At 47.5% G+C, this 144,179-nt stretch overlaps 1 long non-coding RNA gene across 1 annotated transcript; it reads left to right on the top strand.

Moving 5' to 3' along the window:
- The first annotated feature begins 33,838 nt into the window (after positions 1–33,838).
- Positions 33,839–97,440, top strand: LOC119955820. Its single transcript, XR_005458532.1, has 3 exons — positions 33,839–34,147; positions 72,650–72,790; positions 96,937–97,440. It is a non-coding gene; the product is annotated as an uncharacterized LOC119955820 (long non-coding RNA).
- The last annotated feature ends 46,739 nt before the right edge of the window (positions 97,441–144,179 follow it).

A 144,179-nucleotide genomic window follows, 5' to 3' on the forward strand; every position in this document is an offset into this window, starting at 1 on the left:
GGTTGAGAAGTATCAGCGGGACAGGGAGGCTGATCAGATCAAAAGAAAGCACAGGCCAAGGAATGCGTAAGGCATCTGAAAAGGTTAAAATAAATAAATTTTAATTCTAGTGATGGTTATAAACCTCTACCCAAAGCAATGAGGAAATGGTTCTTTCGCGGAGCAAAGCACAGGGGCTGGTTTATCACAGCGGGCTAAATAGCTGGCTTATAATGCAGAATAAAGCCAGCAGCGAGGGTTCAATTCCCGTACCGGCCTCCCCGAACAGGCACCGGAATGTGGCAACTAGGGGCTCTTCACAGTAACTTCATTGAAGCCGACTTGTGACAGTCAGCGCTTATTATTAAAAGAGAGGAAAAGTAAAGGGAAATTGAGGAAAATCGCAACACGAACTGGCCAACTAACTTGCCAATATATACATTAATATACATCGTAAATAATTATGGGCCCAGCCTTGATCCCTCCACTAATTACAGGTTGCCATCCTGAAATTATTGTCAATTGAACCCAACTAAGGCAGCCTCTGAGTCATCTCCAGCTCTCCAACTTTTTCATAGAGTTGCTTTTATATCCAATTCCCTTTCAGCCATGGCTGCTGAGGAGGCGCGAGAAGATAAGGAAAACCTTTAAAACTCTCAAAAATTGTACGGGCTTCATGGGATGTGGCTGCCTGGCATGGGGGGAATGACTTAGTGCCAAGCCCATGGACTTGGGGTGTCCCCATCGGGATCAGGGTGGCCTGGCTCAGGCCACCATTGTGCAGTCTGTGTTTTATATACACCCCTTTGGTACTGCTTACAGGCCCCTGGCTGTTCACTCTGCTGACTGCTCACTCTGCCCTGTAAATGTTCAGAGAGCCTCTGGTCATCTACGAGCCCACCCAGACTGCTCCTCTGAAACCCCTCAGACTCCAGCTGATCCATCAACGGGATGCGATTGGCCAAACGCAACTAGTGGCACATCAGGTGCTGCCACTCCTCCGTGCATTTACCAGAATGCAGCCCCACTGCAGGGGAAGCAGGGGATTAGCAGAGGTCACCCCAAACAAGGGCACATGCACTGTGGCTTTTGGCAAACTCGCTGGCACGCTGTCCCTCTCAGGGCACAGGCCTCAACAGTCACACTATTGGCTAGCCCATCGTTCAAGACCACAAACTGTCTCCAAACCCTGCCTGCCCTCTCTACGCACATGCTCCCATCCATCCTGCCTCTGGTCAGTGTGCCACACCTAGGACCCATATCACATTGCAGCTAAGCTCCCAGCAAATGCACTCTACCCTCTCTCACCCCCTGCAGAAGAACTGTATAAGGTTTTAGTTCAGACAGCCATCATGATCTGAGCAAGCCTGGAAGGCCGAATGGCCTGTTTCTGTGCTGTTCTTTGTTCTTTGACTCACTCCGCCTGGCATGACATAGATCTCACCCTTGCTGGGCGAGATCCAGATTATTATAGTTAAATGATCCATTAGGCTCATTTAAATAGCCGGATGCCGCATTTCCCTGTCGCCCAGGAGTCAACGGCCACACCTGTGAGACCTCGCCAGGGTGCTGTTTCGTGGTCCACACAAATGAGGACTAGGTATGAAAGCAGCTCGGGGGTCTCACAGGCCATTAGAGATGCCCAGGTGTTTGGGGGCAGGGCAGGACACTCCCGCTGGTACCTGGGCACCCTGGCAGTGTGGCAATGCGGCTTGTGTCGCGAAGGTTGACCAGTATGGATCGCGAAGGTCGGCCGGTGTGGATCGCGAAGGTCGGCTGGTGTGGATCGCGAAGGTCAGCCAGTGTGGATCACGAAGAACTGGTGACGTAGGTCACGAACGTCAGGCAGCGTAGGTTCATTGTGAAATGCATGCCAAAAATATTTTTTTCAAAGTGCCTAAAAACATGGCGCGATATCTCACCGACGCCACAGGTGGGTTACTCTCCACATTCCTTCCCAAGGTGACAAATGGCCAAAATAATGGAAATTCCACCCTGTGCTCCCTATTGAATTTATCCCTCGCTCTGTAACCGCACTTCACCTGCAGTCTAGGGTCTCGAATCCAGATGCACAGCAATATGGAAAATCGACCACCAAACACAATTCCAGAGTAAATAAGAATTTCTGGACAGAGGAAAACCTGAAAAATATCTGTCTGTGACATGGTGGTTTGATACGGTATCACATTTCTGTAATGATATATTTGGCGGTACGAAGCAATCCTTAACCTCAGCCGGGTATCAGAGAGAAGTGGCGAGCATGATGGCGGGGGGGGGGGATAATTTGAAGGTGTGTTTACTTTTGTGGCATGTTTAAAGGTGACAAAGTTATGTCACAACCGTAACTTAGTGATATCACCTTCTTGGTCAGAAATGGTGTGGTCTAAAGAGGTCGAAACAGAGACAACGGGCGGAATGCTGTGATCAGGGCCCACCGATCGGCGGGCCAGTGCCGTGGGGGCACTCTTTTTCTTCCGCCGCCACCACGGCCTCCACCATGGCGGAGGCGGAAGAGACCCCCCCACCACGCATATGCCGTTGGTGACGTCAGCAGCCGCACATGCGTGAACCGGCGAAGGCCTTTCGGCCAGCCCCGACGCCGGCCGGCGGGCATCAAAGGCCGCTGGCGCCGGTTTTGGCGGCAGTTGGCGTGGCGCCAACCACTCCGGCGTGGGCCTAGCCCCTAAAGGTGCAGAGAATTCCGCACCTTTGGAGAGGTCTGACGCCGGAGTGGTTGGCGCCACTCCGCTACGCTGGGACCCCCCGCCCCGCCGAGTAGGGGAGAATCACGCCAAATATTCGGATGTTGTCCAATATGTGCAGCTTTCAGAAAAATTATTTTCAAACAAGATTAAAATCATTCAGCACCCTATACGGCTTTTACAAAAAAACTGGGGTGGGATTTTCCGGCCCTTCCCGTCAATGGAATCTTCCGGTCTAGCCGAAGGTGAGCCCCCCTGCAGCGGAATGGATGGAGGCATACAAAGTGCTGGGATTGAAAGATCAGACTGATGGCCGCGACAGGGAAATATGTCGCCGGGGGGTGGGGGTTAGGGGGAGGCAAATTCATCCTCATGGATTATTGGTTAATGGTTTGAATCCAAACATTCTTAATTGTGATCTAGCATATTTAAAACAGCTATCGTATAAGCCTCCAATAGCTTTTACTGTTTTATTAGCTAAAACAACCTTCAACTCTATTTAGATTCAGAGAACTGTTTTTGTTTTGTAAATATGTACAAAATAATGGAGGTTAATTACGCCACACAATATGAAGTGGAGGGACTTTTCAGAGCATCAGTGATTTTTGTTGCGTGCAGCAGACTAAACCTTTGATTCAACTAATGAGAGAATTCGAGGAAGCCTGAGTTCTTGACGGAAACAAGATTGCGTGATTTAATTGCATAGTTGTCTAGTAAGCCATGAGCTCATCCCAAATTCTGATGACGGTGTCCTAGCTTCCACCCCATTCCCGTCATCCTGTGCTCAAATGTCCCGGTGGAGAGCCAAAATTTTAAAATTCTCACCGTTGCGTTTGAAATCCCTTCATTGCCGGAACGCTCCCTAATTCTTCTGCATCCAACCCACGGAGGCCTCTGCTACCTTCCAATTTTGGCCTCCTGTGCAGTCATAGAACATAGAACAGTACAGCACAGAACAGGCCCTTCGGCCCTCGATGTTGTGCCGAGCAATGATCACCCCACTTAAACCCACATACCCCTAACCCAACAATCCCCCCATTAACCTTTACACTACGGGCAATTTAGCATGGCCAATCCACCTAACCCGCACATCTTTGGACTGTGGGAGGAAACCGGAGCACCCGGAGGAAACCCACGCACACACGGGGAGGACGTGCAGACTCCACACAGACAGTGACCCAGCCGGGAATCGAACCTGGGACCCTGGAGCTGTGAAGCATTGATGCTAACCACCATGCTACCGTGAGTCCTGATAGTCTCAGTTAGCAGCTATGCTTAAGCCGCCTTGGGCCCAAGTTCTGGAATTGTCAGTGAATCACACTGGCACTATCTCCTCCTTTATGCCAAAAACCTATCTCTTGGTCTAGGTTCTTTGGTCAGCTGTCTCAGATCTCTTTATGTGGTTCAGTGTCAAATTGGATGCCTTGGGTGCTTTGTCAAATTAAGGAAGTGATAAATGTCGTAGAATGTTGCAGAATGTTACTGTGACCAAAATCCAGTTGATGCTACAACCAGTGAAGACTTCTATTCTCTTTTCTTGTTAACCTGGTCGTAGCAATAAAAATTAGGACCCACTGGGGAGCGATGATATGCATAAAGCAGTTCTGTACATAATATTAAACACAACCTCTGACCAACAGGTGGCAGTGTAAAACCTACCACGTGACCCTATGTCTGAGGAGTTGGGAGTAAGTTATGTTGGTGGATAGACATAATTTGCAGTAGCTCTACAATAGTTAGTTAGTGTTAGTAGTTTGTTATTTTATTTATTCTAGTTATCTTTACCACATAGTTGCTTCAAAATAAATTATTTAAACTAGATGTTCTGTAGTGCATCATTCATATCGGCCAGTCTACAGAACATGACATGGGGGACCCATTTTTTTCCATTCTCTCGTCGCCAATCGGTGGGTATGTGGCAGATTAAATTTAATGTCGAGAAGAATAAAGCACAATGGGCGAGATTCTCCGCACTCCCGACGGTGCGGAGAATAGCGTGGCTCGTAAAATTTTACGGCCACGCTGTTCCGACGCCCTCCCGCTATTCTCCCCCCCCCCACGCCCGACTCCCGATACGAATCGCTGCCGCCGTTTTTTTACGGCCGGCAGCGATTCTCAGCTGATGGATGGGCCGAGTTCCCAGCCCTTTACGGCTGTTTTTACGAACGACAAACACACATGGTCTGGCCGTTCGTAAAAACGGCCGTAAACTGTCGATTTTTAAAACCATGGCACCGATTGGCACGGCAGTACCACGGCCGTGCCAAGGGTGCCATGGGCCCGCGATCGGTGGGCACCGATCGCGGGCAGCGGGCCCGATGCCCACGCACTCTTTGTCCTTCCGCCGCCCCGCAGTATCCATTCGCGGGGCGGCTGAGGGGCATCCCGGCCCGCGCATGCGCGGGTTTCGTGCAAATGCGCGATGACATCATCCGCGCATGCGCGGGTTGGAGTCTTCCAATCCGCGCATGCGCGGCTGACGTCATATGACGCGTCAGCCGGCGCTAACTCTGGCAAGCGGGCTTAACGAAATTCGTTAAGCCCGCGATGCCGGAGTTTACGGCGTCGGCATGCTAGCCCCGACCGGGGACCAGAATCGGTTCCCGGTCGGGAAGGGGGGGGCTGGCGTCAAACCCGCCCGGATTTGACGCCAGCCTTACGATTTCTCCCCATATGGGAGAATCGCGCCCAATACTTTTGTAGAAAGAATGAGGCATTACAAAATAAAGGGTATCTAAAATGGTTGCAGGACCAGAGAAACCTGGATGTACAAACCATCGAAAGTGGCAGGACAGCCTTTCAATAACTGGGACTTAACGTGTATCTACTAAAGCAGTGAGTGTGCTGTGATTCCATTAAAAAGAGATGATTTAGATTTATTGTCACGTGTACCGAGGTGCAGTGAAAAGTATTGTTCCGCGTACAGTCCAGGCATGAAAACGTGTAAGAGATGGTATGAAAGGATCTGTGGGGGTGAAAGCTTGCATAGAGTTGCCACGCCCAGGCGCCACCTTGTTATTCTCGCAGGTAGAATGGTGTAATTAAGGTTCTGTTGCACTAATAGCAACAAGGCTGTCAGCCTTATTACGTTATCACAGGGGGAAAACTGGCTGCGGTTTCTGGCAGACGAACCTGCACAGTCAGCCACAGAACCCCAGAGGTCTGCACTGTTGCAGTCGTCTCCAGTGAAGTCTGCAAGAACACTGCTGTAATGGTGTCAGCACAGGGTAGTGACCCAGCAAGTCTCACACGTATGAAACAGTTAGTACCAGTGCAATCAGGAGTAAATTGTTAATTGGCACAATGAATGATAATGATTATCTTCCCACCAATCTTTGTGTCATCAGCAAATTTGGCAACCACCTCTTCAATCCTGTCATCCAAACCATTCACGTAAATTGCCAGCAGTCGAGATACCAGCACTGATCCCAGTGGGGTTACAACATTAGCTACACTTCACGAGTGCACTTTGGGACATCCTGGGGTTGTGAAATGCTAATTCTTCCCCACCTGGTACATTTCACAGAAATGTCACCTGTCTCATTATCACACGCGTCACTTCATTCAGGAGAAGGGAACCAAAAATAATCTGATGAGCTAAAAGGAAATTTTTACTCAAACAAATTTGAATTCACGTAAGCAGAAACTGGCTGACTCTGGGATGCTGTTCAGCTATCCGAAAAATAATTCTCACAAAGAGAAAGAAAACAACAGAAATACAAAGTCATTGACAATATTAATCATGTGGCAATAATGCGGTTAAATTTAGTTCCTGATAATTTTTTATTTTGTTGCTGATTGCATTACAGAGCTAATTAATTCTGATACAATTTGTTCAAAGCTCTACAAGTCAGTCCAAAATAAGTAGGCAGGGTTTCTGGTCCCTCCCCATTGGCAGGATGGGAAATTCTCAGCAGTAATCTCTGAAGTAATACTGTATGCTCCAGGAAGGCAAAAGAAATGAAAAAAACAGCCAATTAGAGGGAATTACATTGAGTCTGTAATATGGAAGGTGGTTGACAGCTTTGTTCCTGTGCCATGATGAAAAGGGACTGAGATCATAATTAAATGGGAAAGAAAAGATATTTCATAATTCAAGTATCAGCCTTGCCTCAATGAAAATAGTGGGAGAAATTAATTTACGTATTATTGCTTTGAGTGGTGCAATGCAGCGTTATACTTTGGGGAGGCGGTAGCGTAGTGATATTTTGTACTGCTCTGGGGACCCAGGTTCAAATCCCGTCACTGCAGATCGGTAAATTTGAATTCAATAAAAATCTAGAATTAAAAGAATGTCTAATGATAACCATGAAACCATTGCTGATTGTCGTAAAAAAAAAAAAACACTTGGTTCACTTTTAGGGGAAGGAAATCTGCCATCTTTACCTGGTCTGGCCTACATGTGACTCCGACCCACAGCAATGTGGTTGACTCTTAACTGCCCCCTAAAGGGTAATTAAGGATGGGCAATAAATGCTGGCCCAGCCAGGGATGCCTATAGCTCATGAACAAATGAAAAAAAGTTATAACCAGAAAATGGAAGGGCGGCACGGTAGTACAATCGTTAGTAGATTCACAGCGCCAAGGTCCCAGGTTCAATTCCCGGCTTAGATCACTGTATGTGCGGCGTCTGAACATTCTCCCCGTGTCTGTGTGGGTTTCCTCCTGGTGGTCTGGTTTCCTCCTACAAGTCCCGAAAGATGAGCTGTGAGGTGAATTCAACTTTCTGAATTCTCCCTCTGTGAACCCAAACAGGTGCCGGAATGTGGCGACTAGGGGCTTTTCACAGTATCTTCATTGTAGTGTTAATATAAGCCTACTTGTGACACTAATATAGATTATTATTATTAGGAAGGAGGAACTTTGGAAAATTAAAGTCACCAGAGAATTGTTGCCGCTGAGGGCTTACAAGTGCTCGAGCCCTGATGGATTTCATCCTTGGGTCTTAAAAAAAGTGGATAGTGAGATAGGTGATGCATTCATTTTAACTTTCCAAAACTCCCTAGATATGATTGGAACATAGCAGGGCAGCACGGTGGCGCAGTGGTTAGCATTGCTGCCTCACGGCACCGAGGCCCCAGGTTCGATCCTGGCTCTGGGTTGCTGTCCGTGTGGAGTTTGCACATTCTCCCTGTGTTTGCATGGGTTTTGCCCCCACAACCCAAAAATGTGCAGGGCAGGTTGATTGGCCACGCTAAATTGCCCCTTAATTGGACAACATAAATTGGATACTCTAAATTTATTTTAAAAATATATATTTTTTTAAATGATTGGAACATAGCAAATGTAACTCCATTATTCGAAAAGGGAGGGAGACAGAAAATGGGAATTATAAGCCGGTTAGCTTAACATCTGTCGTAGGGAAAATGTTAGAACAAGGGTGGGCAAACTTTTCCGTGCAAGGGCCACATTCAGAAATTCACAATTTTAAAGGGCCGCATAGTATATTAATTAATAGTCCCGGTTGTAACCAATTAGCGTGCGGCATATACCTCAGCGCTTCCCCCGGCGGCATCCTGCCTTTAGCCCTCTTTTTCTCTACTTTTCAAAAATGGCGCTTCACCCGGTTATGTTTCTGGGCGCCTCATATAGAACATAGAACATAGAACAGTACAGCACAGAACAGGCCCTTCGGCCCTTGATGTTGTGCCGAGCAATGATCACCCTACTTAAGTCAACGTATCCACCCTATACCAGTAACCCAACAGCCCCCCCCCCCCATTAACCTTATAAAAAAAAAATTAAAATAAAAATTAAAAAATTAAAAAAAATTTTTTTTAATGACTTGATCTTGGTGGGCCGCATAAAGAACTTTGGCGGGCCGCATGCCGCATAATATTTAAAAATATTAAAGACGATATAGCAGAGCACTTGGATAAGTTCATGGTAATCAGGCAGCGGCCCTTCCCACTGCTTGTCAATGGGCTTTCCTATTGAAACCACCGCACGCCGCCGAGATACACCCGGGCTGCCCTCCCAGCGGGAAAAGAGAATCCCAACGGCCAGAGAATTCCGGCCAAGGTGACCACACTGAAATTTGTGGAATAAATTGTTTAATATATTAACTAATGTAATTTTGAATTTTTAAATTGACACTGTATAATTGGACTGAACTAATCAATTTGGCTTCGAGCATAGGGTTTTGATTGCTGTTTCCTTCCAAGTAGATGGAATGTACAATCCAGAAAACAAACAACTATGACAGCTTTAAGAATCGAATAACTTTCACACAGTATGAAGGCTTTCTTTTTTAAAATGTTTCATTCCAGCCTTAAAAGTTACAAAGCCAACGTGCAGAGTGGACAGGGCAAACCCATAATCCATCTCATTGCTTGCTCCAGAGACCAATTCACATTCAAATTGAAGCCAATTCATGGTCTCCACAGGGAAGACATAGAGAATCCAAGTTGACAGGTAAAGACATTGCACCTCATCCTGGGCTTGATCTGACGCTTGATCTTAGCCAAAAGGCCGAGAAGAGATGACTGAAGGCTTTCAAACTCTTCAGGAGGAGTTGGTTTTAACGCATTCAGATTTGCTACTATTTATTCGGCTGGATGCTCCTTTGGCGGATCCTCCGTTTTGCCAGCAGTGCACTCACGCCCACGGATTTCCCAATGGTGTCGGGGTGCCCACAATGGGAAACCCCATTGGCTGGCTGCCGGGACGGAGGGCCCTGATACCGCCGGGGGCGCGCCGCACCAGAAAATGGGTGCAGCGGGACAGAGAATCCCCCGCGTTATCATTCAAGACTTACAAAGTAGTTGGAGTTGATTGATCCCAACGACTGCAGACATTTCTGTCTCCGGAAGTCACTGATAAATTGATTTCTAAACTGCCAAGCCTGAGCGTAGTTGATTTTGAAATTTAAATAGATAATTACACGGTGTCCCAATGCCGGCGAAGATGGTTGTTTGGTTGCATTAACCCGATACCTGCCTGGTGCGGGGGTGACCCGACCATTAAGTCTTGGGGGTGGAGGCTGGCCCTCTGTGATGAGGATTGGGGGTGTTCCCCTTGTCTGCTGAGGTCCGGATGGCCAGGGACGGGGCAGGGCATGAGGGTTTTTGCCTTAACTTTGAGGTCGGGGCGCCCTTTAAAAAAGGCACCCCGATCTCTGGTGAGTTTAGGCCACACACACACACACACACACACCACCGCCCACCCCCATACACCCCCACACACGCTGCTTGTACGATCCTCGCCAGCACTTTGGAATTGTAGAGCGCCATTTGATCCGGCAGGAAAGGCAGCTGAAAGCAGCATGTTTCACATTGCTTTTCTCACTTGACTCAGCGCTCTGCAATTTTGGGAAAATTCTGCTCCAAAGTTTTTGATTTTAAAGGGGTAAATTAAATTTTAAAGGAAATGTTATTGGAAAACAGATTGGGTGGCTCAAGGAAGAATCTTCTTATTTTGAAAAGAGACATATTGAACATTGTGCCAGGTGGCAACGTGTATGGAAACTATGTTGTAACAATATTACAATGGTTTTGTGAGAACAAGAAAACATGTCTAAGTCTGTTGTTTCAATTGTACGGACTAGTGCGCTAATTGCTTAGGAATCAACAGCACTCCTGTAGGTTAATAAGGGATGTTGTTGAGTGAGGTGATTTGCAGTGAAGTTGTAATGGATAATGTTGGGTTTTCCTTTTATTATTTGCAATCAGGAAATGGAGATCAAGATTTAAAATGCAAATGTAAAGTTTGTGTAGTTCATGCCCCTCGGGAATTTAGGAACTTAAAAAAAGCGTTATCACAATAATGATGAGATCATGGAGGAATAAGAGGCGAGATTCTCTGATCCTGAGGCTAAGTGTTGACACCGTCGGAAACGCTGTCGCATTTCTCATCAGCATCAATATGGCCCCAGGATCAGCAATTCTGGCCCCTACAGGGGGCCAGCAGGGCGCTGGAGCGGTTTGCGCTGCTCCAGCTGCTGATCTGGCCATGGAATGTGCAGCGGGGATGCGTGCATGCGCAGTCCCATTGGTGCGATTTCCACGCATGCACGGCGTCTCCCTTGTTCGCCACGGCCCCGACGCAACATGGCGCAGGAGTACAGGGGCTGGTGCGGAAGAAAGGAGGCTGGTAGACAGAGAGGCCAGCCCGCCGATCGGTGGGCCCCAATCGCGGGCCAGGTCACATCGGAGGCCCCTCCCGGGATCGCCCCCACACCTCCTCCCACACAAGCCACCACCGACCCTTCAATGCTGAGTTCCCGCCATCTGAGAGCAGGTGTGGACAGCGGTACTCTGCGTTTTCACGACGGCCGCTCGGCCCATCCTGCCCCAAGAATCGGCGGGCTGGCTCCGTAGGGCGGCCTGCAACTGGCGCCGCCCCAATCACGCCAGCACCAATGGCGCCAATTCTCCGCTCTGCACCGGCGCCAGGGCAGCGTGGCGCGATTCGCGCCAGTCGCGGGATTCGCCGGCCCGGCCCCGGGCTGAGAGAACCCCGCCCAAGGTTTTGTTCTGTTGGAAATTAGAGGTTTAAAAATGCTCTAAGTAATCCTGACGAGAGTTAAATGTTCCTTGATAGTATAAATGTTTAAAGGTAGGGTAAAAGTTATTTGGGAGTTATATAAGAGTTACCAGAGTTGGTTTAGCACAGTGGGCTAAACAGCTGGCTTGTAGTGCAGAACCAGGCCAGCAGCGCGGGTTCAATTCCCGCCCCAGCCTCCCCGAACAGGCGCCGGAATGTGGCGACTAGGGGCTTTTCACAGTAACTTCATTGAAGCCCACTCGTGACAATAAGCGATTATTAGGGGCTGGTTTAGCTCACTGGGCTGAATCGCTGGCTTTTAAAGCAGACCAAGCAGGCCAGCAGCACGGTTCGATTCCCGTACCAGCCTCCCCGGACAGGCGCCGGAATGTGGCGACTAGGGGCTTTTCACAGTAACTTCATTGAAGCCTACTTGTGACAATAAGCGATTTTCATTTTCATTTCATTTTTCATTTGAACCACAGGCAATCGAGCTTGTGTCTTCAATCAGCTTGGAGCTAAACAGCTATGACAAAGACAAAAGGAATGGTTATGAATCGGAAATATTAAGGCCGGGAATTAGATGCATTGTTTGATTCAGGGAGAGGAAAAAGACAACAATTGTGGAAGTTGTTGTATGGAATAGAATCATAGATTTCCTACAGTGAAGAAGGAGGCTATTTGGCCCATCGAGTCTGCACCGACCCTCTGAACGAGGCCCACGCCCCCACCCTGGAACTGCATCTAACTGTTGGACACTAAGGGGCAATTTAGCCTGGCCAATCCACCATGTAGTGGATAGTAAAGTTGCTTCAATGTTCATGAACGAGAAAGCACAACAACTATTGGGAGGTATAGATTGTATGAGGCAGAAAATGAGTGAGGATAGGAGGTAGAGTTAGTTAAACCTCGCAATAACAGGTTGAGATTAAAAGTATGGCATGATTCGGTGTCCATGTAGGTTTTATGAGAGTCAGTAAAGTGTAGATTAGATCAATAATTGGACAATTTTCTCTTGGTATTGTTTGTATCCTTGTCTAAGATTATTCTTTCAGAGAACTGAGCTGTAATTGATGAACTGATCATCATTTAAGGTGTTTGAACCATATTTACTCTCCTGCTTTCTGGATGATTCGCCCCCCATTGTGATTAACACTGAATTTCTATCCAATTCCTAACTGGATTTAAATTTTCCTCTTCTTCTTCCTGTTTTGTCGATGCTCTTGACAGGTGATGGACACACGGATGTTTCTGTGAATTCACCTGTTTTTTTTATTTGCTCAAAATATATAACTACCAACTGATCATTTACTCTGTGCATTTTAAACTCTATAATGCACCTATAGAATCATAGAATCCCGACAGTGAATAAGGAGGCCATTCGGTCCATCGTACTGACCCTCTGAAAGAGCAGCCCTACCTCGACCCAATCCACTGCCCTATCCCCGTAACCCCACCTTCGACTTAGTGTGACCAATCCACCTAACCAGCACATCTTTGGATTGTTGGAGGAAAACCGGAGCACCCAGAGGAAACCCACCTGGACACGGGACGAATGTGCAAACTCCATGCAGTCACCCGAGTCAGGAATCAAACCCAGGTCTCTGCCGCTGTGAGGAAGCAGTACTAACCACTGTGCCACCTCGCCACCCAGAAAGTGACTTGTCCAATAGAAGAATAAACTAGGAGAGAAAAATGCACTATTTATTGGGATCAAGATGCATATTTGGTTTCAACTTTCTGAGCATACAAATTTGATTTTTAAATGTGAGACATTTGGGTGCCAAAAGCCAGAGGTTGGGTGACCAAGTGCAGTTTCCAATTCTATTCCCACACCTAGTGGTGCACTAAGGCAGGCTTTCATCTGCTTCCATAGCTAGTAATTCGTGGAGCAGGTCGCTAGTCTTTGACCAGGAACTTACAGCTTGAGGGGCACCACTTCCCATCAAGCATGGCTGACTGGGAGTCTCTCCCGCTGTTACCAGCAGCCAGCGGCGTGTTTTGCATGGGTTTGCAGGTTGACATACTCAACTGTTACTTTCAGGGTGGCATGGTGGCAGCAGATATAGCAAGCAATTAAGAAGTCAAATGATATTTTGGCCTTTACCACAAGAGGATTATTGGAGTAAAGGTGCCTCACTGCAATTATATAGAGCCTCGTGAGTTGGCACCTGTAGTATTGTGTGCTTTTGGTCTCCTTACCAAAGGAAACATACCTCAAAGGGCGGGCGATGGAAGTTCACCAGCCAAATTCTTGGGTTGGAGGGATTGTCCCCAGAGGAAAGATTACATAGACTGGGGGCAGGATTCTACAAACCCCCCGCTGGGTCGGAGAATCGCCTGGGGCCGGTGTCAATCCCGCCCCTGCCTTGTCCAGAATTCTCTGCCCCCCCCCAAGATTTGGAGGGGTTGGGAATCGCGCCGCGCCGGTTGGCGGGCCCCCCGCAGCTATTCTCCGGCCCGCGATGGGCTGAAATCCCACCGCTGACTAGCCTCTCCCGCCGGCGTGGATTAAACCACCTCTCTTACCGATGGGATTGGCGCTGGGGTCCTGGGGGGGGGTTATCTGACCCCAGGGGTTGCCCCCACGGAGGCCTGGCCCGCGATCGGGGCCCACCGATCGGCAGGCAGGCCTGTGCCATGGGGGCACTCTTTTTCTCCCGCCTTCGCCATGGTCTTCACCGGTATGACGTCAGCAGCCGATGACGCTCGGGCGCATGCGCAGACTTACTCCGGCCGGCGAAGTCCTTTTGGCCCCAGCTGGTGTGGCGCCAAAAGCCGTTCACACCAGCCGGCGGAGTGGGAACCACTTTAGCGCGGGCCCAGCCCCTCAATGGAGGGCTTGGCCCCTAAAGGTGCTGCCCGACGCTGGAGTGGTTCACGCCACTCCAACACGCCGGGACCCCCCGCCCCGCCGGGTAGGGGAGATTCCCGGCCTGGGTCTTTATTCTCTGGAGTTTAAAAGAACAGGAGGTGGGGCAGGATTCTCTTGTTCCCCAGTCATGTGTTTCTTGACTGCGCGCAGTTGGCTGGCGGCGGGTTTCTATCTTCCCGCCACTTGTCAATGGGATTTCCCATTGTAAACACCTTGATGAACCATCAATTGAACGTGAGACGAGTTGCTGTACAAAAGTTAGGCTTTAATAAGCTAGATGTTAGCCCTGCGGTCGACTACAGTAAATGGACGACCGCATTTACTGGGTGTACTGGGTATTTATACCTCGCCCTGGAGGCGGGGTTAACTCAGCCTCTCGACCAATCGGGGAGCCGTCACATGACTGGTCTCAACCAATCGGTCGAGAGGCACATGACCGACCAGGGCCAATGGTAAGCCGGTGTTCTGCAGCAATGGCAGGCAGCTATGTTAATCATACCACCACACACCTCGACAGGGGAGATGTAAGAAGAATGCGTCCCCTGGCTGGGTGTTCTGGAACCAGTGAACACAAAATAAGGGGTAGTCCATTCAGGACAGAGATGAGGAGGAATTTCTTCCCTCAGAGGGAGGTGGATCTTTGGAGTTCTTCATCTCAGAAGTTTGTGGAGGCTCACTCATTGAGTACGTTCAAGACTGAGTTTTTTTTAATAAATTTAGAGTACCCAATTATTTTTTCCAATTAAGGGGCAATTTAGCGTGGTCAATTCACCTAACCTGCACATCTTTGGGTTGTGGGGGCGAAACCCACGCAGACACGGGGAGAATGTGCAAACTCCACACGAACAGTGACCCAGGGCCGGGATTCGAACCCGGGTCCTCAGCGCCGTAGGCAGCAATGTGTTCAAGACTGAGTTGATAGGTTTCTGCAAGTTAAAAACATCAAAGGAAACAGGGATATTGCAGGGAAATGGTGCTGAAGATCAGCCATTGAATGGTGGAGTGGGCTTGAATTGTTGAATGGCCTATTGCTGCTCCTATTTCTTATGTTATTACCAAGAAGATCCTTTACTGTGAGGTCATTCATTAATTCTGTCTCATTACACATTATGAAGTCGAAAATGGTCTGTTCCTTGATTTGTTCCGGAAAGTATTGTATTAAGAAACTGTACCAAACACACTATGAACTCATCCTCTGGGCCTCTTTTGATAATTTGTTTCCTCCAATTGAGATTAAGATAAAAATCTCACAAGATTGTAGTAGTACCTTTCACACAAGCCCCCATTATTGTTTGATTTATTTACTGCCCTACATTGTAAGGAGGCCTGTAAGCTATACCCACTAATGTCTTCTTCCCTTTGCTATTTCTTCTCCCTGGTCAAACTATTCTATTTCTTGATACCGCGAACCAAGATCTCACTATTGTACTTATCTCATATTTTATTAACAGAGCTACCCCACAACATTTTCCTTTCTTCCAGAATGTCAAATACACTTGAATATTCAGATCCCAGTCATTGTCACTTTCCAGCCATGTCTCTATAATGGCTAATATATCATTCTCATCTATTTCTATTTGTGAGATCAATTAATCGATTTTGTTACAAATGCTGCATGTATTCAGATAAAGAATGTTTGCTCCTGCCTTTTTACTATCTTTCCCCACTCAACCTTATTTGCTGATGAACACTTTGCCGCAGAAGGCTGTGGAGGCCAAATCACTGAGTGTCTTTAAGACAGAGATCGATAGGTTTTTAATCAATAAGCAGATCAGGGGTTATGGGGAGAGCGTAGGAGAATGGGGATGAGAAAAATATCAGCCATGATTGAATGGCGGAGCAGACTCGATGGGCTGAGTGGCCTATTTGCTGATGAACTCTTGTGTTTACAAGCTCCGCCCTTTCCTGTCCATAAGACCATCAGACATAGGAGCAGAATTAGGCCACTCGGCCCATCGAGTCTGCTCCGCCATTCAATCATGGCTGATGTTTTTCTCATCCCCATTCACTTGCGCTCTCCCCATAACCCCTGATCTGCTTATTGATCAAGAACCTATCTATCTCTGTATTAAAGACACACAGTGATTTGGCCTCCACAGCCTTCTGCGGCAAAGAGTTCCACAGATTCACCAGCCTCTGGCTGAAGAAATTCCTCTTCATCTCTGTTTTAAAGGATCATCCCTTTTGTCTGAGATTGTGTCTTCTGCTTCTAGTTTTTCCTACAAGTGGAAATAATCTCTCCACGTCCACTCTATCCAGGCCTCGCAGTATCCTGTAAGTTTCAATAAGATCCCCCCTCATCCTTCTAAACTTTAACAAGTGCAGAGCCAGAGTCCTCAACTGTTCCTCATACGACAAGCTCTTCATTCCAGGGATCATTCTTGTGAACCTCATCTGGACCCTTTCCAAGGCCAGCACATCCTTCCTTCCAAAACTGCTCACAATACTCTAAATGGGGTCTGACCACAGCCTTATATAGCCTCAGAAGTACATACCTGGTCATGTATTCTAGCCCTCTCGACATGAATGTTAACATTGCATTTGCCTTCCTAACTGCCGACTGAACCTGCACATTAACCCTGGTTAAAATTACCTGTATTTCTTCCCTGCACTATTGCCTTTTTCGTTCTCTACAACTTTCCAACTCTGCACCGACAAGAACTCGCCCACTCATTATTTGGTTCATAGCACCCTCTGCAAGCCTAGGGCAAGTTTCACTGGCCTCCCCACGGCATGTTTCTCAGTGGCAGGAGGCGGCCCGTCATTGGCCGGCAGCGGGATCATCTGGTCCCGCTGTTGTCAATGGGATTTCCCAGTGAATCCCCCCACATCACCAGAAATATCTACGGCGGGCGTGCGCCATCAGCAGCACTGGAAGATCTGCTTACAGTAGTGGGAAGTTGTGCTTGGAGTCTGAGGAGATAGGAGAGGCGCTAAATAAATATTTTTCATCAGTATTCACACAGGAAAATGACAATGTTGTCGAGGAGAATACTCAGATACAGGCTACTAGACTAGACGGGATTGAGGTTCATAAGGAGGAGACGTTAGCAATTCTGGAAAGTGTGAAAATAGATAAGTCCCCTGAGCTGGATGGGATTTATCCTAGGATTCTCTGGGAAGCTAGGGAGGAGATTGCTGAGCCTTTGGTTTTGATCTTTATGTCGTCATTGTCTACAGGAATAGTGCCAGAAGACTGGAGGATAGCAAATGTTGTCCCCTTGTTCAAGAAGGGGAGTAGAGACAACCCAGGTAACTATAGACCAGTGAGCCTTACTTCTGTTGTGGGCAAAGTCTTGGAAAGGATTATAAGAGATAGGATTGCTAATCATCTAGAAAGGAATAGTTTGATTAGGGATAGTCAACACGGTTTTGTGAAGGGTAGGTCGTGCCTCACAAACCTTATTGAGTTCTTTGAGAAGGTGACCAAACAGGTGGACGAGGGTAAAGCAGTTGATATGGATTTCAGTAAAACGTTTGATAAGGTTCACCACGGTAGGCTATTGCAGAAAATACGGAGGCATGGATTGAGGGTGATTTAGAGGTTTGGATCAGAAATTGGCTAGCTGTAAGAAGACAGAGGGTGGTGATTGATGGGAAATGTTCAGCCTGGAGTTCAGTTACCAGTGCTGTACCACAAGGATCTGTTTGGGGCAGTGGCTGCTGTTTGTTATTTTTATAAATGACCTGGAGGAGGGTGTAGGAGGATGGGTGAGTAAATTTGCAGATGACACTAAAGTCGGTGGAGTTGTGGACAGTGCAGAAGGATGTTGCAGGTTATAGGGGGACATAGATAAGCTGCAGAGCTGGGCTGAGAAGTGGCAAATGGAGTTTAATGCAGAAAAGTGTGAGGTGATTCATTTTGGAAGGAGTAACAGGAATACAGAGTACTGGGCTAATGGTAAGATTATTGGTAGTGTGGATGAGCAGAGAGATCTCGGTGTCCATGTACATAGATCCCTGAAAGTTGCCACCCAGATTGATAGGGCTGTTAAGAAGGTGTACGGTGTGTTAGCTTTTATTGATAGAGAGATTGAATTTCGGAGCCATGAAGTCATGTTGCAGCTTTACAAACTCTGGTGCGGCCGCATTTGGAGTATTGCATGCAGTTCTGGTCGCTGCATTATAGGAAAGATGTGGAAGCATTGGAAAGGGTACAGAGGAGATTTACCAGGATGTTGCCTGGTATGGAGGGAAGATCTTATGAGGTAAGATCTTATGAGGAAAGGCTGAGGGACTTGAGGCTGTTTTCGTTAGAGAGAAGAAGGTTAATAGGTGACTTAATAGAGGCATACAAGATGATCAGAGGATTAGATAGGGTGGACAGTGAGAGCCTTTTTCCTCGGATGGTGATGGCTAGCACGAGGGGACATAGCTTTAAATTGAGGGGAGATAGATATTGGTCAGATGTCAGAGGTAGGTCCTTTACTCTGAGAGTAGTAGGGGCGTGGAATGCCCTGCCTGCAACAGTGGTGGATTCGCCAACATTAAGGGCATTTAAATGGTCATTGGATAAACATATGGATGATAAGGGAATAGTGTAAATGGGTTTTAGATTGGTTTCATAGGTCGGCGCAACATCGAGGGCCGAAGGGCCTGTACTGCACTGTAATGTTCTATTGTTCTATTGTTCTATCCCACAGCATGAACCGGAGGATCTCGTCCTACCAAACAATTCATCAGGACATTGACCCCAGTGTGGTTCAGGTGAAGGCCCAGCCAAACAGCTTCCTCTTTCCCTAGTACTGGTGCCAGTGTCTCATGAATCGTAACCCATTTCTCCAACACCAAATCTTTGAACCATGGTTTTCAACTCTCCGATCTTATTTACCTGATGCAAATTTGCTTGTGGCTCAGGCATTAATTCAGGGATTAATACCTTGTGGTTCTGCTTTTTAATTGAGCTCCAAGTTCATATTCCCTGAGCAGAACCTCTTTTTAAGTCTTGCCATTTCATTGGTACCCACTTAACCACATCAACTTGATCATTCCCCTTCTACTCCCTCTCCAGCACAAAAGGAGATGTCCTTAATTCTGGCACTGGGTTGGTAAGACAGCCATCGGGACTAATGCTCTTGGTTGCAGAGAACAGTATCGGCCCTAACTACAATTACATTCCTATTTACTGCCCCACTAGATTGGCCCTTCTGCACCTGGATAATTTAATTATGTTCCCGGCGGTCCTTATTCCCGTCCTCACAAGTAGAAAGAATCAAACCTTTTGGGTGACTTCCGATGGCGGCACGTAGAAGAGCAGTCACACACAGGTTACAGAGGGACATAGATAAGCTGCAGAGCTGGGCTGAGAAGTGGCAAATGGAGTTTAATGCAGATAAAGTGTGAGGTGATTCATTTTGGAAGGAGTAACAGGAATACAGAGTACTGGGCTAATGGTAAAATTATTGGTAGTGTGGATGAGCATAGAGATCTCGGTGTCCATGTACATAGATCCCTGAAAGTTGCCACCCAGGTTGATAGGGTTGTTAAGAAGGCGTAAGGTGTGTTAGCTTTTGTTGATAGAGAGATTGAGTTTCGGAGCCATGAGGTCATGTTGCAGCTGCACAAAACTCTGGTGGGGCCGCATTTGGAGTATTGCATGCAGTTCTGGTCGCCGCATTATAGGAAAGATGTGGAAGCATTGGAAAGGGTGGAGAGGAGATTTACCAGGATGTTGCCTGGTATGGAGGGAAGATCTTATACTCCGTCCCCCGAGTGCGGTGCACCCCTTCTGGCAGCGGGATCTTCCGACCCGGTAGCTGACTAATGAGGTGTCCCACTGTGGGCACCCCCACACCGTCGGGAAATCCACGGGCGCAAATGCACTGCCGGCGAAATGGAGAATCCCGCCAATAGAGAATCCAGCCCGAGATGGTTCCCGTTAGAGTGCCTTGATTTTGACCCTTTTTGCCCAGTTTCAGGGGTGATTGAGGAGGAATTCTGTTAGTTTGGTGGGATAAGAATCCCACGTAAACGGATTGTCCAATAAATACAGAACAAGGCAGCAGAAATGGTTAGCATAAATGCTTCACAGCTCCAGGGTCCCAGGTTCGATTCCCGGCTGGGTCACTGTCTGTGCGGAGTCTGCACGTCCTCCCCGTGTGTGCGTGGGTTTCCTCCGGGTGCTCCGGTTTCCTCCCACAGTCCAAAGATGTGCGGGTTAGGTGGATTGGCCATGCTAAATTGCCCGTAGTGTCCTAAAAAGTAAGGTTAAGGGGCGGGGGGGGGGGGGGGGGGGGGGGGGGGGGGTTGTTGGGTTACGGGTATAGGGTGGATACGTGGGTTTGAGTAGGGTGATCATTGCTCGGCACAACATCGAGGGCCGAAGGACCTGTTCTGTGCTGTACTGTTCTATGTTCTATGTTCTAAATATAAAAACTCTGTCATTGAACTGTGGAACATTGAAAGTTGCGTCTGCTGAGAAAATAGTGGAGGCTCCTTCTATGTCTTTGGCCACTTCACTAACTGCTGAGATGCTTCCAGGCATCTTGGCGTTGGAACATAAGAAATTGTGGCAGACTGTCTCTGAAGACCACGACAGAACAATCAAAGGGGCCCTGTCCCCTATTCATGCAGCCTTGGAAAGAACATATCTGACGGTAAAGGTGCAGGGCACGGTGCTAAACGATGTGGAGGCGGCCTTTTCAAGGCAGAGTGACCATATCACTTCCCTGGAAGTGGAGGTGGTGCGGGTGACCTGTGCCAACATGGCGCTAAGGGCTAAGGCTGACGATCTAGGGCATCGCTCCAGAAGGTAGAATTTGAGAGTTGCTGGGCTGCCAGAGGGTCTGGAAGGTCAAAATTCAACAAAATATATGTCACAGCAGTTTGAGAAGATGGTGGGGAGGGTGGAATGGGTTCCCCTCCCCAGTTGGATTGGGCCCACAAATGGTTCAGGCAGAAGCCCCATCCTGGTGAACCACTGTGTGCCTCATGCTTTTTCACAGTTATCACAGCTAGGCATTCATCAAGGCCAAGGCTGTGTTGGACAGGAGCAACATTTGGTTTGGTGTGATATACCCTGCTCACCTCTGAGTAACTTAGGAATCAATAGATTACTATTTTGATGCACTGGAGGCATTTGTGCAGAAGCAAGGACTGGGCTGAGCTAACAGTGAGCTGTAGCTGTTGTGGGATGTCTGTTTGAGGGGTGGACGTGTGATATTTACGATTTGTTGGAGTATCTATTGGGCATTTTGGAGTTTGTGATTGTATTTCTATTGTTGATTTGTTGGATAGATATTGTTCTTCGCTGTTTTGTTTTACTATTAAAGTTGAATATGGATGGGGGCTGGTTGGTGTTATGGTTCGGTGTTATGGTTATTTGTTTTTATTCTGAGCGGGGGTGCTAGCCATCCAGTTAGTTAATGGGAGTGGGGGCAGCACGGTGGCACAGTAGTTAGCATTGCTGGCTCATGGCGCCGAGGTCCCAGGTTCGATCCCGGCTCTGGGTCACTGTCCGTGTGGAGTTTGCACATTCTCCCCGTGATTCACCCCCCACAACCCAAACAATGTGCAGGGTAGGTGGATTGGCCAGGCTAAATTGCCCCTTAATTGGAAAAAATGAATTGGTAGTCTAAATTTATTTTAAAAAAGTTAATGGGAGCGGAGTGGGTGGGGGGGGGGGGGGGGGGGGGGGTGACTGCTGGTCATAGTGTGTGGGGTTTTAAGGATGAGTTTAGGATTTTTGCTTTCATTTTGTTTCATTTTAAGCTTGCCCCAACGCCAGAGTTGTTGGCGAGCAGGAAGAAATTACAGGTGGAGTTTGGGTGGCTCTCAACGGGCAAGGCGATGCACAAGCTGCGATGCTCAAGGGGGGCATTTTATGAATATGGGGAGATGGCCAGTCGCCTGTTAGCACACCAGTTGAGGTGGAGGCTGTCTGCCAGGTGATAAGTGCAAGCGAAGGACTTGAGTGGCAGGTTGGTCTCTGCCCCAAGGAAGATCAATGAGGCTTTTGAGGCATTTTACCCCAGGCTTTATAAGTCAGAACTCCCGGAGGATAGGTTTCCCATGATGGAATTTTTGGACGGCTTGTCTATCCCAGTTGCAGAAAGAAAGAGAAGAGAGGAGTTGGAGCCCCCATTGAGCCCAGGGGAGATCGTGAAGTTCATGGGTTTAATGCAGTCGGGTAAGGCTCCAGGCCTGGATGGATTTCCGATCGAATTCTACAAGGAATTTGCAGGTCAGCTGATCCCGGTGTCCTGGTAACTTCTCCTCTCCCTGATGCATCACAGGATAAGATTTTGCATCTGCATTGGCTGCAAGATTCAGTTTTGTTGCAGTTCTGGGGTTATCATAGAAATCATAGAATGTACAGTGCAGAAGGAGGCCATTTGGCCCATTGAGTCTGCACCAGCCCTTGGAAAGAGCACCCGACTTAAGGCCACACCTCCACCCTATCCCTGTAATCCCACCCAAACTTTTTGGACACTAAGAGGCAATTTAACATGGCCAATCCACCTAACCTGCACATCTTTGGACTGTGGGAGGAAATAGGAGCATCCGGAGGAAACCCACACAGACACGAAGGAGAACGTGCAGACTCCACACAGATAGTGACCCGAGCCGGGAATTGAACCGGGAAACCTGAAGCAACAGTGCTAACCACTGTGCTACCGTGGCCGGAAGGGGGCAGCTTCTCGGGGGAATGTGGGGGTGTTTTTCACTTAATTCTTCTTAACCCTGGTACATGTGCCAATAATCTATAACAATCTGTTTCATGGCCATTCTCCAATGACGTCATTGAGAATGTCTTCTATTAATTTTGGAACATTTGAGGTCCTTTTGAAACAGACCCACTTTTGAGAGCCTATGAGTTGTCTTGCTTTTTACATGGGAGAGGAATCTGACTGAGCATGGTACAACATTCTGTCATACCTGTCCAGTTTAGAAGGGAGGAATTGTCGCCCCAAATCTGCTTCCCACACTGTCTGACCTGGTGTGCACAGTTGAATTTTTTTAGGCAATTAAAAGTTGCCACATCTTTTGACACTCCATGCAGATTTATTGCTGAATTGTTGTGACCCCCTCAAACTGGGGGAATATTTGAATAAGCAACGTTACAGTAAACTTTCTGGATTATATCAGTTATCAATTTTTGTCACATCATAAGGTAACACATACTCCATTCTGAAATCCAAGAAAGGATCTAAAGGTTTCTTGACAGTAACTGGCAAACCTATACACATTCAAAGCTTGAATTTGGTGCAAATGACTAATCTGAGACTATACAGTAGGTGAAGAGTGACTAAGCACAGTAAGTAATTTCAGAAAGATGGAACATGAGCAAGTCTGCCTTATGTGGGTAGTCAGAAGGTCACTAAAGCCTGTGATGCCAAGGGGGAAAACTCCCAACTCTTCTCCCATTTGACCGCAAAGCGTACGAGTAGGAAATTTCCATTATCACCCTTGTTTGGGTTGTACAAAACTATTCACAGTACAAACCACAATGATGATGGCTGCAGAGAACAACACAGGAAAAAAAGCCATCTAGTGAGGTAAGATATCGGAAATGCTGATGGGGGGGGGGGGGGGGGATTTTGTTTTTTTTGCAGCCGCACTCGTTCTCCGACTGAGCACCTGGAGATGCTCATATCATAACAATGGAACACAGATTCCATGGTGTTTCTTCCCTATTAAAATGTCCAGACAATTTTTTATTTCGAGACTGTTTCCAGAACAATTATAATCACCACCCTGCTTTGTGGTATCGTATCCCACTTCACAGCTTCACCACTATTTGTTTGAATTTAAACACTTGCTTTACACAGAGGCGCTGCTATGAGTCCTATTATGCTCAGAACTATTTGAAATGTTTCTTGCGCAAGAGGAATGGTACATCATATTGTAAGTAGCAGAAAGCTAAGTATTTCCATTTGTTCCAATGTCTATTGCAGCTCAGCTTGCAAAGATGTTTTTATATTCTCGTCATTGTTCTGCTGGGTCAAAACTACGCCTGTTGATATTGATACCCCATGGGTAATGGGGACTGACAAATTCGAACTTCCAGTGAATGGCGGAAAGGATCACATGGCACGATTTCAAGTTTTAAGACTTTTACTGTAACATAAACGAAAAGCAACATTGATCTAACGGTATTTCAGGAGCTAACTTATTCTCCACAGAAAAGATCGCTCATTTAACATTTAAAATGACTGAGAAATCTCTTCCCATGGTTATACTTTAATCCCCTAAGTAGACACGCTATTCTCCCAAAACCTGTCCAAAATGTTTTGGGGTTTTTTTAGCTCTTTTTATTTTTCCAGCTGCTTAACCTCTAATCCATGAACCGGTTTTCATTGTTCCGAGTTACCCCAGAGCTCAATCCATCTAACCAATGGTAGGTGAATCTTCCAGAGTTATTTAAACCCAAATTATTTTGGGCTCTTTTTTTTTTTTTTTAATTTAGATTACCCAATAATTTTTGCCAATTAAGGGGCAATTTAGCGTGGCCAATCCACCTACTCTGCACATTTTTGGGTTGTGGGGGCGAAACCCACGCAGACACGGGGAGAATGTGCAAACTCCACACGGACAGTGACCCAGAGCCGGGATCGAACCTGGGACCTCAGCGCCGTGAGGCGGTTGTGCTAACCACTAGGCCACCGTGCTGCCCTATTTTGGGCTCTTTAATCCCAGTGTGAAATCCCACCCAGGCTTTGTGTCGTGAAAAACAAAGACTTGCCACTCCTATCTCTCTCTCCCTTTTAAGAAATGAGCCACCTGGACTTTTTGTCAGCCGAACTCAGAGCAGGTCACATGACCTCTTCATTTCCTCATCTTACCCTAAATTAAAATAACAGCCCCAAGACATAACAGTCTCATAAAACATGACATTTGTAGCAGAAGAAATAAACAGGAAAAGGGCAAAATTCCTTTTCAGAAGGTAATCTATTCATTTTTCAGAAAGTCATTACACCCTCCAATTTTCAAATATTGTTTTAAAAGCTGATTCTACTGTTAAATCACAAACCAGAGGTGTACGGAACCTGAAATCGTCAGCCTTCAACCTTGGCACCTGGCTTGACCTTGGGGTGACCTTACAACCACATACCCACCCCATCACCAAGATAGCCTACTTCCACTTTTGTGACGTTGTCTGTCCCCAAGTCAGATAGTCTGCAGAAACCCTGATCCATGCCTTTGTTCCGCTAGACTTGACTATTTCAGTATACTCCTGCTCAGCCTCCCATCTTCCACCCTTCAGAAACTTGAAAGCATCAAAACTCTGCTGCCTGTATCCTAACTTGTACCAAATCCTAGTTGCTCATTACCCCAGCTGTGCTTGATGACTGACCTTTGCTCCTGATACGACAGCATCTCAATTTAAAAACTCTGGCGAATCTGTCAAAGCAGCGTGCTTGAAACAGCAGGTAGGAAATGATGAATAAGGTTTATTAACAATACAATCAAATGCTCCACTCCCCAAAGGGTCTTCTCCCTCAACCTGCACCCAGCTCAGGGTTTTTTTAACTAGTGAGGGCTCTGCTTGTTAAGGGGAAGCCCTGCACTCGCTACCAGAGAAGTTCATATTCTGCAGAGGTCACCGGGAAATTGGATTGTCCTTATTCCTTGACCTCAGTGGGGGTTACAACACTGTCATTCTTGTTTTTAAATCCCTCCATGCCCTTGCCCCTCTGTATCTCTGAATCCTCATGTTGACTTTAAGCACTCCACCACTGGAGACTGTGCCATCAGCCGCCTAGGCCAGAGGCTCTGGAATACCATCCGCAAACCTCTCCTCCCTCTCTCTCTCCTTTAAGACCCACACACCGTTGCCCACATTTTGATCACTTTACGCAACTCAGAATTAAATTGTGCTTGAAGATGCACCTCTGAAAATGCACGGTGTCGCGCTATGTTCAAGATGTTGTTGCATCACCATCCTCCCATCATTGTTGTGTCAATTTCCTGAAATGTCACAGCCCCGTGTGAAGTTTGCACATTCTCCCCGTGTCTGCGTGGGACTCACCCCCACAACCCAGAGATGTGCCGGGTAGGTGGCTTGGCCACACTAAATTGCCCCTTAATTGGGATTTTTTGAAAACAAATTCCTGTAATTTCTGACTTAACATTTATTATTGGAGCACTTTGACCACATGAACTTGAGTTGTTCAAGAAAATGGTCCACCACCACCTCAGGATGATTAGGGATGAACAATAGATGAGGTGTATGTGTGGGGGGGGGGGGGGGGGGGGGGGGTGGGGGGGAGGGGGGCGGGGGGGGGGGGGGGTGCAGTGCGCACCTCAGTATTGAGTTTCAAAAATATATTTTGTCCCTGACTGTCGGGGTAGCTAAGGTTAAAACACTTCAAGGGTAGTTTTCAATGGACAGAAAATCACGGGGTACCATTTTAAACCTTCTATGTTCAATTCCTGCATCAAACATTCAGAAAACGACTGTTAAAATAACTTAAACGAGCAAGGCTGTTTTTGTATTGTGTTTGCTAGCTTATCCAGGGCAGGGAGGTTTGTCCTTCAAAGTCTCTGCTGCCAATACTGTAGTTTCAGTACCTGTAAAATAGTAAGCTGCTCAAAAAGGTTCAATGTTCTAAAACAAACCCACCCAACTGTATTGCATAGAATCCAGTAATCAGCGTCACTGATTTTTGCAACACAGAAATGACCACAAGGCTTCTTGCCAGTTACCAATGGCCATTCTGCTATTCACCTATCATTGCTTCTGGTTGAGCATGTGAACCACCTTATTTTACATGTGATTTCAATGTGACATCCTACTGCAGGCTGCTGTCACCCACCACCTCGAACCCACAGCAACTTGCAACACCAATGCAAAAGAAATATCCACATTAACCCACACATCCAGGAAATGGGTCACACATGTTTGTGAAAGAACACTTTTTCAAAATTGAAATGACAGCAGCATGAAAAAGAAAAGCTCCTAATGTATACCAATAATATATGTAATATAATGGGCTGGATTCTCCGTTCTGGAGACTAAGTCCCCACGCCATCGTGAAAACTGTGGTCTTTTACGCCAGAAAAACTGGCATCAAAAAGGCCACAGATTCCCCGTTTTGCTGGGGGCTAACAGGGAACCATCGTACAGTGCTCAGCTCTAGCCGCCAATAAGGCCCCCAGCTTCCGGGTCAGAGGCCGTGCATGGCGGCAGCCTGCAGCGGCCGCACCGTGCTCCATGGCGGACTCAGCTCGCGGACCTGGACTGTCAAAGTAGTGCCCCACATCGGCCACCCACGCCCCCCGGACCGCCCGCCCACATTGTCCTCAGCCCCGAATGAAGCGCCCCCTGCCCGCTGATCAGTCCTCCCCCGACTGTGACGGCCCTGGACGGTGTGAGCCGGTCGGCAATGGAGCATCGCGGGGCGGGCCTCAGGCAATGGTCTGAGGTGGTGGCTACTCGGTGGAGTACGCCAATTTTCGGGGGGGGGGGGGGGGGGGGGGGCCGAGAATTGAAAAACCCGCACCGCTCCCGATTTCGCTGCCAAAACGGATTCTCCGCCCCGCTGCCGAATGTAATTTCGCCGTCGGGGAGCGGAGAAACCAGCCCAATATATCCATGTCAAATGCCATAGGGCACAGTTTGGTTTGTTTATGTGAGAATAGGTTGTTTTGCTTTGTAGTGTCTGACTAATCCAACTGACAGTAACATATTGGCTGACCTTCAAAGTCAACTGGTTTCAAGAATCATCATAAGATAAAACCAAGCATTTTCCAAGGTGAAACGAATATATGTGCCTTGTTCATATGGGGCATGCAAAAATGTTGGAACTGTACTGGTGGTAAGTTTGAAATGTCCAGGACAGTATTTAGTCATAATCATTATAACGTCTAAGATGGTTATTAAATTGCAATGCAGTTGCTGATGTAGCCAAGCCAGCAGAGTGTCAGAACTCAGAATCTCAGAGAGCCGTGTGCCTCATAAAGTTAATGTTATCCTTCAAACAGTTTGTAAACTAACTGAGAACTGAAAGCATAATTCATGCTGCATTTCCTCTCGCTCCATTGTAGCACCTCGGCAACATAGGACCAAATGAACAGTAAGTCAAGCAGCAATCTGAATTGGGGGGAGGGGGGGTTCAGAACACACATGTCCGTGTAAAAATCTGCCAGATACTGGAATATGTTAACAGCCCATTTTTCAATTTGTTTTCACCATTTCTTTTGAATATGCAAAATGCGCAACAATAACCTTTAAAGAGTTCAATCACATTTGATTGTGGCCTAGTTTTGATGCAACAGCTCCAGTTTTGCCATGGTCAGATCTTTCGAAACGGTGAGATTTGTTGAGAAGCGCAGTGATATGGACTGAATGTCCCCTGCAGTTAAAGATTGGGGGGTGTAATAACCCTCCCGAGACCTGTCATAATATGCACTCATGCACATAATGAGGTAAAGACAGGCACTGACAGACACCCAAGTTAGCCAATCAACACACAGGACAGAACACAACCAATCCACAGACATGACACTAGAGGGGGGCTTTCTACTATAAAACACACGAGGCATCAGCACTCCGCCTCTTTCCACTGGTGACAACTGTAGTGACAGTCAGGGTGTTGATGTCATTTAGCACCTTCTACACGTGGCTCAGAGCTAGTCTGGTCTAGTTAGTTAGAGTTAGCACACTTAGAGAAGTAATGTCAACCCACAGCAAGCTGTGTGCATTGTTACAGAAGTTCAATAAATCGTATTGAACCAACGTCTAAGTTTGGTGTCTGCTTTCCAGTACAACTGCATCCAGTTGCAGTCCGTGTTACCCCAGGGTGAATAACACGACAAGACCCACAAGCATGACGCAATTGATCTCTCTGTGGGGCTCATGGAATACGTGCACCCCAGCTGAGGGGTGGAGGCCTAGCAATTGGGGCTCGTGAACCAGGTACTTAAAAGCCGGCCAGGATTGGGACCGATATGTTCGGTAGTCCCGGCTGGGACGTTTGGGCTGTATGCCGCGTTGCGAACTTTACTTTTGTTTGCTTAAATAAACCTTTATTGTTTAACCTTTTCGGGACTCCTGAGGATATTGTAGGGGGAAAACATTCTTGTGCTGAAGTGCAATTATCTTACAGCGACAGTTCAGCAAAGTAATTGTCTTTAGTTTTATACAGGAGGGGAAAAAGCAACCTCATATAGATTCTAAACTAACAGAATCAGACACAGAGATAAACATAAGAACATAGGAGCAGAATCAGGCCATTCAGCCCCTCGAGCCAACTCCACCATTTAACTATATCATGACTGCCTATCATTTTCTGTGCTATCTCCGTAGCTCTTGATGTCATTAGTACCTAGAAATCTGTCGATCTCAATGACTGAGCTTCCACAGTCTTCTGGGGTAGACAATGATTCACAACCGTCTGAATAAAGAAATTCCTCCTCATCTCAGTCCTAAATGGTTTATTCCTTATTCTGAGACTGTGTCCCTTAGTTTTCGATTCCTCAGCCAGGGAGGGAATCAGCCTTCTTGCATCTACCCTGTTGTGCCCCTTAGGAATTGAATGAGGTCACCTCTGTTTTCTAAACTCTGTCTTCTCAATCTCCCCTCATAGGACAGTTCACCATCCCAGGAACTGGTCTGGTTAACCTCCACTACACTCCGTCTATGGCAAGTATATCTTCCCTAGATAAGCTGTACACAACACTCTAGGTGTGGTCTAACCAAGGTTCTGTATAACTGAAGCAAGACATCTGTACTCAAAGTTTCTTGCAATAAAGGCCAATACACCACCTACCATCCTAATTTCTTGCTGCATCTGCATGTTAGCTTCTAGCAACTTATGAACTAGGACACCTATGTTCCTTTACACATCAAAACTTCCCAACCTCTCATCATTTAAAAAATACTCTGCACCTAAATTACTCCTACCAAAGTGGATAACCTCACATTTTTCTAGTTATACTCCGAGCCTGTCCAAATCCCCTTGAAGCCACTTTGCATTCTCCTCACAACTCGCATTCCCATTTACTTTTGGAAATATTTCACCTGGTCCTTCCATTCAAATCATTGCTATAGATCATGAACAACTGGGGCTCCATTCCGGTTCCTCATGGCACCCCATTACTCAGCCTACCAACCAAAGAATGGTCTGTTTATTCCTACTCTCTGCCTTTTTTTATCTGTTAATCAACTCTCAAGCCAATGTAATGCATCAACCACATGTGCTCTAATTTTGTTTATTATCCTCCTGTATGAATTCCTATCAAAACCCTTCTGAATATCCAAATACACCACATTCACATGTTCTCCTTTATCGATTCAGCTAGTAACATCCTCGAAAAGCTACAACAGATTTTACGAACATCAGTTCCTTTTCAAAAATCCATGTTGACCCTGCCCAAATAGATCATCATTTTTCAAGTGTTCAGTTATCACAACCTTCATAATAGATTCTAGTATTTTCCCTAATGCTGATGTCAGGCTAACAGGTCGGTAGTTTCCCATTTTCTCTCTTCCTCCTTTTGCAAACAGTGGGGTGACAATTGCAACACCTTCCAATCTGCAGGGACATTCCAGACTCTATTGAATTTTGTAAGATGATCACCAATGCATCTCTTATCTATAGCCACCACAGATCATTGAATCTAGTGCAGAAGGAGGCCATTCGTCCCATTCAGACTGCAGCGACCTTCGGAAAGAGCACCCTACCTAGGCCCAATCCCCACAACGCCACCCAGCCTACACATCTTTGGACACTAAGTGAGAATTCAGTTCGAGCAATCCACCTAACCTGCACATCTTTGGACTGTGAGAGGAAACCGGAGCACCCGGAGGAAACCCACGCAGACAAGGAGAAAAAGTGCATACTCCACACAGACAGTCACCCAAGATCAGAATCGAACCCGGGCCCCTGGCGCTGTGAGGCAGCAGTGCTAACAACTGTCCCACCATGTCACCCTGAGGGTTCATTTGACAAAAATGAAAGCATGTCGCTGGAAATTAGCAAGGGCTGCAGATCAGAACCTTAGCTTTAGTTGTAATGTTATAATAAATCCACAGAAACTGTTTTAAAACTCTTGGTCGAAACTTGCGGAGAAAAGATGAATCCAATCTTACTTATTCCTAAAATATATTAATATTTTATTATTGCAGGAATGAACATGTAACAAGACTTTTCTGGAGAAGTGGCATTACATCACATACCTCTCAGAGTATACAAAACATTGTACAATTTGAACTGTACTTTTAGATTGAAATGACAACCACAGATGACACTGTTAATATTGAAAACCAGTGCCTGACAGCTGGAATGCGGTTACACTGGGCAAGAAGCTGCGCAAAGTATTTGCATTTCTGGTGCAAACAGTTCGCAGTTATACATTTATGTCTTTAGTGAAGAACTCTCAGATATTTCTTAAACAAATGCATTTATTTCAGGAATGTGTTCATTGTTGTTCGATAGTACACTCTTCATAAATGAAAGTTTAACATCTTAACAGTGAGAAATGAGCATGTGCGCTTCATACCCTTCATGCACTTGGGCAGCATGGTAGCACAGTGGTTAGCACTGTTGCCTCACAGCACCAGGAATGCAGGTTCGATTCCTGGCTTGGGTGACTGTGCGAAGTCTGCAAGTTCTCCCCGTGTCAGCGTGGGTTTCCTCCGGGTGCTCCGGTTTCCTCCCGCAAGTCCTGAAAGAGCTGCTTGATAGGTGAATTGGACATTCTGAATTCTCCCTCTGTGTGCCCGAACAGGCGCCGGAGTGTGGCGACTAGGAGATTTTCACAGTAACTTCATTGCAGTGTTAATGAAAGTCTACTTGTGACACTAATAAAGATTAGAATAATGGACAAGAATGAAATAATTTATCCAATGGGTTTAACCCATCCAACCACTAAGATCGACTTCAGACAAGGGGAAGATGGTAAAATGAAAGCAAAATACTGCAAATCACCAGCCCCCTCATTCCACTACACGAGCCAACTGTCACTTGTTTTGCTTTCACTGAGCGCTGACGTTTGTTCTTACAGTACCACATTCTGCAACTTACCTTTCTGCCATTATCAGCATCTTCTATAGTCCTTCACGCTGCCATTAACACATCCGTTGACGTGTGCCCTACACATCTTTGTGCAAGCTCCCAGAGCTCCCACCTATCACTGACCTACTTTGCTTCACCTGCTCCACCTCCTCTTAAATGGTATCAAATCCATCATATTTCTTCCTCTCTGAAGACGTCCTTTGGTCTCGAGACATCAACTCTCTTCACAGATGATGCCAGACCTGCATGTTTTATTTTTTCAGCATTTCCTGTTTATATTATACAAGGGAACCATCATGTTAGGTTTGAGGTGTTTAATGTAGCAATACCTACCTTTAGCCAGTGGTAGTCTACACAGTCTTGTTTCAAATAAAGATTTTCATATCGTGACTTTTTCACAGTATGAGCTCTCTTGCACTTAGATTTCGTGGTACACAGTGTTTTTGACTGTTTCAACTTACTGTACATATTTTTTCTTTTTTTGTTAAATTTAGAGTACCCAATTATTATTTTTCCAATTAAGGGGCAATTTAGCATGGCCAATTCACCTAATCTACACATCTTTGGGTTGTGGGGGTGAAACCCACGCAGACACGGGGAGAATGTGCAAACTCCACACGGGCAGTGACCCAGGGCCGGGATTCGAACCCGGGTCCTCAGCGCCGTCGGCAGCAATGCTAACCACTGTGCCACGTGCCGCCCAACTTACTGTACATATTAGGCATGGTTGTTTTTTTACTGTTTGTGACAAATCATTATTTAATTAACATATTTTGTTCTGTGTAGTTCTTGGCAGTTGGACTTTGAGCAATCAACATTTAACATGAGACCCACAGAGCGTTGACAATTTGATTTAATCATTTGAACTGTTATATCTTTGCAATGCAGAAAATATTATGAAGGAATCATTTTTTTGGTTGTGTTTTGAAGGTTAAACTGTTTTGAAGAGCATCTCTCTTACATTCGCTTATTTGCATGTGCAGTATCAGATGTTCTGCGGTTCAACATTTTAGTTTGATGACAGAGCGAAAACACAGCTTTTCAGCAAAATAGGTCTATTACAGCAAGTTTCACAGGTATAGGTGAATACGGATAGGTGAATAGGTGAATACGGATCATTTTCAAGGTTAAAAACAGGACCAGCACTCAGCTACCTCCAATGCCAGTTGAAGCTAGGTCAATTACTGCACTCTACAAAGACTTGCCCATTCCATTTTGAAACATCCAATTTGGGTGCCATTGAGCACTTTAAATTGTTTCACACAAATCACACAAAATGAAGAAATTCACCACGTCAATTTTAAAATTGTGTTTAATTCTATACTCTTACCTTTCCCTGCACACTCTTCTCATGCTATCTGATTAAGGAAATTATTTTTTGTAAGAACACTAACAAAAATATTCATAAAGGCTGCAGGTGAATCCTTAGCTATAATTCCTCATTCAGCAATCATCTGTTTTTAGCATCAAGTCTATGCTTAGAAGTGGACAAGACCCAAAGTTGACTTGCCAAACTGTCTTCCAGCATTCTACACAAGATGCTGAGCAATGAAGTAACTCCTTATCATTTATCAGAGAAGTAAGACATCAGAGTGCTATGTTTTAGATTTAAAATGACACAACTGCAGAAAATTGCGACTGAGTGATATCGACCTATAACTTCACTGATTAACCAAAAGCACACTGAACTGTTTAAAGAGGACCTGCTTTTTAAATACAAGAAAAGACACTGACCAATGATAGAGGTCATAAGTCACCTGATGTCTGGAATTGTAAGCGGACCACTTCTGAACAGTTACTATGTGGATTGTACTGCAGACATGCCCGGACATGTTTCTCATGGAATTTAAAACCTGAGGGCGTCAAGGTCAACTTCAAAAAGGGCTATTGAGAAGAATAGTCATGTCATTTGCATCTCGCTTCTCCAGCGGAGACCAAGAGTTCACGACAATGGGAAACTGCTAACGATCCAGTATGCAACCAACAGATACTCAAATACCCCGCGGAGGATGAAAGAAAACCATCTCCAGTTGATTTCTACTCTACTGAAATGTGTCAACTGTTTCTGAGAAGAAACATCAAAATCTTATGACTTGGTCTGCAATAATATGCTGGTGAACACAACAATCTGAATTCTTTACTACCAGGTAAGTTCATCTTCCATCTGGTACCTGTATCTAAACTAAAGAGCACAGATATCACCTTGTTGATCTTGGATAAACTAAGATATTTAACAGATACATTTTAACTTCTGTAACCGCCTGATTCTCTCTCTCTTTCAAAGATGCACTTTTCAATGTTGCAAAAATACCCATCAGCATGTATTGGATGAAGTATGACTAAAATAATTGAAACTAAACTGAAGACTGAGAGCTGAAACTAAGCTTTTGTATCAAAAATATAAAGTTATATATCCTGAGTTTCGCCTCAAATACTCCCCAATTCTATTGGTCTTTTGAATAATCCTTCAGCTCTTTTAATGCCAATCTTGTCTTGTGTCTTTGTTGGTACCTTAATAATCTCTTTATCAGTAAACACCAGCACCTCGACATGGCAAGTAAATTGCTAATTTCCTAAATCCAGGCCTACATCAACAAAGAAGCTGGCCAAATAAATAAGTAAGACTTATTTATGTCCCCTTTTATGGGATGTGGGTGCTGGCTTGACCAGCATTTATTGCCCATCCCTAATTGACCTTGAGAGTGTGGTAGTGAGCTCCTGTAATAATCCACAGGAGGCAGGAGTCCCGTCACCACACCAATATTTATTGCCAATAACTATATACATATAGTCTGTGTGGAGTCTGCACGTCCTCCCCCTGTGTGCGTGGGTTTCCTCCGGGTGCTCCGGTTTCCTCCCACAGTCCAAAGATGTCCGGGTTAGGTGGATTGGCCATGCTAAATTGCCCGTAGTGTCCTAATAAAAGTAAGGTTAAGGGGGGGGGGGGGGTTGTTGGGTTACGGGTATAGGGTGGATATGTGGGTTTGAGTAGGGTGATCATGGCTCGGCACAACATTGAGGGCTGAAGGGCCTGTGCTGTGCTGTGCTGTGCTGTGCTGTGCTGTGCTGTGCTGTGCTGTGCTGTGCTGTGCTGTTCTATGTTCTACAAGAGCAGCTCCAACTTAAGACTGGATCACAAAGCCTACACAGGTGCTTATATGGGCCCCCTCAATGAGCTATCATTGAGGGAGCTCATATTCCAATTGGCCAACCACTAATGCTAATTGGAGGCCATTACAGCTCCCTTCTTGAATTATTGCAGTCTCTGTGGTGGAGGTACAGTGCTGTTAGGGAGAGAGTTCCAGAATTTTGACCCAGCAACAGTGAAGGAACGGCGATATATTTCCAAGTCAGGATGCTGAATGGCTAAGAGGGGAACTTCCAGGTGGTGGTGTTCCCATGTGTTTACTGACTTTGTCCTTCTAGATGGTAGCTGTCATGGGTTCAGAAGGTGCTTCTTAAGGAGACTTGATGGCCAGGATTCTCCGATCCCGCGGCCAAGTTCTGACGCTGGCCTGAAAAGAGGCGCGAGCCACTCCGACGTAATCGGGCCTCCAGGCCCAGGTATTCACCCTTCCTAGGGGGCTCGTACGGCACCGGAGTGGTGTCCGCTGTTCCGGCGCTCGAAAGATGGCGTGCCACGGTCGGCGCGAGTCCGTGCATCCATGTCACGGCATGCGCGTGTGTTCCTGTCTCCGTGCCGGCCCCCGGGCAATATGCCAGGCCCCCCACGGAATTAGCCCGCCCGCCGATCGGTAGGCTCTGATCGCAGGCCAGGCCACCATGGAGGCCCTCCCAACGGAGTCAGAACCCCCTGCCCCCTCCTCCCCCTCTCCTGGACAGTCCTCGCAGCCAGAACTCTTGAGGTCCCGCCAGGTGGGACCATACGTAACCCAAGCTGGCCTGTCAAGGCGTGGAGAATCGCTGGGGGTGGGCCGCTTTCAATGGCCCCCGACCGGTGCGGCGGCGATCCCACGGGCGCCCGAGAATCGGCACCGGAGAATCGGCGGGCCATCATCGGAGCGGCGGGGCGCAAGTTTCGCGTTCCCCCGGCGATTCTCCGACCCGGCGCGGGATCGTAGAATCCCAGCTGATGAGTTCCTGCAGTGCATCTTGTAGATGGTACAAACTGCTGCAACTGTTTGTTGGTGTTGGAGGGAGTGAATGTTTGGGGAAAGGGTGTCAATCAAGCGGGCTGCTTTGTCCTGGATGGTGTTGAGCTTCTTGAATTTTGGTGGAGCTACATTCATCCAGGCAAAGAACAAAGAACAATACAGCACAGGAACAGGCCCTTTGGCCCTCCAAGTCTGTACTAGTCATGATACCAACCTTTGCCAAAACCCTCAAACTTCCTTGTGCAGTATCCCTCTATAGCCATCCTATCCATGTGTTTGTCAAGATGCCTTTTGAACCCTGTTAATGTATCTGCTTCCATAACCTCCCCTGGCAACGTGTTCCAGGCACTCATCACCCTTTGGGGCTGGTTTAGCTCACAGCTAAATCGCTGGCTTTTAAAGCAGACCAAGCAGGGCAGCACACGGTTCGATTCCCGTACCAGCCTCCCCGGACAGGCGCCGGAATGTGGCGACTAGGGGCTTTTCACAGTAACTTCATTGAGGCCTACTCGTGACAATAAGCGATTTTCATTTCATTTCTGTGTAAAAAACCTGCCTCGCACATCTCCTCTAAACTTTGCCCACGGACCTTAAACTAATGCTCCCTGGTGACTGACCCCTCCAGCCTGGGAAAGAGTGCCTGCCCATCCACTCTATCCATCCCCCTCATAATCTTGTAGACCTCTATCAGGTCACCCCTCAACCTCCGTCGTTCTAATGAAAATAGTCTGAGTCTATTCAGCCTCTTCGCATAGCTAACACCCTCCAGAGCAGGCAACATCCTGGTAAACCTTCTCTGCAGTCTCTCGAAAGCCTCCACATCCTTCTGGTAGTGTGGCGACCAGAATTGTGTGCAATATTCCAATTGCGGCCTTACCAAGATTCTATACAACGATTGCCAAATTTTATACTCGATGCCCCGTCCAATGAGGGCAAGCATTCCGTATGCTTTCTTGACTACTTTGTCCTCTTGTGTTGCCACTTTCAAAGATCTGTGGATCTGCATGCCCAGATCTCTCTGACTTTCTATTCCTCAGTGTTTTGCCGTTTACGGTATATTTCCTCTCTATGTTGGACCTACCAAAATGTATTACCTCACATTTGTCTGGACTAAACTCCATTTGCCATTTCTGCCCAAGGCTCCAAACTATCTATGTCCTGCTGTATCCTCTGACAATCCTCAACACAATCTGCCACTCCACCAACCTTGGTGTCATCCGTGAATTTAATAATCAGACCAGCTACATTTTCCTCTAAGTTGTTTATGTATACTACAAACAACAGAGGCCCCAGCACCAACCACTGTGGAACACCACTCGTCACAACCTTCCATTCAGAAAAAAACCCTTCTACTGCTACCCTTTGCCTTCTGTGACCGAGCCGGTTATGTATCCATCTTACCACCTCACCTCTTATCTCGTGTGACTTCACCTTTTGTACCAGTACAAGGGGAGTGTATTTAAAAAAATAAATAAAATTTAGAGTACCCAATTAATTGTTTCCAATTGAGGGGAAATTTTAGCGTGGCCAATCCACCTAGCCTGCACATCTTTGGGTTGTGGGGACGAAACACACACAAACACAGGGAGAATGTGTAAACTCCACATGGACAGTGACCCAGTGCCAGGATTGAACCTGGGACCTCAGCGCTGTGTGAGGCAGCAGTGCTAACCACAGTGTATTCTATCACACTCCTCCCTTGTGCCTTGTATGTGATGGCCAGGCTTTGGGGAGTAAGGTGGTGAGTTACTTGCTGCAGGATTCCTAGCCTCTGACCTGTGCCTGTAGCCACAGTATTTATAGGCTGTTTAGTGCAGGGCTAAATCGCTGGCTTTGAAAGCAGACCAAGGCAGGCCAGCAGCACGATTCGATTCCCGTACCAGCCTCCCCGAACAGGTGCCGGAATGTGGCGACTAGGGGCTTTTCACAGTAACTTCATTGAAGCCTACTCGTGGCAATAAGCGATTTTCATTTCATTTCATTTCATATGGCTAGTCCCGTTCAGTTTGTGATCAATTGTTCATTGTTGGTAGTGGGGGACTCTGTGATGCTAATGCCATTTAATGTCATGGGGCGATAGTTAGATTCTTTCTTGTTGGAGATGGTCATTGCCTGACTTTTGTGTGACTTGACTGGTAATTTTACTTATCAGCCCAAGCCTGGATGTTATCCAGGACATGGACTGCATTTGGACATGGACTGTTTCAGTATCTGTGGAGTCGCGAATGGTAGTGAATGTTGTGCAGTTATCAAAGAGCATCCCCACTTCTGACCTTATGATGGAAGGAAGGTCATTGAAGAAGCAGCCGATGATGCTTCAGTCCAGGACACTACCTTGAAGAAATCCTGCAATGATGTCCTGGAACTGAGGTGATTGACCTCCAACAACCACAACCACCTTCCTTTGTGCAAGGTATGACTCCAACCAGTGAAGACACTCCTCCCCGATTCCCATTGACTCCAGTTTTGCTGGGGTTCCTTGATGCCATATTCAGTCAAATGTTGCATTGGTGTCAAGGGCAGTCACTCTCACCCCAGAAATTGAGCCGCTTTGTCCATGTTTGAACCAAGGCTGTAATGAGGAGAAGGGCTGAGGCATCTCCTGGTTTGTGATCTTGCAGAAGCAAAGAAATGTTTTTTGCATTGGCTTCGGTGCTTCAAGGCCTACCTGGCTGCGTCGACTACCTCCTCTGTTACAGAAGAACAGAAACTCAGTCTTCTCCACGCATGGGTGAGCCATCGTATTTCAACTCAACTTGATGTAACTGACTCTTATACTGAGGCCCTCGCAATACTTGACCGCCTGTACGTGTGGCCCGTGAATGAAGTCTATGCGCGACACATCTTTACAATTCGCCGTCAGCATCCTGGGGAGTCGCTAGAAGACTATCTGCGAGACCTGGAAGCCCTAGCACGAGAATGTAACTTCCAGGCCGTGACAGCCTCCCTGCATATGTAACTCGCCGTCCGAGACGTGTATGTTGCAGGGGTCAGATCCAGTTATGTGCGGCAGCGTCTCCTCGAGAAAGGGGCCCAGGACCTGGAGGACACGGTAAAACTTTCCAAAGCCTAACCGCGTTCCCGGCCGATCATGTGACCCCATCATGGACCCCCGACCAGAGACTGCCCCAGGCGTGTGCCGCTCGGCCACCTGCCCACCACGGAGGTCTATCGTGCCACTTTTGCGGCCAGCCCCAACACCCCCGGGAGCAATGCCCGGCCCGCAATGTGACCTGCAGCAGCTGCGGGCGAAAAGGACACTTTGCTAAGGTCTGCCTGGCCAGTGCTAAAAACTCGAACCCTAACCCGAACACTCGCTCCTCCGACTCCCAGGCCCGCCGACCCCGCAATGTGGCAGCGAGTCTGCCGACTCCCTCCGCACAACATGTGCGACTCACGGGGGCCGCCATCTTGGCAATCCTCCCCCACGTGGCCGGCCATGTACAATTCATGGGGGCCACCATCCTGGGCGCCATCTTCCTCGCCATGTGTGATCCATGGGGGCGGCCATCTTGGATGCCATCTTCCTCGCCGCCCGCCACTGTCAGCCGAGGCTCGCCAGGCCTTCAACTGCATTAAGGCGGACATCGCCAAAGCTGCCATGCGGGCGGTAGATGAGTCCATCCCATTCCAGGTGGAGAGCAACGCCTCAGAGGTCGCTTTCGCTGCCACTCTGAACCAGGCAGGCAGGCCAGTAGCGTTCTTTTCCCGAACCCTCTCCGCTTTGGAACTTCGACACTCCTCGGTCGAAAAGGAAGCCCAAGCCATTGTGGAAGCCGTACGGCACTGGAGGCACTTCCTCGCTGGTAGGCGGTTTACCCTCATCACTGTCCAGAGATCAGTTGCCTTTATGTTTGACAACTCGCAGCGGGGCAAAATCAAGAATGACAAAATCCTGCGATGGAGGATCGAACTCTCCACCTATAATTATGATATCGTATATCGTCCTTGGAAGCTCAATGAGCCCCCAGATGCCCTGTCCCGCGGCACATGCGCCGCGCAAGACGAGCGACTACAAGCTATCCACAATGACCTCTGCCACCCAAGGGTCACCCGGCACGCCCACAACATCAAGGCCCGCAATCTGCCCGTCTCCACCGTGGAGGTTAAAGTCGTCACCAGGAATTTCCCAATCTGCGCGGACTGTAAACTGCACTTCTATAGACCAGACAAGTCCCACCTGGTAAAGGCATCCCGGCCCTTTGAACGCCTGAGTATTGATTTCAAAGGGCCCCTCCCTTCGAACAACCATAACATCTACTTTCTCAATATTATAGATGAGTTCTCCCGTTTCCCTTTTGCCATCCCATGCCCCGATATGACCACCCCCACGGTTATCAGAGCCCTGCACAGCGTCTTCACCCTGTTCAGTTTCCCCAGCTACGTCCACAGTGACAGGGGTTCGTCCTTCATGAGTGACGAACTGCATCAGTACCTGCTCGGCAAGGGCATCGCCTCGAGCAGGACTACCAGCTATAACCCCAGGGGGAACGGGCAGGTGGAGAGGGAGAACGCGATGGTCTGGAAGACCGTCCTACTGACCCTACGGTCCAGGAATCTACCGACCTCCCACTGGCAGGAGGTCCTCCCCGACGCGCTCCATGCAATTAGGTCTCTCCTTTGTACGGCCACAAACCAGACTCCTCATGATCGATTATTTGTCTTCCCTAGGGGCACTACCACGGGGGCCACGCTTCCATCCTGGTTGAGGACACCGGGCCCTGTCCTCCTTCGGAAGCACGTCCAGATACATAAAACAGACCCCCTGGTAGAGAGGGTCCTGCTCCTGCACTCAAACTCCCACTACGCGTTTGTCGAACACCCCGGTGGCCGACCGGACACCGTTTCCCTCCGGGACCTGGCACCCACAGGATCTACTACCACTACCGCCGAGGTACCCCCCACACTACACCCCACCCGACCTCCCATGCCCTGCGCCCATGCACTATTTGCTTCCCGCGCCCCCTTCCACCCGTCTCACTGGTCCGCAGGAACGAAGCTCTGGAAGAACCAGCCCCGGAGTCCACCCTCGGACTCGCACTGAACATCCTTCCACAGCCATCCGAAACGGCTGCAACACCTGTGCTCCGTCAGTCTCAACGCACGATTCGGGCGCCGGACCGACTGAACTTGTAGACCCGTCACCCCCGCCGGACTTGATTTTTTTAATAGGGGGTGAATGTGGTGAATGTGTAACCACTATAAATTCACACTGTACATTACTGTGTCCCTGTGGGCTCCATCTGTGAGCCATTGTGCGGCTGCCCACAGGAGCATGTACAGGGCTCCACCCCCAGCAGGAAGTATAAGTGCTGCGGTCCTTTGAGTCCACCCTCATAGAACATAGAACAGTACAGCACAGAACAGGCCCTTCGGCCCTCAATGTTGTGCCGAGCCATGATCACCCTACTCAAACCCACGTGTCCACCCTATACCCGTAACCCAACAACCCCCCCTTAACCTTACTTTTTGTAGGACACTACGGGCAATTTTTTTTTTTTTTAGCATGGCCAATCCACCTAACCCGCACATCTTTGGACTGTGGGAGGAAACCGGAGCACCCGGAGGAAACCCACGCACACAGGGGGAGGACATGCAGACTCCACACAGACAGTGACCCAGCCGGGAATCGAACCTGGGACCCTGGAGCTGTGAAGCATTTATGCTCAGTTCAGCATAGTCGCAGGCAGGCTCAGTTGTAAGTCGATTAAAGCCACAGTTTACTTCAACTCGTGTCTCTGAATGAATTGATGGTTGCATCATGCCCCACACAAGGAATTTCCTGCTTATAGAGGCATTCATAGTTACATTAGCATGAAGCCTTTCACCTCCTGGCCTTCAAAGTGACTACTGACAACACTTTGAGGACATCCATTATTAAATGTCAACTCTGTTTCTTCTCTATCCACATTTTTCCAGCACTCCCGGTTTTTATTTCGGGTTTCCGACATTCGCAATGTTTTGCTTCAATTTCAGCAAAACTGCTACTTTGGCTAATTTACGTGCATTTACAACATATTGGGGTGTAGTTTAACCACTGCCTTGCACCCGGCACAGATCTGGGCGCACCCGGTTAAATAGCGGTAAAAAAAAAATCGGGATTCATGCCCAGGATTTGTTATCTAACTGGTCCACTCCCGATGGCGAGTTCCGGATCTCTCCCAAGTATGGCTAGCATAGGGCAGCACGGTGGCCTAGTGGTTAGCGCAACCGCCTCACGGCGCTGAGGTCCCAGGTTCGATCCCGGCTCTGGGTGGAGTTTGCACATTCTCCCCGTGTCTGCGTGGGTTTCGCCCCCACAACCCAAAAATGTGCAGAGTAGGTGGATTGGCCACACTAAATTGCCCCTTAATTGGAAAAAATAATTGGCTAATCTAAATTAAAAAAAAAAAAAGTATGGCTAGCATATCATTAACTCTCATTTGCATTCATTTCAATCTCATTAGTGAGAATGAAGTCGGATGGAACGGCCTCCCTGGAATTAACCTGCTCCCCAACAAGAATTCCGAGAAATCACATAGGCGTCGTTTAGTACTCCTTTTGTAAAAACATGAAGCTGGCGCAGTGACGACTGTGGGGAACTGAGGAGGTAAGTAGCCATTTTCGTTTTCTGGCATGCAGCTCATGGAAGGCACTGGAGCTGCAACCCAAGGCTAAGGAGGTTGGGAGTGGAACTGGGATCCCTCTGGTGTGTTGGGCTTGTTGTCAATCGGGGTCGCTCCTAGGCCAGGGGGGGTGAGGGGATTTGTGTCTGTGAGGCCTTCAAACCATCTTTAAATATCGTGGAGACCCATAATTGGGGCAACCACAGCTGCTACCTACTGTCCTACCAAACACATCCAGGACGAAGCCCTGCTTTTGGTTCGAGGCTGAAGGTCACCTTACTACCTTTGAATGTGAGCAGCCTCGAGCTTCGCAAATGAAGGCTATTGCCAATGAAGAATTGGCCTTGAGAGCTGTGAAGGGCATTCACAACCAACAAGGGGCTGTGTAAGGTGTGATTGCTGACTGCCCCTGATTTGGCTGCACAATGCCTGCAGGCCTAGTTTTTGTTTGCTGATGCCTGTTCTGCCTCTGTGGCCTGCAATAAGGCAATGGGAGGCTTTAAGCAGGCCAATACCAGTCTGAAGGAGGGGGAAGAGGTGCTCTCTCACTCTTGTGCTCTATGTAGTGTGGCTTGCAGGTAATTTGAGAGGTAGCAGGCGTAACCGATGCCAGGAGAGAGGTGGTAGCTTACCCTTGCTGCTCGGTGGAGGCCGTTGGTCTTGTTCTGACATTGGATGGCAATCCTCCTTGTCATGCTGCCTGCACTGACAGCCAATGCCACTGACTCGCAGGCAGTATTGGTGATCCTGCTGCTGGTCCTCCAACCCCTTCAGAGGAACATGGTGTCCAATCTTGCATCAATGGCGTTGAGATGCCTGGTCAGGTTGGCATCCCCAAAGGGAGGTACAGGTCTACCCGCAGCGTGCTTGTGCGTTGAATTAGAGTGAGTGGTGAGGGAGTGTTTTATAGTAGCTCCCCCTTATAGGCCGGTTTAGCTCAGAGGGCTAGACAGCTGGTTTGTAATGCAGAACAAGGCCAGCAGTGTGATTTCAATTCCTGTACCGGCGTACCCGAACAGGCACCGGAATGTGGCGACTCGGGGCTTTTCACAGTAACTTCATACTTATGACAATAGAAGATTATTATTATTATAACTTGCTGAGGCATTAGTATGGCGAATCAGACAGCAAGACAACCAGTAATGGTGTGAAGCTCGTGGGGGCTCATTTCTGCAAATGGGCCGCGATCTCACCAACGCAGTGGTCAAGAAATACACCGCCAATCACGCCAACAATGACACTTAATAATGTTTCCATTATATTGCACCCATTATTGGACTGTTTTGCCATCTCCAATTGTTAAACATTACAGAACTGTTGTGTCCCAGTGTTTAATCCAGTAGAAATTCCCTCCTCCATTTCCGTAGGTGTGTGACATTCATATCAGATATTATAGGAAAAGAGGACATGAGTTAAATCATCCACATTAATATTATCTTCTTACCCTGTTGGCAAACACCTTCCCTGCCTTTCACTTGTCTGCCAAGTTTCACTTGAAATATTTTTTGTCTTGCTCTCTTGTTCTCACTTGTTGGTTCAAACAGATACCCTGTTTGCAGTCATTCATGCATGACCCTTGAATAACCTAAAAGAAAGGAAAGGAAACTGTTAATGCCAAAGTGGATATTTACCATTCATCAGCACTAGTGAATACAATTCAACCAAATGCATAAATAATATAGGGGGCGCGATTCTCCGATCGCGGGACAGAGTGTCCGCGCCACCGTGAACGCCGTCGCGTTTCACGACAGCGTGAAACGGGCGCGGGCAGTAGGGATTCTGGCCCCCTACTGGGTTGCTTCCTGGCACGCACTGGGGGCTGCGCCAACCCATGCATGCGCAGTGGCGACGCGCCAATCCACGCATGCGCAGTGGCCTTACTGAACGCTCCGGCCCGACACAACATGGCACGGGGGTTCTGGGGCCGGATGCGCAACAATTGCAGGCCAGACCCCATCCGAGGACCCCCCCCCCCCCCCCCCCCGGGGAAGGAGTCCCCCTCCTCCCCCTCACAGCCCCCCCCCCCCCGACCCTTCGCGCAGAGTTCCCGCCGGCAGCGACCAGGTGTGGACGGCGCCTGCGGGACTCTGCTTTTTCTGCGCGGCCGCTCGGCCCAATCGGGCAGGAGAATCGGTGGCCCTGCCGCGAACAGCGGCCTATGACCAGTGTCGCGCCAAACGCGCCGGCGCAAATGGCACCTTGGAGAATTGCGCGCCGGCATCGGGGTGGCGTGGCGCGGTTGCGGCGATTCTCCGCCCCGGCGCGGGGCTGGGAGAATCGCACCAAGGACCAGAATAGCACCTTTTAGTTTATTTGGAATAACGGCTTGTCCCCTTGTACATTGCAAAGTTGTCCTACCTCTTGTGTGAGGTGAGTTCCATTCCAAACAAAAACAGGCCCAGGTCCCTTTTGAAGGAATACAGCAAATCAACTTTGACCGCACAAGCTGCCAACCTGGTGAACTGTTTTCTGGGAACAGAAGAGCCTCATGCAAAACTCATTGGCATAACCTGCCTTTGCCACTCCAATTCCTCCCAACCTAACCATTTCAAATTAATTGAAACATCAAAGTCTATTCCCATCATCATTTTATAAATCTCATTAAAATCTCCCTTGAATCTGTCTTTCTTAAGTGTACAGATCTGTGCTGTCGAGACGCACTCGCCAACTAAGGTGTTATAAATTTGGAATTAATCTTGTGGCCTGTATCTGCACCCTTTCAAAAGCCTTAAAGTCCTTCAATCAGCTGAGTTGACCAAAATTTGCTACTGTCATCTAACTGAGGCCGAAAAACAAAACATATCATTTTGTTTTGTTTTTCGGCCTCAGTTAGATGACAGTAGCAAATTTTGGTCAACTCAGCTGATTGAAGGACTTTAAGGCTTTTGAAAGGGTGCAGATATGTTTTATTTTATGTTAAGTGTTGCTTGAATATAATCAATAATGCAATTAGTTTTAGCTGTAGCTTCAAGGCATTGGTCACGAACCTTTATGGAGTGATGCACGAAAACACCCAGGTCTCTTTCATTCATTATTGGTTGGTGGTTAAGCACTCTTAAAGTCCCAATTTATATAATTTAGGTATAATCTTCAAATTTCGCCCACCAACATCAACACCTAGTTTCTGAATCAAAATGGTAAATAGTCTGTGGTGCATTGACAGACACGAAGATTCAAAGAGAGTCAAATTAAGGACACTGTTTTAAAATAGGGGGGGGGGGGCTCCTATTTAAGACGCACGTGAGAAGGAATCTTTTCTCTCAGAGGGTCATGAATCTTTGGAACTCTCTTCCCCAGAGAGTGATGGAGGTAGAGTCAATTGTTATGGGAGCGGCATTTTCAGAACCCCAAAATGTATCATGGAGTTCAACCAACCTCTCCCTTTAATGTATTGTTGCTTTTGAAGCACACAGCTTGGTCTCCAGGTGTGGTATTACAATTATGGACACGTGGGGTTTTAAACACAAAACAATGTTTATTCCATGAATTCAACTTAACATTTCTAAATAAGGGCAGCACGGTGGCCTAGTGGTTAGCACAACCGCCTCACGGCGCCGAGGTCCCAGGTTCGATCCCGGCTCTGGGTCACTGTCCGTGTGGAGTTTGCACATTCTCCCTGTGTCTGCGTGGGTTTCGCCCCCACAACCCAAAAATGTGCAGAGTAGGTGGATTGGCCACGCTAAATTGCCCCTTAATTAGAAACAATAATTGGCTAATCTAAATTTAAAAAAGAAAAAAAAACATTTCTAAATAAACATTGGATTCCTTAACACCCCTTACTTCAAAGATAACCCCGAAAATAATACCTCAAAATGTTCCTTCAAACCTCCAAAAGACTTAACACCTTTAAACAGAAACACATCAGGTTAAAGACATTACTATTATGTGTTTAAATCACCCAAATGATTCGGAGATAGTCTTTCATGGCAGAGATCACAACAGATCCAGCTTACTGCAAATACAGACATACCCAAGCTCTTTTTCTCAAAACTTGCTTCCTCCTTTCAAACAGCTCACCAGCCCGACACTTTTCAGCTCCTCTCCCAAATTGAAACTAAACACTGCAAAATGGCTGAGCTAAAAACCCAGCTCCACCCACACTCTGACATCACTTCAGTAATATGAGCTTAAACATCCATTTCTTAAAGGTACTCTCACATGACACAATGAATATTTTTAAGGCAGAGGTAGATAGATTCTTGACCAACAAGCCGAGTCAAAGGTTATTGGGGAGTTGAGACATTTGTGAATGGTTTCCTCTTTTAAGTGTTTGCTAATAAGAGGCAAAGTGTTGCGTTATTTTATGTGGATAGCTTCACATCAGCAACTATATTTTAGGTAATTCATCAGATCTATGTTTTACCAATAGAACCATTGATCTTACTGGATGGCAGAGCAGGCTCAGGAGCCCAACGGCCTATCCTGCTACTAATTTTCATGTTCATAAAATTCATAAAAAGTCTGCACGTCCTCCCCGTGTGTGCGTGGGTTTCCTCCGGGTGCTCCGGTTTCCTCCCACAGTCCAAAGATGTGCGGGTTAGGTGGATTGGCCATGCTAAATTGTCCGTAGTGTCCTTAAAAGTAAGGTTAAGGGGGGGGGTTTGTTGGGTTACGGGTATAGGGTGGATACGTGGGGTTGAGTAGGTTGATCATTGCTCGGCACAACATCGAGGGCCGAAGGGCCTGTTCTGTGCTGTACTGTTCTATGTTCTATAACTACGTGAAATGTGCAAGCACAAATCCTGAGCCAGCCCCATTCTCTCCCCGCGAAAATTGTCGGTGCCGTGTTCAGGGTAGGAGCTTCCATATTGCAGCCTCTTCCACCATTTCCACTGTTGCAAAATTCAGGCCAAAGAGTCTGAAAAAGGATATAGATAGGTTAAGTGAGTCTGCAAAAGTTTGTCAGATGCTGGATTATATGGGCTAAAAGTGTGGTTGTTCACTTTGGCAGGAAGAATAGAAAAGCTGAACTTTATTTAAATGATGAAAGATTGCTGGATGCTGCAAATCAGCGGGAACTGGGTGTCCTTGTGAATGAAAAAAATGAAAATCGCTTATTGTCACGAGTAGGCTTCAATGAAAAGCCCCTAGTCGCCACATTCCAGCGCCTGTCCAGGGAGGCTGGTGCATGAATCCCAAAGCATTAGCATTAGCCTGCAGGTACAGCAAGTGGTTAAGGAAGGAAAATGACTGGTGGGGGGAATCTCTACTTCCAGCACCTCGATAGGATTTCTCCTCCGTCGGGGAATCTGTGGGAGGGGGTGCACTGCTGGCAGGGATAGAGAATCCCAATGGCCAGAGAATTCCGGCCAATATCTCATCAATATTAATAATGTTGCTGCTAATAGCACCACAGTGTTAGCTGAGGACCATTTTCAAGAGTAAAGCCAACAGTCTGGATTCGTCGCTGGCAGGGTTCTCCATTGCGCCGGCAGCACACCCACGCCCAGGGATTTCCCAATGGCGTGCGGCTGCCCACAATGAGTACCCCATTGGCCACCTGGCAGGACGGAGAATCTCGTCCAACATCTCTCTCTCCCTTCAGATACCCTGTGAGAAGACCAGTGACCTCCATGTGAATAGAGGTGTGGATCATCTTCATCACTGGTACATTTGCCCAGTTTGCAAGGCTCTTTGAAAAGACAGTTCTTTGTCTATCTCCATCCCTTTCACCATTGATCTGTCTCATTAACATCAGGCTTTCTACATCATGATTTCTTCTCATGTGCTCAATAGATTCCAGCTGTCAGATCTCCCAGATCTTGGTCAGTAGAGTTGCATAATAGAACATACAGTGCAGAAGAAGGCCATTCGGCCCATTGAGTCTGCACCGACCCACTTAAGCCCTCACATCCACCCTGTCCCTGTAACCCAATGACCCCTTCCTAACTTTTTCGGTCACTAAGGGCAATTTGGCATGGCCAATCCACCTAACCTGCACGTCTTTGGACTGTGGGAGGAAACCGGAGCACCCGGAGGAAATCCACGCAGACACGGGGAGAATGTGCAGACTCCTCACAGACAGTGACCCAGCGGGGAATCGAACCTGGGACCCTGCCGCTGTGAAGCCACAGTGCTATCCACCTGTGCTACCGTGCTACCCCTAAATAATAATCGCTTATTGTCACAAGTAGGCTTCAATGAAGTTACTGTGAAAAGCCCCTAGTCACCACATTCCGGCACCTGTTCAGGGAATTGAACCCACACTGCTGGCATTGTTCTGAATTACAAGCCAGCTATTGAGCCCAATGTGCTAAACCAGCCCCATATGTTCTTTTGGTCTTGGATTTTACTGGCCATTGTTAGGGTGGCTTGCCCATGACATCCACATTATTCCCCTCAACAACCCACAACCCTGAGGCCTCAATTCTTGAAATTGCTTCACTGATCATCCAATACTCGTCTTATCATATCCACATCCCACATCATTACTATAAACAACATATCCTTTCAGAAACTCTGCCATATCCTGAAAATGTCACAATAAAGTAACCTTTGCTGTGAAATTCAACTCCGTAGTGCTGTGGGGTTTGGGATAATAGGAACCCAGATGTTAAGGTGGAAAAGCAAGTTGCGAGAGGAATATAAACATTTTTTAAAGAGATATTGAGAGGTACGTTAGTGGGCAAAAAGTTGGCAAATGGAGCATAATGTGGGAACATGTGAAATTGTTCATTATGGAAGGGAGAAGAAAAGAACAGACTATTATTTAAACAGAGAAATACTGCAAAAAACTGCAAAACAACGGGACTTGGGGTACCTGTTCATAAAACACAACGCACAGGTGCAGCAGGTAATCAGGAAGGCCAATGGAATGTTGGCTCTTATTTCAAGGGGGTTGGAGTGTAAGAGTAGGGAAATCATGCTGCAACTTTACAAGGTACTGGTGAGACCACGGGCGCAATTCCCTGACCCCCCACGCCGGGTGGGAGAATCGCGGGAGTGCCGGGCGATTCCCGCCACGCCGCCCTGGCACCCGCATGCGATTCTCCCACTCCCCCCCCCCCCCCCCCAAAATGGTGAGCCGCGTTTCACGACAGGTCTCTCGGAGAATTGCCGCTCGCCGTTTGTAGCAGGCGAGCGGCGATTCTCCGGCCCGGATGGGCTGAGCGGCCTGCCGAATCCGACGGGTTCTGATCGCTGCCGGCGTGAACAGCGCACGAACGCTGCGTGTGCGACCTGTGGGGGGGGGGGGAGGGAGGATCGAGAACCAGGGGGGTTCTCAGTAGGGGTCTGGCCCACGATCGGTGCCCACCGATCGGCAGGCCGGCGTCTCTAAAGGACGCACTCTTTTCCTCTGCCGCCCCGCAAGATATATCCTCCATGTCTTGCGGGGCGCCCACGGGGAGGACGGTAACCGCGCATGCACGGGTTGGCGCCGGCCAACCTGCGCATGCGCGGGTGATGTCATTAACGTACTGCTGCCCGTGTAATTTACGCGGTGATTCGCTTTTATATGGCGCCAAGGCCCAGTGGGCGTAATTGACGCGCGTAATAGCCCCCTGGGGGTGGGAGAATAGGGGGCGAGGAGCGGCCTCCGACGCCGGAGTGAAACTTAGTCGCCACTTAGTCTCCCGATGGGAGAATTTCGCCCCACATCTGGAGTACTGTGAGCAGTTTTGGTCCCATTGTTTGAGGAAAAATATTATTCAGAGAAGGCAGTTCAGAGAAAGTTCACTAGGATGATTGGGATCCTGTGCTATTGAGGGAAACTGTGTCTTGCCTTCCGCCTAGGGATTGTCTGGAGGGATTGTCTTGTAAGCAAATGTTAAACAAGTTAGGACTTGACTCATTGGAATTTCAAAGAATGCAAGATGATCTCTGAAACATAGAGGATTTTTAAAGGACTTGACAGGGTAAATGCTTAGAGAATGTTTCCCCTCATGAGAGAGTCTTGGACCAGAGGGCATAGTCTCAGAATAAAGGGGTGCCAAATTAAGACTGTGATGAGCAGGAATTTGTTCTCTCAGAGGGTTGTGAGTCTTTGGAACTCCTTGCCATAGAGAGCTGTGCGGGCAGAATCCTTGTGTATATTTAAGGCTGAGGTTGATAGGTTCTTGATCAGTAAGGAAATCAAGGGTTACAGGGAAAGGGCAGGAAAGTGGATGAGATACCCTCAATTCCAACTCGAGAGAGATGATTGGTAATACAAAGGCTTTTATTAGCAGAGAACCAGACAGCTACCGAGAAGTGTGCTCACTGCACACTGAATATTACCATATATATGGCTCCCTGGGGGGGGGGGGGGGGGGGGGGGGGGGGGTGGAGCTGGAGGTGGAGTCCCCCAGGGTTCCAAACCCGGTATTGAAGGGATCATTACATTAAAGGTGCAGTAATCATTCATCACATTCACCCCCTGTTTTAAAAAAAAAACAGAGTCCATCGGGGGTGAAGTGGAATTACATGTCCAGTCTTTTGGGTGGTCTGATTGTCCTTGTTGACCTTCTCAGCTCCGGCGGTGGTGCGGCGGACACGGGCGTCATCACTGGGAGTATATCCAGGAGCACGGTGGTCTGAGCCTTTGCCCGTGTTGGAGCAGGGCGGGTATCCGGGGTGACTAGGGTGATTGGTGCTGGCGCCGGCGGGGGGGGGGGGGGGGGGGGCTAGAGGGGGTCGCTTTCCATGTCAGCAGCCGGTGCGGGGAGGGGAGCATCGGTAAAGGGGGAAGTCAGTGGGAGAGCCAGCGGGTGCCAGGTCTCGCAGGGAAACTGTGTCTTGCCTTCTGCCTAGGTGCTCGACGTAGGCGTATTGGGGGTTCGCATGCAGCAGCTGGACCCTCACGACCAGAGGGTCCGTCTTATGGCTTCTCGCGTGCCTCCGGAGTAGAACTGGTCCCAGAGTTGTCAGCCAACGTGGAAGCGAGACCCCAGAGGTAGACTTCCTGGGGAAGACAAACAAGCGATTGTGAGGGGCCTTGTACATGGCCGTGTAGAGGAGCGACCTAATGGAGTGTAGGGCATCGGGTAGGACCTCCTGCCAGCATGTGGTTGGGAGACTTCTTGACCGTAGGGTTAGAAGGACAGCCTTCCAAACTGTCGCGTTCTCCCTCTCCACCTGCCCATTTCCCCGCGGGTTACAGCTAGTCGTTCTGCTCGAGGCGATGCCCTTGCTGAGCAGATACTGACGCAGCTCATCGCTCATGAATGATGTACCCCGGTCATTGTGGATATAAGCGGGAAGACCAAACAGGATGAAGATGCTGTGCAGTGCCTTGATTACGATAGCCGAGGTCATATCGGGGCAGGGGACAGCGAATGGGAAGCGGGAGAATTTGTCGATGACAGTGAGGAAATAGATGTTGCGGTTGGTGGGCGGGAGGGGCCCTTTGAAGTCCACGCTTATTCGCTCAAAGGGCCCAGAGGTTTTTACCAGGCCAGCCTTATCTGGTCGGTAGAAGTGCGGTTTGCACTCCGCACAGGCCTGGCAAGCCTTGGTCATGGCCTTGACCTCCTCGGTGGAGTAAGGTAGATTGTGGGACTTGATGAAGTGAGCAAGCCGGGTGACCCCCGGGTGACAGAGGTCATCGTGGATAGCCCGCGGACGGTCTTTCTGCGCTTTGGCGCATGTGCCGCAGGACAGGGAATCTGGGGACTCATTCAGCTTCCCTGGACGATATGTAATATCGTACGCGTAGGTTCGATCCTCCACCTCAAAATTTTATCATTTTTTATTTTGCCCCGTTGTGCGTTATCAAACATGAAGGCTACCGACCATTGGTCGGTGATGAGGGCGTACCTCCTACCGGCTAGGTAGTGCCTCCAGTGCCGCACGGCCTCCACAATGGCTTGTGCCTCCTTCTCAACTGCAGAGTGCCGAATTTCCGAGGCGGTGAGGGTTCGGGAGAAAAATGCTACTGGCCTGCCTGCCTGGTTGAGGGTAGCAGCCAGGGCGACATCTGATGCATCGCTTTCTACCTGGAAGGGGATGGTTTCGTCCGCCGCGTGCATGGCGGCCTTGATGATATCGGCCTTGATACGACTGAAGGCCGACCGGGCCTCAGCCGTCAGGGGAAAAACCGTGGTCTTAATGAGTGGGCGGGCTTTGTCCGCATATCTGGGGACCCACTGGGTGTAATAGGAAAAGAGCCCCAAGCACCGTTTGAGTGCCTTGAGGCTACGGGGAAGGGGAAGTTCCCGTACCAGCCTCCCCGGACAGGTGCCGGAATGTGGCAACTAGGGGCTTTTCACAGTAACTTCATTGAAGACTACTCGTGACAATAAGCGATTTTCATTTTTCATTTCAAGTTCTTTTAGTATGTGGTCGGTGTCTGGCGAGGATGGCTCGTCGGGTTGTGTGGGAAAACACATTTCTCTTTGTTGTAGGTCAGATTGAGGGCATGGGTGGTCTGGAGAAACATTTTCAGGTTTGCATTGTGGTCCTGCTGGTCATGGTCGCAGATGGTGACATTGTCCAAGTACGAGTAAGTAACGCATAAGCTGTACTGTTCCACCATTTGGTCCATTGGCCTTTGAAAAATGGAGACCCCATTTGTGATGCCAAAAGGGATCCTGAGGAAGTGAGAAAGCCGACTGGCTGCTTCGAAGGCCGTGTAGAGGCTGTCCTCCGGGCGGATAGGGAGCTGATAATAGGTGGATGTTAGGTTAACCGTGGAGAATACCCGGTACTGGGCGATCTGGTTAACCATTTCTGCTATGCGAGGAAGGGGGTACGCATCGAATTGCGTAAAACGGTTTATGGTCTGACTATAGTCCACCACCATCCGTTATTTTTCCCCAGACCGGACTACCAACACTTGTGCTCTCCAAGGGCTGTTGCTAGCCTCTATGACCCCTTCTTTCAGCAACCGCTGAACCTCTGACTTGATAAAAGTTATATCTTGGGCACTGTACCGCCGATTCCTGGAGGCGATGGGCTTACAGTCAGGGGTGAGGTTCGCGAAGAGGGAAGGTGGTGCAACTTTAAGTGTTGCTAGGCGACATGCCGTGAGTGGGGGCAGGGGTCCGCCGAACTTCAGTGTCAGGCTTCGGTGGCTACAGTGAAAGTCCAGACCGAGCAGCAAGGGGGCGCAGAGGTGAGGGAGGATATAAAGTTTGAAACGGGCGTTCTCGGCGCCCTGGATTGCGAGGTTCGCGACACAATACCCCATGATTTCGACCAAGTGGGACCCGGATGCGAGAGCGATAGTTTGGGAGGTGTGATAGGTGTGCAAGGAGCAGCGCCTTACCGTTTCTGGGTGAATAAAGCTCTCTGTGCTCCCGGAGTCGAAAAGGCAGGGGTTGATGCGCCCGTTGATTTGGACCTGCATCATGGAGTTCTGTAGGTGCTTCGGCCGTGATTGATCGAGGGTGATCGCTCCCAGTTGCAGGTAGTCAGAGTCCTCAGCTGAATTGGACACACAAAATGGCCGCCCGGAGTCACAAAATGGCCGCCATGTCGGTTGCACGTGTCGGATTTTGAAGATGGCCGCCTCCAAGATGGCCGCCCCATGACTCGCACAAGACCGATGACGCGTCAGAAGGGAGCGTGTCCGGCCGGCGCGCAGCTGCGTTGCGGGGCCTGTGGGCTCGATTTTTGGGCCCGATGAGACTTTTGTTTCTGGACCTTGGGCCCAGCTAGGCAGACCTTTGCGAAATGCCCCTTCTTTCCGCAGTCGTTGCAGATAGCGGAGCGGGCTGGGCAACGCTGATATGGGTGCTGGTCTTGCCCACAGAAATAGCACGGTGTACCCCCGGTGTGAGCGGGACGTCGCGCGGCGCAGGCCTGTAGCATGGCCGAGTCTGGTGGGGACCGAGAGGGGTTCGCAAGGTCTGTGGAGTACGTGTGGAGATTATGGTGGGCAACTTCCAGAGAGGAGGCGAGCGTTACGGTGCCTTGGAGGTCTTTTGCTCCGTCTTCGAGGAGTCGCTGCCTGATGTATGTGGATCATATACTGGACACGAAAGTATCTCGGATGTGCAAGTTCATATGGACTTCTGCCGTCACCTCCTTGTGGTCGCAGTTCCTAGCGAGCGCAGTGAGTCTTTCCATGTACTCGTCCAGGGTTTCCCCAGAGCGCTGCCGGCAGGTCGAGAGCAAATGCCGGCCGTGTACCTCGTTTATTGGCTTAACGAAGTGCTTCTGCCGGATTTTGACTGCCGCCTCGTACGTGGTGGCCTTTTCAATCGCGGAGGAGAGTCTGTGGCCCACCCGGGCATGTAATAAGCTCAGCTTGCGAGGTCCATCGACTGGAGTGTCTGAGGAGTTCAGGTAGGCCTCACAACACCAAAGCCAGTATTTTAAAATTTCTGCGGCCTCCGGCGACCCGAGCGCCCAAATTGAGCTTCTCCGGCTTTAGGCCGCTGTCCATCTTGAAGTAATCTGCTAATTACATTTTTTTTTTAATAATAATTTTTATTCAAATTTTCACAAAATATCAATAACAGAAAATACTAAGAACAGAAAGAACAACCCCCCCCCCCCCCCCCACATGTATACAAAAAAGAAGAAATAAATTAACGCCCGTCATTAGCAAAGAACAAATATACACGTCTCTTCAGCCCAAAACAAAAAGACGCCCCCCCCCCCCCCCCCCCCCCCCCACTCCTTCCCCCCCGGGTTGCTGCTGCTGCCGGCCTTTTTCTACCGTTCTGCCAGGAAATCTAGGAACAGTTGCCACCTCCTGAAGAACCCTGCACCGATCCCCTTAGGGCAAATTTCACCCTCACCAATTTAATAAACCCTGCCATATCGTTGATCCAGGCCTCCACGCTTGGGGGCCTCGCATCCTTCCACTGAAAAGAATCCTCCGACGGGCTACTAGGGACGCAAAGGATCTGCTAATCAAATTGAGATACCCTCAATTCCAACTCGAGAGAGATGATTGGTAATATAAAAGCTTTAATTAGCAGAGAACCAGACAGCTACCGAGAAGTGGGCTCACTGCACACTGCCCACTGAACATTACCTTATATATGGCTCCCTGGGGGGTGGAGCCGGAGGCGGAATCCCCCAGGGTTCCGAACACAGTGTTAAAAGGATCATCACATTAAAGGTGCAGTAATCATTCATCACAGTGGACATGAGGAATGTTGGATCAGTCATGATCCTATTGAATGGCGGAGCAGGCTTCAGGGGCCGAATGGCCTATCCTGTTCCTATTTCTTATGGTCTTCTTATGGCCTAAAAGAATGACTGGTGTTCCACTCCCAAAGCCTTCTGTTGCCAAGTTAGAAAGGGAACAGTCGGGAAGTTCCGTACTTACACTGGAAACATGCAGACTGGGCAGATTGTCATGGTAATAGAATGTAGAACATACAGTGCAGAAGGAGGCCATTTGGCCCATCGAGTGTGCACCCACCAACTTAAGCCCTCACTTCCACCCTATCCCCCTAACCCAGTAACCCCTCCTAATCTTTTTGGACACTAAGGGCAATTTAGCCAATCTACTTAACCTGCACGTCTTTGGATTGTGGGACGAAACCGGAGCACCCGGAGGAAACCCACACAGACACAGGGAGAACGTCCAGACTCCGCACAGACCGTGACCCAGGGGGGAATTGAACCTGGGACCCTGGCGTTGTGAACAGTGCTAACCGCTATGCTACCGTGCTGCCCAATGAAGGCCCAATGGTGGCTGAACTTGTGTTTTGGATCTCGTAGCTTCTGCTAACACTCTCACCGAAACACAGCTGAACAAGAGGGCCACAACTCACCCACACACTCATTGTGTTAGTAAAAAGGAGCCTCATGCCATTTTGAGTTGAAGTGGATTTTGACTTTCTGTTGCTGCTGCAGAGGTGCTTTAATTACAATGTATTGTTGTTGTAGGCGATCATACATGTTCCTTCGTTTAGAAGGCTCACTTCTGTTATGTGCCTCCTCAGCCAGTTCCTCAATCAGACTCCTTACATTGAATTCTGTGGCTATCTGCACCCATTCCCTATATATTTGTCTGGTCAACCTCCTGGCCCACTGCAGCATGGTGATCACTCTGCTCCTTTCCACATCCTTCACTAAGGCCTCCAGTTGCATCAGAGGATCTGGGAGCCATCTCTTCAGCTCCTTTTTCTTCTTCCTGAGATACTTGCATCACCATGTCAAAGTCTTGCTAGAGTTATAGCTCAGTTCATTTTTGAGAGGTCCAGACCTCTGAGTTTAAGAAGTAGAGGCTGGCTTTAATTTGTGCCAACCTTGCATAAACTCGGCCCCCACACGCCCCGGCTGGCCATGTAGCCATTCAGCAGCACATTTAGCAATGGTCTGCACACTGCAATCCTGGGGGATATGCAGGTATCGTGACATGAATGCAGTCTGCATCACCCCCATCGGGGCCAGGGGAATTGGTAGTGGTTAGCACTGCTGCCTCACAGCGCCAGGGACCCAGGTTCAATTCCAACCTTGGGTGGCTGTGTGGAGTTTGCGCTTTCTCCTTGTGTCTGCGTGGGTTTCCTCCGGGTGCTCCAATTTCCTCCCACAGTCCAAAGACGTGTAGGTCAGGTGAATTGGCGATGCCAAATTGCCCCTTAAGTCCAAAGATGTGCAGGTTAGGTGGGGTTATGGAGATGGGGCAAGGGACTGGGGCTAGGTAGGATGGTCTTTCAGAGGGTCAGTGCAAACATGGTGGGCGGAATGGCCTCCTTCTGCACTGTAGAACATCTATCTATGCAATCCCTGTGCCTGCTAAAAGGCTTTATTAATATTTTGGCTCTTTCCTGGTCTCATAAGTAGAATGCTTGTCGGGGAACTGAACCAGCTAAATGTTCAATGCCCAGACGCTGGTAACAGGCAGAGGGCAACATGGTCTTCCTGAGTGAAAGCTAACTGACTTCAGTTGAAGTCACGATGCTTTCATTTCTTTTTTGAAACTGTTGGTGACCAAAACACTAACAAAACATTGAGGAGATTTCAGCTTAAGTGCTTCTGCCACAGGCCAAGAATACATTTCTGAATACCACAATATTATACCAATTCCACGTTGCAATGTGGATTTTACAGTCAGCAGTGATAAAATATGTTTAACCATTCATTACACTCACATTTGCCCACACACTTCCTATGGGGTTGTACACAGAAACCTGTGATTAGAAAGCCATTTTGCACAGCAAATTTGCTTTCTGTAGATGGGCTAACCATCCCCTCCGTGCTTTCCTTTGCCTTCCCTCACTCCAGCTCCACCCTTGTGCATTCAGATACTTAAAAGCTGCTGCCTAGCCAGTACTGGTGCAGGAGGCCAAGGGTTTAGATGAAGAAGAGACTGAGTAAGGAGAAGCACTTTTACTTGGTCCAACAACGACAGCCACAAGCTCTGACGCAGGCACTGCGCAGAATATATGGCGTGGCCGAAGTGAGATCTACGCACGGTGTGCCACCGTGCATTAGAGTGCTGTGGCCAGGACAGGGGGCAAGGACCATGTGGGTGCTCATTCCCTGGAGTGTGAGGTTGCACGCAGAGGACATTGATAGGGGATAGAAACAGGACGTTGGGCAGGCATGCAGAAATGGGGGGGTACATTGGCAGGTCTGTCAAAACCTGCTGTCATTGTCAAGGAGCATGGAGGAGCAGAGCTTGGAGCCCCCCCTCTACAGTTTGAAAGTGGTAGCCACCTTCATGAGTTGACTTGTGGGCCCAACCATCAGATAAAATCTGTTAACGGCTGTCCCAGCTCCGATTGTCACACGAGAAGAAGCCACCAAACAAAAGAGTGGGAACTAGGACTGAGGCTGCTTAAATGCGGCCTGGTACCATGGAGGTTTAGATTGCTGCCATTGTGGCTGTGGATAGCAGTGTTTAACTGGGTTTTCAGTATTTCACACCAGTTCAGCAATCATACCTCCAAAGGATTCTCAAAGAGCTGAGAAGCCACCCGGAGAATACCAGTGGCTGTCCTTGAAGCACGAACCTGCTGCCCTCTCTCAGAATAATAGCATTCATTCTCCCACCACTGACCTTGCTGTTGTCTGCCAGCCACTCAGCCCAGGCTGCTATTGCACATGTGCATGTGGTGCAGTCCACATTCCGTCCTTCTCGGTTCGGATTTAGTGGTGGTTATCCCACAAGGCCATCTGTAGTCTCTTGCAATGAAAATTTACAGCCTTCCCACTAGGCCAGGCAAAGGTACACAAATGATCGGCATGAAGGAATGCACAAAAGGTGATCAATTAAGTATTTAATGGGATATTGGAACACAATGGTGAAGTGAACATTGTATGGAATGCTGTACATTTTGCCTGATGAAGCTGATAGAGAATTGTATAGCGGTGGCTTTACTTCAGGATATTGTCCATGAGGACGCGGTGATCATGCAAACAGGGATGATGGAGAATGGAAATATCGCACGGGGGGATCTGTAGTTTTATTCAGGGAAAACTGAGTCAACGAATGTTGTCATGGGCAACACATCCAGAACATTGATGTGCCAGCTGCCTCCTCCTCTTCATCCTGCTCTTCATCCTCCTCCTCCTCTTCATCCCCCTCTTCCTGAGGTGACAAGGGCTGTTCCTCATGATAGCCAGGTTATGAATGATGATATAGAACGTCTCAAATTGGGATTCCCACTCAAGCATATGTTGGTGGACTCCTCCAGAATGATTGAGTTAGCCAAACGGTTGGCTCAGAATGCCCATCAGCTGCTTGATGACATTCCTTGTCGCAACTTGGCTTTTATTGTCTGCATGTTGGCCACGTGTGGTTGGGTTGGCGAGAAAAGCCGCCAGCGAGATGTAAAGTGGTTAAGCTCTTCCCTGCACATCCCACCATGTTAAAGGATTGGAACAGCAGACTGAACGCCTCATGACTGCTGCCAGGAAAGTGGGCATTCGCCAACATGATGAGACGGGCATGGATGTTCACAGCTGCACATTGAGCAAGTGTGTGTAAGGTTTCAGTACATCTCACCATTGAGATCCAGCTGCCACAAAGCCACGTGTTTGAATTTGATAACCCTGCACCAAAAAGAAGTTAAATATCCTGGCAAAGCTACATTCAGCAGCACCCTCACCAAACCCCTACCAGTTTCCGCTTCCTTCTATTCCTTCTCCAGGCATATAACATGTCTGTCACTTCCTGGATGCAGCTGTGGACTGTGAGCAGCCTAGATCTCAGCTACATTCCCTGGTTCAGCCTGGAAGAATCCTGGTGTAAAAAAAATTCTGGGCCATGGTCACCTTCATAGCCACTGGCAGTGCCTCCAGTTCCCTGCTCTAAGAATGCAGGCCTGGTTCAGGAGGTGGCGCATTTCCATGTCGGCCCCCTTGGTGAATCACAGTGATCAAACAACCTGGCTCTGGACTCAGATGGAGGTCGGGGAAATGTTCCTGGAAGTTACATGGCAGATAAAAGTTTGGGTGAAGAGACCTTACTCCTCCCTCTGAGTCCAGCTTGTCTTCTTTGCTGTCTCTGCTCCATCCCCCTCCAATACGGAAGTCCAAGGGAGACTACCAATACAGGCTTGAAGGCTGGGAGCAGATGTTGTCATCAGAACCATTGCAGTTAGTGCCTGCCAAAGCCTTTGTCATATTCAGCACCACTCCTTGCAGAACCTACCAACTTTTATTAACTGCTCCAAACACCGCGTAGTCCTGATAATTAATCTTTATTATTGTCACAAGTAGGCTTACATTAACACTGCAATGAAGTTACTGTGAAAATACCCTAGTCGCCTCACCCCGGCGCCTGTTCGGGTACACTGAGGGAGAATTAAGAATGTCCAATTCGCCTAACAAGCACGTCTTTCGGGACTTGTGGGAGGAAACCGGAGCACCCGGAGGAAAGCCACGCAGACACAAGGAGAATGTGCAGACCCCGCACGGACAGTGACCCAAGCCGGGAATCGAACCTGGCACACTGGCCCTGTTGAGCAACAGTGCTAACCACTGTGCTACCATGCCATCCCACAAGCTCAGCAAGATCGCACCGGTAGAAAATAGCGGGAAACTAAACCTGCAAGTTATTAATGATCGCTTTATACAGTGGTGGAGTGGGTTAGGGGCCCACATGTTGTTGAATTCATGATCATTGTTAGGAGAGGGTGTTAACCAGAACAGTGTAGACTGAAATGGCAGGCATGGCATATAATTTGCATTAAACACTGGTGTCACAATCTGCCTGGTCTGCATACTTACGGTGCGTAGACGTAATGCCAGCTCTGCTGCCCTCGCCATTGCTGGCCATGCTGCAAGTGAGCAGGAGCAGAGTGGACACCATTTTTCTGCTAACCAAGTTCCTGCAGCACCACGGAGCCATCAGCCTCTCTATTCATTCGCACTTTCCAAATAGCTCACAGGGAGAGAAAAAAATTTGTTTTCTCACCTGCTTTTGTCATGGAAAGAAACAAACGGGCAGATGTGGGCAAGACTGGCAGCTAGAGGGAATATCTACTTTCTAAAGAACAGGCCATGCTGCAGCTCTCTTGCTCGCTGCTGTGATGTTGGATTTGTAATAATCTTGCAGCAACAGTTTGATCATTCGGCTTCAAAGGGATTTTTTTTGTTACCTTAGCATTGGAGGCTAGAAGATGCGATTCCAGGTACGATGGTTATTTTAATGCACAAATTCCGAAGAAAATGAACAGTTTCAAAATGGTTTCATAGTTCACGAATTATTTTGTTTCTTCGTAATCAAATGTTATCTGTCCCTCTATTTTGTTTTCTTTGAACTAATATCATTGGTTTAATACAATGAAAAAGTGAAATTCTGACTTACAAACTCAGACTGAAATGTTGGTTATGATTCATCAATTACAAGAAATTTTACTCATTGCATCACTAGCATTCGGTAGGGTTACAAGAAGCAAACTCCAAAATGCCCCGTATTGAGGAGTTGCAAAGTATTGAATTATCAGTAGTCCAATGTGTGCTTACTTTATCACCCTTGTTATAAACACATCTTTACAGCAGCAGGGCTTCACCCACATTACCTGAGACCTTAAGACATGGCCTTTGCAGGCAGACTGATAAACTTGTTACTTTTCAGATCGAAATTAAGTCCGTAACAAAGCTAAATAACTTCTGCTATTCAGGTTATTTCTTTCAGTTTAGCTGTACTGCTACGATTAATTGATATGTTTCTGCAGGATGAATGTTCATTTGTATGCCCCAGTTGATGAATTACATGCACAAATGCTTGAAATCGCTCCTATTTTAGATGGAAAACATAAATGTAAATTGCTGGGAATTGGTGTTTCTATTTCACATTTTCAAACTGTATCTTCAAAAACAATGCTGCTGCTTGCGGTGGAAAATCATCCACCTCATCGACTTAAACATGGCTTTTATTGTTCATTTTTCTTGCACCTTGCTACCGCCATCTATTTATCACCAGTATGAAGTCTCCCCTCAATAAAGAGATGAGTTTTCCGTTGAGCTTCCGAGGATTCAACGCCATGCCTTCCAGTCATGCTTTGGGTTTTTTGTTCAGTAAATAATATGAGGCACTGCTCTTTTTCCACCACCTGAGGGGCTTTGCAAAAATGCACAGTTGCAAAATGGAAGTTTCGAGCTCCGAATATGGTTGCGAGGACATGAATGGAAACTGACATCAACTGAAAAACGTTTGTCATTTTGTGAATTTGTTCTGGCGAAATCAGCAGGTTACAAAATGTGGTTTTTAATCTCGCCTCGTAGTTTAACCCTTCGCGTCCAGGTACCATTTTGCAAAGAGGCACTCCGAAGATGTGATGCCCCAAGCTGTTCACAGCACTCCAGGTGTGGTCTAGTCAAGGCTTTTGTGCAGTCGTAGGCCGACTTCTTGCCCCTTTTATTCATGTCCTCGAGATATAAAGGCCTGCTCTATTTGATTCATTTCTATACCTGTGACATTTTAACATCCACGTACCTGACCCAGTATTCACCAGGTAACTGCCTCAAGTTACTTCATTTGAGAGACCGCACTTACAAGTGCCTATGAAATATTTAATCAAAGTTGACCATTCTGCTGGTGACAAGAAATCCGCCAAAAGGTGGAGCATGGCAAAATAACAATATTCCAGCAAGGCAATAAATGAGTCGCCTGTATGATCTCCAAGCCAAAAACGTTGGAAATACTCAGCATCTGGGGAGAAAATAAAACAGAGTCACCAACAGGAATTTTACAGCGCTGCCATGTTTCCCCGCGGCCAACATTCAGGCTCCCATTAACTCTGGCATGACCGGAAGGCGGGAAAACTGACTCTTCATCGAGACTGTTTCTTGCCACAAATGCTGTCCCACCTGTTGAGTATTTGGGTGGCACAGTAGTACAGTGGTTAGCATTGTTGCTTCACAGCGCCAGGGACCCGGGTTCAATTCCCGGCTTGGGTCACTGTCTGTGAGGAGTCTGCATGGCACGTTCTCCCCATGTCTGCGTGGGTTTCCTCCGGATGCTCCGGTTTCCTCCCACAAGTCCCGAAAGACGTGCTTGTTAGGTGAATTGGACATTCTGAATCCTCCCTCTGTGTACTCGAACAGGCGCCGGAACGTGGCGACTAGGGGATTTTCCACAGTACTTCATTACAGTGTTAATGTGAGCCTACTTGTGACACTAATAAAGATTATTATTATTATTATTATTTCCAGCTTTTCCATTTGTATTTCAGGTTTCCAGCATCTGCAGTATTTTGCTGTTGTGTCACCTGCGTACTTCATAGGCAGGGGGAAAGATTTCAATTTGAATAAATAACAATCATTGTGCTTTAGATGAGCGGTCTAATTTGGAATTTGAAGGTTGTACAATTCCCAAGAAAAAGAAAAGGGGGCCGATGAAAGCTTCAGCTGTTTTGGCTGGCGAATAATATGCAAGGGAGTTTCAGTTTGATCATTCGAAATGAGCCAAGAAAATGTTCACATGCATTTCTCAACCCCTCATCCACCCGTCACTCTCTCAACCTGCACAAGTTTCACACCATCACTCCAGACATGATTTCACCCAGGTTTCAAAGGTGGAAGAATACAATGATGGCTTTGTAGTACATAACGCACATATCAATATCATCAGGGTTTCCAAAGTGCAGATGACACACTTTGATGACACACAGCCCATCTCAAATGTTAACCTGGCAGTACAAAGAGAACAAAGAACAAAGAAAAGTACAGCACAGGAACAGGCCCTTCGGCCCTCCAAGCCTGTGCTGATCATGCTGCCCGTCTAAACTAAAATCTTCTACACTTCCTGGGTCCGAATCTCTCTATTCCCATCCTATTCATGTATTTGTCAAGATGCCTCTTAAATGTCACTATCGTCCCTGCTTCCACCACCTCCTCCGGCAGCGAGTTCCAGGCACCCACTACCCTCTGTGTAAAAAACTTGCCCCTCGCAACTTAAACCTATGCCCCCTAGTAATTGACCCCTCTACCCTGGGGAAAAGCCTCTGACAGTCCACTCTGTCTATGCCCCTCATAATTTTGTAGACCTCTATCAGGTCGCCCCGCAACCTCCGTCGTTCCACTGAGAACAAACCGTGTTTATTCAACCACTCCTCATAGCTAATGCCCTCCATGCCAGGCAACATCCTGGTAAATCACTTCTGCACCCTCTCTAAAGCCTCCACTTCCTTCTGGTAGTGTGGCGACCAGAATTGAACGCTGTACTCCAAGTGTGGCCTAACTAATGTTCTATACATCTGCAGCATGACTTGCCAATTGTTATACTCAATGCCCCGGCCAATGAAAGCAAGCATGCCGTATGCCTTCTTGACTATCTTCTCCACCTGTGTTGCCCCTTTCAGTGATCTGTGGATCTGTAGACCTAGATCTCTCTGACTGTCAATACTCTTGAGGGTTCTACCATTCACTGTATAGTCCCTACCTGCATTAGACCTTCCAAAATGCATTACCTCACATTTGTCCGGATTAAACTCCATCTGCCATCTCTCCACCCAAGTCTCCAAACAATCTAAATCCTGCTGTATCCTCTGACAGTCCTCATCGCTATCTGTAATTCCACCAACCTTTGTGTCATCTGCAAACTTACTAATCAGACCAATTACATTTTCCTCCAAATCATTTATATATACTACAAACAGCAAAGGTCCCAGCACTGATCCCTGTGGAACACCACTAGTCACAGCCCTCCAATTAGAAAAGCACCCTTCCATTGCTACCCTCTGCCTTCTAAGACCTAGCCAGTTCTGTATCCATCTTGCCAGCTCACCCCTGATCCCGTGTGACTTAATCTTTTGTACCAGTCTGCCATGAGGGACCTTGTCAAAGGCCTTACTGAAGTCCATATCGACAACATCCACTGCCCTACCTGCATCAATCATCTTTGTGGCTTCTTCGAAAAACTCTATCAAGTTAGTGAGACACGACCTCCCCTTTACAAAACCGTGCTGCCTCCAAATGAGAGTAGATCCTGTCTCGAAGAATTCTCTCCAGTAATTTCCCTTCTACTGATGTATGGCTCACCGGCCTGTAGTTCGCTGGATTATCCTTGCTACCCTTCTTAAACAAAGGAACAACATCGGCTATTCTCCAGTCCTCCTGGACATCACCTGAAGACAGTGAGGATCCAACGATTTCTGTCAAGGTCTCAGCAATTTCCTCTCTAGCCTCCTTCAGTATTCTGGGGTAGATCCCATCAGGCCCTGGGGACTTATATACCTTAATATTTTTCAAGACGCCCAACACTTTGTCTTTTTGGATCTTAATGTGATCCAGGCCAACTACACACCCTTCTCCAGACTCAGTACATGCTAAGATTCACAGTCAGAGAATCAGACAGTAAGGGGACATTAGAACATTTTAGATTCAAGAATATTCTACCCAGTCCCTGAGGGGAGTTTCTTTTACTATAATGATAATGCTAGACTTCAAAACTGATCGCCAGAGGATGATATTTTGGCATGAATCTATGTTGTGGAATGTTTCACAGCTTTTCGATGCACAGCTTTTCAAATAGCTTCACTCAAGGTTAGAAAGGGAAAAGATAACAAACATGACAACATACCTACAGGAGGTGACCGCTGCTTGAACCTCTTCCAAAATTCAATGAAGCAATGGCTGATCTGCAACGTCACGCAAATATGCACCTTTGCCATCCCCCTTTTCCCTTTGTAAAATAAACACTTAACAATCTCAGGTGTTGTGGTGATAACCACTGTGGATATGCATACTTGGCTGTACCTGTAATACAGCTTCCTCCGGTAAGCCCCTGCCGGCTAGCTCTGCCTACAGGGAGCTTGTGTATAAATATGCGTGTGAGTCGCTCAGACCTTAGTCTACAGTTGCAGCCAGAGGAATAGCATCACACAGTAATAAAGCCTCGATTGTACATGTCTCTCGTCTTTGAGTGCAATTGTTAGCGCCGCAGGTGTAAAAGAAAAAACTGCTTTAGCATTACCTGGTGTTTGTTAAAGAGAACTTCCACTAACATTTGCATGTAGAAGCTCTTTCTAATTTTACTCTTGAGAGGTCTGGCTCCAGTTTTTTTTACTATGTGCCCTAATCTTTGATTTCTCTTCCCCCCCCCCCCCCCCCCCACCCCCAAGCAAAATAGTTTATCTCTATTTGTTTCCCTTAATACCTCGATTACTTGAATCAATTTACCTGTAACCTGGTAAATTCCAGGTATTGCAAACCTACAGTGCATGCCCTGCAAGGTCAATACATCCTTCCGATGTTGTGGTGCCCAAAGCCCTTCACAGCTGTGGGGCGCGATGCAGCAGACTGAAGGTAAAGACCACTGTCGGGAGCATTTAGTGTTTCTTGGTGGCTGCAGCCCTGAGAAACACTGCACTATCCAACGGCACTTTTGGCCTTGAGGAGTTTCTACCCACTGAGGCCGCAGAGTGATTTTCTGCTGGCGCGCAGGCTCCTCGCAGATCAGGGCGAGTTTTGTCCAGCAGTCCTGTTCTTTCACCCTTTCAAGCCACCCCGCCCTCCCCCCCACCATTTTGGCCTTCCCTCACACCCCCCAGCCTCTTGGAACACCTGCTTACTCCTCCCCCCCCCCCTCCCTCACATGGCAAGGCCTCCCCTTCGGCCAGACCCCTGGAAGTATCAACCTTGCATCTGGGCACCCTGGTAGTGCCATCCTGGCAGAATTCCAGTCTGGCCATGCAAAGTTGCCCAGGTGCCAGGGGTCGTGCCAGGGTGCCATGCTGCCCTGTCCCCGATCACCCAAGGGTCTCCAATGACTTGACAGACCCCCATGCAAGTGCCATTACACCTGGTTAATGTTTGTGTGGACCAGTACAAATGGCGCCCAGGTGAGGTCACCCAGGTTCGACTGTTTAGTACCAGGCGCTGGCTGAATCCAGTATCCGGGTATTTAGAGCGAGTGGAGAGACTCGCGATCGGCCCCACGCAGAGCGCAGTTTGGGTCTCGAGCGCGATTCACCCATTGTGCCCGCAATGCGGTCGCTGAATCATGCCCGTAGTCTATCCAGTTCTATATAACTGAAGCATGACTTCTATCCCCCTTTTTGCCCAGGCTTCATATAAAGGCCATCATTCCTTTTTGATTATCTGCTTGTTTATATGTTAATTATCTAGCTACCTGGACCACAGACCCCCCCCCCCCCCCCCCTCCCCTGACCAGTCTCTGTAGACCTCACTGTATCTAACTTTTAACCACTTAGAAATTATCCTTTTCTATTGTTTTTGCGTCCAAAGTGGATGACCTCACTTTTGGTTATATTTGTCAGTTTTACCCATTCACTTTGTCTATCAATGTTTCTGTGAATTTTTATGCTTCCAACAACGCTGGTTCCAATGCTAACCATCTTGTGTCACCCGAAAATCTGGATATGTGAATTTCTATCCCTTCATCTAAGTGATTAATAAATGTGATGAATAGTTTAGGCCCTGACATAGATCCTTGTGAGACACCACTTGTCACATCCTCCTAATCAGTTTACCAACCCATTAGTCCTGCTCTCTGTCTCCTGCCAGTGAACCAATTCTCTAAACAGATCAATATTTGCCTTCAATTCAATCAACTTCAACTTTAGCAAACAGTGTCCAGTGAGGAACTATATCAATACTGGAAGTCCTTATAAATAATATTCACAGACATTCTCTTACCAACCAATTTTGAACCACTTCAAAAAGTTCAATCATTTTCATCAGTCTAATCTACCGTTCCTAAATCCATGTTGGCTCTCTTATCAGCTGAAAATTTTCAACTTCAATCACCGCATCTTTGATGTTAAGCTAACTGGTCTACAGTGTCCTGGTTTCCCTGTGTTACCTTTCTTAAATAGCATGGTTACATCGTTAACTTTCTAAACCCTAATTTCTTAAAATCGAGATAACTTTGAATGATTGTAATTAGGCACTTGTAATATTTCCATCTACTTCTTCATCTATTATTACATCATTTAAAATTCCGGGATGGAATCATCGGGTCCTCAGGATTTGTCACTCTTTAGTGCGCACTATTTTCTTCATTACTATTATTTTGCTTACAATAATTTTACTGAGTGCCTGGTTCAATGGTAGGACATCTGGCATGCTGATCTCTTCCTCTACTGTAAATGCTGGTGCAACATAGTTATTCAGTATGCCCGTCATTTCCTCATTGTCATTAATATAATTACTGGTATGGGTTTCTGCTGAGCAAATTTGTCGTAATATAATTTTTAAAAAACGTGCGTGTTGATCTTGATATTCTTTCCAAGTATCTTTTCAAACTCCGTGTTTGTCGGGCTTGCCAACTGTTTACTCATGCTTGGGTGTTCCCTGTGCCGTTCCCACTCACCTCTGTGCAACCTTTTGAGAATTACGACTCGACAGCGAAAGAAAGGAGCTGAAATGAATCTCCACCTGAACAGGGATAGTGAATCCTTTTTCTGTGGCTGAAACCCAGTGGTGGGCAATCTGCGAACCGCCTGGGTTCTGAGTGCCGCCCACGAGACATTTTGTTGGCCGTTGCCGACGCGCAGTGTTGCCACATTCCGCTGATTTCTGTCCACGTAGTTTTTCTCCGACCGGTATGACTGAAGCGATTAGCACGCAAAGCAAGGACAAGTGAGGTGAGCTGCATGATGATTGCTCAGAACATCGACTGCGATCCTCCCTCAGCGGCCAATCAAAGCATAAACATTTCTTTTGCTTTTACCATTTGTAGTTGATAGCCCTCTTAATATATAAATCGTTAAGCATTTTCTTTCACTCGTTATGAAATAATCAGCGTTTATTAAATGCATTTAACCTTTTTCAGGGGTAATGGTGAGTTAACAAGCCTGATTTTAATCTTGTGGCCCACTGAGATGAAGGAAGGCCACTTGTGCGGCCCAATCACTAGCCCAAGTTGCTCATCACTGCTACAAACTGTCATACAGTTCCCAGATCACCTTCTGAAAAGATAATTTAGTCATGGAGTTCCTTCCCTCATGTTTATCCTTCAGTTAATCCTGTCAATGCCTAGTCACTAATTCTGTCACTGTTCGGCTGTGATTTCATCATATCATATGACATAGTGGTTTAATGTTTCATCTGCCAATCGTTTATAGTTCCTGAAAGCTCCAGTCCTTGACGTCTGCCGCATGTTTAACTGGTTTACTTATTGAGCAATATTGGCAATCCACCTTCATTTCTGGGGTTCCTTTTTATCGGCAACATTGCAGATATCAGCAGTTATCAGAGGAGCCCTCACACTTGTTAAAATTTACAACATCTTTGTAAGATGCAGACCCCATTTTGTTTGGCGCCAGCCTGTGACCTTCGCTGGTGGATGTCTGACCTATATTTAAGTACCATGTCACAGTATAACCAGTCTTTAAGTTTGAAGTCTGAATTTCCCTATCCTCATGTGAATAACTGAACAGCACCCCTTGGGGATAATTTTAATGAGATCAGAAGCTAAAAGTACAAATTCCTGTTATGCAACTGCAATGGGTTGAAGCAGTAGATTTGCTTCAATAACTGTGACGCATTGCAATGTTGAAAGAATCATACAGAATCTGCTTTGCTTCCCCCGCGGGCAAGCAAAATTAGAAAATTTACTGAATGATGAAATCACCAATACAATTTCACCCCTTTCAAGTTAATTTACCACCAATCTTAGGAATATAGAAAGTCAGAGATCTGGGTGTGCAGGTCTACAAATCTTTGAAAGTGGCAAGGTAGTCAAGAAAGCATACAAAATGCTTGCCTTCATTGGATGGGGCATCGAGTGTAAAAACTGGCAAGTCATGCTACATTTGTATAGCACCTCGGTAGGTAAGGCTGCACTTGGAATATTGTGCACAATTCTGGTCGCCACACTACCAGAAGAATGTGGAGGCTTTGGAAAGGGTGCAGAGGAGGTTTACCAGGATGTTGCCTGGTCTGGAGGGTGTTAGCTATGCGGAGAGGCTGAATAGACTCAGACTATTTTCATTAGAATGACGGAGGTTGAGGAGTGACCTGAGAGAGGTCTACAAGATTATGAGGATAGAGTGATGGGCAGGCATACTTTCCCAGGGTGGAGGGGGTCAGTCACCAGGGGGCATAGTTTTAAAGTCCGCGGTGCAAAGTTTATAGGAGATGTGCGAGGCAGGTATTTTATAGACAGTGGTGAGTGCCTGGAACGTGTTGCCAGGGGAGGTTGTGGAAGGAGATACATTAACAGCATTCAAAAGGCATCTTGACAAATACATGGATAGGATGGCTACAGTGGGATATGGCATGAGGAAGGGCTGAGGGTTTTGGCCAAGGATGGTATTATGCCCAGTACAGCCTTGGAGGGCCAAAGAGCCTGTTCCTGTGCTTTATTGTTCTTTGTCTTTCTCAATCAGAACCATTGGAAATTGAACATGAATTAGCAAGCAAATGACACTTCAAATAAAGAGGCAAGTTTCACTTTAAATAGTCAATGCAACAAAGATACATCTTACACCACTACAAGCTTCAAGTTACACAGTTCCACAATATGCTGTTCATGATTCACAGAGGGCAGATGAAGAATCCTAGCCCATAACAGCTACCCCCACTCTGGGTTTCACGGGTACAATTACCATCAGCAAGGCACATTCCTACAAACCCTCTCCTTTGGGGCACAACCTTGTGTAGCTTTCAAACGACTAATACCAACACCCCCAGTTTATGGTTTGACCACTTCTGGGAAAATATGCAATGGCAAGCTTTCCACACACGTTTCCAGGTTTTAGCCAATTTTAACCAGCTCACACTTGGGGCAAGATTCTCCAGCCACACCCGCCCAGCGACCGGAAATTCCTGACCGAGGTCAATGGACCTTACATGGTCTGTCTTGTGCCTGTGATGATCTTGCGGTGCAGTAAGGGCTGAAGAATCCAGCTGATTGCCTCCAAGAGCTCCTGCCTCTGTTTTTTAAATGCGGGATTTTCTTCTTATCCTCGCAAGAATTTGGTATGTTCCTCTTTTTTTCTCTGTCTGCTTACTACTATTTGTGTCTGCATCTGTGATTTCATCCCTTCTGCTTCTCTACTAAGAGCTCTCTTTTGTGTCTGGTCCACAGTTTCTTAGTATCTTAACTTTCTCCTTGTTAGTACTGCTTCCAGGTCAAAGGTTTCCAGGTTACATGGACCACCATTGCTCATTATTGAAGAAAATTACAACTGACTCGCGCTCTCAAAAGTACTATGCTGCTTTCAGGTCAAAATTCTCACATCGCATGGTTACGGAACAGAAGGCAGCCATGTGACCCATCGCATAAGAACATAAGAACATAAGAACTAGGAGCAGGAGTAGGCCATCTGGCCCCTCGAGCCTGCTCTGCCATTCAATTAGATCATGGCTGATCTTTTGTGGACTCAGCTCCACTTTCCGGCCCGAACACCATAACCCTTAATCCCTTTATTCTTCAAAAAACTATCTATCTTTACCTTAAAAACATGTAATGAAGGAGCCTCAACTGCTTCACTGGGCAAGGAATTCCATAGATTCACAACCCTTTGGGTTAAGAAGTTCCTCCTAAACTCAGTCCTAAATCTACTTCCCCTTATTTTGAGGCTATGCCCCCTAGTTCTGCTGTCACCCGCCAGTGGAAACAACCTGCCCGCATCTATCCTATCTATTCCCTTCATAATTTTAAATGTTTCTATAAGATCCCCCCTCATCCTTCTAAATTCCAACGAGTACAGTCCCAGTCTACTCAACCTCTCCTCATAATCCAACCCCTTCAGCTCTGGGATTAACCTAGTGAATCTCCTCTGCACACCCTCCAGCGCCAGTACGTCCTTTCTCAAGTAAGGAGACCAAAACTGAACACAATACTCCAGGTGTGGCCGCACTAACACCTTATACAATTGCAACATAACCTCCCTAGTCTTAAACTCCATCCCTCTAGCAATGAAGGACAAAATTCCATTTGCCTTCTTAATCACCTGTTGCACTTGTAAAACAACCTTCTGTGACTCATGCACTAGCACACCCAAGTCTCTCTGAACAGCGGCATGCTTTAATATTTTATCGTTTAAATAATAATCCCGTTTGCTGTTATTCCTACCAAAATGGATAACCTCACATTTGTCAACATTGTATTCCATCTGCCAGACCCTAGCCCATTCACTGAACCTATCCAAATCCCTCTGCAGACTTCCAGTATCCTCTGCACTTTTCGCTTTACCACTCATCTTAGTGTCACCCGCAAACTTGGACACATTGCCCTTGGTCCCCAACTCCAAATCATCTTCGCCATCTGTCTGTGAGAGTAACTCATCTTGTCCTGCTCCCTTTCCTTTTCCTGGAACCCAGTAAATATTTTCTCTTCAGTTAATTATCCAGTTAAATTTTGAAAGCTACATTTGAATCTGCCTCCACTATCCTCTCAGGCAGTGCATTCCAGATCCTAACCATTCGCAACTTAAAGAAGTGGTTTTTTTTTTGATGTAGCATTCGGAACGCAGTGACAAACAAATCCTTCAATCAAAAACGTTTTTTGGATGGCGATATGGACAATCCATTGCTTTACTTCCGAGACAACTACCGGTTTGCCTCCCAGAAAGTATACTTGCAATCGTTTGTGTTTGCTGCAGCTGTTTGTTAATGAATCGCCTTTCTTTGCGATCAAGCTTGACAAGGACTGAGAACATTTTCTGTTGTATTCGTTCAGGTGGTGTGGATATCGCTGGGCCAGCATTTCTTGTTCATCCCTGGATGCCATTGAAATGAGTGGTTTGCTGGGCCATTTCAGAGGGCATTTAAGAGTAACCCAAATTGCTGTGGGTCTGGAGGCACATGTGGGCCACACCAGGTAAGGACGTCAGATTTCCTTCCCGACAGGAACATTACTGAATCACATAGATTTTTTAAGACAATCGACAATGGTTTCAATAGACTTTTACTTTCAGCTTTCCATTGAATTTAAATTTCCCTATCTGCCATGGTGGTATTTGAACGTCCCCAGAGCATTACCATGCGTTTTTGGATTAGTAGCCTGGTGACAATATCACTTGTGGACTACTTTCTCACGGTGCATCATAGAATGTATCATAACAGCGGAACATAACTTCATAAGTGAATAAGTCCTATAGAATCCCTAAAGTGCAAATGGAGGCTATACCTCCCATCAAGTCTTTACCGACCCTCCAATAGAGCACCCAGCCTAGGCCCACTCCCCCATCCTATCTCCGTAACCCCATGCATTGATCATGGTCAAATCACCGAACCTGCTCATCCTTGGACTGTGGGAGGAAACTGGAGAAACCAAGGAAACCCACGCAGAAATGGGGAAAACATGCAAACTCCACACAGTCACCCAAGGTCAGAATTGAACTCGGATTCCCAGCCCTGTGAGGCAGTAGTGCTACCTACTGTGCCACCATGCCATCCCTGTTGTATCCATTTCCGGAATACAATTCTCTGATAATCTCTCCTTTCCAGGGAAGGTCCTGTGCCACAGTGAAAGTGTCTAGGCCAGAGGCTCGTGGTTTAAACCCCACTCCGGAACCTGATGCCCACGGAAGCTGCGTTAGTAACATGGACAAACTTGTTGCAGCTTGAAAATACTTCCAATGCACCTGATAAAACTACAAATTGTTTCCTTGGCTCACTGCTACCAAAACAAAATTGTGGGTGGCACGGTGGCACAGTGGTTAGTACTGCTGCCTCACAGCGTCACAGACCCGGGTTCAATTATCGCCTTGGGTGACTGCCTGTGTGGAGTTTGCACTTCCACCGGGTGCTCCGCTTTCTTCCCACAGTCCAAAGATGGGCAGCTTAGGTGAATTGTCCACGTTAAATTGCCCCTTAGTGCCCATGGATGTCCAGGTTAGGTTACGGGGATGAGGTATGGTAGTGGCCCTCGGTAGATGCTCTTTCAGTGGATTGGTGCAGAGTCAATGGGCCAAATGGCCTCCTTCAGCACTGTAGGAATTCTATGGTTCTATGTTCAAAAATGTATGTTTGGCACAGGTCAGATCTCACACTCAAGATGGCATCATGCTCTGCAAGAGATGCCAGTTCTAGTGCTTCACACCTGCAATCTAAACCTTAAGAGCATATTGGCTCGGATTCTGTGATCAGTGGCAAAGTGACATCAAACGCCACCGACCTCGAAGAAATTTGCCCACAAAGATTCAGGAATTCAGGAATCTTTGTGGTGCGGACTTCCCCTTTTCCAGTATCAGCCTGAATCTGGCATCAAGCCAAGGGGATATCCAAATGTCGAGCAACAGTGATGTCATCAAGACGAGAAAGCAACCAATCACATTTAAATATTCTCACTGACTGCAAGTTTGGAAGTAAAATGTACTGATTTCTTCATTTTTAATTAAACATTTTACAGAAAATGAAATAAATGAAATGCACACAAAATAGAAGTTTTAAATTAATTACAATTTTAAAACCTATTTCAAAAATATGTACTTTTTATCCTAATAGAGTAATTTTATATGCCACAACTATAATATTAGTTTTTAAGGGCCAGTCAGGTTTATTTATTGTAATTATGAACTTAATACTGTTAAGAACTCAGTTACATCTCAACCAACAAGATGTAGTATTAACAGGTTTTTTTTACAGTCAGGCAAATAGCAACGGGCAATTTCTCGTCTGTTCAGTAATATCTAATTAGAGGTAGACTGAAAGGTCTTCAACAGCGTACACTATGGAGAGGTGGAATTCTGCATTTAACTGCACAGTGCAGAATTCAGACGTTAATGTCAGTTTTAGCGGAGTAATGGTGCTGAACATGTTTCACCATCATTACTACTGCAAAATCTGGGCCATTTTATTTCATGTTGCAATGTTCCCTTATTAAATACAATTAAATTTTGAATGGCCTAAAATGTTTACTTAACAATAATATCGCATGGTCGGCAACACCACCTGAACTCTGTCTGAAAAGGTAGAGGAGGCAGGCAAACACATTACATTTAAAAAGCACTTTGATAGGCACTGCAACTACTTAGAACCATAGACACCAGGGGCGGGATTCTCCCCTATCTGGTGGGACGGCCTGTGCCGGCACCAAGGAGTGGCGTGAACCACTCTGGCGTTGGGCCGCCCGGAAGGTGCGGAATCCTCCACACCTTCTGGGGCTAGGCTGGCGCCGGCGGGGTTGGCGCCACGCCAGCCGGCGTCAAAGGGCTTGGCACCACGCCAACCGGCGGCGAAGGGCCTCAGCCGGCGCATGCCCGGGAGCGCCAGCGTGTGCTGGCGTCATCCCAGCGCATGCGCAGGGGGGTTCTTCTCCGTGCCGGCCATGGCAGACCATTACAGCGGCCGGCACGGAGGCACAGGCCCGCCCGCGGATCGGTGGGCCCCGATCATGTGCCAGGCCACCGTGGGGGCCCCACAGGGCAAGATCTCCCCGCGTTTCCCCAAGGACTCAGCAGGCCGTCCGCAGAGCCTAGTCCCGCCGGTACGGACCTGGTGTATTTTACGCCGGCAGGACCCGCTGAAAATGGGCCGCCACCCAGCCCATTGCGGACCGGAGAATCGTCAGGGGGGCCGCTGCCAATGGCCCCCGACTTGCGCGAAGCAATTCCCGCCCCCGCCGAAAAACTGGTGCTGAAGAATCCGGCCACCGGCGTCGGGGCGTTAGGGCGGGATTCACGCCACCCCCCGGCAATTCTCCTGCCCGGTTGGTGTAAGTGTAGGGATGGGCCAATTGGCTCTTTGAGCCTGCTCCACCATTCAACATGATCATGGCTGATCCTCTACCTCGACGTCATACTTCAGTGCTTTCTCCAGATCCCTTAACACTCTCGCAATACATCTATTTCCTTCTTAAATATATTCAGCGATTTGACCTCCCCAGCCTTCTGTGGTAATGAATTTCACAGGTTTACCACCTTCTGAGTGAAGATGTTTCTCCTCATCCAAGTCCTAAATGGCCTACCCCATATCCTGAGATTGTGGCCCCTTGTTCTTGACCCCACAGCCAAAGGAAACAACATCTCTGCATCCAGTCAGTCCAGTCCTGTCCGAATTTCATATCTTTCAGTTAGATCCCATCTAATGTTTCTAAATTCCAGAGGAAACAGACCCTGTCGACCCAATCTTTCCTCAGACAACAATCCTGCCTTCCCAGGTATTAGCTTGGTAAACTTTCACTGCACTCCCTCCAGTGTACTCTTTCTTAGATAAGAGGACCAAATATTGCAACCTATAAGATTACGGTAAGAAGTCTGACAACACCAGGTTATGGTCCAACAGGTTTGTTTTGAATCACGAGCGTTTGGAGCACTGCTCCTTCCTCAGGTGAGGAAGGAGGCTCCTGAGGAAGGAGCAGTGCTCCTAAAGCTAGTGATTTGAAACAAACCTGTTGGAATTTTATCTGGTGTTGTAAGACTTCTTACTGTGCTCAACCCGGTATCTCCACATCATGGCTATAAGATTATGAATCAAGAATAGAAAGTAAAATTAGGCTGGGTATCTCTTTCTCAGCTAGCACAAACATGCTGGACCATTTGTACCACAAATTTCTAGGATTCAATTCTCCGCTGAACAGCAGGATGACAAGCCAATATTAATCAATATTAAAGCAATTTTAATGAATAAAATGTGATATTACCTTGCGCTTTATCTTTGAGAATGCCGCACAGAGAAACGGTATGGAGATGCCCACACTCTGGGTACTTACAAACATAGTGCAAGGTTTTATTAGGAATATTGCTCACGCAATCTAAGATGGTGGATTGAAGCCCGCGCAAACACGCTGCCGACCTCACTACAATTCACGTGATGCTTCACCAGCAGCGATGTATTCTCTGATACGTAACACCCCTCCCCCTTTGCTTCTTTAGTACAATGACGGCGACTTAACATTTGTACAACACGGTGACACAGTGGTTAGCACGGCTGCCTCACAGCGCTAGGGACACAGGTTGGATTGCAGCCTCAAGTGACTCAAGCTAGGTTGGGCCCTAGGTAGGGTGCTCCTTCGGAGGGTTGGTGCAAACGTGATGGGCCGAATGGCCTCCTTCTGCAGTGTAGGGATTCTACGGGGTTGTTTGCTGTTCTTGCCAATGGCCCAAGGTACTTCGATGGCTTGATGGAATGTTTCAATGATTGAACAAGACCAACCCAGGTTTTGCAGGATGGTACGGAGCTGACTTGATGTGGTGTGTATCATTTCCCTTCAGGTAGTCATTCGAAGTGAACTTGAGGACCATTGTCACTCACGACCTGCTGGGATGTTCTAAATCTTGCAGATGTTTAGCTTCTCAATGGTTTGTTCTGTCATCATAGATTTCTTGACCACGATTTCTGGCCATTTCGATTATGAATCCACAATCATGACGGGCAGCATGTTGGCGCAGTGGATGGCATTGCTGCGTCATGACGCTGAGGTCCCAGGTTCGATCTCAGCTCTGGGTCACTGTCTGTGTGGAGTTTGCACATTCTCCCTGTGTTTGCGTAGGTTTCGCCCCCACAACCCAAAGATGTGCATCGTAGGTGGATTGGGCACGCTAAATTGCCCCTTAATTGGAGAAATTGAATTGGGCACTCCAAATTTTTTTAAAATTAATTCACAATCACTAGGAACATGTGACCTTCCACTGGACCAGCATAATCTAGGTGTCTTCTCTGCCATGGCTCTGTCGACCATTCCCACAGATGTAACAATTGCACTGGTGGAGTGTTTAGTGTTTTGCACAGGATTGACTTTGCCCAACTTCTCTTCGATTTGAGCATCTAATTCTGGCCATCAAAAAAAATAACTGCATGCCAGTTCCTTAATCCTCATCACACCAGAATGTCTCTCATGTAGTTGGTCAAGGACTTTACTACACAAGCACGTGGGAATAATCATACAGATTCCCCATAGTAGAACTAAATTCTGGACTGTCAACTCAAGTCTCCGTATTGTAGGGCTTGAGGTCCAGAATTTTCCTATGAACGTCTGACAGTGTTCCTTTTAGGACCAAGCGTATCACCTTCCCCATCACTGGATCAGTTCTGGTATATCTCTGTACTTGGGATGAAGTCACAGGTACATTATCCAAGAGTGAGAAAGATAGGATATTGACAAAACTTTCTTTTGGATCATGCTTGACTTGGAACGGTAATCTTGCCAAAGCATTAGCATGTTGTTCTGACTTGCAATATTGGATATCATACATGTGTGCCGACAATGTCAAAGGTCATCTTTGTAACCTACTAGCTGGTAAAGAAGAAATACTTTTATACGGCCCAACGATTGTCCATCAAAAAGATAAAATTATGTCCAGAAAGGTAGTGGTAACGTCCTTACCCTGAAAGTGATGCTCAATACCTCATTTTCTAGCTGAGCGTTATTTATTTCTGCACTAGTAAGAGTTTGTAAAGCAAATGCTATCAGTCCTTCGTCTCCTGAAGGCACTATGTGCGAAACAACTGGCCCAACTCTACAGGGTGATGCATCGCAAGCAAGATGTAAATTCCAACTGGGATTGTAGTGAACCAACCAGCGTGATTCAGTGACCCCATTGGCCAGGCGCGATTCTGGGCTCAGCGGTTGAATCGCATGCAAGCTTAAAATTGTACTCTGCTTAGATGTGTTTTCCCTCTTGCACGTCCTTCAAGTCAATGAAGTGTTACCTTGCCAATATAGCCCTTGTTGCCACAGTTCTTGCACTTATTTTCTCCACGACAACATCTCCCCGCTGAGTGTCCAACCTGTGTATGTCGGTGACATCACAGAATCCTTACAGTGCAGAAGGATGCCATTCGGCCCATCTGCACCGACCATCCCCATAATCTTACCTAACCTTTTGGACACTAGGGGGTAATTTAGCATGGCCAATCCACTTAACCTGCACGACTGTGGACTGTGGGTGAAAACCAGAGCTCTTGAAGGAAACCCGTGTAGACACAGGGAGAATGTGCAAACTCCACATAGGCAATCACCCAAGGCATGATTGTACACTTGCAGCCTTGTTTTTTGTGCCATCGATTTTGTGGATCTTCACTCCAGCCCTTATCCGTGAAGCTTCTTTTGTTGCTAGCTCCATAGATGTGGCAACCTCCACAGCAGCTTGTGAGTTAAATCGCTTACAGTAAGCAGTTTCCTCTGAATAGCTTCATGGCGGAGTCCGAAAACCAGCCTATCACGAAGAGTGTCATTAATTGTTACACCAAATGCGCAGTATTTTGCTAACCTTAAAGTTGGTAAGAATTGTAAAATGCTTTCACCTTCCTCTGGCTATGGAGGTGGAACTAAAACCTCTCTGCAATTAACAATGGTCTACTTGATAAATGCCCTGCTAAAATCTTAATTAGTTCAATGTAGGCCTTTTCTCCCAGTTTTGCTGGGCGAACTACGTTTTGTAGCAGCATAAAAGTTTTCTGCCCTACTGAATTGAGAAATGTTGCGACCTTTATCCTCTGCTTTTTGATTTGCTATGAGATATGATTGGAATCTTTACTCATATGAGTTGAAAGTCTGACAGTCTTCATCAAATGCAATCATGGTGCCTGTTGTTCCTGCTATTTTGGATCCCAGCTCCAATGTGTATATTTCAACCAACTTCATCCCTTCCAATTCTTTTGGATACATGGAACTAGTGATCTCCTTATCCACACTGTGGTTTTGAGTGTTTCGTTTATGTTTCACTGTGGTTTGACCTTTTTCCTGAGTAGTGGTCTGTGCAGGTTTGGAAGGTTTCTGAATTTCCATTCCTGCAGCCCATTCAACTTCACCACATGCATGGTCTCTGCAACCTAGACCTTACCCCTTTAGCAGCAAGTAAGCTTTCAAACTTTAGTTCTTCTTCACGTCCGGTTGTAGTCGATCTTTTGAAAAAAAACATTCAGTGTGTGTGTGTGTGAATCTGATCCTGATCTTTCTCTGCTCTCGATGCCACCTCCACCCGATTTAACCGATGATTTCTTTTTTTTTTGTTCAGCAATCCTGATTTCTCGCCTCAATCCTCGTCGGCTGTTTCTCTTTTGTTACACCTTTGAGTTTACCGCAAAGGGAAAAGAAATGCCCAGACGCTGGATTCTTACAAACACAACGAGAGGTTTTATTAGGGATGTCGCTCATACGATATAAGGTGGAGAACTGAAACCTGCACAAAAACTCCCTGCTGACATCACTGCAAATCATGTCTCACGTCACCAGCAGGGATGTATTCTCTGATACATAAAACCCTGTAAGATTCACTCAGCATTGAATAAGAAAGCATGAGTATAATATTTTGTGTTATCTGGCATGCTTCCTGTGTCATATTTTGAAGCACTGGTTATCCCATTATTACTTCTGTCGGTCCCAATATTAATTGCATCACAATCCAGACATGATGACCAAGATTAATATTCTTGGATTTCCAGTGTCCGAAGACTGTGGGAGGTGGGGGCAGATGTATCTTTAAGCATGGGTCCTTTCCATCCCGTTCAATGCCGGGGGGGGGGGGGGGTCCCATAGACACCCCCCCTCCCCCGAGCGGAGAACTAGAATTTAAAAAACATTCACCAAGGTCCTTATTATTTATCTCATCATTGATTCCCCAAACGACAGTCCCATGCCTTACGCCTCTCTCTCAGAATTTACTATTGAATCTCAAATGTTGCAAACTTCATTCACTATCCCAGCCTACCTCTGAGCACCATCTCGGGAAATTGTCTAACAATAAAATAGTTTTAATATGATGTATGTAATTTGCCCCATTCATTAGTTTTAAAAAAATTAGATTGTGAAAGCATGAAATTAGATACCCACGATACTATAGTGATGTTAAATTGTGCGTTGATCGAGATAAGAGGGATGGATCACTGGCAGTCTGGGAGCTGCACTTGTCTAAACAGCGCTCTCTGCAAGTACAAATTCCTCATTGGGAGCATCCGATCAGATATCAATCCAAATGATGAAATCTCTCTTGTGCAAATTGCAATTAGAAAAACAGAAGAAGGGAGATTGTTGGAAAACCTTCTGTCCATCTCTATTGTTATTACCAACGTGTGTACAGTTCTTGCTCAGGCTATTTTCCTTTAGCCACCACACTTTCGTCCTCCACTTCGTTCATCGATGCTTTAGCTGAACTTCCATTCACTACGCTAGATGGCAGCCTATTCCATGAGTTAACTACTATTGTCAGTAAGACATCATTTCTCAAGTTGTATTTCTTGAATGGTTAATTCCATTTGAAATCGTGTTCCTAAGAGTATCACAACAATATTAATATTTCCACATCCACTCGCCATTTCCCCTCATAATTGAAACATTCAGTCCATTGTCCTTTCCATTGTTCCTCTCTATCAATTAGGAAAAGATTAACCGCTCCTTCGTGCTTACTGTTTTCCTTGACTCACTTCAAATCTCTTTGGATCCTCTTGTGTTGACCAATCGTACAGAGAGAATTGGGAAGATTTTCCAATGGTTTGGCTGGAAGTGCTTCAGCTGCCCACATGATTTTCAGAGAGACGTGGATACCTTTAAAAACACATTTATAAAGTTCTCGCAATTACCCAGGTTTGGTTCCACCACTGTTTCTTAAGTGCCAACGGAACTTTTTCGACTTATACTCAGTTGCTTGAGATTTCAGGACCTTGATTTTTAGAAGTATTAAGAATTTCTTCCTCGCCACTCCTGGCAAGCACCCAGAATGCTGAGGTAAAAAATCATGGTCACTTTAACAAAATTATGAAGCTATAAGTTCCTGTCATATCAGATTGATTTCAGATTTAGGCCACCAATTAGCAGTCTGGCGTGCATGCTGTGCCTGTTCCAATTCCAGGTTCATAAGAGCATATGTATCTGAAATCATATCCTCAAAGTTGTTCCTGTGACAGAAGGTGTGTATGAGTCTTGGTGTCTTAGTGCCTGCTCTGGGAGGGGTTCTACACAATTTACGCTCAATTACAAAGTAGGGTCGTGACTTCCTCGACCAGCAAGCGCACTCTTCCACTGCGATCTCAAAAGTGGAAACGGTTCCGTTTATTTCTTCCTGGAATGTCCTACCTCAATTCTGTCAATCGCACTGATTTGAAGGGCGGCATGGTAGCACAGTGGTTAGCACTCTTGCTTCAAAGCACCAGGGTCCCAGGGTCGATTCCTGGTTTGGATCAGGTGCGGAGTCTGCGAATTATTCACATCTCTGTGTGGGTTTCCTCCGGGTGCTCTGGTTTCCTCCCCCAAGTCCCAAAAGACGTTCTTGGAGGTAATTTGGACATTCTGAATTCCATCTCAATGTACCTGAACAGGCGCCGGAGTGTGGTGACCAGGGGATTTTCACAGTAACTTCATTGCAGTGTTAATGTAAGCCTACTTGTGACAATAATAAAGATTATTATTCAGAACCCTTCTATCAATTACTGGACATAGTCATTTAAGAATACTTTACCTTGGGCGCCAAATAATTTATCATGTTTCAAAGTGCCCAGTTTCAAAGTGCCCAGCCTCCTTTTATTTCCTAATAAAAAGAACAAAACTAAATGGAATATTTCGGGGGAAAGAGCTTTCGAATACATGTACCAATTTTTCTCCTCCAAAATACTGCATAACAATTATGTTCTTACTAAGAATGTTTTCGAAAATGCCGTGTTTAAAAGTTGGAAGCTAATTCCAGTCTGATTATTCTTACAAACCCCATGTTATGTTGGGGTTTTCTAACACAGAAAGGCTTTTCCCCTCAGTTCCCCTCCACAAGATGAAGTAGAAATTTAGCTGGGGCTTGTAGCCAAAGATGTGCAGGTTAGGTGGATTGGCCATGCTAAATTGCACTTAGTGTCAAAAAAAGGTTTGGTATGGTTACGGGGATAGGGTGGCAATGTGGGCTTAGGTAGGGTGCTCTTTCCAAGGGCCGTGCAGACTCGCTGAGCTGAATGGCCTCCTTCTGCGCTGTAAATTCTATGATTCTATCGGCCTAGAACAGGCATTGTCAAACTCGGGGGCGCAACCCGCAGGTGGGTCGCGGGCGGATGTCGGTAAGGTCGCGGATCCGTCCACCGCTGCGCTCCCGATCGTGCAGATTTACGCGCAACAGCCGTAGCAACCGGCTGTTAAAAACGCCGGCTGCAACGGCCTTCAAAATGGCCACGAACTTGTAAAACAAAAATGCGGCCACACTGTGCATGTGTGCCAGATCATCGGCGTGCATGCGCAAAACTATGCACATGCGCACGGATGATCGGGCACGCATGCGCAGTACGGCCGTTTTTTCAATAAAACGGTTGCAGATTTTTGTTTTACAAGCTCGGGGGGTTTTATTCATTTTATTCATTTATTTTATTCATTTTATTTTTATTTTTTTTACGAGTTCAGGGGGGTTTTATTTGATAAAGTTTTACAGGAAAAAAATGCAGAACTTTGGACAGTTGGAGACTCCATACTTTCTGACACCGGAAGGCTTCACCTTCATCCAATAGGTTCCATTGGAGGAGTGTGTACGAGGGCCAAAGGGACCCAAAACCATTTCCTCTATTTTTGTCAGCAGCAAACAAGGTAAGAGAAAATGGTGGGTCGCTCAGGTCGGCTGGCTTGGTTCATGAAGGTCGGCCGGGATGGGTCCCGAAAGTTGGCCGGTTGGTAAAAATGGGTCCCCGGAAAAAAAGTTTGAAGAACACTGGCCTAGAATAATCATTGCAAGGTGAGCAATGTACAGCACAGCCAGGTGAAGAGGCCCATGAATGGCTTGCCTGTAAGCCCAAAGCTTTATTTTAATAATTTAAGGTAGCTGCCAGCATCTGTCGCACCTCCACGTTCCAGAAATAATCGAGCCCACTTGGTATACCAACTAGGCATGGGTGGGTAGGCCTGTATAGACAGGACACTGTAGTAAACTTTACAACTGGCGTTAGTGATGAACGGTCACTTTTTTTTTAACCAGTTCACATTGCCACAAATTATTAACAGTAGTTTAGGATAATTTACTTCTCTCAGTTATGCACCTTTAATGTTTGTTCAGTTAGCCACATAGCTGAATGTGTTGTAACCTAATCCCATTCCATCCCCTGGCAATGCCTTCAGTGTGAAACAGAATTGTACCTGGTAAACAGGATCATGTTCATTACACTCCCTAAATACTTCTATCACGTTATTATTCTCACAACACTGAAGAAGCATTTTGGTGAGCACTTGAAATGCCATTATATACAAGGCTGCGGACCAAGAGCTGGAAAATGCGATTAGAATAGTTAGGCGCTTGATGGCTGGCACAGACACAGGTGGGCCTCTCTTTGTGCTGCAATGCTTTATGATTGAAAATAACATTACAAGTCATTAAAAGAGAATTTATGCATATGGTAGGTTCCGTTTGGAGATTACAGACTTTGAGTTGAACAATTCTAACAAATTGTGAAGACATGCAACAAATGAGTATGATGTCCCTGTGTAATTTATTTCTGCTAATCATTGCACCTTGAAATGCGTTATGCTGTGTGAGTATAATGGTAGTAAAGAGGAACATAAGTGAAGTTTAAAACATTTGGGAGATTCCAGAGCATGGTGCTGGAATGTTTATGCATGCAGTTTTTGTTTAAATGACTTCCTGTTAAAGTTTTCCCAATACTCTATCACAGCTTTCTTCAGCATATATTGCACCGATCGTGAGAAATTCAATCATTTGCGCCAACGTATGCGTTCAAAAAGTGCCCCACAGATCTCCACAATGGTGCCCACAGTGTGAGGTCACACTTGTAGCGGTGCACTCATTGATGAGATCATGCCATGTGATTATGCAAGCAGTGAATGTCTGTCAGAGACACGCAAAGCCGATGGATTGTGGCACCGGTCAGCATACAATGCGGATTTGATGCCAGCAGTGTCACTTTTTGGAACTCAGAGTTCCCACCAATGCCCTCTCCGAACCAAGCAGAGCTGGACACGTATTCAGCAGCAGGCAGGAACCTCTGCCAGCCCTTTTTAAAGGGATCGGCAATGCAGGTTAGCTACATCCTGGTTTGCTGCTGCTTAATTTCCGCTGGCTGATGGTTCAATTCTACAAATGTTAGGTGCTTTCTACTTTGTTGAAAGGTGCAACAGTCCACAGGGTGTGTTGTGGTAAGTGCTTTGAGATCTGGTTGGCTTTTAAACTTTTAATATCCATCTAATTAGTGTGACCACACATACAAACCATGCTGCAATGGTCGACTCATTGAACATCATCAAGCCTTCCAGAATTCTAATTGCAGTGGCAACAATTTGTACCTCCAACTTTGGTAGCCTCTCATCTCCATATCTATGCCCGAATACACTGATAGGTTACTTAGCAGGTGTAACATCGCTTTGTCTGTTTCCTTATTTATCTTGTTGAATCCAGTCAGTGAATTATGTGACACTCGGATATATCGGATATATATACTAAAAGACTTTCCACTGGACCATGCACATTTTTAGAACCTCCAGCTTCAGGGCAGTTTAAAGTCCACCTGCATAAATTTATGGATTCGACGACTGAGTTTGGCTGACTAATTACGCGCTGCTACCCCAGGCCATGGATAAACATGATTACTGAGATAGTTCTTCACTTGTGCTGAAGATATAAACTGCAATGTGCTGCCGTTGATTGACCATTCCTGAAGATGATTGTAAACAAAGGTCTTCTTACGTTTTAACAAATGAAAACTGGCAGGCATCTTAGTATGAACTTTGAAGTTATTTTGATCATAAAACTTGTGGAACACAATAGATAGAATACTAAACATTCCTGCATGAGAATCAATCACAGCAGCACTGTCAGTTTGGCTCATCCCACATCACAACAACTTGGATTCATCCTGCATCTTAATGTAGGGAAACATTCCAGTGCACTTCACAGCAACATTATCAAACATACGGAGATATTGGGATGGATGAAAAAGTTTGATCAAAGTTATGAGGAGCATCTTAAAGTAGGATATAGAGGGAGCAAGTGGAGATATTTAGGGAAGGACCTAGGCATCCAGTGTAGTAGCAAGGTGACTTATTATTCTTCATTAATGTTACTGAACCATTATTTCAGCGCATGAGTAATATTGGAGAAAGGGATCAACTTGCTGTGAACCCTTCAGTAACCTGACTACGATTAGCTGAGGTTTAGCCTCTTGAGGAGGTGGGGAAGCAGTGGTCTAGTGGGATTGTCACTGGACTAGTGATCCACAGATCCAGGAAAGTGTTCTGGGAACCTGGGTTCGAATCCCCGCATGGCAGATGCTGTCAATAAAAATTTGGAATTAAAAGTTTAATGGTGACCACAAAGCCATTGTCAATTGTTGGAAAAACACATCTGATTCACTAATGCCCTTTAGGGAAGGAAATCGGTCATCCTTACCCGGTTTGGCCTACATGTGACTCCAGATCCTCTGAAATGGCCTCGCAAGTCACTCAGTTCAAGGGCAATTAGGGTGGGCAATAAATGTGGCCCAGCCAGCAATGCTCACATCCCTTGAACAAAAAAACAGATGATAAATGTTTCAGAGTATAAACTCACAACATGGTAAATCGATATTATAGGCGGGTACGTTTTTCTCAATGCTTATTTATTTATTTATTTATTATTTATTGGCTTATGGCCGACAGTTTCCCATCTTTAACAAGATCTACGAACGCTACCATCAGTTGCTTCTGAGGGCGGGATTTTCTGGGTCTTTCCGGCAGCAGGATTTTCTGGCCTCGCTGAAGGCAACCCTCTGTTGGCAGGATGGGCAAGTCACACAAAACACCAGATGCACAGGGAGATCCCACCGGCCACCAAAGGTGAGCCACCTCCCCCGCCAGGAAATGCACTGAGGCAAGCGGAGGGGTGGGGAGGGGAGGGGGGGAGGAGGGGGGGAGGGGGAGGGGGGGAAGGGGGGAGGGGGGGAGAGGGGGAGGGGGGGAAGGGGGGAGGGGGGGGAGAGGGGGAGGGGGGGAAGGGGGGAGGGGGGGGAGAGGGGGAGGGGGGGGAGGGGGGGGATCCCACAATTAGCCTCCTTGGCACCTTTCATGGTAGTATACAGAAGAGTTAAACTCAGGAGTAACCAGCATTGCTGTCTCTGGGTTAATTCCTATTTCGTTTGTAATATTATTTTCATGAAGTAGTGCAGGGCCAACCGTTCTAGGTCTACAACTGTCAATCTGTTGAGGGAGACACCTCCTTTGGTTTCTGGAATTGCAGCAGCTTGACTTCTCTTTAAACAGCCTCTAATAGTTGCTGTTCCAAGCCCAAGGGAGAATAATCTCGGGATTAGGGTTTTATTTGTGTCAAAAATATATTTAATGGAAATTATGTAGCAGGAAGCTGCACAACTGTTGTGATCGCTCCATTAAGGGTGACACAGCAGAGTAAAGGTCAGCTGGCCTGGGTGAACAATCAGTACACGCGCCTGCCTTGTGTCATAACTTTGGCATGTGCATCATCAGGGGCTGTTTAGCTCACTGGGCTAAATTGCTGGCTTTGAAAGCAGACCAAGGCAAGCCAGCAGCACAGTTCGATTCCCGTAACAGCCTCCCCGAACAGGAGTCTGAATGTGGCGACTAGGGGCTTTTCACAGTAACTTAATTTGAAGCCTACTCGTGACAATAAGCGATTTTCATTTCATTTTCGTATTCCAAAGGACATGAAGAGTCTGCTACAGGGGCTCCCATCGGTATAGTATACCTTGGTGATGTCATTTAACTGGATCGACAGAGGACGAGCATCGAGCAAACCTGGAAGACATGTTAACGATATTTCAGGAGGCTGAAGTTCACCTCAAGAAAGAGAAGTGCACCATTCAAGCCACTGAGGTGACCTAGCTAGGGTACTGCGTAGATGCACAAGGATTACACCCTGTAGAAGACAGGGTCAAGGTGATAAAGAAGGTGCCTGCCCCCACAAACGCAACTAAACTCTAATCACTTTTGGGGATAGTAAACTACTATGCATGTTTTATTAACAAGCTTATCGACAAAATTGGCCCCCTTGCATATTTTGTGAATTAAGTACTTTATAGTTGGTCTTGGGAGGCTCGCCAAGAAGAAGCTTTCAACAGAATAAAGCATTTGCTGCATTCCTCAAACTGTGAGTACACTTTGACCCGTTTAAAGAACTTCTATCTGGGAACTGCTGATATTGAGGAATTAGTCAAGAATATCAACAATACCAAATACAGCAAGGTTGCCTGCTGCAGCCCCATTGCAACTGTCGGTGAAAATATTCACAAATAGATCTTTGAGTGAATAAAAAAGCAATTTATTAATTTTCAGAGCTCTGGGCGAAAAGTCCTTTGACCCCCACGGTCTGTGCAGCACCTTTTCTCGCCTGAGCTGAGGTCGCACTGGGTTAATATTCAGAAGGAAAGCAGAATTAGTTTGCATTCGCATTTACATATACCCAATCAATTCTGTTCGCATCACAATTCATAACATGCATCTTCAATGCCATAAATGGCTACAAGTTAGCTCCTATAGCCTCTAATTGGCAGTTTGCCTTACCCAATCAAGTCATTACATAGATAATGGTTACATAAAGTCATGGGGTCAATAGCCCAGCCACGTTGAACATGTCCTTCCTCATTCCTTGCTAGTTCCTTAATCTGGGACCCCTTTGTCAGTTACAAGTAGCTAAGAATACAGACATTGGGCAAAGGTTGCCAACGGCTCATTGTCTCTCCAGATGCATCTGGTTGTGGATCACTTGTTTTGCACAAAGCTTTACTACTTCAGCAGCAGACACTGGTAATAGCATAGGGTCAAGAACATTGACAGAGTCCATTTTATATCATGTGGCATCCGTTTTGTATCTTCTGTAGTCCGTTCGGAATTCTACCTCTTCACAACCTTGGGAATGGCCCGGTCGGCCATGGGTACGAATCTATATCGATTATGTTGGTCCATTCCTGTGTACAATGTTTTTGCTCGTGGTTGATGCATGCTCTAAATGGATGGACATTATTGAGATGAAGTCACCTACATCACATGCTGCCATCGAAAGATTATGCCAATGCTTTTCAACTCACGGATTACCTGAAGTCATGTTATCAAATAATGGAACCGTATTCACAAGTGCTGAGTTTCAAAATTTCACTGCTCTCAATGCTATTAAACGCATTAGAACTGCAGCTTACTGCCCAGCATCAAATGGACTAGCCGAGAGAGCCGTCCAAACTTAGGCCAAAGTCTGGCCTGAAGAAACCGTCCAGAGGAATCTTGGAGACCAAAACCTCACGATTCCTTCTCAGCTGTCGTACCACTCCACATGCAGCAATAGGAGTTCCACCAGCAGAACTGCTAATGAAATGTCATCTCAGAACGAGACAGATGATACGAAGATTGGCAGAGTTGCTGATAGTGTTGAGGATTGTCAGAGGATACAATAGGATATAGATAGATTGGAGACTTGGGCACAGAAATGGCAGATGGAGTTTAATCTGGACAAATGCAAGGTGATGCATTTTGGAGGATCAAATCTAGGTATGAATTATACTGTAAATGGCAGAACCCTTAGGAGTATTAACATACAGAGGGATCTGGGCATGCAGATCCACAGTTCCCTGAAGGTGGCAACGCATTTGGCCAAAGTGATTAAGAAGGCTTATTGCATGATTAGCTTCTTCAGCCAGGGCATTGAGTATAGGAGTTGGAATGTCATGTTGCATTTGGAGTATTGCGTGCAGTTCTGATCACCAAATTATCGAAAGGACTTGGAAGTTTTGGAGAGAGTGCAAAGAAGGTTCACCAGAATGTTGCCTGGTTCTGAGGGTGGTGGCTACGAGGAGAGGTTGAATAAACTATGATTGTTTTAACTGGAAAGGTGGAGGCTGAGGGGAGACCTACAAAATTATGAGAGGCATAGACAGGGTGGATAGTCAGAGGCTTTCTCCAAGGGTGGAAATGTCAATTACAAGGGGGCACAGGTTCAAGGTCAGAGGGGAAAAGTTTAAAGGAGATGTGTGGGGTAGGTTTTTTACACAGAGAGTGGTGGGTGTCAGGAATGCGTTGCCAGAGGATGTGGTGGAAGCAGGCACATTGGCAACATTTAAGAGGCATCTGGATGGGTATATGAATAGGGAGGAAATAGAGGGATACGGACCGAGTAAGGGCAGGTTTTTTTAAAAATTAGGGCATCATGACTGGCACAGGCTTGGAGGGCCGAAAGGCCTGTTCCTGTGCTGGACTTTTCTTTGTTCTTTGTTCTTTGAGACTGAGTCTTGTATTTTTAAATTTGCCAGAGAGGGTAGAATCCAGCCAAAGTAATTAGAAAGAAAGCCACGATTCACATAATACAATTATTTATGGTAAATGAAGCCGTACATGTGAGAAACTTCAATAGTGGTCCAAGTTGGGTCCTCGGAATTATTGTCTCTAAGACTGGACCCATTTCGTACCAAGTGGACGTGGGGACGGATTGTCTGTAAACACATGGACATCTTGAGGAGTAGAGAGACACTCCAGCAGCCAGTGTTTCTATCAAGAAATGTTTCCAAACTCATAAGCTCCCATGTAGCTCGACCTATTATCAACGTAACTGATGTCTCTGTGGAAGCAAATAGTGATGAATCATGTGAGCCAGAAGAGGTACCCGTTATTGCAGTTCCTGTTAACTTAGATCCTGTAGAAGCATCTCAGACAACAGAATTAAGCCACTTCACGATGAACAGAAAACTCCCTCAAAGATTCGATTTACAATCGTCCAACTCATGTACATAGGGCTGGATTTTCCGATTTTGAGGCTCTGTTCCCACGACAGCGTGGGAACGGTGAAGTTTTACGACAGATAAAATGGCGTAAAACAGCCACCGATCCTCCGTTTGGCTGGGGGCTAGCAAGGCTGCAGCGTAGAGCACCCGGCTCTAGCTGGCGAGACAACCCAGAGAATATCCAGGTCCGTGGCTGCGCATGCGCACAGGGGGCGGCCTACAGCGGCTGTGGCGTGCAACATGGCATCGGCTGCTGCAGACTCAGCCTGTGAAATAGTGCTCCCCCCTTTGGCCAGCTCACACACCCTGGACCATCCCCCACCAATGGCACGAGCCTCTGACAAAGTCACCCCTGCCCGTGGATTGGCCCTCCCCCAACTGTGGCAGCGTTGGGACTGAGTCCGCAGCCGCCACATCAAATTCCCGATGGATGAGACCACACACGACCGATGCAGTCGGGAACACGGCCAGTCAGGGCCTGGGCCTCAGGCAATGTCCTGAGACTGTCGGTACGGTGCGCAAGGTACTCTCCGAGATTGCCGTTTTGGAGGGGGCGGAGCATCGCGAATGCGGTGGCGCCCCCAATTCGCTGGTGAACGGGGAATCTCCGGCCGATCGCCAAATGCGATTTCAGCATCGGCGACCAGAGAACCCCGCCCATAATGTTTAGTTAGCATTTAGGACTGAGTGAATGAGTTATTGAAGATTGTGTACAGGAGTTAAAGGGAAGGGATGTGGTGATTTAAGGGCAACAGAGCAGGTTAAGGGTCACCTTCCCTGGGTGATCAATCGGGACTCAGAGTGGGGAATCACCCGATGATGAGAAAGGCTCCTGGGCAGAGACAATTTGGGAGCTAGCTGCAACACGGTTGCTGTACAATTCTTATTAATAAATACCTTTTGTGTTCACGAACAAAGTGCATCTTTACAACAAACCTCTTTCTTACTATACATCTTCCTGAGTAATCACCTTCATCAAATTATCCACAATAATCAGCAAACTGTTTGTTGTCTGTTTTATTATTGGGACTGGATAAATTAATAATAAAACTGCTCTCTAATTTACCTTTGGTGAAAGGACAATTGATATTGAAGGGGGCTCCCATGATTTGATGCACCACAACATTTCCGATCTTCATGTGTCAGAGGCAGTTCAGTTGCCCTCTGAGTCACAAAGGTTTGGGTTTGAATGCTAAAATCAAGCCTCACACTCCTAGTGTTGGATTTGGATTTATTTATTGTCACGTGTACTGAGGTACAGTGAAAAGTATTTTTCTGCGCACAGCTCACACAGGTCATTTGTACATGAAAAGAGAATATGTAATAGGGCAATACAAGATACACAATGTAAATACATAGACACAGGCATAGGATGAATCATGCTGGAGTGTAGTTTAAAACATTTTAAAAAATATTTAGAGTATCCAATTAATTTTTTACAATTCAGTGGCAATTTAGCGTGGCCATTCCACCTAGCCTGCACATCTTTTGGGTTGTGGGGGCAAAACTCATGCAAACATGGGGAGAATGTGCAAACTCCACATGGACAGTGACCCTGAGCTGGGATCGAACCTGGGACCTCGGCGCCGTGAGGCAACCGTGCTAACCACTTGTGCTGCCCTGGAGTGTAGTATTAATCAAATCAGTCCATAAGAGGGTCTTTAGGAATCTGGTAACAGCGGGGAAGAAGCTGTTTTTGAATCTGTTAGTGCGTGTTTATCAGACTTTTCCCAATGGAAGAAGTTGGAAGAGTGAGTAAGTCGGGTGGGATGGATCTTTGATTATGTTGCTCGCTTTCCCCAGGCAGGTATAGACAGTCAATGGATGGGAGGCGGATTTGTGTGATGGACTGGGTGGTGTTCACGACTCTGTAGTTTCTTACGGTCTTGGGCTGTGATGCAGCCAGATAGGATGCTTTCTATAGTGTACCTGTAAAGGTTGGTAAGAGTCAGTATGGATATGCTGAATTTCCTTAGTTTCCTAAGTATAGGCCCTGTTGTGCTTTCTTGGTCATTTTGTCGACGTGGGTGGACCAGGACAGACTTTTGGTGATGTGAACACCTAAGAATTTCAAGCTGTCAACCATCTCCACCTCGGCCCCGTTGAGGCAGACAGGAGTGTGCAATAATTTGCTCCCTGAAGTCAATGGCCAGCTCTTTAGTTTTGCTGACATTGAGGTAGAGATTGTTGTCATTACACCACCAGTATTGGGGTCAGATGAGACATTAAACTGAGGCCTGCTTGCTCGGATCACGATAAAAAGTCCCATATTAATAATTTTGAAGAAGAGCGAGGGGTGGTTCATCACCAATGCCGTGGCCTATATTTAGCCCTCAATCAACATCACAAAAACGGATCATCTGATCATGATTACTTTGTTGTTTGTGGGAGTTTGCTATGAGCAAACTGGTTGCTACATTTGCTACATTATGCCAGTAACTGCACGTTGCAGTGCTTAATTGGCTGTGAACTGCTTTGAGACACCCATGGTTGAGAAACGCATGGTATAAGTGTTAATCTTTTCCTTTTTTAATGATGCTATATCTGAGTCCTTTTATAATTGGGCTTCTTACAGGTATGTGGTGAAATGTGGCTTTAATTTTATTAACCATGGATTCAGTTATAGATTCAGTTCACCCCTCCCCCCAGCCCACCCCTGCCTCAAGTCTAGCCTTATCTGCACCATGGAAAGGTTCTTCCTGCTGATTGTTCAAGTCACAGCTGTCAAACCTGCTGGTGCTTATAGTCTCCAACTAATTCAGGTTCCAAACCTTTGAGACCCTTCAACCTTTTATTGCACGTTGCTAAGCTTTGAAGAATAGCTTTTTCACCCTAAGATTTGCTTCCTGGAAAATATCGATCATGCCCACCTGTGTAGTCACCACCAGCTGGACCTCCAGTCACATGGCAACAACAGTTAGCTTTGCATCTGTTTGACTTTTCCGCCGAGTCAGGTAGGCACGTCAAGCACGGTAGCACATGTGGCTAGCACAATTGCTTCACAGCTCCAGGATCGCAGGTTCAATTCCTGGCTTGGGTCACTGTCTGTACGGAGTCTGCACGTTCTCCCCGTGTGTGCGTGGGTTTCCTCCGGGCGCTCTGGTTTTCCTCCCACAGTCCAAAGATGTGCAGGTTGGGTGGATTGGCCATGCTAAATTGCCCTTAGTGTCCAAAATTGTCCTTAGTGTTGGGTGGGATTACTGGGTTACAGGGATAGGTTGGGGGTATGGGCTTGGGTAGGGTGCTCTTTCCAAGAGCCATTGCAGACTCAATGGACCGAATGGCCTCCTTCTGCACTGCAAATTCTATGAAAAGCGCCCAATAAAAGAACGACCACATAATCAGCGAGGCGATAAAATTGGACTAGTTGGATTTTAGCTTACATTTTGCCTGCCAGAGGGAATTAAAGTTCTCCCTCTTGATGGACTGATAACCAGCATTTTCCACGTTCATTCAGCCAGAAGAGAAATATCAGGTTACATATAGATGAAAACCTGGTTAAGATATTTTCTCAGATGGTTTAGACTGTTCCTCTGTCGGAATTTGCAAAGTTCTGTTAGTGACTATTCGGCATGTTCGAAAGCCACAACATTCAGCCACAGTATTCCATGTTGATGTGGACCTCTTCCTTCCTGAGCATGGGCTTAGTTTCACTGAGAGAACTCTTGCCTTTCAGACATGAAGTTTGTGAGCTCAACCCCTCCTCCAGTTTTAACCACAGCAATAAGCAAGACAATTCACTACAGGGCTGAGGAAGTGTTACTTTTCTCATGGTGTTGGTTCTTGAACAAACTGTTGAGCCACGTTCCATCCACCAGCTAAAATGCACACCAAAGTTCACATGGTACTACTTAAAGAAGAGTGGGGATTTCCCCCAGTGTGCTGACTAACATTCTTCACGCAAATAGTGCCACAAGCAAACCAGATCATCTGACCATGCATTCATTTACCACTTCGAAGGATCTTGCTATGTGTAAATAGGATGTTTTATTTAGATATAGAATATATATTCATATCAGATTACATAGGGGCCCGTAACCTCCTATCTGTTTTTGGACTTAAGCCGATTGTCGACTGCACATGCGTGGCGTGACCAGCCGGAATTCAGACGCCTGGGCATATGCGCTGGAAACACGCCACGCATGAACCCCCAATTTTTTTTCTGATCCCTCTTTTCTTGATATGTTGCGTTGAAGCTGTTGCATTAATAATCCTGGGACAGCACTAACTTGGCCAGCTTGTCCCGAAGTTAGGCAAGTTTCTACACTTTTTCATTTGCGCATGAGGACATGAGGAAGACTTTTTTTACCCAGAGGGTAGTGGGTGTCTGGAATTCATTGCCTGAGTTGGTGGTGGAGGCAGAGACCCTAAACTCTTTTAAAAGTACCTGGATCTGCACCTTAAGTGTTCTAATCTACAAGGCTAAGAACCGGGCGCAGGAAAGTGGGACTAGAAAGAGCACTCTGATGTCCTCGGGCTGGTATGGACAAGATGAGCTGAAAGGCCTCCTTCTTTGGTAGAACTTTTCTTTCATTCTATGGTTAGGTGGATTGGCCATGATAAATTGTCCTTAGTGTCCAAAATTGCCCTTAGTGTTGGGTGGGGTTACTGGGTTATGGGGATAGGGTGGAGATGTTGACCTTGGGTAGGGTGCTCTTTCCAAGAGCCGGTGCAGACTCGATGGGCCGAATTACCTCCTCTGCACTGTAAATTCTATGATCTATGATGTCTTGGCTATCTTGACAGGGTTTTTAATCATTTCTAAAACTTCATCTTAAATCAAAGTAGATGAATGAAAAGACATCTAGCACAGTGTTATCCAATCAATTAGCCACCAGCCTCAAGTCCATAATTGTGAATACGCATGTGGCTAATTTCATTAGTAAATAAGAAAATAACACTGTTATTGAGCATATGATCTCAACATTCATATTGGCATGGCATATGTATCATAGAATCATAGAATTTACAGTGCAGAAGTAGGCCATTCGGCCAATCGAATCTGCACCAGCCTTGGTTAGAGCACCCTACTCAAGTCCCTACCTCCATCCTATCCCCACACTCCCACCCTACCCCGAAAACCCACCTAGCCTTTTTTGGACACTAAGGGCAATTTAGCATAGCCAATCAATCTAACCTGCACATCTTTGGACTGTGGGAGGAAACCGGAGCACCCGGAGGAAACCCATGTACTTAAACATTGTTGTGCATTCATTGATAAAATAGTAAGCCAAAAAGTGAAGTATGCAAGTGCTTTTTTGCTCATTGTGTGAGATTCACTTCATTCGCTCCTGTTAACTGGTTATCTCCTAGCATGAACTGTCTCATGTGTGAAAATACCTGTCCTCAGCACAATGCAAACACCAGCCACATTATGTGGAGAGAGGGCTTACAATCAGGATCAGCTCCACCAATTGGAATAACCGCTCGAGACTCGTAAAATAAAAAGCAACCCCAACAGTAACTCACAGTGGGGGATTCTATGGGGAAGGGTGAGCATAACATAACAGAATTCCACAGTGAATTTGAGAGTGGTGTACTTACGTCTGAAAGTACAGTTGTGAACATAAATAAAGCCAATTACATAGGTATGTAAGTTACAACATTCGCCGCAGTAGCCATCGGAAGATTTTGTCCAATATGTTGGCTGGAAGAGAAGCAAGACTTAGGAGGATTTTAGAAACTACCAAAGGATGGTCAAAAAATTGATAAAGATGGAGATACTTGAATACGTGAGTAAATCAACAAGAAATATGAAACAGAGGGCAAAAGCTTCTACAAGTATGTAAAAAGGAAGTGAACAGTCAAGGTCAACTTGCATCCATGGACTGTTTATAAGAGGATAGTGCTAACTGCGGGACATGCTAATATCGTCACTGGAAGTGATGTAATGTCTCATGGCCTTGCTCTCTATTGTAGACCTCATGGCAATAAAATTTTAAAAGGGCCACTTTCAGTCTATGTTTCGCAACACGGAGCTTGTCCAGGATAAGCGAAAAGAGAAGCATTTGAAAGGTGCTAAGAACCATGAAATAGAAGATATCAATAGTATTGAAATGCATTTCCTTGGAGAGATCCGGGAATTAAGTGAAAGTGACTGAAGTGCTGATATCTGCAGATTTATATTGAAGCCAACAGGCAACAGGCTTTACAACCATTTTAAAAGTATGTTGAAGTTTTTTAACAGTCTTTTTTGCTCTATCTTTTATACAGGCAATACTATTATTGGTTCTTTTAAAGTATTTTGTGATGAGTAACGGTGATTATTATTTAATATTGATAAGTGAACAAAGGTTTTGTTATTTGTTTTAAATCTGTGAAAGTATTTAAATCTACATTATAGTATTGTATACCTTTACGTGTGGCATGCTTAAAAGTTTGTATGTTTTAATTTAGATTACGGCAACTGAAAATTTAGTTGGGAAGAAGAGTAGTCGGAACCTCTCAGACTTCATACAATGGAGATTCTTGAAGCAGGACAAAATATAAATAACACCGTCTCCTCACAGTCATAAAATGCTGTTACATAATGCCTCTGACCTGGTCATAAGATTTAAAAAGTTTCCCCCAGGGCTTTTTGGTTTTCGCTGTCACTTTCCTTGTAACATTTGATTTTTTTGTTGATTGTATTTATCATTATTATATTTCTGCTTTGTTTACTTCAGTTATCTTATTCATTAATAATTATTTCATAATTAGATGTTGTATTTTGATGTTTCAATAAGACATTTGTAAAAGTTTGTAAAGTTTAATGGAAAACGTTTATTCACAAAAAGACAATTCTTTGATGCCATGTTTAAAATTTAACTCAACGTATAACATTAGCAGCTACTGTATGACATTTTGTTCAATAACTACCTCAACTTTTCCAAATACTTTGCAATGAAATATAGCTTTTCACTTCACCACAACAATCAATAAAATATTTTTTTTACTTGAACATGACAGTTATGTTGGGCTAAATTCTGTTTTTTGGGACTATGACTTCACACAGATTCCCCATTTTGCTGGGGGCTAGCAGGCAGCCATTGCAGAGCTCAAAGCTCCAGCTGCTGATACAGCCCCCCAGCACCTCTGGGTCAGAGGCCGCGCATGTAAACGATGGTGGCCTGCAGCGGGCGCACCGTGCTCCATGACGGACTCAGCCCGCAGACCTGGACCGGCAAAATAGTGTCCCACATCGGCCGCTCGCACACCCCGGACCGCCCACCCACATTGGCCTCAGTTCCGAATGAATCCCCCCGTCCGCCAATCGGCCCTCCTCCGGACTGAGTCCGCAGCCGCCACGCGATGATCCCGTATGGTGGGACCATGAGAGAACCGCATCGTCGGGAATTCGGCCGGTCGGCAACAGAGCATCGTGGGGTGGGCCTCAGGCAATGCCTGAGGTGGTGGATACTTGGCGCAGCATATCCCACGAGTCCACCAATTTTCAGGGGGGAGAATTTGAAAACCGGCGCCACCTCTCATTTTGGCGCTGAAACGGATTCTCTGCCCCATCGCCGAACGCGATTTTGGTGGCGGGGAGCGGAGAATCCAGCCCATTGTCTTTCTGTAAATAGGGGAGGGGTGGGGAGATGGAGGAAGAGGGGAGAGTTCAATGCCCAAATGAAGCAGCTGCCAGGCGAACTCAAACTGCTGTGGGATTCTAAAATCCAATTTAACTTTCACATAAAGACTCAGGGTCCGACTAAGTACAAGACCACTCCAGGTACAAGTGTGTTCAAACAAGATTCACCAGTTTATTGAGTGATCAAAATGACAGCACAAATAGCATTTATGTAGACGCAGCCACTTCACAGTGGAATATTGAATCTCAGTTAGCTGGGGTGCTTTATATCTCCCAGCTCTAGCTATCAATACGGCCTGGAGCATTGTTGGATCGGTGGCCCGCATGCGCACGTCGGCGGTCTGCAGTGGCTGCGCCTTGCTTCATGGCGGACGCAGCCCTCACACCATAACCTCAAATATAGTCCCCCTTCGGCCGGCTTGCGTGCCCCTGACTGCCCCCCCCCCCCCCCCCCCCCCCCCACACCACCATCCCACAGTGCCCCCAGCCCCGAATGAAGTCTCTCCCCCCCCCGCCCGCAGATCGGCCCTCCCCAACTGTGGGGGCGCTGGATTAAGTGCGCAGCCGCCACCCTGAGTTGCTGTCGGGTGAGACCACACATGCCCCATGTCGTCGGCAACTAGGCCGGTCGGGGATGGAGCATCATGGGGCAGGTCTCAGGCAAGGCCTGAGGCCGTGGACACGGCGTGCAGCGTACTCCTCGAGTACACCGTTTTTTGGGGGGGCGGAGCATTGCGAACCTTTATTATAACTCGGCCTTTAAAACTGTATTATAACTCAGTCAAACTGCTAACTCCCACGCTGCCTTTGTGTCACCTGGAGCCTGGGCTTGCACACCTGCACCAGGAGGTATGTCTGCATCAGGTTCCATATTGCCCTGCCCCACTTCTGCTGGTAAGTCATCTTCCGGGTGAATGCTCAGTCCATGTTGAAGGCAAAAGTTGAGCATTGCACATCACACTACAACTGTCAGGAGTTTCATCTTCACTGTTTCACAAAGATGTCCCATTGCTTCCTTGCTGAAGCACAGACTCCTGGCACACATCTCCTCTGACTTCATTTCATAATGATGTCCTTTGCCTGTTTACTCTAAGGGGTGGGTAATTGTTTCACTTCCTCACCAGTCACACATAGCCTGACTCCAGATTTTGAATCTGCATTGGGGTCTGCAATACCTGCCAGATAGATATTTCACATTAGCTTACAGTAGACTTGATACAGTAGTAGAGAGGCCATGATCATCCAAAACCAAGATCTTGGACTTCCCCAAACAATCATCCCCCCCTCCCCCTTTTCCTCCCACCGGATAATCATCAGCAGCTCTTGCAGGACCCCCCTTCCCGGGGCTATCAACCTCCTCCCCCCCTCTCCTCCCACTGGGGCAATCATCAGGGGAACCTCCTCCCAACCCCTGAACAATTATTGTTGGCTCCCTCCCGTACCTCATAGACAATCATCAGAGGTCTCACTCCACCACCACGTAAGTATCACTGGCATTCTCCTCATTCAGTGGCTGCTCACCCCCCCCCCCCCCCCCCCCCCCGCCCAGTGCTTGCCAGTCCCCCCATCACTGCCCACTCTCCCCACCAACTGCCCAATTGTACATAAAGGAACAACTCTGATGTGTTGGGTATGCTGGTTCTGCGAGGACTGCGTTTACTATAGCAGTGGGAGAGACAGGCTTCCAACACTTGAAGAAATGCAACTCTATTTTATTGACCTCTCAACTATTAAACATACTTTAACTGTGGGTTGACACTATGCTGAGTTGACTGGAGACCTGAGGCTAACCTGGCCAGACTATCGTGCCACCACATGGTGGATGTTCTAGTTGTTGCTCACAGGCCCTGACTGTCTCAGAGGCTGGATCCCAAGAGAAAGGGAAAACTAGTGCCCTCTGGCTTTATAGTGGCCGTGTCCTGTCTGGTGATTGGCTGCTGTGTTCTGTGTGTTCATTGGTCATCCTGTGTGTCAATCAATGTCTGTCTGTGCACCGTCATATACTTGTGTATATAGTATGACCCCCCCCCCTCAAATGGGACTCCCACAGGGGCCTGACCCTGGCACTTTTCCCGGGAAAGTGTCAGGGCAATGCCCGGGTATGTCCCTTTTTCTGGGTGCTATACTTACGTTTGCACTCCCGAAGGGATCTCCTCGCTCGATTCACGTTTTTAAAAAGCGGTTGTAAACCTGTGAGGGGAATTATGTGGCAGGGAGACCCCTTTATAATAATGTAATTTATTCAAATGATGTTCCTGCCCTCTGTGCGCGTGAACCCCATGATGTTGCCGCCAAGGGTAGGGGACAATCGGGAAATGCGATCTCTCCAGAGAGAATCCCATTTCCCGATTGCCTCCAGATTATCCACCCGTGTCACCGTTCTATCTGACAGTGATCATGGGCTGCAAATCGCCCTCATTCTATCTGGAGCCAGGTCTCTTGAAGTGGTTTGATGAGATGATACCAAACTGTGTTACCCGTGCTATTCATCATCAGGACACAAGAGAACTGTTGTTCTCATCTTCCTTCCCATCAAGAATATGGGAATGCCTTGGGCTAGACCCCTTAGAACACAGAAACAAGATATCTTCGATTGTAGGAGACAACTACTGTAGATGGATAGAAGTTAAGCAGCTTTCAGTGTCACAATGGTCAGGTAATGATTAGACTGCTGAAGGAGATAGTTGCAACACATGGAATCCCAGACCTTGTAATCTCCGCTAATGAATCGCACTTTGCCAATGAGTGCTTTAAAGAGCTCAGAGCATTGTATGGCTTTGTCCACAAAAGCAACTCACTCAGATACCTTAAAGCCAATGCTGAAGTTGAAAAAGAGTGCATGCATGAAAGCATTGCGGAACAAGAACGATGTCATCCAACTTACACTTCTGAGCTAGCGTTCAACTCTACTCCAAACTATTTCCCCATCGTGTGAATCACTTCTCATCTTGAGGATTACGAGGTAAACAACATCAGACAGAAGAAATGGCTGAGGATGCACCCTTGCAGAACAGCTGGGTGATTTAGACTTTGAAGAGTGACACGACTTCATTATCACACAACCACATACAGATGCAAGATAAAACCTGTAACTTAAAGCAAATATCAACCAAAGCTGGCCTTAACATCAATATAGAGAAAACAAAGATAATGCGAGTACACAATAGGAATAACAACACCATTAAGATAAGGTACATCGAGTTGGATGAAGTAACTTATTTTACCCATCTGGGTAGTGTCATAAGTACTGCCGGTGGGACAGGCGAGGATGTAAAGATCAGAATTGGGAAGGTGAGACCAGCATTCATCACTCTGTGCTGCATCTAGAAATCAAGAGCGATCACCAAGGCCACAAGGCTAAAGATCTTCACCTCCAACGTAAAGTCCTTTATGGCTCTGAAAGATGGAGGATTACCAAAACAATGTTGATGAAAATCCAATCCCTCATCAACAGATTTAGAATTTAGAACAGTACAGCACAGAACAGGCCCTTCGGCCCTCGATGTTGTGCCGAGCAATGATCACCCTACTCAAACCCACGTATCCACCCTATACCCGTAACCCAACAACTCCCCCTTAACCTTACTTTATAGGACACTACGGGCAATTTAGCATGGCCAATCCACCTAACCCGCACATCTTTGAACTGTGGGAGGAAACCGGAGCACCCGGAGGAAACCCACGCACACACGGGGAGGACGTGCAGACTCCGCACAGACAGTGACCCAGCCGGGAACCGAACCTGGGACCCTGGAGCTGTGAAGCATTGATGCTAACCACTATGCTACTGTGCTGCCACTATGCTTCAGAAGAATCCTGAGGATACACTAGCAAAATACAATCAATAATACTAGGCCATGGGAAGAGAACCAATGGTCCTCCAAATCAAAAGGCGGAAGTGGAATTGGATAGGCCATACGTTGAGGAAGCCGTGGAACAACGTTACATGGAACCCGCAAGGAAAGAAAAATCAAGGCAGACCAGGAAACGCATGGAGATGGGTCACAGAAAAGGAGATGAGAGCTAAGGACTATACATACAATTGGGGAGCTTTGTCCAATACAGGATTAGATGGGAGAACTTGTCTGTGGCCTATGCTCCAAGGAGTGAAAAGGCTAAGAAGATCTTCTCATGAGAAGAAGGTAGAACTTGAGCACATGTTGTTGACTTGGATAAGGTGACGGAGAAAGAGGATGAACATAATTCCAGCCAGATGTGGAATTGTGACAAATGTCACAGAGCACGCAACCTGAGAGACCTCCAAAATGGAGAGTCAATTTGGATCCGAGACCAAGTGGCTGAACAGGCACCAGGTGCCCAGTCCTAGGACATCAGAACAGATAATGGGACAGTGAGACGGAACAGACATGCACTAGTCGCAACACAGAAGCAACTTTCCTCACAGTAGGAGCAGCCATCTATCAAATTGAACAGATCTGAGATCCTGCATTCATCAGATGACTGGTGAACCTGAGTGAACTACAAATTCTCCTTCTGCCCAACAGAGTTTGAGAGATCACCCAGAGGACTCAAATCCCCAATCTCCTCCTCCGGAACAGCTCAGACAGACGAATAAAACTACCAGGTGTACTTATAAAAAATAAATGGAAGTTAGATCCATCGGGGGATATGTAGGGGGTTAATTCTAACTGAGTGACATGCAATATGCATCACTACAGGAAATGATGCGACATCTCATAATCTTGCTCTCATTTGCAGATCTCATGGTAAGGTGAAGCCACTGTAAGATATTTCTCAATAATATTAACATTTTCTTTAACTCAGTGGGCATTGTTAAATATTCTGTGTTAGCACAATGAGACCAAGAATATTATAGAGACAAGGGAAATTATAATGGTAAATATTAAAATGGAAAGAAGCTAAACAAATATTTTGTATCTGACTTCATCGTAAAATACACAAGAGATACGAGAAATAATGGGACGCCAAGGGCTGGATTTTCAGAAAAATCAGGTAGACCTGTTGCTGGGACTGAAAGCTGGTGATGAGTCCACAGCAATTCCCAGGTGGGATGTTACCAGCAGCACCCATTGAGAGGTCACCACAAAGAGTGCTGTTCAATTGAGGACTGGCATCTCAGAACTGCTGTCAGATAGAAGTCGCTATTACTGAGGCTACAGGGAGAAGAAGAGGCTGCCTCCATGCTGATGCGCCCTTGAGTTGGGTAGGTTGTTTCTTTTGCGATGCCAAGGCCAGGATGGAAGGCTCCAGTTACCAGAAGGGTAAATCCTCTTGTGGTGGCATCAGCGCCCAGGAGGCAGCTCTTGTTTCCAGGGTGACGCCATCATGGGCCATAGAACAAGAAGGAAAGCCCCCCCTCCCCTCTCCCTATAGAGAACCTACTGGGAGTTCACCATGGTACAGCTGGCAGGGTTTGGAGTGGTGGGGGAGGTGAGGGGCATGCCAATGGCAGCAAAATCCCAGCATTCTTTTTTTAAATAGCCATTAATTGGTCAGTTAATCAGAGTAATTGGCCGTTGTCATTTCTGCTTCTGGGAATATCCTGCGGCAAGTGGGAGGGCAAGAGGTTTCCTTCACAATACCTACTGCCAACATTTTACAAGATCTCTTGCCTCCCAACCTATCTCCAGGGGGCCGGTAAAATTCAGCCCCAAGTACCTAATGAGAGTAAGAAATTCAAGAAATTAATATTGGTCAGCAAGACTCTCTAGCATTTGTCCTTTAACTAATCCTCAATCTATATTACCCTCAACTCCAAGAACCTTTCTCATGTGCAACGCCTTTTTTGTGCAACAACCTTTTGCACAGCACCTTATCAAATTTATTTTCAAGATCCAAACAGTGTACATCCACTGGTTCCCCTTTTCTCTCGCTGATAATTTCGACCTGAAAAATTATGAAAGACTTGTCAAACATGATTTTCCTTTCTTAAAACCATTGATTTTGCCGAATCATATTATGATTTCCGAAGTGCACTGTTACCGCTTCATGAATAATGGATCGCAGCGTTTTCCTGAAGATTGATGTCAGGCTAACTGGCTGTTGATATTTTATGTCCCAAATCAATGCTGAGGTGACATTAGTTTCTGTATGCATTATAGATTTTATTTACAATGCTTTGGAATGATTACTGCATGCTTCAGCTCTGCCTCCCAGTGTGGACAAAAATATAGAGTAGGAATAAAGGAGTCATTTTTGGGTTGACTGGCTGTGACGACTGAGTGCCAAAGGGACAAACAATGAGGTCTCAGCTTCACAATTACACCGATGACTGAGATAATGGGATTGGATGCCCTTATTTCCAATTCTCCGGCTGCAGGGTTCTCCAGCAGTGCAACCCATGCCTGAGGGTTTCCCGGCTCCGTGGGGAGTCTTCCACGGGAATTCCCATTGACGACAGCGGGAGCAGAGAATCCCGCCGCCAACGAGTGCCACGCCGCCTCCCGTCGCTGAGAGATACTCGGCTGGGAGGCAGGGGTATCATAGAACATAGAACATAGAACAGTACAGCACAGAACAGGCCCTTCGGCCCTCGATGTTGTGCCGAGCAATGATCCCCACTCAAACCCACGCATCCACCCCACACCCGCAACCCCCCCCCCCCCCCCTTAACCTTACCTTTTAGGACACTACGGGCAATTTAGCATGGCCAATCCACCTAACCCGCACATCTTTGGACTGTGGGAGGAAACCGGAGCACCCGGAGGAAACCCACGCGCACACGGGGAGGACGTGCAGACTCCGCACAGACAGTGACCCAGCCGGGAATCGAACCTGGGACCCTGGAGCTGTGAAGCATTTATGCTAACCACCATGCTACCGTGCTGCCCTACGGGTATCCGGGTATCCCGCCCAAGTTTGCCAACAATACAAATATAAATGGGAAAGAAAGCTGGGAGGAGGGCAAATAGAGTCTGCAATATGATTCAAACAGGTTGAACGAGTGGAGGGAAGATTGAGTAGAAAGGTCTATAGCTTAGAAGAATGAGAGGTGATCTCATTGAACTGTACAGGTTTCTGAGAGGGCTTGACAGGGTAGGTTTTGAGAGACTGTTTCCTCTGGCTGAAGAGCCTCGGGTTTCTAGTCTCAGCATCTAAGACTGAGTTGGGGAGGTAGTTCTTTCACTTGGGCGGTTGTAAATCTTTGGAATTCTCGAACACAAACGGCTGTGGACGCTCTGACACTGATGGCTGCGATCAGTTGTTTTTTTGGACTCTATAATCAAGGGATATGGGAATTAGGCAAGAAAATGAAAACTCAGGTCAAAGATCTATCGTGATCTTATCGAAGGAGGAATTGTTCCTCTGGTCCCACATCCAAAGATAATCAAGACATTCTCGGAAATTAATTTGCTCTTTGAACAATAATGAGTGACCAGCTCAGAACTACCGACAGCTGGAAATTCCAGTGGGGCCGGTCCACAGGAAGAGTGAGTGGAACCCAGGCACAGCCCACAATACATTAGTGAGGAGGTGGGGGAATAGCATGGTGTAGTCATTGACGATTCCCCTATTTTACACAATATGTAAGCACTGTGTCCTTGTCAGATTGTTTTCTTTAGGTGCAGGAGGCTCGTGTTCTTCCTGTAGCACGTCAATTCCATCCTGGTATAGCCTGTGAGACTTTGCAATCAGCAAATCGTTGTGCTATGCCAACCAAGCTCCCATCAGTTCCATAATTGAAAACTATTTGCAGCAGACAGAATGAAAACTCTTGCCTGAGTTTTGCTTGAGTGGTTGAGAGATTTGTTGCGGGACCCTGAAACAGTGGTGCATCAAACTGCTCCCAGGACCTGTAAACACAACACTCTTGTGTTTACAACATGCTGAACTCTGCACTAGTGACACCTGAATTGAAACCGGAGTCGCTTCGATCTGGTTGGAAATATTCGAGCAGCCTACACAATAAAGCAAATGCAAATAGGACTCCTTTAATTTTAATTGCTGCTCTCCCAACCACTCTGCTTGCACCAGATCAAAGCAACACCTGGGGCACTTCAAAGCAACTACTGCTGTGGCTTCCGTATTCAATTGAACAATATTTTGTGCTTCGTGTAGGTGGTTTGAAATTTGAAAAATTGCGATCCTACGCTTCCGCGATTTGTTTGCAGGTGTCTTCCAGGCACTCAGCTGGGCAGCAATTGTCTGTGTTAAACAAACCTAACAATTTGAGACACAGGGCAATCCAACAGCCCTGTTATTTATAGAAGCCTCCTCGTACGGGCTGATGCTGTGACTGCGGGCAACATGTTAATGCTTCTCAGAATTCAACTTCATGCATGCACAACATTAACCCACGCTATCTGATGGTGGATTAATGGGTAAAATTAGTGACATGGCGAACTTTGACTGAGATCTATTTGTTTGCATTTTGCAATGCCCCATTTTGACTCGCAGTTTTCATTCTTATGAACTCTCACAATTAAGTTGAGGATGAAATGTTATTGAGAGGTTAGCAACTTCAATTCAGCCCATATTTACCACGCTTATCCTGCGGATCTTGTATTATCTCAAAATAATCTTACACGTAGGTTGCGCCAAACCCTGACGTTATGTGGGGTAAGTGGAGTAAAGGATGCATCAATGTGTCCGCCCACATCCTCCATCACCGACCCTTGATGTGAATTTGTAAGGGTAGTACATGAGTGTCCCCACAACCCTCCCAGGAAGGCATTCATTCTGCCCCCCATTTCAAAATTATCGCTAAAGACACCCCTGATCTTTGGGGTCCAAGCCTCGATCCTGCCCTGGACCCCCAGGTGGATCCCAACGCCTCCGGTTCTGGCGAATATACAAGGTAGAATCATAGAATTTACAGTGCAGAAGGAGGCCATTCGGTCCATCGAGTCTGCACCGCCTCTTGGAAAGAGCACCCTACTTAAGCCCATACCTCAACCCTATCCCATAACCCAGTAACCCCACCTCACCTTTTTGGACACTAAGGGCAATTTATCATGGCCAATTCACCTAACCTGCACATCTTTGGACTGTGGGAGGAAACCGGAGCACCCGGAGGAAACCCACGCAGACACGGGGGAGAATGTGCAGACTCCGCACAGTGACCCAGTGGGGAATCGAACTTGGGACCCTGGCGCTGTGAAGCCATAGTGCTAGCCATGTGTGCTACCGTGTTGCCCGGAAACCCACGCAGACACTGTGCAGATTTGACTAACATTAACAAACCATCTTTTTGCAAATTGGTTTTCCTTGGTGCTCTCCTGTTAAAGTTGTTTCAAACCTTTAACCCCTTCCCACCCTCAAATGGGTGGGATCTCCATCACTGGTCTTTCTGAATATTTAATTCAAGCCTGTACTGCAAATTGTATTGGAATCAGTTCAGTTCACCTCCACTTCTTACACCCCTCCTTCGGGACTTATAAAATAAAGGGAATACCTGTTGGAAATAACCAAAAGAAAAGATTTCACTTTAAGATTTTTCCTGTATAAACAAACCAAACTCAACATAGACCAGATGTTAGTTGACAAACAACTGATACCTTTAAAGAAAAACGGTAAGTTTTGCATGACTTAAGTATGTCTTAAGAAACACTTTTTCTCCACACCACACAAATTGCACGTATGCAGCATGAAATGCATAGTCCTAAAGTTGCTCCTAACTCACCAGTAGAGGTTCACAAATCCCCATTGCACGAGATTCAAACTTCCGATGACCTTTGACAATCATTCCACCCCATTCAAGTTTTCCTGGCTATGATTATCACCAGTAAGGCAGACCTAAACAAATCCATCTCTCCTTCAGATCACAATCATCCTGACATTCCAGAGACTCCTGTGTCCAACCCCCTGAAAAGGTTTAATTGGCTCTGGAAAAACTGTTCTTCAGAGAAAGAACTTGACTTCTGCTCCCCATCATTTCCTATAGAACAGAGAAGACCTATTGCTGGGAGAGTTATAATCTTCTCCTGCCTGCGTCTCAGCAGCTGCTGCTTTCTGTTCTGTGAACAAGTGCGACACTTTGGTAAAAGGGACATTTTAAAACATGAGCCTCGTATGACTTTCAGCATTCTTCACACACTTGAGATTTGGCTGGTGGAGAAGTCACTGTCTGTGTGGAGTCTGCACTTGTCCGCGTGGGTTTCCTCCGGGTGCTCCGGTTTCTGAATTCTCTCTCTGTGTACCTGATCAGGCGCTGGAGTGTGGCGACTAGGGGATTTTCACAGTAACTTCATTGCAGTGTTAATGTAAGCCTACTTGTGACAGTAAAGATTATTATTATTTAGGCTTTATATTGCACTCTCATTTAAAATGCAACAGGTTATGTCTTTTCTGAGCGATTGACATGAGAGGTATGAGTGCAAAGGGTGTCACTCGTCTGCGGTTGGAGTAAAGACTCCTTATTGAGGCAGATTACAGGAACGTTACACGGCAGCTAATGCATTGCATCTACGATCTGAGAGTGCCAGGCAGTGACACTTGATGTACAATCTCGATTGAATTCCTAAGTCTCTTAAATGTAAAAATATAATTACATACATTCTAAGAAGTTGGATTAACTTCATGAGCAGAGATCATGGTTTTAAAACTTTTCACATTTTGTGCACTCTTTGTTTTTTGTAAGATAATGATAAACTAAATTTATATAATCCCATAATCTGACCTAAAATTCAAATTCTAACACACTGTTGTGGTTTTCCTACTCATTCAGGAACCAGTTTGCAAACTGCGATTATGATCACAATTGTGTCATACAGGAACCATTGTACCTGTTTGTAACTTATCCAAGGACAAGATAACAGGGTATGAAGGGAGAGTGGGTTTCTCATCAAATTTAAGGCAATTTCATTGTTCGATCAAGCTCATTAACAGAAATCTCAAAAGCTGTGAAACAAAGGTATCCTACCAACAATTTCTTTGTTCGATTTACCACAATGCCACTAAATTTGCATCAAACACAGAATAAGGAATTTCCTGTGGACCATGTTGAGAAATAAATTGTCACAGCACATGACATGACTCACCTTTTACACTTGCTTACTGGTTGTCCATTTAAGCAGGTGTAAGGATCCTTTCAGTTATTTTTCAAAAGTGTCTGCAAAGCAATAGACGGTTCACTTTCAGAAAGATCTCAACGATGAGATTAAAGCAGTTCAGTTCAATTGCAGCTGCCTTGTGCTGTGCAGCTAGTGATGCGTCACACATTGTAACCATACAAGTATTGCTAAGGAAGGCTGACATATTGAATGCTTATTAAATAAGGCAATGAGCCAAACTTTGGCTTTGGAATATATTTTATGTCAAAATAATGTCATGGGGGGAAAAAAATTAACCTTCTAAAGAAATGTCTTCACAAGATTCTGGAAATCTGAAATAAAAATAAAAAGTGCAGGATAAACTCAGCAGGTCTGGCAGTGTATGTGGAGAGAGAAATGCAGTTGACGTTTCGAGTCCATATGACCCTTCTACAGAACTTTCTCTCAGTTATGTAGAAGGGAGTTATGGACTTGAAACATTAACTCTGTTTCCCTCTCCGCAGATGCTGGCAGACCTGCTGGCTGGAATTCTCCCACCGGCAGTGGTATACTGTTTCTTGACAGCCTGGGGTGGCTTCAGTGCCAATTCCCATTGACAGCAGTGGGAGCAGAGAACTCCACCGCTGGTGAATGGTGCCAACCTCCTGCCGTTGGGAAATACAGGGCTGGGAGACCGAAGAATCTCACCCACTGAGAGTCAGCACAAGAGATTTTAAAAGGGCAGGAGCTGAGAGTGAGCGCCGAGATTTAAAAAGAGCTGGACCTAAGAGCGCTGAGAGTTTCAAAGAGCGGGACCTGAGAGGGACACCTCTACTGGGCAGTGGGCTGAGTTTGACAAACAATCCAGGAGTGACGTCACAGGAAAACGGTAAGTTAACAGTTGAGGATTCTGGGTCTGTACTCATTTGAGTTTAGAAGGATGAGGAGGAATCTTATTGAAACTTACAGGATACTGAGAGGCCTGGGTAGAGTGGACGTGGAGAAGATGTTTCCACTTGGAGGAAAAATTAGAACCAGATGACACAATCTCAGACTAAAGGTGTCTTATTATGCTCTTGGCATAGCATAAGCAGCTTCCTTGATGTGCACTCTGACAAAGGAAGGTTCAGAAGTGGAGATAACGTCAACACGTTTATTGAACTATTTACAATTCTACTACTCGGGTTCGCCACTACTGTTAATCCTTCTATGGCTACTCAGACTGGCAAACCAGTCTGCTACAATCCACGTGGTGGGTATGATATTGAATCAACCCTGTGTCTGTACTCACTGAGTGTCTCCACTGGAAAGAGGAAGATCATGTGTGCTGTGTCCTTTATATATGGGTTGGTGTAATGCCCCCCTGTGGTAGTGTCACCTCTGTGTGTATCGTGAATGCCCATTGGTCGTGTCCTATCTAACTGACCTATTGATTGAGTGTCTGTGTGTCATGTCTCTGGTGCTCCCTCTAGTGTCTAGCTAGTCTACATGTACTTACATTAACTCCTTGTGTATCTATAGTGATGCATATCACCACAAAAGGGGTGATCCTTCAAAACAGAGATGAGATGAATTTCTTCAGCCAGAGTGTAGTGAATCTGTGGAACTCTTTGCCGAGGAAGGCTGTGGAGGCTAAATCACTGAGTGTCTTCAAGACAGAGATGGATAGGTTCTTGATGAATAAGGGGATCAGGGGTTATGTGGCGAAGGCAGGAGAATGGGGATGAGAAACATATCAGCCGTGATTGAATGGCGGAGCAGACTCGATGGGCCAAGTGGCGTAATTCTACTCCTGTTTCTTATGGCCTTATGGTTTTAATTGGCTGGCAAGTAGCTGCTAATTTGCATTACCTATTCTAGGTTGCTTTCAGATTACAGGTAAAATGGAGAAATATTTCACAGATTACAAAATCTAAAAGCCAGCTGGAAATTAAAAAAAGAATTAAAAACAAATAAAATAAAATAGAGATGCAGGGCCAGGCAATGTGTTGTTCCTGCATGATGTGGGAGCTGGTAGACCCCCATTGTGGTTCCTAGTGAACACATTGGAGCAAGTGTTGGTTGCTCGAGGAACTTCGGCTCAGATTGATGAGCTGGAATCTGAGCTGCGGCACATCACGGAGGGGGAGAGTTACCTGGGCGCTGTATTTCAGGAAGCAATCACACCCCTTAGATTAACTACCTTGAATTCGGCCAATGGCCAGGGACAGGAGGGTGTGGTTATGTCTGAGGGACCCATGAGGCAGGGTTGCAAGAGCCTCAGCCCTTGTCTTTGTCCAACAGGTTCGAGATTTTTGCTTCCTTTGTGGACGAGAGCAGGGACTGTGGGGAGCCTGAGCAAACTGACCACAGCACTGTGGCACAGGGAGCCATTCAATTGGGGGGGAGAGAGAAAAGTAATGTAGTCGCAATTGCGGATAGTATAGTTGAGGGCATAGACAATGTTCTCTGTGACCAGGTTTGGCAGTCCCGAAGGTTGTGTAGCCGATCTGGTTCGGCAAATTTCATCGAGGCTACACAGGAACTTGGAGTGGGACTGTCATGCACCATGTAGGCTCCAACGACATAGGTGGAACAAGGATAGCTGTTCTGCTGAAGGAACATGAGCACGGAGGCACAGTAGTTAGCACTGTTGCTTCACAGCGCCAAGGTCCCAGGTTCAATTCCTGACTTGGGTCACTGTCTGTGCGGAATCTGCATGTTCTGCCCATGTGCAGATGGAGTTTAATCTGGGCAAGTGTGAGATATTGCACTTTGGAAGGTCCAATGCATGCAGGAATTACACAATAAATGGTAGATCTCTTGCAAGTACTGACAGGCAGAGCGATCTGAGTGTGCATGTCCATCGGTCACTGAAAGTGGTAACGCATGTGGATAAGGTGGTCAGGAAGGCATATGACATGCTGACCTTCATCGGTGGGGGCATTGAATATAAAAATTGGCAAATCATTTTGCAGCTGTACAGGACCTTAGGCCTCATTTGGAATATTGTGTACAATTCTGGTCGCCACACTACCAGAAGGATGTGGGTGCTTTGGAGCGGGTATAGAAGTGGCTTACTAGAATGTTGCCAGGTATGGAGGGCGTTAGTTATGAGGAGAGGTGAGATAAACCCGATCTGTTCTCCCTGGAACGACGGAGGTTGAGAGGCGACCTGATGGAGGTCTACAAGACTATGAGTGGCGTGGACAGAGTGGATAGTCAGATGCTCTTTTGTAGGGTAGGAGAGTCAAGTATTAGGGGACATAGGCTTAAAGTGCGTGGGGAAAAGTTTAGAACAGATGTGCGAGGCAAGTTGTTTATACAGAGGGTGGTAAGAATATGGAAGGCGCTGTCCTGGGGAGGTGGTGAGAGCACGTACAATAGCAGCATTTAAGAGGCATCCAGACAAACATATGAATAGGGTGGCATGGAAGGATACGGACTCCGTGTAGGAGCGGTTTCAAGCCCTATGTATTGAGTAAGCTTCCACGTGGTGTTATTCTTTGTGGCTCAACTCACTACAGAGAGGGAAAAACACAACGACAACCTGGACAAGATAGCTATTTAATCAAGCTTGTTACGTGTACACGGAGAACAGACTGGATATCTGCCAAGATCTGTTCTGCCGAACAAAGACCAGAACACAGTACTTATACAACGTTCAAAAATCAATAGCCATCCCCGGTTGGACGCGATCCAATCCCTGAAGTTGCTACGTTTAAACTTATCCAATGGAATTGCGAGCAGTGTTTAAACTTCACCCAATAGAATTGCAAGCAGCGCATGATTGATTCTCATCCTGACAGCTACGCTCACTAGTAATTTGCTGTGAATTCATTGTGAGAAGCAGGACAGCAAAACCAGCTTCTTGCATGTGTTTCACAAAGACAAGGGCCGGGATTCTCCCCTACCCGGCGGGGCAGGGGGTCCCGGCGTAGCGGAGTGGCGCCAACCACTCCGGCGTCGGGCCTCCTCAAAGGTGCGGAATTCTCCGCACATTTAGGGGCTAGGCCCGCGCCGGAGTTGTTGGCGCCACGCCGACTGGCGCCAGAACCGGCGCCGACTGCCTTTGACGCCCTCCGCCCTGCGTTGGGGCTGGCCAAAAGGCCTTCGCCGGTTCGCGCATGCGTCGGTGCATCAACGGCCGCTGATGTCACCACTGGCACATGCGTGCCGGAGAATCGCCGCGGGGGGCACGCCGATCGGTGCGGTGTGATTCCAGCTCCCACCGATTCCCGGGTGGCGGAGAATTCCGGCCATGGCGGGGGCGGGATTTACGCCGGCCCCGGGCGATTCCCCGACCCTGCGGGGGGTCGGAGAATTACGCCCAAAATATCAGAAGTGATGTCCTTCAGGACAAGTTAGCTATCCTAAATCCCATTCGATTACTTATTACTGCTATGTCCTAAAAATACATGTTTAATGGTTAATAATGATTACTCAGTCCTATAATTCACCTCAATATTTAGAAAAGTAACTTATGTAACATAAGTTACTTGTTCCAGAGATGGTCAATTTGCGTTGCCTCCTCCCGAAGTCCTTCCCAAACTGCCCGTAAGCATGGGATGCGTCTGGACATATTGGTGAATCCGCTGGTCATCATCAGTTCGCTCGAGGCCATACACATCCCTGTATGGAGTCAGATCATGTCGGCCAATGAACTGCAGCTCTCATTTGCCCTTTTATAACCTCAATCTCTTCACTTATCTCCGCAATGGCAAGGGCGTTCAGTTCCATTGTGTCTCTCTGTTGTCGCTTACATATTTTCCATCCACTCCCGTCCAAAATCCCCCTCTCCAAGGCTAAAAACAATCTTTGACACAGCAATGGACCGTTATGTGTAGGTTGGCGAGATTAATCATAACTCTTACATGTCCATATCCTGAAACTATCGTCACTGATTCATCAGTGAGGGTCAGAACTAATCCATGTCTCACAGTGTGGCTAGTGATATACTCATCACATTCGGGCTTGGGGGGGTTTTCCTTGGACTCGTGGTTGTAATCGAGCCAGAGCTCACCAGTGTCACAGTGGTTGTGGTAGACTTCAGCCTGGTCCCCACCCATACCCCGTAGCGTCCTTGCTTCCTACAATATCCCACCCGATTCTCGGGCTCCTGCGCTGACTAGCTGCCTACCTCATTTCCCCGATACAAAGCTGTTAATCTATCACATATCATCTCATGATTTTCAGTACAGTTAGGTGCCTGGCAGGGATCCATACAGTGAATTACCAGACAGGACCCCATAACTTACTATTTCACAATCGGGCGATTTGGACCATCGATGGCATGTAACGTTCTCTGATTTGTCATTTTAAAAACAATGTCATCCTGCCTGGGGGCAACGTTTCTGCGTCCCAGCTTTCCGTATCACCTGTAACTCCCTTGATCCTGGGTTTCCAACTGATATAGGGCCCAGGTATTTCGTAATTCGTATAAGCTGCCCCGCAGGGACATATGGAGTCCTGTTTGTGCATACATCCTGAGTCCCATCATAATAAAAACCTATACCACTTCTCCCCTTTGCATCTCTCATAACATTAACAGCATCCCGATGCACCCGCGTGACATTCGAATACATGTGATCACTGGTCATTGTTTTGTCAATGTCCGGCTCCTTCCGCGTTCCTGGCGAGGTGGTCGATGTTGATGGCTGCAATCGGGGATGAGATGGGATCCCGAGTCGTGCTAGCAATAGAATCCTGTGGGAATTAACAAACACCTTCCGGCGCTAAATTAGTATTATATCATTCGCATCATCGCCACTCCTTCCTCGTATACATCCTCTCCGTGCCTTAGTCCCATATCCTGAGCCACTCTGGTGGCCCATCTACAAATCCAGATAAGTCCCATTACAAGTGCCACAGATGGCAATGCCATGGCTAGCCCCCGCTCCTTGGGTTCACCGACCCACCGAAGGGCTCTCTCAATCCTTGTGACTATGGGACGACTCATGAGGGTATGGTTTCAACTGCGTCCAGTGCTGCCACCGCGGACTGGGTTTCTCATCTATTCAAGCACATGTTTGTCCAGCAATGATTACTGCATAGGGTCCCTCCCATCAAACCCCTGGCCCCTTTTTACCTGTCATGACTTTGGCCGTGACCCTATCCCCAGTGTCAGTAGTTTTGGGGTATTTCCAGTCAGTTTGGTCCAATCGCTATGCTGTTTCTGTGCAATTATCTGACCCTTAAGGGCATGCGGGCAGTTCACCAGATCTCGCATGCATTGGAGTACAGTGCCTTTACTTAACTCAAGTTCCGCTCCTCCAGTTATCATCTCCTCCGGGAGGCGCGTTGCTCTTCCTGTCATTAACTCAAAAGGGGTTAGACCCGTTCCTCGGGCGGGGGGTGGCTCTTTGTCACGACGATTTTGCAGGCAGGGCCCGTACTCAATTATTCCCTTCCTGCAATACAGTTTTGGCTCGGCTATTTTCAAGCATTGGTTCATCCGCTCTACCATTCCCGAGCTTTGAGGATGGTGTCGGATGTGGAATCTTTGCTGGATTCCAAAAATCCCACAAGCCTCCCTCATGACTTGGGTCCCTTGGTCAGAATCCAGTTGAAGTGGCATCCCCACCTTGGTATTATTTCATTAGCCAATAGCAAAGCCACGGTTCTAGCGGTGGCGTCCTTACACGGGAATGCTTCCACCCACCGGGTGAATTGATCTACGATCACCAAACAGTATGTTTTACTCTGTACCTGAGGCAAAGGCCCAGTAAAATCTAGTTGCAAATATCCCCATGGACTTCCCATTTATCTTGCAGGGACGGCCTGGTTCCACCAGGGTGCACTGTATGCATCATTGGCAGAATTTGGCCACATCCTTGCCCGTTTCCTTCCACCACCAACATTCCTTTCATAGTTTGATCGTATTGTCTCTCCCTGTATGCGCTTGTCCATGGTCTATGTCTGAGAGGGATTGTTGTATGGCCTTGGAGGCTATTATTGTTCCCTCTCTCCTCCATATTCTATCATGGCCTATCCGTCCCCCTTTTCCTCCACTAGTGCTTGTTCTTGCACCTGCCTTACATCATTATCAGCATTGCCTGCGGCTTTCACAGCTGCTATTCCTGGAGTCTGCATCCCCACCCGTTCCTGCTCCAATAGGTCTCTCGCAGCCTGATCGGCCCAACTGTTACCTTACTGCGCATAATTCTCAATTCTCCGATGGGCCTAGACCTTAATCACGGCTGCTTCTAAGGGCTGTCAGACGGCCAGGATCAAGTCCTTGATTAAATTCTCATGCCGTATGTGTCCTCCACTGGAGGTCACAAACCCCTGCCTACTCTAAGCTGTCATATAGGCATTAACTACGCCAGAAGCATCCGACTGTCAGTGTACACATTGATTCGCTTTTCCTTGCCCCATTCCAGGGCCTTTGTTCAAGCTATTAATCCAGCTATTTGTGCTGAGTGGTTCCCGGGGATCTGTTCTCCTGCAATCATCTCACCTTCAGTATCCACTACAGCCCATGCCGTACGGGGCTCCCCTCCGATATGCTTCCTTGCTCCTTCCACATATACGTTGCTCATTCCGTCTCCCATCAATGGCTCTTCTGCCAAGCCTCCACTCGTGTCCTCCTCTACTTCCACAACACATTCATGCTCCGTTCCTTGTATTGTTAACCTTATCGCGGAATTTTCCCTCATATCTTTACAGATTTCCACATGCCTGTCCCCAGGTAAAATATTAGCTTCCCACTTTGAGCATCTACTACCCGAGCCACCCTTCAGTCTTCCAGCCTCTAAGAGTTGAACAATAGTTTGAGGGCTATGGAGGATTATCTTACCCATCAGGGCGATGGGTTCTGATGCATTTATTGCCCATGAAGCACACGCTAAGACCTGCACACATCGGTGCGTGCCTTTGGCTACCGCATCCATTTGGGCGGAGTAATATCCCACTGGTCTTAATTCATCCCCATGCCTCTAGGCTACTACAGGGGCCTACATTCCACTAGCCTCCTGGCAGAAGATGTGGAATGGCTTACTAAGGCCCAGCCACCCCAGGGCAGGCCCCTTCACCATTACTTTTGGAGATTGGAAAAGCCTGCATCTCCTCCCCGCACTCTACTTTGTCTTTGCTAGCCCTTCCCCCCTTTGCTAAATCTTGTAGGGGTTTCACAAGGGTTGCTTACCCCTCCACTAGATTTTAAATCATTTAAATCATCAGCTATTGCTGCACTACTGAAAGTCACTTAGAAATTCTCAAATCCTCGAAGCTACTGCAAATCTTGTTCCACTGGCAGTCACCTAGAAAGTAAAACACAAAAGATCCATTCGGACAAGTTAATATAAAAATTTGCAATTCCTGTTAAAAGAAAACCTCTTCAGCTGCCAATTCACTGCCTGGGTAGCAGGCTCAGGCGTCAGTGATGAGCAGCTGATGGTCACATATTAGTTGCACATTCATCGAATGGAACCCCTTCCAGTTTGTGTTAAAATTCTTAATGCCTGTAAAAAAAAATCATCGACAGCTGTTAACAGGCAAGGGTTAATTATCTGCTGTATAAAGCGAGGCGGGATAGAAGCCTTCAAATGGACCTCATTACATCACCACCCTCCTTTGTTTCACTTAACCAGAAACATGACGAGGGATTGTCATCAATCTTTAATCTACACCCATTTTGTTCCCTCAAAATTTGTTTCCTTTCTTCCGACTAGTATCAATTGTGTCAGGAATAATTATTTTTCAACCTGACTCAAAGTTTTAACACAAAATCAATCCAATACAGGATCAGCCATAATCAATTTAGATATCTCAAACTCCAATCAATCCTATTAAATTTAAATGGTCTCTTTCTTACATGTGTGAATTTATATCCGGATTAAAATTTCCACATGTTGTTCGAAAATATCCTGGAATCATGTCTCTGGCCAGAAAACATGACTTCAGGTTTTTGCCAACTGTTTGGTCTTGAAGAACTTAAATGATTAAACATCAAAAAAAAAGAAAACGCAACTTCAGGCAGCAAGTGTTTTGAAACGAAAATAATCAACATGAATGACATAAATCTCTCTGTCTGCCTTTCTTCCCTACACTTCCGGCATCTGTAATTGTAAAAGACTCAAGGTTAATTCCTCAGAAAAATAAACCTTAATAATAACATTACTCTACGAATCTTCTCCAAACAAACAAAACACAATGGGCGCGATTCTCGGATACCGCGCCGCATCGGGAAAGCCGTTGTGAACTCGGTCGAGTTCAACGACAGCGCGAAACAGCCCCAGTCGCAACCTATTCTGGCCCCGGGAATGGGCTATCATTGGGACCGCGCGAAACACGGGGGGGGGGGGGTGACGTCGGAAGCGCGCGACGCCCAAATGATGCCGCTCCGCATCGTAAAAGGGGCGCGATCTACGATAACAAAGGATGGGGGGAAATGTCGGAGCCACGGAGGGCCGCCCCGAGGTTCCGTGATACGGACCTAGAGACCCTCCTCGATGAGGTGGAGCAGCGCAGGGGCATCATCTGCCCAAGACGAGGGCATCGCCACCAGTGGCGTGCAGAGGTCTGGTGATGCCCGGGGCAAATCTTGATTGTATGCCCCAAAGCCCCACGTAAATATTTCATTAAATATCACCAAAAAACCTATAGAAAACGTAGTTGCATACGTTCTAGAGCTATTCACTGACCTCTTTATCTTTAGAACATAGAACGATACAGCGCAGTACAGGCCCTTCGGCCCTCGATGTTGCACCGACATGGAAAAAAACTAAAGGCCATCTAACCTACACTATGCCCTCATCCAATAAACTTTTAAATGCCCTCAATGTTGGCGAGTTCACTACTGTTGCAGGTAGGGCATTCCACGGCCTCACCACTCTTTGCGTAAAAAACCCACCTCTGACCTCTGTCCTATATCTATTACCCCTCAATTTAAGGCTATGTCCCCTCGTGCTAGCCACCTCCATCCGCGGGAGAAGGCTCTCGCTGTCCACCCTATCTAACCCTCTGATCATTTTGTATGCCTCTATTAAGTCACCTCTTAACCTTCTTCTCTCTAACGAAAACAACCTCAAGTCCATCAGCCTTTCCTCATAAGATTTTCCCTCCATACCAGGCAACATCCTGGTAAATCTCCTCTGCACCCGTTCCAAAGCTTCCACGTCCTTCCTATAATGAGGCGACCAGAACTGTGCGCAATACTCCAAACGCGGCCGTACTAGAGTTTTGTACAACTGCAACATGACCTCATGGCTCCGGAACTCAATCCCTCTACCAATAAAGGCCAACACACCATAGGCCTTCTTCACAACCCTATCAACCTGGGTGGCAACTTTCAGGGATCTATGTACATGGACACCGAGAGCCCTCTGCTCATCCACACTACCAAGAATTTTACCATTAGCCAAATATTCCGCATTCCTGTTATTCTTTCCAAAGTGAATCACCTCACACTTCTCCACATTAAACTCCATTTGCCACCTCTCAGCCCAGCTCTGCAGCTTATCTATGTCCCTCTGTAACCTGTAACATCCTTCCGCACTGTCTACAACTCCACCGACTTTAGTGTCGTCTGCAAATTTACTCACCCATCCTTCTGCGCCCTCCTCTAGGTCATTTATAAAAATGACAAACAGCAACGGCCCCAGAACAGATCCTTGTGGTACGCCACTCGTAACTGAACTCCATTCTGAACATTTCCCATCAATTACCACTCTCTGTCTTCTTTCAACTAGCCAATTTCTGATCCACATCTCTAAATCACCCTCAATCCCCAGCCTCTGTATTTTCTGCAATAGCCGACCGTGGGGAACCTTATCAAACGCTTTACTGAAATCCAATACACCACATCAACTGCTCTACCCTCGTCTACCTGTTCAGTCACCTTCTCAAAGAACTCGATAAGGTTTGTGAGGCATGACCTACCCTTCACAAAATCATGCTGGCCATCCCTAATCATATTATTCCTATCTAGATGATTATAAATTGTATCTTTTATAATCCTCTCCAAGACTTTACCCACCACAGACGTTAGGCTCACTGGCCTATAGTTACCGGGGTTATCTCTACTCCCCTTCTTGAACAAAGGGACCACATTTGCTATCCTCCAGTCCTCTGGCACTATTCCTGTAGCCAATGATGACCTAAAAATCAAAGCCAAAGGCTCAGCAATCTCTTCCCTGGCTTCCCAGAGAATTCTAGGATAAATCCCATCAGGCCCCGGGGACTTATCTATTTTCACCTTGTCCAGAATTGCCAACACTTCTTCCCTACGCACCTCAATGCCATCTATTCTAATAGCCTGGGTCTCAGCATTCTCCTCCACAATATTATCTTTTTCCTGAGTGAATACTGACGAAAAGTATTCATTTAGTATCTCGCTTATCTCCTCAGCCTCCACACACAACTTCCCACCACTGTCCTTGACTGGCCCTACTCTTACCCTAGTCATTCTTTTATTCCTGACATACCTATAGAAAGCTTTTGGGTTTTCCTTGATCCTACCTTCCAAAGACTTCTCATGTCCCCTCCTTGCTCGTCTTAGCTCTCTCTTTAGATCCTTCCTCGCTTCCTTGTAACTATCAAGCGCCCCAACTGAAACTTCATGCCTCATCTTCACATAGGCCTCCTTCTTCCTCTTAACAAGAGATTCCACTTCTTTGGTAAACTACGGTTCCCTCGCTCGACCCCTTCCTCCCTGCCTGACTGGTACGTACTTATCAAGAACATGCAATAGCTGTTCCTTGAACAAGCTCCACATATCCAGTGTGCCCAACCCTTGCAGCCTACTTCTCCAACCTACACATCCTAAGTCATGTCTAATGGCATCATAATTGCCCTTCCCCCAGCTATAACTCTTGCCCTGCGGGGTATACTTATCCCTTTCCATCACTAACGTAAAGGTCACCGAATTGTGGTCACTGTTTCCAAAGTGCTTACCTACCTCCAGATCTAACACCTGGCCTGGTTCATTACCCAAAACCAAATCCAATGTGGCCTCGCCTCTTGTTGGCCTGTCAACATATTGTGTCAGGAAACCCTCCTGCACACATTGTACAAAGAACGACCCATCTAATGTACTCGAACTATATAATTTCCAGTCAATATTTGGAAAGTTAAAGTCTCCCATAACAACTACCCTGTTACTTTCACTCTTTTCCAGAATCATCTTCGCCATCCTTTCCTCTACATCCCTAGAACTATTAGGTGGCCTATAGAAAACTCCCAACAGGGTGACCTCTCCTTTCCTGTTTCTAACCTCAGCCCATATTACCTCGGAAGAAGAGTCCCCATCTAGCATCCTTTCCGCCACTGTAATACTGTCCTTGACAAGCAGCGCCACACCTCCCCCTCTTTTGCCCCCTTCTCTGACCTTACTAAAACACCTAAACCCCGGAACCTGCAACAACCATTCCTGTCACTGCTCTATCCATGTCTCTGAAATGGCCACAACATCAAAGTCCCAGGTACCAACCCATGCTGCCAGTTCCCCTACCTTATTTCGTATACTCCTGGCATTGAAGTAGACACACTTCAAACCACCTACCTGAACACTGGCACCCTCCTGCGAAGTCAAATCTGTGCTCCTGACCTCTATACTCTCAATCTCCCGTACCCCAAAACTACAATCCAGGTTCCCATGCCCCTGCTGAATTAGTTTAAACCCCCCCATAGAGCACTAACAAATCTCCCCCCCAGGATATTGGTGCCCCTCAGGTTCAGATGTAGACCATCCTGTCTATAGAGGTCCCACCTTCCCCAGAAAGAGCCCCAGTTATCCAGAAATCTGAATCCCTCCCGCCTGCATCATCCCTGTAGCCACGTGTTTAATTGCTCTCTCTCCCTATTCCTCATCTCACTATCACGTGGCACGGGCAACAACCCAGAGATAATAACTCTGTTTGTTCTCGCTCTGAGCTCCCATCCTAGCTCCCTAAAGGCCTGCCTGACATCCTTGTCCCCTTTCCTACCTATGTCGTTAGTGCCAATGTGGACTACGACTTGGGGCTGCTCCCCCTCCCCCTTAAGGACCCGGAAAACACGATCCGAGACATCACGTACCCTTGCACCTGGGAGGCAACATACCAAACGTGAGTCTCTCTCGCTCCCACAAAATCTCCTATCTGTGCCCCTGACTATTGAGTCCCCAATTACTAATGTTCTACTCCTTTCCCCCCTTCCCTTCTGAGCAACAGGGACAGACTCCGTGCCAGAGGTCCGTACCCCATGGCTTAGGGTCCCTGCACAGACTGCTTCTTCCCAGTCCCTCTTACAGTTACCCATCTATCTCCAGTCTTTGGTGTAACTACTTCCCTGAAGCTCCTATCTATGACCCCCTCTGCCTCCCGAATGATCCGAAGTTCATCCAGTTCAAGCTCCAGGTCCCTAACACGGTTTTTGAGGAGCTGGAGTTGGGTGCACTTCCCACAGATGAAATCAGCAGGGACACTGACGGCGTCCCTCACCTCAAACATTCTGCAGGAGAAGCATTGTACTGCCTTCCCTGACATCACCTCTAGATTTAATAAAAACAAGAAGAAAAAGAAACGAAGAGCTTACCTGATATTCCCTCAAACCCTGCTCCCGGTGAAAGGTAAGCAAATTTAAAGGCACTCACTCACCTTCACGACAGGCCCCAAGCTGCCTCTAGGTCATCTCTAAGGTATAGGACGGCTGCCTGAGGTTAAATTGCGCTGTAAGAGTTAGTCAATTTCCCCTTAGCGCTGGGATTCTAGGGATATTGTTCTCTTCTTCAGTCATTTTGCTTTGCAGCAATGGGTGAGATGTTATGTCTCGAAAGTTGTGCCTCCCTCCTCTGCAACCCCCATGGAGAAGGATAAGAGCAGCAACGTCATGGAAATACTGTTATGACCCTTGTGGAAACAAACTACAAACAACCCAACTAAGACCAATATACAAAACTTCACTTTTATATTAGCAATCACACCAAAATCAACGTAAATTAAACATGAATTAACAGGAAAATTGCAATAATATGACCGATAAATTACACATAGCAGATACAAAGACATATCTCACACATTTCTCAGTCAGCCCATTCAGCACGTATCACATTCATTTCAGCCACAGTATCCTTCAAAACGTTGAACTTCTTCAAATCAAATTCCATCTTCATTTCTCTAAAGCTTTAGCACCAAGTCTCATCAAACAACGGCATTACTTCACCCAATTTCCACAAATATAATTTTCACAGTCAACACATTTCCAGATCCCTTCTTCTTCACAAAACCCTGGTCATGTGGGGCCTGTTTGTGCACTATGCCAGTGCATAAAGGGTCCCCAAATCCAGATATAAAGCTTTGTTCAAGATCCGAGCTCCAGCAGCTTGCAGTCAAGTAGAACATAGAACATAGACCAGTACAGCACAGAACAGGCCCTTCAGCCCTCGATGTTGTGCCGAGCAATGATCACCCTACTCAAACCCACGTATCCACCCTATACCCGTAACCCAACAGACCCCCCCCCCACTTAACCTTACTTTTTTAGGACACTACGGGCAATTTAGCATGGCCAATCCACCTAACCCGCACATCTTTGGACTGTGGGAGGAAACCGGAGCACCCGGAGGAAACCCACGCACACACGGGGAGGACGTGCAGACTCCGCACAGACAGTGACCCAGCCGGGAACCGAACCTGGGACCCTGGAGCTGTGAAGCATTTATGCTAACCGCCATGTTACCGTGCTGCCCCTGTCTCTGAGAATCTCCCATTTATAGGACCCTGGGCTTTAAGTATAAAGGGTAAGAGGGCAAAAGTTAAGAGGCCATGATGAATCTTCATAAAATACTGGTTCTGTCCCAAATGGGTGCCCCTGGCCCAAATGTCAAATTCTGGGCACGACAGTTTAGTAAATTGACAACTATAGAGAGGGTGCAGAGAAGAGTTTAAAAATGGATCAAAAGATAAAGATAAAGAATAAATAAAACTCACCCATTGATTGCCGTTGATTCGGGAGATTTCGCGCCCTTTTTGTTCACCAGGCGCGCAGGCGCGCTCCGGTCGACCGCGGTGCGCAGGCGCGCTCCGGCCGACCGCGGTGCGCAGGCGCGCTCCGGCCGACCGCGGTGCGCAGGCGCGCTCTGGCCTACCGCGGTGCGTGCTCCCTTCTCTTCACGCTGCTGCCCCCATCCAATCGATGCCCGGGGCCAGCGCACCGTCGGCCCCCCCCTCTGCACGCCACTGATCGCCACCCTTCCAGCGTTTTGCGACGGGCCTGGCCTGAGGTGGGCACGGCAGTCAGTGCTGTGGGGCAGACCCTTCGGTCCGGGGAGCAGTGCCGCAAGAAGCTCCACGACGTCACCACGACGTCACCAGGGCTGCCAGGGTAAGTGCCACGAGGGTGCCCCCGGGTCACAACCCTCCCCTCCCCCATGTCTCTCATCACCCACCTCCCCCCCCCCCTCCCTCCCGAGCACGAGGGGGAGGGGGAGGGGGGGGCGAGAGTGAGTGGAGGGGGGTGAACAACGTTGTCACAGACCCACATAAGCGCTGCGACCCCCTGGAGAGATGCCATGGTGTAGCTGCAACTTTCCTCCCAACCTGTGCCAATATCTGAACGCCCTGATGATACCTGCCTAATTGTGATGCTCTATCTATACCCCCCCAACAGGACAAGACTGCTCACGACAGCCGGGGGCGCAACAGAACCGGAGGGGGTTCACCCGTTATGCACCCCCTGACAGTGTTCGAGCAGAGGGCACTGGACCTAGCTGGGGGATCTGCCACCCTGGACGTCGAGCAATGCAAGGTTGGAGGTGCAGAACCAAGTGAGACAACGCTGCATGACACCCTCCCCCCCCCCAGCCCATCCTCTGTCCTCTCACACTCTATCCACTGGACCCCCCATCCTCTGTCCCCTCACACTCTACCCACTGGACCCCCCATCCTCTGTCCCCTCACACTCTACCCACTGGACCCCCCATCCTCTGTCCCCTCACACTCTACCCACTGGACCCCCCATCCTCTGTCCCCTCACACTCTACCCACTGGACCCCCCATCCTCTGTCCCCTCAAACTCTACCCACTGGGCCATCCTACGCCCGGCTGAGCGTGTCTAACTAACCCCGTATCATTCTGTTCCCTAGGGCCAGCTGACAAACATCCAGGGCCGTCTGCTGCCACACACTGGTGACCATGCACGACAACCACCGCACCCAGGGCCGCATACCAGAAGGTGGCAGGAGGTCGGCCAGGAGTGCCATCCTCCAAATCCGGGACTCTGTAGCGGGACCTACAGAGGACGGACAGTGACGACTTTCATGGCTGTGCGTTGCCTGAAGGTCGGGCCGTGAGACAGGACAGGACGGGGTCAGTGGATCCAGACGCACAGAGGACGGCGACGCAGTCAACGGACTCACCTGATGCTGAACCATACATGGGCCGTGTGCGCCCTGCGCTATGACATGACTGGGACTAGGACACTCCTGAATTTCTGACGGACGAGGACCTAGAGCTTGCGGCACTGCTGTTTCCCACACCATCCACCATCCCAGAGACACTCACCTCGGTTGGGCAATTAAGTGATGAGGCTCCTGGGTCACGGTCTGGTGTGCACCACACAGCTGAGCCGGTACAGCAGGTGGAGGTCGGAGCAGCCGAGGGGCTGGACGGTCAGAGGGCAGCCCAGGCCCAGCATCCAGCTGCCGCCCAGACGTTTCCCGGGTTCCTAAATTTACTCAACCCACCTGGACAGCCGATGCATTTTGAAACCCAGGGACACAATGACGGGATGAGGGCCATCTTCCAGCAGCTGCAGACGTAGTTAGAGGAGTCAAACCGCGTCCAGGAGCAGGGAGTGGTGCTGCTCATGGCAGCCACCCAGGCCAACACCGCACGGGTGGCGTCCACGGTTGAGGCAATGGGTGAAACGGTTTTGGCCATGGGTCAGGTTATGCAAGGCGTTGGGCTTCACGTGCACGCGTCATCCATGGCCCTGGAGAGGGCTGCCCTCTCACAGGCAGCAATGCGCAGAGCCAACATGACATTATCGGCGCGCTACGGGCCCTAGCCGAGTCTCACCGGGTCATGGCCCAGTCCCACCAGGCCATGGCACAGTCCCAGCAAGCCATGGCCCAGTCCCAGCACGCCATGACCCAGTCCCAGCATGCCATAGCCCAGTCGCAGCACGCCATGGCCCAGTCCCAGCACGCCATGGCCCAGTCCCAGCAGGCCATGGCCCAGTTTCAGCAGGCCATGGCCCAGGCCCAGCACGCCATGGCCCAGTCCCAGCACGCCATGGCACAGTCCCAGCAGTCAGTCGCGGAGAGCATCGACCGCCTGACGCACGTGCTGGAAGGCATCACGCACTCACAGATTGAGGTCGCACAGTCCCTGGCGGGAATGTCTCACTCCCTGGACTCCGTCTCTGCGAAAGTTCGGACCCTGGTCGATACCATTTCAGGCCTCCAGGACTGGCAGCGCCAGGTGTCGGTGGGGTGACGGGGCGCCTCCCCTCTCGCACCTCCGTCCTACAGTGAGGCCCGGGGGCCACCAGGCTCCCCGAGGGAGGAGGAGGTTCCGGGGCCTGTCCCATTAACTCCATTACGGGACGTCCCTGAACGCTCTGCCTCCCCCGTCCCATCCCTGGTGCATTGGGTAGGCAGCGGGCAGAGCAGGGTGGCACCACGTCATCCGAAACGCCCGCGGAGCAGCCTGGCCCATCCAGGCCGGGTCGCCCAGGAAACGAGTGCCGACGGGGAGACATGTCGCGGGGCGTGATTCTCAGCAGTCCGCCTCCACTCCTGCTGTACCATCTGCGGATTCACTTAGACGTAGTGGTAGGGCCCGTAAGGCAATGAGGAGGGACACATACTGTGGTAAGTTGGCACGGGTGAAGGGCACAGTTTAGTTGTAGGGGCTTGTTATTTACCATTAAACTCACTGTTGCACCTAACTTGTAAGACTGTGTGATTTTTCCATTGCCACGGGGATCGTGATGGTGACCGAGTGTCTCTGGGGCTGACGAGCGGTGAAATTTCGGTGCCGGGTGTGCAGTCCCCCTCCCCCCCCCCACCCCACAGTCGAACACCGTAGTCCTCGGCACTCCGACGCCAGCTACCCCACGCAGGCACGTGATGGAGTGTCCCTGACGAACGCACCGACCACCGAGATGGATGGTTCAGCTATTGCCATGAGTTAGACTTTGTCTAACGACTCTGAGCTCACAGCTCATCGCAGATCGGGCTGTCATCATTCAACATGGCACTGATCACACCTGCTGACACAGCCATCAATGTTGTGCCATACCGTTTTGCCGCAGTGGTAAGGGTTATCTCGAAGTGCAGCACTGTACGCAGAACGGAGATGCGGGGAGTGGGGGGGGGGGGGGGGGTGGGAGTTGTGTGCTGACCGTCTGCATGACTGGCGATGCAGGTGGCAGGTGGTAGTGTTCAGCGATGCTGTTGCACGCGACGCGTGAATCTTGCAGCCACCAACGCGTCGCGTGCCCGCTGTCCTCGCCGCTGCCGTCGTGCAGACTCCTGGACATTACCAGCACCCAGGTCGTGTCTGTGTGCTGCGCCTGACGCACCACCAACCTCCTCCACCTCCTCCACTTCCTCCTCCTCCTCCGTGTTAGCACCATTACCAGTGGCTTCTCCCTCCGACTCCTCCACCAGGGCATCACCCCTCTGCATCGCGATGTTGTGCAGCACACAGCTTACCACAACAATGCGAGCGACCCTGTCGGGCTGGTACTGCAGGGCCCCTCCGGAGCACTCCAGGCACCTGAATCTCATTTTCAGAAGACCAAAGCAACGCTCCACCACACCCCTGGTTGCTGCATGGGCCCCATTGTAAAGGGTCTCCGCGTTGGTCTGAGGCCTCCGTATGGGCGTCATCAGCCAAGTCCTCAGCAACCAGCCCCTCAGCTGGGGGGGGAGGGCATCTCTCAAGCATAGCAGGGATGAACGACTGCGCAAGAATGTACGCATCATGCACATTCCCAGGGAACCTAGCGCACACGTGCATGATCTTCATGTGGGGGTCGCATACCACCTGGATGTTCATCGAGTATGTCCCCTTCCTGTTAGTGAACATTTCCCTGTTGCCTGCAGGCGGGCACATGGGGACGTGAACACAATCAATCACTCCCTGGACCATCGGTATCCCGGCCACGTTGGCAAATGCACGGGCTCGTGCTTCTTAATTTGCTCGGTCCTCGGGAAAGGTGATGTAGCGGTCGGTGATGGCAAACAGGGCGTCGTTGACACCCCTGATGCACCTGTGGACCGATGCCTGCGATATCCCGGATAGGTCCCCACTTGGAGACTGGAAGGAGCCGGTAGCATAATAGTTAAGTGCCACCGTCACCTTGGCGGCAACCGGTATCGCGTGTCCTCCTCCCGTTCCACGTGGGGCGAGGTGGGACACGAGGTGGCAGATATGTGCGACCGTCTCTCTGCTGAACCGGAGTCTCCTCCTGCAGGTGATGTCCGGCAGTGTCTCGATCCGGTCACGGTACACCCTAGGCCTCGATCGCCGCCTGTGGCGCCTTGGCTCCACCATCAGTGTCTCCTCCCCCTCCTCCTCCCCATGCTGCTCAACATCAGTGCCCACATCCTGTGCCTTCCTCAGCGTTTGGGGGTCAATGTTCTCCCCCCCTCCCACTACTCCCTCTGCCCCCCTCCCACTACTCCCTCGCTCCCCCCCCACTATTCCCTCTCCCCCCCCCCCCCCCTCCCTCTACTCCCTCTCTCCCCCTCCACTACTCATTCATGCAACATGAATCCAAGATCCCGGTTGAGGCCGCACTCATGCGTGCGGAACTTAGCTATAAGTTTTTGCTCGGCAATTCTGCGTTGTCGCGTGTCCTGAAGACCGCCTTGGAGAACGCTTACCCGGAGATCAGAGATCTGGAGATCACTTCAGCAGTCAAGGGCATTCAGCCTCTGATCGGCAGGAGTTTAACATGGATAAGTGTGAGATTATCCATTTTGGCCTGAAAAATGGAAAGGCAATTTATTATCAAAATGGAGAGATAGTTCAAACTGCTTTGGTGGAGAGGGATCTGGTTGGCCTTGTGCATGAATCTCAGAAACCTAGTATGCAGGTACTGCAGATATAAGGAAGGCGAATGGAACATTGGCTTTTATAGCTAAAGCGACGCAGTATAAAAGTAGGGAAGTGTTGCTGCAACTGTATAAGTCATTGGTGAGACCACACCTGGAGTCCTGTGTATAGTTTTAATCCCTTTATTTGAGGAGGGATGTAGTTTCATTGGTGGCAGCTCAGAGGAGGTTCACCAGATTGAGTCCAGAGATGAGGGGTTTGCCTTATGAAGAGAGATTGAGCAGAGATTAAGTCTCTCAAATTTAGAAGAATGAGAGGCGATCTAATTGAGGACGTAAGATGATAAAAGGTACTGACAAAGTAGCTGTAGAGCGGATATTTCCTCTTGTTGGACAATGTGGATAGACAGGTCACAGCTTTTAGGATAAGGAGCAGCAGATTCAAAACAGAGGTGAGGAGAAGTTACTTCTCTCAAAGGGTTGTGAGTCTTGGAATTCACTATCCCAGAGTGTGGTGGATGCCAGGATTTTGAATAAATTTAAGGAGGAGATGGACAGGTTTTTAATTAGCGATGGCATGAAGGGTTATGGAGAACGGGCAGGAAAGTGGAGTCGAGAAGAGATCAGCCATGATTGTACTGAATGGCGGAGCGGGCCCGAGGAGCTAAATTGCCCACTTCGGCTCGGAGTTCGAATGTTCTTATGTTCGTTATCAGGCATTTTCTGTTTTTGCTTCACAGGCTGTGGTTTGCTGTAAATATCTTTTGCTTGATCCCGTTTCTTTGACTGTACACAGCTGAAGAGTGTTCCACTTGGCGTGAAGTGAACCTGCCTGGTCTTCTGGAATCTGGTCATTCCTCTGTGCCCAGCATTCCTCTGGCACAGGCCCGGCCATACAAGCAGAGGGGGATATTCCAAAGGCTCCAGTAAGCCAGACAGCCATTGACTGCCAGCTACAGATCCTTCTGGCAGCTGTTCAAAAAGAGCTGCCAAAATGCCTTCACCCTACAATGGCGTGTCCTTTGTTACATTCATGAAGTAAACATTACCCAGCTATTACATTATCTAACCTTGCTCCGTTTCTAAGCACTAAGTTATTGTGAACAAATATCAGTTGGGCCTCGACAATAAAGTGGGAGGCATCAGGGAAACACTTCCATCCTATTATTTGCAATGCTGATCCACATTGTGGAAAAAGCATTCAGTCCCCTTTCATCTGATATTAAACCTGTTGGAACACTCACAAACTCTTACGAATTTCCATTCTAGAGCACACCTTGAAGCGGCATTTTAAAGGGAGCCGTGTGATGCTTTTTTTCATTCCTGCATCAGGTTTGTACAACTGGAAGGTCAGGAAGAGCTGCCAACGTGAACAAAAAGTGTGGGAACACAGTCTAGCAAGTATCACATGGGTGAGGAGTTTCTTTCAAAAATCCAAGAATTGTTGAGAAATCTCACTGTAACTACCAGAGTATTTGCGACATGTTCATAACGGGCAGCACGGTAGCATGGTGGTCAGCATCAATGCTTCACAGCTCCAGGGTCCCAGGTTCGATTCCCGGCTGGGTCACTGTCTGTGCGGAGTCTGCACGTCCTCCCCGTGTGTGCGTGGGTTTCCTCCGGGTGCTCCGGTTTCCTCCCACAGTCCAAAGATGTGCGGGTTAGGTGGATTGGCCAGGCTAAATTGCCCTTAGTGTCCTAAAAAATAAGGTTAATGGGGGGGTTGTTGGGTTACTGGTATAGGGTGGATACGTGGGCTAGAGTAGGGTGATCATTGCTCGGCACAACATCGAGGGCCGAAGGGCCTGTTCTGTGCTGTACTGTTCTAATGTTCAGTTCTAATGAAAGGTTGTTGACCTGAAACGTTTTGTACTCTGTTTCTCTCTCCCCAGGTGCTGTCCGACCTGCTGACTTTCATTCGCCTTTTCCGTTTTTAAGACATTCTCAACTTTAGTTTTCTTTTTCAGCGCTGCATTTAAGAACTGCAATGTACCATCTACAATAGTGGCATAAGAAGGCACTACTTTCCATATTACTGATTAATTAATTCTGTAAAAAACATGTCATTAATTTAAAATATATCTGCTGCATGATCAAACCAAACACAGAGGATAGCTAATATCTGGGTCATAACCTGCTTGTGGACAATCTATATTGACTAAAAATATTATACTTGCGCATAATTCCTCACCTGAGGAAGGAGCAGTGCTCCGAAAGCTAGTGATTCGAAACAAACCTGTTGGAGTTTAACCTGGTGTTGTAAGACTTCTTACTGTGCTCACCCCTGTCCAACGCCGGCAACTCCACATCATTACTTCCTGTTGCCATGTGTTTATTACTTTGTGTAAAATCTTTGCGGTTATAATATCAAAATGTAGCACCTCAGTTTGTGCCTCTTTGTGCCCTTCTGAAATTCTCAATTCTTTATTATAATAAAGTAGCTGACCATGGAGCAGATTGATTAACCTCCACGATCAGAGTCATTCCACCGGGAGCTGAAGACTGACACAAAAAAATTAAAATTCTTCTGCCCAGTTGGGATAATGGAGGAATCCTAACTCTACAAATATTGTAAATGATAAATGGAGAGCACGGGCTTGATGGTTCTTCTTTCTGCATTATAGAGCCATAGAATCATAGAATGGTTACAGCACAAACGGAAGCCATTTGGCCCATCATGTTCATGTCCACCCTCTGGAAGTACAACTCAGCTAGTCCCAGTGCAAGGCCACACTTATTGCCCATTCCTAATTGCCCCTGAGAAGGTGCTGGTGGGCTTCTTGGAAAGCTCGCTGACTTAAATCTCTGAAAGGTCTCCACATCTTCCCAGGAAAAGTATTTGCAGATCGGGGCACCATTTTTAAAGGCCGCCCTGACCTTTCAAACCCCCTCCACTACCCCCCTCTGTAGCCTCTGGGCCCTCCCCCACTACACCTAGCATACATCTTAAAGGTACCTCAAGCCTCCCCTCACCCCACCGCCTACGTGCAAGGCAGCCTGGACCAGGGCATTTGGCAGTGCTAGCCTGGAACCCTGACAGTGGCCCTGCAGGCCTGCCAAGGTGACTAGCTGGCAGTGCCAAGGTGCCAGGCTGGTGGTGTCAAGGTGCCCTCGTGCCAACAGGAATGCCAGGGTACCTCCCGGCCCATGATCCAACCACCCGGGGATCTCTAATGGCCTGAGAAACCTTCCCAGATACCATTATGCCTGATCCATGTTTTCTCCCAGGTCCCGGGCTCCGGGAGAATCAAGCGCAGACATATTCAAGTGAGCCTAATGTCTCACTTAAATATGCTGACATCGATCACAACCAGCGAGGGTGAGATCGAGATCACGACGTCTTGGGAAATTCTGTTGACTCACAAGATGTTTTGAGCATCATAAATCTTGCGAGAGGCCTCTTGCGAGAATCAATGGCCTCGTTGCATCACCAAGTTGGGTGCAACTATGATGGAAATCGTGCCTAGTATACCAGCTGCCATTGTGCATCAATGATGGAGGGAGTGAATCTTTAAGGTGGTGAATGGGGTACCAATAATGTTGAGCTTCTTGAGTGTTGTCCAGGTGAATGGAGATTATTCACATGCCTGACTTTTACATTGTATACTGTGGAGTCCGGAGGTGAATTTATTGCCACTGAGTTCCCAGGCTCCGGTCTGTTCTTGTAGACAAGTGCTTATATGACTGGCCCAGCTAAGTTTCTGAGCAATGGTAACCCATAGGATATTGGTAGTGAAGGATTCAGCAATTGTTAAACACCATGGGTAGACGGTTAGACTTTCCTGTTGGAACTTGATTGACACTAATGTTACTTGTCATTTATCTGCCCAAGCCTGAATGCAGCAGATCTTGGGCACAGATTGCTTCAGTAACTGAGGAGTTGCTAATGGTATTGAAAACTGCATGATCATCAATGACTTTATAATAGAGGGAATGTTATCGGCAAAACACCTGAAGGTGGTTGGGTGAAGGGAACTCTGGTTACACTACCATTCTCTCAGGAATAAGGGGCGGGATTCTCTCAGCCCGGGGCCAGGCCGGAGAATCCCCGCGACTGGAGCGAATCGTGCCACGCCGCCCCGACGCCGGGACACGATTCTCTGCAGAGTGAAGAATCGGCGCCAATAGCACTGGGGTGGTCGGCGCGCCGCCATAGAGTGCCCCCTGATGGTGTTTCCAACGGCGTCAACACTTAGCCTCAGGATCAGAGAATCCCGCCCAAGATTCATAATGTCATCAAAGGTTTTGAGTTTCACAATTGCCTCTTCCAAATCACAGAGTAAACCACTCAATTACATAAATATTGATAAACTGAAGAGTTTGGTAGCTTAAAAGCAAGTTCGTCCTCTTTTTAATCACATGAATTTGCTTCATAGAATACCAGAAAGTTCTAAGTGAAACATCAGAATGAATCTCCATTCTATCTCAGAACAAAGGAAGCTGGACTAGGACATGAAGAGATATTGCATGTGTATCGTGATCACTTCGAAAGTCGCAACCATAGGTTTTCTCTTTGCCATGTTAAACTGTCTCAATCCATTGGTTTTGCGGCTATGGATCTTATTCAAGAATAACAACTTACATTTCTGTTGCCTTCTCTATGTGCTGAAAAACATCTGAGAGCAGTTTACACAATTTGTGAAACAATGGTGGTGCGGTTATCAATTAGGGGAAAAATGGAACAAAACTTGGTTGAAGGGAACATTTTTATGGGCTTTTAAAAGTTGGAAGAGAGGTTCCAGACTTTAGAAAAGAAGTACGTGTGAATAGGGTGGCTGAAGAAGCGGCCATTGATAGAGGAGCAAATCGAGTAGTGGGTGATGTGGTCATCTGTAAATGGTCACTGGGATAGGTGCAAGACAGGCACGGTAGTACTATGGTTAGCACTGTTGCTAGGCACCCGGGTTTGATTCCCAGATTAGGTCACCGTCTGTGCGAAGTGTCCACGTTCTCCTCATGCCTGCGTGGGTTTCCTCCGGGTGCTCCGGTTTCCTCCCACAGTCCAAAGATGTGCAGGTTAGGTGGATTGGCTGCGCTAAATTGCCCCTTACTGTCCAAAAGGTTAGGTGAATGATAGGCCGGAGGTGTGGATTTAGGTAAGGTGCTCTTTCCAAGAGCCGGTGCAAACTTGATGGGCCGAATGGCCTCCTTCTGCACTGTAAATTCTATGATGACCTAGAAGCAAGAATGAGGAACTTCACGATCCAGCGAATTGGGAGGTGACCTGCTCAAGGGCCTTTTTCAACTTGCTGCTCAATTGTGTGGGAGAAATGAGATGACTAAACTGTGCACGTTACATAAAAGGCTTTCAGTTGTTTTTTTCTGCATGTGAAGAATGGTATGTAAATATTGTTGCATAATACTCTGAGCCACAAAACCTCGGTGGAACTTGTGGATTGAGATAGTTTACACGTTGGAGAAAGCCAGTTGCGGCCATAGAAACAAAACTATCACCAGATCTCCTTGTGTGTCATCTCCTGTTCATAGTCTCTAGATAAAGGGCAAAGATATGGCTTTCCATTATATTCAGATTGTTCAAAAAAGAGATAAATAGCTCATTTTAATGCTTACAATTTAGGAATAGATAAAATTATAAAGAGCAGGATAAATACATCATCATATTTAACATCTCTTTGAATCAAGAAGTAAAAACTATCCATGGCATATCATATTTGTACATTAACTTGCAGCAAAAAACAAAGACTTTCTCACTGGTAATTCTTAAATAAAGAGATTTTCAGCATTTCAACCTATTCCGTTTATTAGCATTTCAATCCATTGAGTTTATGGTACATTACATGTCTAACATTGAATATTACAATTCTAGCATTGAATATTACATTGATAACATTGAATATTAAATTGATTGCATTTTATTTGAGGAAAGAAAACTTTAATATCACAGAATATATTTGACAACATTTTGGAAATACACGTGGATTGGACGAAATGTGATGCATTGTAGTATCTATTATTTAGTGTCCTTAAAGTCACACCAATTCTTGTTGCCATTTTTGCTCAGAACAATAGAATGTCCTTGCCAGCTGTCGGAAACTCAAAACAGTGAACTCTAGTAGTGGGAGATGTTTGACCCGTGGGACTTTCCTCATAACAACCACACTGGGTTTCACATGAAGTGGCATTGTGAAGAAACTAAGTCACTATTAGAACAAAGGGCACATGAAATTAGCATGGGCGGAGGGAGGGGGGTGGGGAGGGGCGGGTGGAGGGGGGGGGGGGGGGGATTGCTGCTGCGACTGTACAGATTTCACATCGAATTTCAGAGTAAAAAGCACAAAAAAATTGAACTCCCCCCCCCCCCCCCCCCCCCCCCTCACCCACCACGTTGTCTCCTGCATCCCTCGCTTTGCTGTGACTTTCTTGGACCACACACTGGTGGAACTGTTCTTTCGACCACCCTAGTCCTTGTTGTATTGGAGCTCCCCTGACAGTTATGGGTCGAGAACTGCGGAGGTTTGACCTAGTGACAGTGAAGGAATTGCAATGTGCATCCAAGCCCGAATCGGGTGTGATTTGTCGAGGACCTTGACAATAATGGAGCTCCCGTGATGTTCGCCAGGAACTTTGCCCATTTTGGTAAAATTGGAAATGAGATCAGGCAGCTTTTGAAATGGTTAGCAGATCCACAAAACCAGATTTATATCTGAGAGATCAGTTAAAAATCTACCTCTAATGTATTACTTTCACAATTACATTGATGGGGTGGCAGAGTGGTTAGCACTGTTGCCTCACAGCTCCAGGGGTCTCAAATCCGCCCTCGGGTGACTGTGTGGAGTTTGCACGTTCTCCCCGTGTCTGGTGGGTTTCCTCCGGGAGCTCCCATTTCCTCCCACCGACCAAAGAAGTGCAGATTAGAGGGATTGGCCATGCTAAATTGCCCCTTAGCATCCAAGAGGTTAGGTGGGGTTATGGGGATTAGACGGAGGTGTCGGCTTAAGTAGGGTACTCTTTCCAAGGGCCGGTGCAGACTCGATGGGTCGAATAGCCTCCCCTGCACTGTAATTTCTATGATTCTATGGTTGTGTGTCATATTTGGTTACTCTTTGGTCTGCTGTAAACTACACAATGAAAACAAATCATGGGATAGTCTTAATTTTCTCAGTTCCATTTCTGTATTTTTCTGTGGCTCGAATAGGATGGGGTGAGATTCTTGGGCCTTCCCGTGGCGTGTTTCCTGGCAGCGGGAGGTGGCCCACCATTGGCTGCCAGCGGGATCTTCTAGTCCCACCGTTGTCAACAGGATTTTCCATTGAATCCACCCACACCACCGGGAAACCCGCCGCGTGGGTTGGGCCATTGGCAGGACCAGAAAATCCCACCGGGGTGAACATCCGAAAGACCTCACCCCACATACCCGATTGCATGAGAGTGGTAATGCAGTATGACTCTTCTGGCTGATTAGATCTGCAGAAACCTTTGTTTATAATTTAACTTTTGATTATTTGAAGAACCTCTGAGGTAAGAAGCCGCAATCATATCCTTATTATTCAGGCTTTCCATATGGGTGAATTGAGAGGGCTAAATGGGCTTTCTCATTTGTATTTGGCCAATACATTTCGGGCTCCTATCTTGGATGTGTAGCAGCTGTGAGAAGATACGCCAGGAATATATTAGAGGGTGGCATGGTGGCACAGTGGATAGCACTGCTGCCTCACAGCGCCAGGGACCCGGGTTCAGTTTTGCCTTGGGTGCCCGTGTGGAGTTTGCACTTTCTCCCCCTGTCTGAGTGGGTTTCCTCCAGGTGCTCCGGTTTCCTCCCACAGTCCAAAGATGTGCAAGTTAGGTGGATTGGCCATGCTAAATTGCCCATTAGGGTGGGGTTACAGGGATGAGATGGGGGATTGGGCTTAGGTAGGGTGGTCTTTCAAAGGGTTGGTGTACACTCGATGGGCCGAACGGTCTCCTTCTGCACTGTAGGGATTCTATTATTCTATACAGCTAATTAGAGCAGTTTATTTATTGCAATATATGTGTTTCTTTAAAAGGAGATAGAATATAGAAGGGCTGAAATACATTAATGAGGCTTGCTGTTCTGGTTGGGTTTGTAATGAATGTGACAAGAGGCACTGCCAGTGTACTGCCTGGACATATCCCTCTTCCTTTGTGGGGGGGGGGGGGGGGAGATGTTGCTCCACTTATATTGTGCCCCCAGGAGTTCCCCTCGACTGATTCACATCAAATAGCTGTTATAAATATAGCTGTTTGACTATTCAGTGAGGGGAAGGAATCATATGGCGGGCAGTGGGAAGTGGGTAATTAGATTGAAATGTATTCAAAGACATTAAAATGAGACTCTTGCCCTCCAATGGTGCGAACCTCATGACGTATCCAGTGAGGGGCGTGGAAAATTGAGAAACGTGATCTTGCCAGTGATTCTTGCTGCATTCTCCGCCCACGTTGATGCTGTCTCTGATGACGAACGCAGGCTGAAAAATATAGCTGGGCGTGAACCAGTGAACACTTGGGGGTCATTAACATTATTTTGGCAATTGGCCTTCTCTACCACCAGCTCCTCCGCTGCTGTACCTGTTGCCTTGGAAACCTTTCTTTTCCCTGGTGTCCTTCGACACGCCACATAGGTCCAGACACGTTCTAGACCATTGCGTTTGCTCACTGGTGTCACAAAGAATTGGGCCTGGAGGGTAATATTCCGCTTGGGCCTTCATCTGCATCCCATTAGCGGGGTGCAAATCCATTTCTCACCGGCCTCCAGCGGGTATCTCACCCAATGCTTTAGGTCTGTTACCTTTCATGAGAACTGGTGAACAAGATGGAAGTGACAAATAGAAATCCAGCCCGAGAGAAGAGCAAAACGTCTTCAAGGTGGCGGGCGATGGGGGGCAGGGGAGAGAGCTCTAAAGCCATTGAGGAGGGCATGGGGAGATGGGACACTGAGGAGTGGAGGGGTAATGCCGGCAATATCTCCATCGTGGTGGGGGAGGGAGAGATCCCAATGATTGTGGGAAGGGAGAAGAGGGAGGGAGAGAGTCCAGTGATTGGCAGGGGAGCGGGTAGAGCCTCCCATATCTCCCTGGTGGCAGGCGGGAGAAGTGACTTCAACGCTGATCGATGCACCCTTTAAATTTGGCACCCCGATCTCTGTGGAGCCGGCCTTGCTGGCTCTATCGGGTCCTGTCCTGCCACACTGATGGCAAAAACCCTAATTCTCTTCCCCCTGAGTGCCTGAAAATCTGGACTAAAAACTCGGCTGTGCAGCTGGTGGAGCTACATGCCGGTTTTTAGTTAGAGCCAGGCACTTGGAAAAAAATATGTGAAATCCCATCCAATATCTCTCACCCACACCAGCCTCTCATGATGCTGAAGGCCTCAATGCACCACATCCCCACTTGCCCAGCAGCAATCAAAGATTGTGATTCATTGAGCCAAGACCACGTAAATGTCTAGTTGATTCTGTATATTATGCCCCAATTGAAAAAACAGTGCTGAAAGGGCATATATGTGCAATCTTGAAGCACTTACTTATATTAGCCTCATCTGGCCTGTATCTCCTTGACTTTGCCTTTCCACCGAAAGTGGGAGGACAATGATTAAGATGTTGGAACAATGAGAGTCTTTGTTTTATAAATATAGGCAAGCAATTGAAAACTCCAGAAGAAATTCTAAACCAAGGCAAATCATCAGCACTGGAGAGGGTGCAGAGGAGCTTCACCAGGATGCAGCCTGGGATGGAGCATTTCAGCTGTGGAGAGAGGCTGGATAGGCTGAGATTGTTTTCCTTTGAGCAGAGGAGGAGGTGATTGCGGTGTACAATTTTATGAAGACACAGGTAGCGTAGATAGGAAGGGCATTTTCCCCTTAGTACAGGGATCGAAAACCAGGGAAAAGAAATTTAAGGTAAGAGTCAGGTGACTTAGAGTGGTTTTGAGGGGAAACCTTGGGCGCGATTCTCCCAGAGAGGGAGAAATCGTAAGGCTGGCGTCAAATCCGGGCGGGTTTGACGCCAGCCTCCCCCTCCCCGACCGGGAACCGATTCTGGTCCCCGGTCGGGGCTAGCATGCCGCCGCCGTAAACTCCGGCATCGCGGGCTTAACGAATTTCGTTAAGCCCGCTTGCCAGAGTTTGCGCCGGCTGACGCGTCACATGACGTCAGCCGCGCATGCGCGGATGACGTCATCGCGCATTTGCGCGAAATCGCGCATGCGCGGGCCTGGATGCCCCTCAGCCGCCCCGCGAAGTGATACAGCGGGGCGGCGGAAGGACAAAGAGTGTGCGGGTATCGGACCCGCTGCCCGCGATCGGTGCCCACCGATCGCGGGCCCATGGCACCCTTGGCACGGCCGTGGTACTGCCGTGCCAATCGGTGCCATGGTTTTAAAAATCGGCACTTTACGGCCGTTTTTACGAACGGCCAGACCAGGTGTGTTTGCCGTTCGTAAAAACAGCCGTAAAGGGCTTGGAACTCGGCCCATCGGCCAGCTGAGAATCGCTGCTGGCCGTAAAAAAACGGCGGCAGCGATTCGTATCGGGAGTCGGGCGTGGGGGGGGGGGGGGGGGGGAGAATAGCGGGAGGGTGTCAGACTAGCGTGGCCGTAAAATTTTACGAACCCCGCTATTCTGCGCACCGTCGTGAGTGCGGAGAATTGCGCCCCTTTTTCCCCAGAGGATGGTGGAATCTGGAACTCACTGCCTCAAAGGGCAGCATTTAAGCAGCATTGAGATGAGGATTTGAAACATCACAGCATACAAGGCTACGGATCAAGTGCTGGAAAATGGGAGTAGAATAGATAGGTGCTTGATGCAGGAACAATGGGCCGAAGGACCTCTTATTGTGCTATAAACGTCTATGCTCGATTGAGCCATTATTAGAATATTGGGCAAGAAAGTTGCTTGGGTCCGCATTAGAGTTCAGACAGCAAAAACAATGTACACTTCAACCAGGAACTTCAGGGCCTGATCCAAAATCGGGTAGTGAGCTTCATTAACACTTTGGTGTGAGCCGCTAGTGCCCATTACAGCTCTGAAGGTTATAGATTGCAGATACTGAATGTCAGACCTTAGTAACAGCAACCTGTGACTGAGTCCTGGAGGAGGATGGGAGTGGAATGGGCAATGAGCATGTAAACAATTCAGTTGGTGGAGCACTCCATCTATACAGGGTTCAACTGGAATGGTTTGTAAAAACATTCTCATTCAAAAAATATATAAAAGGTATCTTTCATTGGCAGCTGTCAAAGCCACTGAAGAATTTGATTGGGAGACGGTGGTGTTGTGGTAATATCACTATAATCTAGAGACTCAGGGTAATGCTTTGGGGACCAGGCTTTGAATCTCACCATCGCAGATAGTGAAATTTGAATTATTTTTTAAAAAATCTGAGGGGCGAGATTCTCCGCAAACGCGGAGAATCGTAAAGGCTGCCGTGAGACAGGCCGTGACCCACGGCAGCCTTCACGCACACTTCCGGGGGCCTATTCCCCCCCCCCCCACCCCGGGCAGGGCTAGGAGCATGGCCCCATGCATCACGGCGGCGCGGCCTTGACGACGGTCGTCAAGGCCTCACGTCAAGCATCACGCCGGCTGACGTGGCCGATGACGTCGGCTGCGCATGCGCAGTTGGCGTCTTTTACCTCAGCTGCCCCGCAAGACGTGGCGGCTTGATCTTGCGGGGCGGTGGAGGGAAAAAAGTGCGTCCGTTACGGACGCACGGCCCGCGATCGGTGGGCACCGATCGCCGGCCTATGGATGGAGTATCAAAACTCCATCCAATTAGCATTTTAATGGGGCCTATTAGCATGGCCGTGGTGCAGCCGTGCCAATTGGGCCCCCAGATGCCCCAAACAGGCATCTGCCGCCCGTTTCACGACGGCAGCAAGCAGGTGTGTTTGCTGCCGTGTTGAAACGGGCATGAAGGCCCGGCCGCTCGGCCCATCGGCCTCGGAGAATCACCGCTCGCCGTAAAAAACGGCGAGCGGCGATTCGTGGCGTGGGTCGGGCGTGGGGGGGGGGGAGAGAATAGCGGGAGGGCGTGAAAAATGTCGGGAGGCCCTCCCGCTATTCTCCCATCCGGCTGTGCTAACCACTAGGCCACCGTGCTGCCCTCCCAAGGTCCATTTCTAACTCCTTCTCGAAAACATGCAATGTTTTGGCCTCAGCAGCTTCCTGTGGTCAGGAATTCACCACTCTCTGGGTGAAGAAACTTTCCTCATCTCAGTCCAAAATGGTTTACCCCGTATCCGTAGATTGTGACCCCTAGTTCTGGATACCCCTGCCATCGGGAACATCCTTCCTGCATCTACCCTGTCTAGCCCTGTTTGAATTTTATAGGTTTCTATGAGATTCCCCACTCATTCTTCCAGACACCAGCCAATATAATCCTAATTGACTCAATCTCTCCTCGTACATCAGTCCTACCAGGCCAGGAATCTGTCTGGTAAACTTTCGCTGCACTCCCTTCCTCAGATAAGGCGACCAAAACGGCACAGAATATTCCAGGTATGGTCTCAACAAGACCCTGTATATTGGTAGCAAGACAACCCTGCTCCTCTACTCAAACCCTCTCGCTTTGAAGGCCAACATATAATTTGCCTTCTTTACCGCCTGCGATACCTGCATGCTTACTTTCAACGACACGTGTACAAGGACACCCAGGTCTTGTTGCACATTCCCCTCTCTCAACCTATAGCCATTCAGATGACAATCTGCCTTCCTGTCTTTGCTACCAAAGTGGATAACCTCACATTTATCCACATTATACTGCATCTTGTAGCCATCTGGGATTGCCACTTCCAACTAGGTAAAGAGAAACTCGCAAATCCTGGCGGGTAAAATGGACAAGCCAAGACTCAGGCAGCCTCAGATCCTGAAATGCATATTTGTTAGCAAAAAGTCCAGATGGTATCAAAACTCCATCCAATTAGCCTTTTAATGGGGCCTATTAGCATTTGATGGCCCATCTTCATCAAAACAAAGGACTGGCACTCGAGCAACCGGGACAGTCCCAGACATTTCGGCGACACTCCCTGTTCAGGGGACGCGTAAACAATGGGGTCAGTGATCTCTTGGGACACGCCCAGCCATCCAGATCCCCGCCCACCTATTGGCTAAGGAATCGAACAGAGTGATCAATTAGTAAGGCCCAAATCGAAGGACTGCCCAAAAGAGCGCGAAAATCCCCTGAGTGTAAGAAGAAGAGTTCGCCATATGTTCGCTCTCTCTTGGCCTTGGTTCCCCGGTCACGGCCATCGCCAATTGCAGCAACACCAGAAGCGAGTCGAAGTTCAGCGCCCGCTACCAGACGAATGAGCCCAGCTGAGCAGTAGTTACTCCTTCAAACCGAGAAATCCAGAATTGAACAGCGGCCACTGTTTCTGAACTAAGCCGGGTGCCCGAAGTTAAGTACAGGTTGTCTTAGTTGATAGGTGTAGTTAACGTGTAGTGTTTATGTTGCATGACTAATTGTGTGTAAATAAAGTACCCTTGTCCTTGAACTAACTAACTGATGTTTGGCTCTTTGATCGATAGCCAGTTGAAACTTGTGGTGGTATCATTCGAAACCTGGCGACTCTGAGCATTCAAACATAGATAACATAAAAAGAAGGGCAATGGTTGCCATAATTGGAACAGAGCCACAGAAAAGACAAAGTAGAAAAGAAGCACAACAACCTGCCGTGCATTTTCCCACTCACAGGTTATCCAAATTATACTGAAGCATCTCGGCATCATTCTCACAGCTTACGCTCCCACCCACTTTGTGTCATTTGAAAATTTGAAGTTATTACATTGAGTTCCCTTATCTAAATCACAAATATTATAGAATCCCTACAGTGCAGAAAGGAGGCCATTCGGTCCATTGAGTCTGCACCAACCCGCCGAAAGAGCTCCCTAACCAGGCTCCCGCCCTATCCCTGCAATCCCATAAACGTCATCTAACCCACACATCCCTGGACATTAAGGGGCAATTTAGCATGGACAATTCACCTAACTTGCACACCTTTGGACTATGGGAGGAACCGGAGTGCCTGGTGGAAACCGACACAGACAGGGGACAAAGTGCAGCCTTCACAGTCACCCAAGGCAGCAGTGCTAATCACTGTGCCACTATTGTGAATAGTTGAAGTCCTGGCGCTGATCCCTGCAGTGCACCACAAAGACCCAAAAAAACACCCGTCTCCTGTTGACTTATGTCCCAGGTTGTGTAAAAGGCTTTGAATGCAAGATATGGGGCTGGATTCTCCAGTCGCCGACACCGAAACTGCGTTCAGCGATAGTCCGGAGAATCCAAATTCCCGCCAGATTCGCCGGCTGAAGGGGAGGGAATTTCACGGGCCAGGTCCGCGAGACACATCCGCCATGAAGCATGGCACTGCCGCTGCAGGCCTCCGCCGTGTGCCTGCGCGGCCATGGACCCGGCAATTCACAGGGCCGTATCTGCAACTAGAGCCGGGTGCTCTACACTGCCTTCCTGCTAGCCCCCAGCAAACCGGGGAATCGGTGGCTGTTTTGCACCAGTTTTCCCCACCGTTCCCACGCCGGCTTTGGGACATAGTCTCCAAATCAGAGAATCCAGCCCATGACTATTTCCCCTCCCAGGAATACACTGAGAAAATGGGTTAAAAACTGGCTGAAGACCAATAGAAGTGGAGAAGAACAGCAACAGGCCATCTCTCTCTCTCTTTCTCTCTCATGCTGGAGGCAAGTTCGTAACAAACAGAAGGAAAGAGGACAGATTGACGGCTTGTGAATCTGACGGACAAGGTGTGAGAAGGAAGTGTAAATTAGAGTCGGTGAATTCAATGTCAAATCAGGTGCTAAAAGACAAATTGTGATGGAAAGGAAGTGTTCACCGGCATAAATCCCATGGACATCGGCAGGACTGGAAGATCCCACTGCCGACCAATGACCGGCTGCCTCTGCCGTTGGAAAATCCACCACGGGCAGGCATGGAAAATCCCACCCTAGGAGAGAGAAAAAGTTTTTAAGTTTTATTCTTTAATTTGACCTTTTTATCCTCTCCAATGGCAATCAAAGACTAAAGAAATGCGACTCCACATTTGTAATAGTTGATGTTCAGTACTGGATAGGTCATTTGGCAGTGATGAACAATTAGCGTATTGTTAAAGGAGCATAAGATTGAAATTGCTGTTCATATCTGCCATGCCATTACAGGAAC

This window comes from Scyliorhinus canicula, chromosome 21, assembly GCF_902713615.1.
Source record: "Scyliorhinus canicula chromosome 21, sScyCan1.1, whole genome shotgun sequence".
Lineage (NCBI taxonomy): Eukaryota > Metazoa > Chordata > Chondrichthyes > Carcharhiniformes > Scyliorhinidae > Scyliorhinus > Scyliorhinus canicula.